The sequence below is a fragment of the Gymnodraco acuticeps genome, unplaced genomic scaffold (genome assembly GCF_902827175.1).
Source record: "Gymnodraco acuticeps unplaced genomic scaffold, fGymAcu1.1, whole genome shotgun sequence".
Taxonomy (NCBI): domain Eukaryota; kingdom Metazoa; phylum Chordata; class Actinopteri; order Perciformes; family Bathydraconidae; genus Gymnodraco; species Gymnodraco acuticeps.
In genome coordinates this window covers 3,510,639-3,654,817 of record NW_022990701.1, presented here as the reverse complement: position 1 = coordinate 3,654,817, position 144,179 = coordinate 3,510,639, and the positions used below count along the sequence as shown (strand labels likewise).

The following is a 144,179-nucleotide window of genomic DNA, read 5'->3' as shown; positions in this document are numbered from 1 at the left end:
TTGTTTTCTCTTAAATGTGGAGCGCCAAAGATACTACACTACCCACAATCCCCAGCTATTGCTGTGAAGACGCCTGTCCCAGAGCCTATCTCTCTAGGGCTCTGGCCTGTCCGCTTTGACAAACCTTGTGATAAGTCAACAAGCTCTGTGATTGGATGAAACATAAATTCATACAAAAAAAGTGACGTAGATTTTACTCTCATCTATTATTCAAAACCATTCTATTTATTCTAACGTAAATTACATGCCAGTGTTTTATCTTTTTATTACTTATATTTGTATACTTTATTTGCTATGAGTTATATCTGAAGCAAATTATGTTTCTGAAGGTGTGTAGTCAATTCCACCCTTCAATGCAGCATAAATGTGAACTCTCATTACAGGAACAATACCGGAAACAGACGTAGGAAAGATCCTTAGCTCGCTGATTGGATGTTTTAGCCGCAATCATAGACTGTATATATAAATGGGCGTAGGGTCCGTGACGTCACCCATAGGATTCTGCAGAGTTGCCGTGAAGCCCTTAGTAGGCGGAGTCGGCCACTAACGGCTCGACAGTGACGTCAGAGTTCAACTCCCGCCTGCTCCAAATAAGGGCAAAGAGGCGGAGCCTGCTGCCACCGAGCTGAAAGTTCCAGGGCTAGCTGAAGCTACCAAACTAAGCTAACATGCTCCCCATCTGCACACTGCCGTGGCATTTTACGTTCTAAGGTAAGCGGACATGGAACTATTCAGCAAAACTATAAATAATAATCTAAGTTATTGAGTTTTTAGTATAATACTTCAGAATCTTAAAATCCCTTAACGTTTGTATGCAATTGTGCTAAATTCAACACTGGAATCAAGCAAATATTAATATGTTTGCATGACATTAGTTATTTATATTTTGATATCACTTAACTATACGTTTAATACATTTAAGTCAAGCTAAGGTACATGTGATGGTAGCTAGTTAGTGCTCTTACCTGTGAGGCCTCCTCCAAACAGCATAATAACCAGACTGTATCATTAAAACTAAGTACCAGTTCTAGATCCTTGACTTTAGATAAACAATTCAAAAGACAAAATGTATTTAAAGACCAATCTTTATTTGAATATGCCTCTTAACCTGATGTATTAGTTATACAGTAATAGTATTGACAATCTAAAAAAACTGAGAAACTCAACAGTCAACTTTATATTTCTTATTGTCTAAAGCAGGGGTGCCCATACTTTTTTGGCTGGTGAGCTACTTTTGAAATGACCAGCTCACCGAGGTCTACCAACCCAAAATAATATCCCAAATTGCAAGGGTTGCTGAATAACACGTTTTATTTATACATGGGATAACTACAATAGGGCTGCAACAAACGACTAATTTGATAATCGATTAATCTGTCGATTAATGAAACGATTAATTGACTATTCGGACTATTACGCCTTGCACAATTTATCAAACGCTCTTATTTAGCCATCAACTTTTAGATGTAGCTTGAGGTTGTTTTAGGCATGTGGAAACTAACAATGAAGACAATAAAGATGAATACTTGATTCAAAAATACATATATTATTAAATTAACTTAACAAATTGTTTACAAAACTAACATTGCTTTTTATTTAAATTAAATAAATAATATTTCACATCAAAAGAAACAACAGTGTTTTAACAAATCATATTAAATAATCTGATGACAGAACTGTAAACAGAATAGCTGAAACTTTAACAAACTAAATAACTCAGTTACCTCTAATCATTAACCCATGTTTGAGTTAACTCCGTGTGTTGCTGCTAGCATAAATAACACCTGACGTGGAAACGTTACTCGTGGATGGGGCTACAGAGCTGCTAGAAAGACGGTCGAACCCGGTGCATTCCTCCGTCTGAATGTGGAGCACTTTTGCTAAATGTTTAGACAAATTGCTCGTGTTACCGCCCTTACATGCTAAACTCTTATTGCACTTTTGGTAACGAGCATTGTCCACATCGAGACGGGTAACATTTAACCACACCTTGGAGCGCTTCTCTCCGCCAACCCAGCCGTGTGTTGCTGCATGTAGCAGCTGCGTGTGTGTAAACTGCCCCGCCTCCTCGCACACAGAACTGCGGTCAAGCCAGCCTCCACTTGGGAAAACACAGTCAAGCCAGCCCGCACGTGATATTGGGGTGCGCGAATATTAGAAGCATTACGGTAAAATCCCAGCGCTTACTCGGTCAATAACAAAAGCACCTATAAAAACAAACCAAACATATTAAATTAAGAAATATGTACTATATAATGTGATCAATAATTATTTAAAACAAACTACGTATAACTACCACGAGTAAATGTAAAATGTAAGGAGTTTCAAAATAAAAGTCCTTTGAAATCTCATATTGAAATCTCATATATGAGCTATCAGCCCTGTGTTTAGATAAGAATAAAACGAAATCTCTCCCTGATCCAAGACTCATCTCAATGCAGGGTGATAGAAGGACACCCCATCTACTCACCCAGAAAAAATCAGGACATTCTGATGTGGAGTTTCAAAATAAAAGACCTTTGAAATCCCATATATGAGCTATCAGCCCCGTGTTTAGATAAGAATAAAACGAAATCTCTCCCTGATCCAAGACTCATCTCACTGCAGGGTGATAGAAGGACACCCCATCTACTCACCCAGAAAAAATCAGGACATTCTTATGTGGAGTTTCAAAATAAAAGACCTTTGAAATCCCATATATGAGCTATCAGCCCCGTGTTTAGATAATAATAAAACGAAATATCTCCCTGATCCAAGACTCATCTCACTGCAGGGTGATAGAAGGACACCCCATCTACTCACCCAGAAAAAATCAGGACATTCTGATGTGGAGTTTCAAAATAAAAGACCTTTGAAATCCCATATATGAGCTACACAGACGGGGGAACGAGAGATCTCGTCTCGATTGGAAAGATCAAAAATACACCGACCATAGACGCATTTGTTTTGTCTTTTTGCATATTAGAAACGAGTTGGCGACACTAAGACTGCGAGATAATGTTTGTATAGCAATAATACATGACCTTTCTCTTTCTCAACTCGCTACTCGGAGGGAAGTCGCTGCCATATGCCTTGTGAACACTCCGATAATGCCTCTCCACGTTACCTTTCTTTGGCAGAGCGACACTTGCTTTACAAATAAGGCAAATAACCTTTGAATGTGACATCACAAAAAATTATTCTTCCTCCCATTCTGGGTGGAAGTGGTATGTCTTTAGCTTTTTGCTCGGTCCCGCACTCATTTTGTTGTTTGTCTCTTGTTTGTCTCTTTAACTTAATTTGAGTTTTCCCGGCACTTGACTGATTTTGTATCGCTTTGCATTCTGGGTTAACAGACTGGAAAGCGATAGGTCGCTTTTTCTGTCAATCAAGTAAACTCCTGAATTAAAGGGATAGTGGAAATCCGCGAATTTTGGGTTTAACTTATGTATTTTTATTAAAAATAAGCATAATAAACAATTTTTTTTAATTTCATGCGCCTAGTTTCATTTTATTTTCAATTTTACTGCGCCCTCTCAATGAAACGAAATACTTCGGGAATCGTCGGGAATCTTCGGGTGATGACGAGAGCATAGGAAGACGGGCACAAACAATGGCGGACATTCAATAGCATTTGCATTTGAATAGCCGACCTTTATTATGGTACCGAGTATTGCCATAAATATGATGATTGATTATCAGTAAAAACTTCTACGTGACACAACGACATTGGATTAACCTTGAGATGCGTTTTTATTCCGTTGAACACAACTTTTGATCACAAATAAAAAAAGGTAAGACGTAATTATTGTAATATTTTTGGAACCGAATGTTGTTTACTTTCTCTTTTCTGGCTGATAGCTCCAGGAATTCGAGGTCTTACAGTGATGACATTACATGTGTGGAATCTGTGGAGTCTCAGCTTTAAATCGTATATCTTGTTTGTGCAGTTAATATAGTAATAAGGGCATTTCTACCGTGTGTTGTGTGTAAAAAAGCGTTAGCATTAGTTAGCATTGTTTCGCTCAATGCTAATTCAAAGGCTTGGTATTACTCTTGTGTTTTTTCTAGCTAACAATTGTTCTTATTGTCAGTTAGTGGAGTTTCTTACCTTTAAAAGGGTATGAAACATTAATAGTTTCATAAATGTTAAGAAGCCCTGAGACATGTGAGAGAAAAAAAACTGTGGGAGGGGTCCACTGGGGGGACCTTCGGGCTTAACTGGTTAACAATGATTAATATTTGTAAAGGCTACAGGTGATCTTAAGATGCGTGAGCTATGCTTAGGGACCTACCAGTCAAGATTATTTGTGCGTAGGGGTGCATCATCTGGCTCCTGGTCATCCTCGCCATTGCTCATGCCGTGAACCATCAGCTCGGGCTCGAACAAATAAGGACGTAATGGTCCATCGTCTGGCTCAATATTGTCACCATCGTCGCTTACTGAACCGGATTCAGATTCAGTTCCTAAAACGACATTTTCGTAGGAAAGCCGAGAGGATGTTTCTGACTCGCTATCATCACTGGATACCTCGTACAATCCTTCTTCTTTGTCTGGTATATTTGCCCTTCCACGTTCATTCTGCATAGACGCCATGGTTTGTTATGTATCGTCTTCCTAAGTTTTCGTCACTTCCGGTTTGGCTGAGTCGAACATTTCGTTTCTAAAAAACTTCGGGGAAGCTGCAATAAAGTGCTTCTAACATGCGTAAGGCAATTATTATATTTTTTTAATCAGGTGTGATTGTTTTGGTACGTAATTATGCTTGTATATAAGTTAAAACGAAACTATTTGAGGTTCCATTTCCACTATCCCTTTAAGTGGCAGGGAGGCCAAGGGAGGAGGGATCAAAACCTGTTTTGTCTATTTTAACGGAGCTGGATTTTTTTAATTATGAATGACTCGTGATCTACCAGCATTGCCCCCGCGGTCAACATACTGGGCACCTCTGGTCTAAAGCATTTATTATTTTCATTTTCCCCCTCTCATATTCAGTGTGGACGGATTGAGACAGCGTGGTGTCCAGAGAGCTGCTGAGACTTCAGGGAGAAACCTCCGTGTGATGGACGTCCTGTCTGTTGGTTTGGAGAGGACTGAGGGTCTTTCCTTAGCGAGGAGGACCAGGCCTGATGGAGCCCATGCTGGGCAAAGCTGATACAAAATGCACAGGCCTAGTCTGTCACTTTATTTGACTAAATGTCTTCACTTATACATTTAATATGTTTACACCTTCTGTCCATATGTGCTTTTAATTTAAAACATTTTTGATTAACTTTTGGTTCACATTTCAATAAATTGTATTTGTATTTGCACTCCTTTCGTCCATTATTCTTACTGAAAATGTTAGATTACACATTCACATCTGACTGAAGATTGACCCCATTTATTTGTGACGTTGCAAACTCTGCGGTACAAGGCACAAGTGATGTGAAGCTCATAAAGTGAGGCAAATAGAAATAATCAGCGGATGGAGTGTAGATGTGGAAATAGCTGCATTCGATCAGCTGACTGTTTTTACAATAAAAGTAGTTTCTTAGTGAATGTCCTGTACTGGTCTTAAAATCTCATAACATCAGCTTTTAATGTTCCTCTTGGATGTTCTTCTTGACCCTCAGAGAAGGAGAACATGTTGTGTCTTTCAGGCATGTCCTTTCCTAACAAAAATGACAGGAAACATAAATCATATTATTGCAGAACAAGTGTGTTATTTATGAAAGCAGTGTGTTTGTGTGTTTAGGGGCAGTAGATATAATTATGTTGTAATTGTAATGTTTTTTGTTTTTTTTCAACAGAGCTACAAAGACAATCAGATTATGAATGAACAGTATGAAGTTCATCAACATTGAAATATATGTTATTATCAAAATAATATTTAACTGTTATCAAAACGTAGTGCAACTGTAGAAGCTTTCTCTGTTGTCTCACTGAAAGAATATAACAGACAATATTGAGAGATAAATAGTAGCAGTTCTCACTACAGTATGTGTTAAATATCTTTGCCTTCAATACATTAAATTAGAAAGCTGACAAAATCATATTGCTTGTTAACATCTAAATGTAACTTTTTGCATGGAAAAAACCCTCAACTTCACTTATGTGTAGGTGATCTAGTATATTGTTTAATGGAATGTATATCAGTGTATTCAAGTCAATACTTCATTCATTTAAACATTACATTGCATTTAGCTGACGCTTTTATCCAAAGCGACTTACAATAAGTACATTCGACCAGGAAGACACAACCTTGAAGAAAACAGAATCATATAAGTACATCAGGTTTCATAGAGCCAAACATTTCAAGTGCTACTCAACTGGCTTTAGATAAGCCAGTCCTTTATTAGTATATATTTATTTATAAATAATATAACTAATAAACCAATATCTTTCTTGATTCTTTGGACAGTATGAAAAAAAGAGTCTTTGTACCTGTGCTGAAGTTCACTGCTGTGAGGAGTCCAGTTATGTCTCTCACTCTCTGGTCCAGCCTGTCTGCATCACCTGGACACCTTAAACCAGGGGTGGGGAACCTTTTTCCTCTCAAGGCCCATTTCAATGTTTTCAACATCCTCCGAGGGCCGTACATATGATTGACCTCTGCTTAAAAATACTAAAATCACAGCCCACTCATTTCACCTTTCTTTCATGCTGTGCAAAGAAAAAGCAACCTCTTAATCCAGATATCTCACCATGACTCACGCATGCATGCACGTGCTCGGTTGTGGCATGACCACCCAAACAGAAAGATATGGACACAAGATGTGTGCAAATGTATTTAGACTCCTATCCATGTGAACATGATTTTAGTGGGGGGGGACCTAACCCCTAAAGATTTTTTAAATGTTGAAGTTAAAAGCATCAATCTGGTGCACTTTGAGAGCAACATCAGGAGATCTATGGATACATCTCTCAACACCCAGATGAAACAGAACTGTAAGCAGATTTTCTTTTTCTTTATGGATATTTTACAAATCACTCCCCTTTCAAACTGTATTCTTGTTTATTAATAACAACTTTTTTTACTGTCATATAGTATTTTATACCTGTTTACTTTATTATCTTGTTTTTGTATAACTATAATGATCATATAAAGATGTGCCTTTACCTCACTGGTTGTAGAAAAAGCTTCTTATATTCGTTAGCATAGCTAGCTAACCAGATGCTAATAACAACAAAGTTATTGACTGTATGATCAGTATGACAGATCGCCACTGGGCTTTCAGCTAAGACACAGCCACGCAAAAAACTGCAGCATGTGTACGGCTCCTTATGGGTACTGCGGAGCGGCGTTCTGGTGCTCTCCGCTCGAACTACACCCGTGTCAGACGAGACATATACCACGTGATGACACGTTAGGCTTGTGTTGTGTTCAAGGACCCTGACCTTGGCCAGGAAAAACAGGCACTCACTTGTTTATTTATTTTGCTGTCTAGATTTTTTAATTTTTTTTCTTTTTTGTGTGTGTTTATAAATTACCTCGAGGGCCACACCAAATGGTCTCGCGGGCCGTATACGGCCCGGGGGCCGGAGGTTCCCCACCCCTGCCTTAAACAAACAGATATATGTAAAGTACCATGTGTACAAACAATATAGCCTAACTGATTCTCTTCTGTTGAACATGGATTGTGTATTGTCCGAGTCAGGGTCCTTTTTATTTTACTGTAACTTTGGAAGTTGTGTTACCAATGCTTACTGTTTATTTGATACCAATTTGGTAATGATATTATATTATTATATTATACACATTAATTATTTTGTTTAGTTTGGTTTATTTATTTTTTTCGAGCGTGTAAAACCAAAGAAAATACAAATTAAACAAAAGGTGATACAGACATGATACAGTACTATACAAATGAATGCAATAACAAAACGAAATATTTAATTAATAATTGAATAATCTGTAGTATCATTGTCTGATATCAATAAATGTTCGGTGAATCGGAACATGTCGGAGAATGTATGGACCTATTTTTCGGATTTCTACTAAGCAACCTTCCCACGTGAATCCTACGCACGGCGTTATATGAGGCCCCAGGTCATACGGTAGATAATGAGCAATTTGTTTCTAAAAGCAAAAATACAGCATTGTATCCTTTGACTGAGAATAATCTTGATTTACTGATCCTGATGTTGCATCGATTGCTGCTACAAGTGGATTCTTTAGTGTGCTGTTTCCAGTCTCAATTTACTAATTTAGAGGATTTTACTTCTGAAGTTCTGTTGTGTCATCTTTTGATCTTTTGACTTGTTATTGGTCACTTGGTATGAACTTGGTCTGCAGTCATATTAAGTCAGGCCAGACTTTTCGTTTCCATTGGTTGCTGGCACTTAAGCTAAGATATATTTTCAACAGTTTCCATCGTGTGATTTTTCTTAATGGACATGATGGTAACATTCTTGTTACTTTTGCGTGAAGGATTGCTCTTTAGAGGCACACCCAGGTTAATAACTGAGAGATGAACACAGATTAAATATGTAAAATAGCTTTATCCGTCTTCATTTGGCACTGACAGGCGGAAACACGCTATTAAACCGTTTCGCCCGGAGCAGAATAAAGTGCATTGAAACGACATATTGTGCGGCAAAGAGACATCATCTCTCGGGTTGAGGATGTTGGTCAGGGCAGGACGAGTTTCCTCTTTGTGACTTGACCCGCCTCATCTGTCTGTCTCTCAGTCTTGCATTGCATGTAATGCGCACACAATGCCCGAGGGCTGCAGTGCGCACTGGCACATTTTGCGCACTTTGCTGTTCAACGCGTTGTTCCTCCTTGAAGAAGAATAACAATCCTTCGTTGTTTGAGTGCTTCATTTTGTTTTGTTTTTTTCCGGATTCCCCAAGACCGAGAAGAAGCTTGCCAAAAGCTTTCACTCAATTTAACTGGATGCAGAAACAATGAGAGTAATCTGAAGATCTTAATCAGAGAGATACAGGTGAGTTAAACTCTTGATGATATTGCATTTGATCTTTCGATCTGGACCATTTTGTAATTTCTTTATAAATAATCACAAACTGTCACGAAACTCAGTGCCAAGGGTATTTTGACCTAACAAGCCACTTTATTTGCGTAATGGATACATAACACACCAGTGGAATAACAAGGCTACAGTCCATAGCTCGAGTAGGTTAATTTGGTTAATAGATACTCATTTTAGATTTCCAGTCCAGCAGCAGGTTTTCACCTATCTTCACTTGTATACGATACATAAAATAGATATATGTAAAAAATATTCACAGCATCATTTTTTATTCAAGGAGAATAATGTATGTATACTATATGATTCATCTTTTTATTGGAAATCTCTTATTACAACAATGGGTCAGCCCTATGATATTAGAAGTCAATACATGCAAAACCTGCAAACACACATATATGAAATCATCAGATATCAATTTGTAGTGTTTGGAGTGACTGACAGAATAAGCTCATGAATGTTAAATTGTTATTTGTATATGGATCAATGTGCCCTTATTACAGCAATTCATGTCTGTAAAACAGCTCCAGGATCAGTATGCACTTAATGAGATTTGCTAAATTAACAAATACAAAATGTGCTGTCCTACATTAGGGATGTGTAATGTGTTAAATCTAGTGCTAAAAACATAAATAATATTTTATTACACCCATTTAATCTCATCTCTGATAGCATGGTGGAATGCACAGTGGCTCGTGGTTTCCAATTTGGGGCTTTTTGTATTTTTGTTCATCAAGACTTATCAAGCTAATTACACTTACAGTCATCAAGATTTCCTTGAATTTTTTCTATTTTCTTTTGCACTGCTCAGGAGTAGACCTCCTAGTTTTAGCTGTACAACGACAATAACACTTTATTTTCATTTATTCTTTCCTATTCATCTGTTCTTCTGTTCGTCTTACAAGATGCATTCACATGGGATTTTACCATCAAAAATCATAGTTGATCTTCCTCTGTAATGCAGGTTGGATATTTACTAGGCATCTGTGCCCTCTTAATTAGAACTAATTTTAAAATCTAGAAATAATGCAAATAATACAGTCACAGTGCCGTTGTGGTTTGTTGGCAGAATACATAATTATTTACATAATTATTGCATTTATTATTTATAAATGTATGCCAAAAGAAAATAACCATCTCTTTTTTTCTTCATGTTCTTATTGTTTTTGAAGAAATCTTGAAGATATTTTGCGAGATTGTTGCCTGTAAACAAATTTTCTTTGTCACAACATGTACGCCCATCGCTTAAATTGATCTCTATTTTCACAGAGTGACTTATGGGGACTGGTTGCCATGGATACAGCGGATCAGTTCAACACAACTCAAGTGGAAGAATCACAACTTACATCTTACAACTGCTGCTCAAATACCAGCGCAATAAATGACGAGAACATTTTGCAGCTGGACGACAGCACACAGCTGGTTGGGGTTCAAGTTGTTCTCATCCTGGCTTACAGCATAATCATAGTGTTTGGAGTCATTGGAAACTCTTTAGTGATATATGTTGTCTATATGTTTAAAAATCTACAGACTGTTACCAATTTCTTTATTGTGAACTTAGCTGTGGCAGACTTGCTGGTGAACACGCTGTGTTTGCCCTTCACCCTCATCAATACTCTGTATGGCGAGTGGAAGTTTGGTCAGGTGTTGTGCTTCATGCTGCCGTGTGCTCAAGGCCTGGCCGTGCACGTGTCCACCATCACTATGAACGTCATTGCCCTGGACCGCCACAGGAGCATCGTCCACCACACAGAGACCAAGATGTCCAAAGACATGTGCGCTCTGGTCATTGCCATCTCGTGGGCCATCAGCGCCCTGTTGGCCAGCCCGCTCGCCATCTTCAGGGAGTATGGGACGTTCGACCTTTCGCCGGACAAGTCTATTCAGGTGTGCACAGAGAAGTGGCCAGGAAGCAGCATGAACGGAAGCATCTACACCATAGCAGAACTTCTGATTCAATACGGTTTACCTCTGGCCATCAACTGTGTTGCCTACATCCGCATCTGGAATAAGCTGACTTATGTTGGTAGAAATATTCGTCATCAGCGCACGAAGAAGACCACGAAGATGCTGCTGACCATGGTGGTGGTCTTCGCCGTCAGCTGGTTGCCTTTCCATGCCTTCCAGTTGGCGGTCGACATCGACAGCACTGTGTTGTATATGAAGGACTTTAAGCTGCTTTTCACTGTTTTCCATATCATGGCAATGTGCTCAACGTGTGTCAATCCCATCCTGTACGGTTGGATGAACAACAACTACAGGGCGGCCTTTTTCTCGGTGTGCAAGTGTTTCCATCCCTTCAATTCAAGGTCGAGACGCTCAAAAGGCAAAGAGACAAACAAAAGTGAAGACAGGGTCTATACAGATTACAAATCCACAAATCTCTAAGTAACACAGTATAAACCGCCTAAGGATCTTCATTGACAATCATTGCTGGAAATGTGAAAATAAAACTTGAGAATTTTGAATGAAGCTTGAGAATTTGTATTGAAAGGTTAAATATATTAAATTAAACTTAAGAATATTGCTTGAATTATAAAAAATATCCAGTTTTGTTAAATGATTAAGAGAGTCCATTTATATTGGGACCCTTGAAGCTTGAACCAGGACCTATCAACTGCAACCTACAATATTAACTTTCACAAAAATTATAAAACCACAGTATATTTCCTTCGTATGTCGTCATCAGCGTACATCTCTACATAAGGTCATGCTCAGTAGAAAATGTGATAAGTAGTTCAGCTGCCCTAAAGTACTTGAATATGTCATCATGATATTGTTGCCACCAGTGGTATCATTTAACTTACTGACAACAGGTAGTATACATTTTATTAGAAAATATATCTAGATTTTTGTTTTTGGGATGTATACATAGCAACAAGAATGCAGTTCTATGTTTTCATACTCACTTTGTTGCTGCTTTAAAAAACAACTTGCTGGAAAACTGAGTATGATTGGAGCTTTTGTAGATACATTGAAATATTTACTTGTATACAATGCTGAATAAACCTGATTGCCTAATGGGATGCCATGTAAGTAAAATGTTCAACTGTTCACAATCTGAAAAAACTGCATTTATCTAAAAAAGATACATCAAATCCCTAATTTCAATGATTAAGCCCAGGAGTAAGAAGATCAACATATTGTATTCAGTCATACATAGAGCTATATGGAAATGCCATTACGTCCCATTGTGTCAGCCTAGTTTGACAGAATTATGATAATATATTGTCAGCTGTCAGCAGTCAAGCAATGTTCAGAAGTGTTTGGTGATAAATTACAGTATACAGCAATTGATTTACTGACAAATAAATGGACAAATACATATCTAATACATGTGAATTTGTGGGCACATGTGAAATGGAGAAAGGAGCATGTGAAGCTCATTCTGTATCGCTAATAATCTACGTTTGACTTTGTTTCAGCCTCGCTGTTTATCGGGGTCTTTGTTATGGGGTCTGAGCTACAGTCGCAAAGGAATCCAGAGGTTTGCATTATGGGTTGTGCAGGAAACTGAAATAGGTTTTCTCATTAGAGAGAAGAGGGGAGTTCCTTCTCCATCCCCAACTTGTCATTGTTTGCAGCAAGCATCGTAATTACCACTATTTGCTTAGGTAGTAATTACACCGGTGCTCAGCTTTTGAAGAGCCCTTCCTGTTGACCAGGTCTTTACTGATTTACTTTGTGCGTACGTGAGGAGCCCAGGGACCGAGGGATTAGCTCTGCATGTCCATTTTTAGTCAGCTGTTCATGGTGTAATCAGCATGTAATCAATAATTGTTTATTTGACCGTCTGCTGTTATTGAGCAGCTGCTGCTTCACAACATGGGAGCTCAGGAGGAAGACAATTAATCAAGTTGAATGAACACTAGCTTTAAAATAAATTCAATTTATCCTCGTTAGCTGATGATCTTGTCTTGTGGCTTTCAAAAGAGAAAGCACTTAAGCCACTATTCATGTCTGTCATGTCTTGGCTTTCGATCCATATGTATTTTTATTTGATTAATGGTATTAGTATTAGTATTGATTTTGTACATTAAGTGGATTTCTATTGTTAAATAATGAAGTGGAGCTGGTGAAGAAGAGAGCTAGTGTGACAGCATATTCATCAGAGAAGGCTCACTTAAAACACATTGGTTAATGGTTGCTACTGTTATTGTTAGGAATGTTGGTAATGCATAATATCTATAAGGGTACATACATCTGGAAAATGTAGGTAGTTAGAAGATGCACATGTTTACAGTTTATGTATTAAATCATTTTAACTTTGTGACTGTCATTGTAACATGTATGTTTTTAGATTGATGGACAGATCAAATAAGTCACTATAAAGATGTATTTTTGAAAATAAGAATGATAAAAGATAACATGTAGCAACAGTTATACCTACAGCAGACATAGAGTATTACAATTCATTTCAAGTAGATTTTTTAAAACCTGAATAATGTTAGGACAATTTTTTGGTTGTGTTGCAGCTGTGGTTTGGCACCAGCAACAAACCAAATACCTCTACGGTATCTTTAACTTAAACTCTTTACCACTACATCAGACTGGTGAAGCAGGTAGTACACAGCAGTGGGTTTGTCACCACTTACTTAATGGAAAAAGCCATCTGTGTTTTATAATTTAGCTGTTGAGAATCAAAGATACATTGCATGAACCAGGAAACCAAAGATAGAGAAAAAGAAAAGAGGATAATCCTCTTTGTGTGAGGCGCACAAGAGAGACCTTTCAAAAAATACTATTTCAAAGGTAATTTGTGATATATTTTATAAAATAAAACTCACTGAAATGACTTAATCTATAACTAAAACAATCATTATGTGCAGCCCTATATTGTGCTCAGGAGCAGAAACAGTTAGACATACTATATCCTTGGTACTTTGTTGACTGCGTTAAGAGCTAAATAATAATGATACTTGAGCTCCCCCCGCTGTCTCAACATGGTCTTACCCCAGCAGGAGCCACATCTCTCAACACACAGTATGAGCAGGAAACTGAATAAGCCAAATGAATATGCTGTTTAGCCTTAACAATATTATTAAACAATAAACTTGTATTTGTATATCCATCCTACTACAGTCCAGCACTGTAATTGGATAAATCATCGGCTTGGTGTGCTTCAGCATAAACACCCTAGTGTAACTGTCTGTAGCAGATGCAGGAATATTCTCACAAATGACAAATTAATCTCAACGTCCTTCCTCAATTCAATGAAATATCTTCTCTTAAAAGGTAATCAAGCCAAAATGTAATTCAAGAATGAACAAAACACTTCACTGCGAAATTCACGTTTGAGTTTACGCTGTTGAAGCAAGGCAAACAGAAGGAATGTAGGAAGCTATATCTCCACTGTTGTTGCTAATGTGGAGCTGTATAACATCACCTTATATTCCTTTTTTGTCTGTTTCTTGTTTCTAACAAGTTCCCTGACATTTCTTAAGGACCTTTGGGACATCATCATCTGCCAATATGCCTCACAGCAATGCTCAAATCCATCAGGAAGCTGCATGTCACAGGGTGGCTGCTGGCCAGAACTAATATTTCCTTAAAAAAAAAAACCCGAAAAGATTACGATGAAGAACAGGGTTCACAGATTAATCACAAACCCCAGATGTTTCCAGATGTGCTCCCTCTCTGTTTATATTGTTGCATTTCCGAAGTAGTAGTAGTAATAAAGGGCTGGATTTTGTTAAAGGAAACTACAAATGTATTTTGAATAGGTTTTCTTCTGGACTGATACCAATAAGCCAGGTTAAATTACTCTATGTCTGGTTTGTTGTGCCACTGAATGCAATTTTTTTTTTACAAACTGTACAGTAACAAATGCAGCAGTTCCCATCCTGAAAGACATCCTGGAGAAAGCCTGTCACAGGGAATGATTCCTGTGTGTGTGTCTTGCATACTCTAGCATACACTATTTTGTAAGGATTCACAATTAAGGAACATTTCCGTGACTATTTTATAATTAACTCAATAGGCGTCTCCAGGTTCGAGTGTGGTCTCACCTTACATCAATTATATCACAAAGTGGAATAAGATTGAAACATTCAATCACAATGATTGATACAGCCAATCATAATAGGAAAAATCATCTCTCATCAGTGTTTGATCATCTTTTATCAAAAGCATAATAATGAACACACATAAAACACAGGTGCACAATGGCTAAATATTTGTTTTTAAACTAATATATTTGATCATTTACCATTAGTTAATTTCATTCATCAAACTATAAAATCAAAACCAGCTTGCCGCTTTAAAGATTTACTTCAAGGCAATCACTAGTCAAAAGCATTTTAAAACTCAGGATCGTAAGAGATCCAGCTAAAAATTCACAGTTAGAGTATAGAATTCACACTGGTGATTTGATCAATCTGTAATCTGCAAAAGTGCAGTGTCCTCAATTTTAGGATTACTTTTACGTTTACTCAAATACGCTTTAGTCAAGAGTAAGGCACTTAGTGAAATCAATACATTCATTTTAGTCAAGTACATTGTTCAAAATCTGAAAAGGAAAAGTTAGGCAAATATTCAAAGACTTTTGTAAAAACCTGGAAAGGAAGGATTAAACATTTTTAAACCTTGAATTATTACATTTGTAAATGCTACCACTGATCTGTACCAAATTAAGTCTATCAAGTATTCCTATTAGCCATACTTACCTGAGCTACTTATGGTACTTGGAAAGGATTCTTCTGTGTTTATCTAATGTTGAGAATATCAATTTCTTTAAATTATACTTCTCTAATTTGAGGATGAAATATGCTACATAATTGTTATATGAAATATTATAAATATTTGTTTTGGGCCAAAACTGAAATTAATCCAGTACTTGAAACATCATTGTAGGTCTTTCTGTGCATGGATAATACATTAAAGAGTAGTGTTGTTAAGCCTGATTGCTGGATTCAAATCCACTAGAGTGCATGTACCTATCCAGAGGGGAGCCAGAACTTGATAGAGCTTGTCGCCGCACAACCAAACGTAATCTTGTGGCGAGCTAAACCCCACATCACTGGGCCAGGCCAGTTGTATTGCTCACGGTTGCATTGTCCCAGGCGAGCCGTCATCACGAGGTGGGAATGCTCCATGGGGTGTGTGTGTGTATTCCTTCGGTCGATGTTGTGACACGGACAGTCAGACTCCGCACACCGGTAACACAAACGAGGAACCAGAGAGCATATGGAACCGCTCAGCTGGCACTTGCCTGTGATACCTTGTGTGTAGTGTGTTTTGGTGTATGTAGTGCAAGTGTGGTGCAAGTTGGTGATTAGGACACATCACTTGTTGTCATCTACTTCTGTTGGTGATTAGGACACATCACTTGTTGTCATCCACTTCTGTTGGTGATTAGGACACATCACTTGTTGTCATCTACTTTTGTTGGTGACTAGGACCTTGCAGTGGCTGGCGTGGACCCACGTAGCTCTCTCTCTGACCCTTGGCCTTCAGAGCTGTCCTACTGTAGTTATTGGGTTAACACTTGATAGGGATGTTTTCCTGAGTGCAGACAACTCAAGGTAATGGATTAGCACATTATCATTCAATTACAAAAATAGGATCGGCCCTTCAGAATGATTTGGGAGCCTTCCTGAGACATGCACATTATAAATGTAAGGTTTGTGTTAGTCATTTAACATGCAAGAATCATAAACTCATCAGTCCAAAGTAGAGAAATGTTATTGTAATTTAAAGGTGAGCTAGTCCCTGCGGATATCACCCCTTCTCAATGATTCTAAATGTTATATTAATTCACCATTTACCGTTTGATAACAGATTAGTTTATCAGAAATATTTTCCTCTTCCATAAAACAGGTTTGAGAAATAAATGTTCCAATATAAAATCAATTACTCAATATAATTGACTCTTCCCTCCCTTTTCTTACATATGTCACATATGAAATAATAACTTAGGAGTCTATTTAAGCATGGTGTAATCTATTACTCGAGAAGACTCAGTATCACCTGTGTGCAGCTTACAAAAAAACAAACAATTGTGAGAAACATATATTATGCAGGAAATGCATACCTTTGTTAAAAAAACAAAGCATATCTGATTTGGGAGGAAAAGCTTCTTCCCCTTAACATCTGAGTCACTACTGATGGCATAGCATAAATGATAGTGGGTGTCTGAGGGTGTTTTTACTGAGAAATGTCAAACACATTCAAAACCTTACATTTGAAAACAGGTTTGCATTCCTCCACTTAAGGTGACGTTATCATTGGAAACAATAAAAGCTAATTGTTTTGATGTAGAATCTATCAATTGAATTGTTAGAGCAGAACAGAATGGTCGTATTGTAGCCTGAGTACCGTGCAGCCTTCAGTTTCACCAGGTGGAAACATTGTCCATATAATGGGAATACATGTAGAACTAGACATTCAGAGGCCTATTTTAAAAATAGTAGGGGCTTTTAACAGCTTGCCAACCTACAGGCATCCTCTGCATAGCAGTATGAATAGCCTTAAAAAAACAACCCACTCTGCGGTAACGAGAGTCATATTTCTGAACCAAATGCCCTAAGTTAAGCCGTTAGTCCCATCTGACTGACCCAAGGGTTGGTGCTGGTGTGACCGGGAGGCTTCCAGGTGTTCTTTCAGTTCATGGCTTGGTGGGGGGAGTGGCCCACGTGAGACAGTATTGTTCAGTTTGAGGAGCGGCATTGTCTCTGGAAGCAGATAATGGTGTCCATTCTCAGACCAGACCATTAATGTCATTTCATGTAGAGCAGCCATAGCATCTCTGTGACTGCACTCAGCCGGACTGTAGCAGGGTAGAACTGGGTGACTCTTAGTGAAGCCGTCCAAGGCCATAGACAGAATGGAACCACGTACCAACAAAAGGGACACAAGGTCATCAATGTCTCTCTTTACCATTGGCCTAATTGCACAACAAATTAGTGGGAAAAATGTGGAGCACTAATCCATCATCATGTGAAATGTTGAGTTAATCTAAATAATTACTTATGGGTTGAAATCAAATTAACATTAGAACTAAAGTCAGTCATAATTGGACTTTGCACGGATCCGAATCTAAGCAATACACCATTTTCCCAGCTCTGTGATGAAAAGGATAACAAGATTAGGTACATCACAGGAGTGTTCCACACCCAAACATGCACACTTATCTTATTCTAGTAGAGATTAGAGGACAAGGTCTAATGTCGTGAACAAAATGATCAAGTCAAAGTTATTTTGTTTATTGTTATGTACCTAATTTAATTTAATAATTAATCTTGAATTACTAATAACTTTAAAGAAGGCAACAATTTACAATTTGGATGAAGTGATTACTCATCCAAAGTGTGTGTGTGTGTGTGCTTGTCTGCCCAAGGTTTAAAACATTTGGGACAGCACAGCAGTGAGAATGTTATGAGAACCAATCTGTTGTTTACACTAAACTCGAAGGAAGCTAGACTGGAACATTTTAAATAAATCAAAACACTTGCACATTAATTAAATACATTTCACATTTAGCTCGAGCTGGGTTCAATACTTTTCTTTATGGTATTTAAAATTGGGCTCGAGTAGAACCCCTGGGTTTGGCTTGCAACACAAAGTGATACTGATCTCTGTAGGACTTGGAAGTGTCATGATTCAAAGTGCCTGTGAATGAGAGGCCCTTGGAAAACAACACCTATTTTTTAACTGTGATTACTTATTTTAAAGAAATTGCAACATTATACTTTTAAAGAATTGCTCAATTAATTTAACACATTTATTATGCACACAATAAAAACTTCAACAAATATATTGATCCTGGCTTAACCAGCGACCTTTACTCTGTTGTTCATAAGCTCGGTTTCAGAAAACTTGTCAGTAGTTTAACAACTATTTTAATTTTAGTAATGTCTATGGAGACCAATTGGTTGATACTAGAAATATTTTCAAGCAGTTTAATAAATAATGTTAAACTATTTTTAAAACTGTAATTGAACTTCAACTTATATTAATTACCTGATTCCAGTGGCCAGTTGGAACAGAATAATTAACACAGTTTCCATTTTGCTGCAACAGCGCAAAAGGTTTCAACAACAATTAGTATTATGTCTGAGTCTAGTTCTGTCTTATCTGCTTTGTTTCGGAATGTGTTCAATACATTACGTTTTTATTCATTATTACTATAAAATACATAGATTAAGAATAAATGAAACAAATAATACAACATTGACCTAAAACCAAATTTTGCAACTCTGATCTCCTCAGGCAAGTCTCTGAGGGTCTCGGGGCGCAGGACGGGCATAGGGTTTATACAAGGTCACAAAGATATCTTAACATACCAGCAATACCATCTAAGAATGGATTCTTAAAGCAATATAATCTTATTTTCTTCTTACACCTAGCGCTCACCCTGAACAGTGTGCTTCTTGTTTACATTTTCCCCTGCACTCAGAGGCAGGACATAAAAACACTTTTTATTTTTCTCAGGTCATTTACTTTTGGTGAGATAATTAAAGTTTAGTTCATTTTACCCTGTCTATGGACTGATTAATTATTGTTACAAAACATACACAAGACGGCGGGACAAACCAATATAGACCCCCATACAAACAATCAGACAAACAAAACATGAACTCTTAATAAACACCAGCGCGACAGCAAAGCTCTTCAGCTCAATTTAGTCCGGATTTTAGAGAGATCTTAGAGGGGGTGGGGAATTATCTCCAGTGCGGCGTCTTCTCACGCCTCACCCTTGTATAGCCTACAAGTGATTTATCGGTGCCTGAAAGCCGTCCAAGAACGATAACTAGCTTATCCTCTTGCGACAACCACTAGGCTATCTGTTTCTAGTGGCGCTGTGCCCCCCCGATCGGAGCCCACAGACTTTTTCCCTGCCCTTTCTCTCCAAACAACAGCTCAGTTGACTGTAGTCCGTACGACCAGCCTATATCTACTCGCCATCGAGTTCACCTCAAGGTGAAACACAGTTTGCCTATGCTTGCTTGCCACTACACACCTCTGATCAATTAGCCTATAATTTTATGTATGCACTCCTGACCGCCACCTGCTCCAGAGAGCCGTAGCACATCGGGTGATGCACGCACTTCGCGCTGGCCCGTCTAACCATGAGAAAAGCGGTCCTAAACAACGAGTGCTTTTAGACCGTCCCGTTTGAAGGACGGCGGTGCCGTGAGTTAAAACCTATAGGCAATAAGCTGTGACTTTCTTCCTCTCAGCCTGCACTGCTCCAGCCCCACACACACACGGTGAGGTTTTACACACACACACACGCAAGGCTGCAGCTGGAGCCGTGTTTTTACAGAGAGGTGATAGCAGCAAATATCTTTGGCTGCTTATTTTCAACTGCTGTGCTTAGCCACTAAGACCCTCAAAATCCGGCGATTTGTTCAATACAAATCTTTTACATTGCTTTCAATTCACACAGAAGCTCCACTTCACTGATGCCCTTTCTTTAAGGTATCTCTAAACAGGAGCTGTGTATGCCTGTATGGCACTTCCGTCCCGAGCAGCACACACAGAGGAAATAAGCCAGGACTGAGTCCCCAGACACTGATCTCCTGGGTTTATCATCCCCAAATGTTCATTAACCAAAAGGAAACGCAGCCGATCAGTTTCACAGGTAATTTTAGGATACCGTCAATCACAGATTCTGATAAGGCAATGTCCAAATGTAGATTTGAAAATCACACTTACCAGAATCTGAAGATCTGTTGGCATCCTGCCGACAACGCCAATTTGTAGCGGAAACTTCTGTGTAGCTATGCAGTGGGAGTCACCGACTCAGGAAGGAGACACGGGAAGAGCAGTAGCTTTGATGTCAAACACATGATGGTTTATTTGGAGTTAACGGCCGGAGGATTCACATCAGAAGTCCAAGAGTCAGAGGTTCTGACTTCACGGTAGAGTTGCCACGTCAATTCTGGAGAGCCTCTCTCTTGCCAGCCCATCTAACTGGTTTCGCAGAGAGTAAACAACATATTTGAGGAGATAGCCTAAACAGTGTGGGAACACAGAGCTACTTGCCTCGGACACTTATGACCTCGAAGATTTTACCTTGGAGTCCACAAATACAGAGAAGGAAGTGTCCCAGTGTACCCACAACACAGACCATCTGTATCCCAGTATTGACCGGTCACAGAATGGGAACAATAACATTATTGGCTAAGCAGCCTGTGTCCTTAAAGAAGGTAAACAGACATCAAGGTTTGTCTTGTATGTTACTAATTGGCGTCTTATGATAATTATTTCCACAACAATAGGGGCCAAAATGTATCAACAACTGCTTTAGTGGACATTTCCATTCAATCGACCCGAGCAGAAGCAAGCCTTACGTTTTGTAGTCTGTTGAAGGCCACCTTCTGTCTTTGTCGTGGCGTAAAAACGTTGGTCTCATTTTGAAATGGAGCATCTGCAAAACAATTCTATTCCAGAAATGTCATGATCTACTTTAGTTTGGCACAATAAATCCCAGTTTTCATTATCTTCACCTCCATTTTGACTGTAGGGGAGTCTGGGAGCAAGAAAGACACACCTGGTGGGGATCAACTCTAATGATGGCACTTTTTTAGTTCAGTGGTTTAGTGTCCTTCAGACAGTCATTATGAGTCAGTTCATTACTTAGTTCTAAACATATCTGAATACATTAATTAATAATACGTTGACATGCCAGGTTGGAGTTGGTTAGTGCTAGATCGTATACCTTCTGGGTTTTAGGCGGAAGGGACGTAACCTGCCACCCAGGACAAGAGACGAGCATGAATACATCATTTTTCCACAAAAATATCATAAATATAATATTTTGAGAATTCATAACTTTGGAGGACGGCAGGCTATTACTAATATTTAATAATACAAAAAAAAATGACATCTCACAAGAAGAAAAGCACAGATGGGATTTAACACTCAGAAAGTCACTGAGTGCGTTTGATTTCGGATTACAGTGACACACACACAGTACGAGGTTTATTTAAAAAAAGGGTGGAGATTTTTTACGAGTGTGCTCCTTCTCACTCCGGTTCACTGTCCTCCGGATTCCTGCAGGACTCCAGAGTGCTACCCCAGATTCTGCTCCCTTTCTGTGCCCTGCTGTCCTCGACCACTTTGAGCCTGTATCCCTCTCTTCTCTCTCGGATGTAGTCATGCACCTGCGGCCGACAAACTGCACCTCAGACAGCATTCCCTCTCGCCTTCTCAGAGACGTCTTCGAATCAGTTGGAGCAAGTATTTTATTACTTATAAACACCTCTCTTAGCTCAGGATGTGTCCCAGCTGCCTTCAAACATGCCGTGGTCAAGCCACTACTTAAAAAGAAAAATCTCCATTCTCGCAAATTTTAGGCCCATTTCCCAGCTACCTTTTTTATCAAAAGCCCTGGAGCGAGTAGTCTACGCCCAGCTGCAGTCTTTCTTAACCACGCATGGCATCCATGAAAAGTTTCAGTCTGGCTTTAGACTCATGCATAGTACTGAAACAGCCCTTTTAAGAGTTTTTAATGATCTGCTCCTAGCCGCCGACTCAGGCAGCCCAGCTGTCTTGGTGCTGTTAGACCTGACAACTGCCTTTGACACTGTAGACCATAGCATCCTGTTGTCACGGCTTGAACAGTCCGCAGGCATCACAGGCTCTGCCCTTGCATGGTTCAGGTCTTACCTGACAGACCGTAGCTTTTTAGTGCAGCTAGGTGCCTTCTCCTCTGCCAAAGCCCCTCTTACCTGTGGGGTCCCCCAAGGCTCAATTCTGGGCCCCATCCTCTTTTTACTGTACATACTGCCCCTAGGTTCAATCCTCACAAAACACAATATCCCCTTCCACTGCTACGCGGACGATGTACAGATCTATATGCCTCTCAAAGCAAATGTCAACTCACTACAGCAGTTGATGGACTGCTTAACAGAGTTAAAATCCTGGCTGAGCAAAAACTTCCTCAACCTCAATGAGAGCAAGACCGAGGTAATCTTTTTTGGATCCCAACCTCTGGCCTCTCCGGTTGATATTCTGGGCTCCCTAAGTAAAAACATCCTCCCCTCTGTCTTGAACCTTGGAGTGACCTTTAATAGCACTTTTAAATTCGACAAGCAGGTCAGCACCGTAGTAAAATCCTGCTTTTTTAAAATAAGACTATTGGCCAAAACCAAGTCGTATTTATCTTTTAAAGACCTGGAAAGGGTTATTAATGCCTTTGTGACCTCAAGACTGGACTATTGTAACGCTCTGTATGTGGGTATGGACCAGGCATCAATTAAACGCCTGCAGCTAGTCCAAAACGCAGCTGCACGTCTCCTGACTGGCCACAAAAAGCGTGACCACATCACCCCAATTCTGGCCTCACTACACTGGCTTCCAGTCCGGTTCAGAATTGATTTTAAAATCCTTTTATTTGTATTTAAAGCACTAAATGGGTTGGCTCCGGCCTATATAGCTGAACTCCTCCAGCGCTACACCCCAGCCAGAGCTTTAAGATCTGCTGACCAGCTGCTGCTGGTAGTGCCTAAGACCAGGCTCAAAACCCGAGGGCACCGAGCCTTCGCAGCAGCTGGCCCCAGGCTCTGGCACACTCTTCCCCTCCATGTGAGGTCGGCCCAGACCCTAGGGGCTTTTAAATCCACACTGAAGACACACTACTTCTCTCTGGCCTTCTAGTTAGAGTGGGGTTACGACTCCTGACTGTTCCATGTGTTGTTTTTATCTGTTGTGATTTATTGTGATGTAATGTGTTTTTAAGTGTTTAAATTACATGTACAGCACTTTGGCTCGACCAAAATCGTTTTTAATTGTGCTCTACAAATAAAACTTGATTTGATTTGATTTGAAGAGCCCATGCAAAATTAAATTAAATGTGTCTACTTTTACTACCAGTGCTGTCAGTTACTGCAAAAGTTTCCGACTTTTCGCTTCTCATTCACGATTACGTCACTTCCGCCGCCTAAAACCCAGGAGGTATACGATCTAGCACTAACCGGTTGGAGTTGAGGCATTAAAGTACTGCACACCCACAAAGGTGTTTTCAGTTGTTATGGCAAATTATACCTGAGAATGCACACAGCTCTGCTTGGATCAACATGAGGTCACCACACTATTTAGGGTCAGGGATGTCAATCAAAAATGGTACACTCCCTCAGCGTCCTCAAAAACAGTTCAACTCTAAACCAACCACATAAAGGCATTCAGCCTGTGTGGTTTTAAATCATATCTGCCGAAGGTAACTGACTTAGCTTTTTGTGTTGATTAGACTGTGTCTTTTTGTGTTTGAAAGAACTATCAAAAACATAATCTTTTATCCAAAATATGATTAAACTCTTCCCCCGCAGACCTCAAATGTTTTAAAAAACATCAATAGTTACATAGACAGCAGCTGTGGTCGCCTTAAGTTAATTTTTAATTTCAAGTGATTCTAAAAGAAAAATGTCAACAGCTAACATCAACATTGGCTCCGTGTAGCCTACTCAAGTGTCCCTGTAACTCTAACACAGTTTGTTTTCTGTTCTCTTTAAAACAACATTGCAACACTCGAAAACCGATAACCTTCAGATCCATAGTCTACAAACCAATTGGTGACGTCACCGGGACTACATCCACTTCTTATTCAGTGTAAAGTCTACACTGTGAGAGGACACAGTGTACTCGGGTGCATTGGTCATCCCATGACCTTTAGATTAATTTGAGTGCTAATAAGCAAGCATGTTAACAAGCTAAACATTACATTACATTAAGCTGACGCTTTTATCCAAAGCGACTTACAATAAGTGCGTTCGACCAACAAAATACAAACGTGAAGAAAACAGAATCATATAAGTACATCAGGTTTCATAGAGCAAAAATATTTCAAGTGCTACTCAACTGGCTTTAGATAAGCCAGTCCTTTATTAGTATATAAGTGCTTTACAGTAACTTACAGTAATATGCTTTATATTGTTAAGATTAGTTGTTGCATTTTATTCATAGACTTCTATATGATCTAATGGATCTGACTTCTTTTTGCAACCAGTGAGTCACCCCTGTTGGCCATTAGAAACAATGGCTTTGGCTTAACTTTTCAGAAATGCTATAATTCCTACAGGTGGTGCTTTTCATCCAAAGACTACAGATCTGAGTCAGTATGAGTAGAAATCTTTATTAGAAAGAAATCAACGTGTGTCTGTAGTCACTGATACTGAGCATTAAACAACCAGGCTGTTCAACCATCACCAGTGAAACATTCCTACACAGAAAAAAACATAATACTATTACGTCAGAAAGTAAAGTGAACGTAATGTATACTGTATATATGAAATATTATTGCACACAGACAATATCAGATAGCAAGTGCAGATAAACACAAAGGACAGATGCAGGACACAGGAGTGTCTGTCTTTACAGGGGTTTGTTCTATGCAGAGGGGAAGGTTGTGATGAGGTCGTGTCCCTCTGGTGGTCTCATCCTGGAGCGAGCGTGAGTCTCACAGTACAGCTCCCCCTCCACGAAGAAATAGCCCTTCTGTTTGAGGTTGACGTCACAGTCGGAGCACACAAAGCAGCCAGGGTGACGATATTTGTCCCGTGCCTTCACCACCGTCCCACTTCGCATAAAAGACAGAAATGGATATGTCAAAAGCAAGGAATAGTGTTTGTGTTCACTGTAGTAGTAAACGTGAAGTAAATATATTGCATGCTATAAAAAGAAACCCTCCCTAATGGATCCCAACTGGGGGTCAATGACATGAGTGACATGAAAGCAACAAATAAACCAATTTAAAAAGCAATAGTCTCATTGTTTTTTAACTGAAATAAACCTAAATCTAATAATAAACCTAAATAACACAACAATTTAAACAATGCCTTGGTAAAAAAAAGAAGAGATTCAACACATAGTGGTGTTAAAGGGGTAAATAAGAACACACCGATGAAGAGAGACTAAACCGTCTATTAAAATACAGTTTTCTGAATCACTTAATTTCAACCGCTTTATTTAGCATTAAAATAAACTAATTTAAAAACACCTTAATATAGTCTCAAGAAAATAAATATAGGGTAACTTACCATGTATTAGTCAAACATACTAAACCCTTCAAACTATTTAAATAAAAACTTAATAACACAGTAAAACATAAATACAGTATATTGTATAATGACATGTGATGTAGGTTTTTCTGTCTCAGATATACAGGTTTGTTTTCTGTGCATTCATAGTGCTCATACAGTAATGCTTACCTTATTATGTTCAGACAAATGCAAAATACTTTTCTATAGACGCTACAGTTAATGGTGTTGTTGTTGCGGACTGCATTGTTTTCTGTACTTTTCTCCACCCTTTGGAATGATTCATGGAGCGTCTGAATGTGAATCACAGATGAGTTTTTTCTATTTTTACTCACACAATCCCATTCCCACACTTGTCGCAGACGGGCAGTTTCTGCAGGTTTCCTGTGGGTGTAGTGGGTTTGGTTGAGGGGGCTTTCACTGTCCTGGTAACAATGGGACGAGTGCCTGTCCACAAGAGAGAGAGAAACAACCCTGCACTTACATACAATACCGTAGCACATAAATACAAACAAAACACTAGAGAGAGTGCTAATGATGTACTTGAATAAGGGGAACACATAGGTGGCATTATACATGTTGTGTATGTTATGAGACCAGTGATTCATAAAGGGGCTATATGTTAGAAAATAAACTAATGTATCTACATGTGTTTATTGTAGACCAATGATTAGAATTGACTGGAGTAATTGTTCAGCTTTAACGTAGGAGTTGGTTGGAGGGTTGTTTGTTCAATATGGAAACAATTGTATTTCTAAAACAAACAAAAAATATCAAATGAATACATGATTGCATTAGTACCAATTATTCAACAGTCCGTAAGCCCTGAAAGGTACATTTGAAAAATCTGGTGTGTGTAGAAATGTGCCGTGTTAAATTAAAGTAACGTTACATAACTTGAATGCTCTTTGTCCTATTCAGAACCAAAGGTAGTGGAGCACTTCAGCCTCTTGTGACCAAAATTAGTATTACAATAACAGCAAATAAATTAATCAAACATTACTAACTTAAAATCAGTTAGAGAAGATCACAGAAAAAACATTTATGCAAAACACAATTACTCATATTTCAAAGCTGATTTTAAAATAATAATTTAATACATCTATGTTTTTGTAGAGTTTGGCATTGCATCTGTTCGGCTTTTATTGAACAAAGAAATATTTCTCTGTACCAGTAATCTTTTAATTCCTGTGTGTTATGGAGGTAATCGTGTTGTAAAGAAGCAGAGCTCACCATCACTGTCTACAAAGTCCTGCAGGGCTTTGAAGGAGCCGGACTGCCGAGGCTCCTGGGGCTCCTCCTGGTCTTTCTGCAACATCTGGTACACATCAGAATCCTCGATACTGGTTAAAGTCCTGGGGCTGAGCCACACACACACACACACACACACACACACACACACACACACACACACACACACACACACACACACACACACACACACACACACACACACACACACACACACACACACACACACACACACACACACACACACCACACACACACACACACACACACACACACACACACACACACACACACACACACACACACACACACACACACACACACACACACACACACACACACACACACACACACACACACACACACACACACACACACACACACACACACACACACACACACACACACACACACACACACACACACACACACACACACACACACACACACACACACACACACACACACACACACACACACAGTTTCAATACCAGGTCAGGATATTGACACCAATGCACAGGAAAAACTATTCAGATCCTTTAATTAAGAAAATATACTAATATCACACTAAATAATGCATAAAAGCCCTGCATTTAAAACCTTGGTTGAGTAAAAGTAAGTATTTCTTTCCAAGTATTGTTTCCGGCTCAATAATACTGCAGCATTGATGTGTATCTAAATCTTTTATATACTGTAGGTTAATTTAAGTTACAGCAATGCATCCTCTTGTATAAGATAATCATATGTTTGCATCGCTGTCTTATAAGAACTGTCTCTATAAATGTAATTATTCCTGAAAAAAACTGACCTTAAATATAATAAAATAACTAGTAATTAGAGTAAATGTACTTTTTACTCTACTCAGAAAGCTTTACTCCTCTGAGAGTAGTATTACGTTGCACACATTTGAAATACTCATGTACTTTAGTAAATGTATTTAATTCCAGGCCAACACTGATACTGTATTACACAGCGCTGCTTTTTTCTATCGGAGGCCAAATTACTTTTGTAAAGTACAACATTTATTTCTCCAGACCACCCTAAGCTGATGTGATTTATACATGGTAGAAATAACGCATTGCTCTGAGGTTTTATACACTTGTGTAGAGGGAGACCTGGTGAGAGGAACCAGCTGTAGATTACAGAGCTGCAACATGAGTCAACCTTAAAAGGAGAAAAATGAGTAAGGTGCTAAATGTGAGACGAGAAAGAGAACTCATGATCTGGAACACATTGAGTAAAAATGAAGATTTTAGCTTCAGCATGCTGAATGGACAACATGCTCTTTTTCATACTGTTATATAATCTCTCCATAATCATGTTCTACCATAATCATTCTCTCTAGTCGGCTGGTAGTAGTCGTTATGATACATTACAAGGAAATACATCTCTACTTTTCCATGTAAAGTAGCCCAGAAGTGATGAAGAGCCGGTCTATGTTCCATACGCTGACATGACTTAGGTTTGATGTGATTAATGACTTATTCAGAGTTTGTGGTTACTCCATGGACGGATTCATTCCTGTAGGCTGCGGCCATTTATCCTCAGTGTGACACACCATACATCAGGTAGCCTAATGAAATCCACATGAGGGGAAGGCTGAACGCTAACGTACTGTAGCACATCTGTGGCTGAATTAAACCTCTCCACTGATATCGTCAAACAAACGGAGTGACTGGGTGATTCAGGAGAGTATTGTAAAGGGAAAGCAGACTTTAGTAAATGTTATAACAGCAAAATAATCAAATTACAGTGGAGAAGAAGCAGAAGGGATTCATGAAAGGAACTAAATTAATTGTTATCAGTATCCCCGGGAGGCTGTAATGATCATTACATACCAGACAACAAGATGGATGGAAATTGACCCTGCTGTGTTTAGATCATCAACGTTGATTGGGATAAACATTTTGCCAGAGTATAAGTTATTTATTTATTACTGTTATCCTTTTTTACGAAGGTCCAATCAAAATACAAGATCTCATATTCCAACGAGTCCTTTTTGTTGACGATTAGAAAAACAATCAGTTAGTTGATAACATATTTTTAACTTGGCTCACATTTTGTCATCAAAGCTAACCTTTAGTTAATGCTGTTGTTACAGTGATCTTAATTAATATTTGATCATTGCCGCCTACTTTGACATATTGATTGGAGCGCAATTGAATCTTGCATATGCCATTAGGTGCAGAAGGAGGAGGAGCACCATTTTGTCCCAAATTATTTTTAATAAGGTGAAGTTATTAGTTATTCCTTTATTAATAAAAAATGCCAAATCGATGAATGGAAACAAATCAATTATAACAAATTAATATTTGCTTGAAGCCCAAATGTCAACTACTGTATCATGCTAAACTACAAATATTTTTACATGTGAGCAATGCAAGAAGCTAGGATGATGACAAATGATGGTTTGTTAGTAAGTCTTAGAGTTAGGGCAAGCCTAAAATGATCACCTTGTAGGCTTTGGTACAGCCAGGCCACGGATCTGACCCTCCATGGCATCCGCGATGTTGCCTGAGGAGTAGAGGCCGATGGGGGTGTTGTAGGCTGAGCTGACCACCTGATGCGTGTCATCGATGTTCGCAGCCGCCACAAACGGCTGAGCTTTCCGGTTGTGAGCAACGCCAATAGGTTTAAATTCCTGTATGGAAGAATAGAGTGCAAGGTTACAATCAAGTCAATAAGGAGGTAATGATGTGAAGCGAAATGGCTAATATCATCTTGTTAAATCCTTTTTAAACTATCTTTCAAACCTGTTTCTCCGCTTCCAAGTTCATTTTATATGGATGAGCTTGACCGTCCTCCACAACACGTGGTGACCACAGTCTTGATTCATTCCTGGAAGTTTAAAACAGACCCTGGTCAGAAAGTGACCCTGACATGACCGATGAACTGACTGTTGAAAGAGTCTTTTTTGAGTGTGTGCGAGTCGTCTATAATCCCTACCAATAATAAAACATCAGAACTGTGGTTTAAACATCTGCTTACAGGTCGGCCTTCTCGTGTCAGACCAGTGGACTTATTTTTACATTTTGAAGAGGTGTTTGAGTGCCATACCAAATTCACCTGTTTTTTAAAATGTTCTGTTGGCAACTATAGCCCCTATAAAGTTACCTATAAAATAAAAGTAATGCGATCACACCTGGAGACTAAATTCAGATGGTGTAGGAAAAGCTCAAGAAATCAAAACACAAGTTTTCTATAACAGCAGTATGACCGACATCGGCACACATCTTGTTCATTTCCTGTTAGTACCAATCAGTGGAGAATGCACATTTATTCACTAACTGTACACAGTAATATGAAGATCAGGCACGCACACGATGGGATCAAAACAGAAAACGATATAACGTATATACATCAAAATAGGTAACAACATGGTTAAAAAATGAACCGTAGACTAGTGCAAATAGAAACTACTTAGTTTTAACGGGATACATGTCAAAAGGGTTGGGAACCAGTGCTATCCAGTATCAGTGGTATTTATGAATATGTACAAACTGGCCACAGTAAAAACAACAGCAGTATAATATGTAATCCAATACAAAACTACCAGAGGAGCCTTAAAACTTAATTTAGGGTTCAATCAACAGCTGTCTGATGCTAAATGTAATAATATCAGCTTCACAAATGCAGAAATTATGGCATGGCTAATGTATTACATTTCATTATACTGGGCAGGTGTTGCCTGTAATGTGTCCGCCATCTGTTTATGAGCATGCATTTCGTCTCTGCGTATAACCTTTCAACAGTGAGACTGAGCTGATGGGAGGACTCTTTGATCTTGTTCTGCGCCTCACAGTGCAGCATGTCTGCGGCCGGGACTCCCTCGATGGCCGAGATGACATCACCGGCGCACAAGTTGGCTATGGCTGCCTTACTGCCGGGAGTGATCTGGAAGTGTGTAGAAGAAGGAATAAAAACAGGAATAAAGACACTTTGTTTTGATTCTTTTGCTAACTAAATAACTTGGACATTGAGAAAGCAGGGGAACCGATGATTTCAATTAAAGAAGAATGAAGAGAACAGAGGATCCCGTTCTCTTGATCAGTTTAATAACTTCAAAAGTAAATACACTCATAAACCCAAACATTAATGCACAAACATTTTAGAAATAGTGAAATTAGAGTTTCAACCACAAACATAAAAGCCTTGCTAAAATACACCTGACATCTGTAATTGATGGGGTTGTGAGAAATAAAGGGTCAGAAATAGAGGAAAACCCTGATTAATTATATTAGTAAAGGAAAATAAATAAATAGTTTAGTTTTTCAAACTGTATGCTTTGTACTATATATTTGTGTATATATATATATATATGTTTTAATTCGTCTTTGTTTAGGCTATATGTACGACCCATGCCTCCACCTTATCGAAAGACATTATAAGTGATTGTCTGTTTGTTTGAAACTGGCATGCATTTTTTTAATTAACAAAAAATCTCATAAGGTTTATATCTTACGATTTTAATAATTACAAATAGCAATAAGGTGTCTTGGTATTCCCATTGAGGCTGAGATGTTGCTGGGTTACTCCAAACACAAACATTGCTGTAACTTTGCAGCATTTATTCAGGTTTTGTGAAACTTATGTTAGTTACCAGAAAATACCCGAACATGTGTTTAGCTGTCTTTTGGTCACTATTTAATTATTTGACATAGAACAATGTAGACTATGCACTTAAATTGCATGACAGAGTGGTTTAAACAAATGTAATTACTCTCCCTTTCCGTTTTTTCTTTGTCAATGTATAAATGGTTCTGTACTGCAGGTATACAAATGAATAAAAGAAAGAGTTCTTATAACTTGTCAAAATGATAATAAATCCCACAGCAATGTGTTTTTACTCAGTCAGCCAGAAAACCAAAAGGTATTTCACTCTAAATCCTTTTCCAGCAGTCCAGGTGAGGCAGCCTGGTGAAAAGTTTAGGTCTGTTCTCCATCACTAGCACTTCATCTCTCAATACACAACTCAAATGCAAGGCCCCTTCTTCTTGTTCCCCTGCCGGGATCACAGCTTTAAATTATTTTATTTTCCTACTTTCAGAGTTTCACCTAGCCTAAATACTTGTGTGAAACACAACACACAGACCCTAAGAAGCCAAACTATTCAACTCATAACAGAGACGAGTCATACCATCCATGACCTAAATCTCCATATTCTTCACCACATGCACTAACTAATCTCTGAGCTGCAGATTGCCCTGGTTGGTATGCATGCATGTAAACTGCCCGTCCCTTGTCAAGGAGATAAAGTAAACGCTGCGCTGCTTCCCAACAAGTGACAGCACCCAGATGGAATATGTATTCTGCTGGCCAGGAAGTGATCAAGATGAATAAGATCTCCCGGAGAGGCATCAGGGTCATGGAAAAAATATCGAAGGAGGCAGCTTCAAACCCAGCCGAGCATTCCCACTTGTACACTACACGGGCCATGACCTATGTTCATCCATATTGCATTACTGGGCATAGGAAACTCGCTGGGACGTTATATTGAAACTTGAATTAGGTCATCCGCCTATAAATAACTGTGGATGAAAGCGCTGAGGGGATGTCTCATGCTGCCAAAGAGGGAGCAGTCATTTAGAGTGCAGCATTTGTTGCAGTGCTGCTGTCCGACTGTATGTTTTACTGCTCTGAGTTCTGATACATGAACCTGTGCACAACTATGCTTTTTATTGGATTCTTTCATGTCCGTGCAGCTCAGTTTTCATATCAAACATTTGTCTTTGTTTAAGTTACAGCCACCATTTTCTTTTTCCATTCTGGCTCTTTTTTCATGACATCCGTTTATCTACTGTGTATTCTTCCCTCTTGTATGAACATCCCCAAAACTGAACAAGGGAACAAGATAAAGCCAAACACTCAATTGCTATGTTGCTTCCTGGGACTTCATTCGTTGAATACTTAATCTTATTAATAGTTTTGTGTAATATATTTATGTACATACTATACACAATGTAAACAAATATAAGTAAGCAACGAATCAAAAGGAAAGATAAAGCTTTCCAACAAGTACAGCACTGGGGAATCCAATCCGGCAGAATCCAATGTTAGTTAATCCTATTATACCTGAAGCTACACTTACCAAACAAAAGATCAAATGACTAAGTGTCAATTTAAAAGAGGACCCTCTTAGTGACAAACCAACAAAGAATTGTCACCCGACTCTCAGCCAGACAAGTTTCAGCAACTAGCTGGTGAATATGTTTTAGCATTCAGCTGCCAAAGAGACAAATATTTCCCCCAGGAGTTGCTGGAAACTCAAACAGCTAAAAGAAGATTGGACTCATTTGTTGACTGCCACGAGGGACATCAATGAATGCTAATGGTTCTCCATATTTAATGGGTGTGTTGATAGACAACAATTTGCTAAGAGCAGCTTGTTGCGCTCCTCCTAAGTGGCAAACTAAAATAGTTAGTAAAGAGATTAAAGTTAGGAAACTTGCAACAGACTGATAACACTGAGTCCATGTCAAGCTCCAACAATGTTCATCGTGGCTCCCATAATGCAACTCAATTTGAAAAGACTGTTTACCTAACTGGGACATTTTTTTAAAGCAGTCTTACTGTTTCTAAGCTCAAGCTAAAAACCCTGACGACATGAACATGTTCCTCAAGAGCCACAGAAGACAAGTTTCCACAGACTCAGAAGTACTTCCCAGGACATGAAGATCAAGTAAACTGATCTTGATGTGTACATTTGGCATCATGCCCCTTTAAGGCTGCTGTCTGCTGAAGAAAAAACATGATTATCATCACTTGTGTTTACTTTCCCTGACCAGCTGGGAACACAGACGGGTCATAAAGAGGAAGATGTTCCTGACCAAAAATGGCAGTGAAGTGAGACGCTTGTGTTAAATAAAGGCTGAGAGTTTACTGTAGCACAATTAAAAAAAAACACAATTGACAAAATGTTCTTATAGATGGTAAACATACATAGTTAGTAAGATGTTTTCAAGGGGTATATATTCACTTTCTTTTCTAAACTTCCCCCTAACGAGTACATCTTAACACATTGACCTTTGTGTTAAACTTCCCAGAATCCTCCCCCTCTCGTTTCCCATCCATCCCTTCTCTCACCACAATGTCCGCTAACACAACAGGTGTGTGGGGTTATTGGACAGAGCCAGTGGTTGAGTGACCTAACTTTGCTTATAGTCAGTGGTTCTGAGGTCTTCCCCTAAATATAGACGCACATAACCCGGAGAGGGGGATTACAGGGTCTCCTCACATCTAATCCTGTGGGACATACAGCACACAATCCGCTGATTAAGACACTGTTCATACTCAGTATGTTATATCTTTGTGCTGACTGTTTTTCCTTATTCTTTATTAACTCCCTCTATCGTCTTTACTTTAGTTAGTTAGTGTAATTAATTGAGCTCTAGAGGTGCTAGAGAAGGGATTTTGTTACATTAGCACAACCAGGCTAGTCTTCTCGTCTTGCTTTCAGTCTGTTTGCTAAACTAGGCTAACCATCTGCTAGCCCCAGCTACGTGTTCACAGTAGGCTACGTACATGAGAGTGATAATGATCTTGTCATCCAACTCGCAAACAAATTGAGAATTAATGTATTTTACTCAGTAGACGTCCCTTTGTTCATGTGATTCAGTTGTTTGTTAGAACTTTTTATAAACAGGAAATACCATACTAGCTTCAGGAAATCCTCATTTTCATTAAAAGATGAAGATGAATTCTATAATTCCCCATTCTGAAATAGCAGCCAAGAACTGCAAAACAGTTTGTGTTCATTCAAGCATATGTCTCATAAATCATTGGGTTTGTCATTTTTGGTTACAGTGAGTTTTGTTCCAGTGAATAATGGTTATGTTTAGTTTAACACGTCATCTCCAAACCCTGCCTGTGCCGTCAGTCTACAATAATGACAAGCTTTGTGATGCTGCGTGGTGACGTTGTTTACTAGCATTTGAACAGCTGCAGTGTTATACTAGACATGTAGTATTGATGCCTTTACAATGAGACTGAGCTCTCCTTTTTCAATCACTGATAAGTGTGTTATTCTGTGTGTGTCCACACAGAATAACACTTGATTTCCTTCCTGCGGAGGAAATCAAGTTTTCTTTCAAAAACATATGAAGTGGATTCTATATCTGGAGGATTATTCATTTATGTTATATTTTTATTGGTCAGAATGTATGAACACACACTCTCCCAAATTCTCCAGCTTGAAAGTGTGTGTGTGTGTGCATGCGTGTGCGTGCGTGTGTGTGTGTGCGTGTGCATATGTCAGAGTATAATGTAAGCTGCTATTTGTATCTAAGCCTGTTGCATTTACTGTGGCACAGGTGCAAGTCCCCAAACTATTCCAGACACTTTGTCGAACAAACCCTCCTGAAAACATTGAATCAAACACAACACTGACCCCTCTAGACTGGACCAATGGATTAAAGCACATTGAATGATATGATAATTTATGCATTTAGTTGACTACATTAAAAACCTAACAGTAGACTTTTCAAATGATCAACCAAACTTTTTAAAACCTTATTTTTTTCTTCTTCTGTTGTTATAATAAAGACATCCTATGCGTCACTCACCCTGGAGATGGTCAGGGGCTGGTTGAAGTCCTTTCCTCCGGTCAGGCGAAACCCCCAGGGGGCTGGACCGTCCAGCACGACATTGAGTGGCATGACCCTTTAATGTCTCCCTGCTGTTAGATAACAGCAGCACACTGCAGGATACAAAGTTAAAGAGGGAAGGAATATCAAAGTGATGGAGACTTTGACCCATGTGGGTGGGTGCAAGGGGAGGAGAATGGACAGACCCCACCCCAGGAGTGAAGTCATTGGTCAGATTTTGGAAACTGGCTCCCAGACTGTTCTAGCAGCACTTGCTTGCCAGTTTTCCAATATCTGTTAAGCACTTTTTCTTAGTTTCTCTCAGAATACTTCTCTTTCTTAATAACAGAAAACAATCTTTTGACTATTTATTACCACAGCTTCAATTGTCCTGAACAAATCCAGTTTTGTCTGACAGTGTGCAAGTACCTACATGGACACTTGTAATCAGAGCGAGGATGTTAACCAGCCCCCCCCCCTCATGGCTTCTCATCCCTGGGCAGCTTTCAGCCTGGCTTGCCTCCTCTCGCTCTGGTTGACGGGTCTTTCTGCTCCTGTCCTTATTTGGTCTGGAGGCGCAGCTCCTCTCTGAGGCCATGGAGGTCCCGCAGGCACATTCCAGCCACTATTGATCTGGATGGGACCCAGGACTCTCACCCCTGAGCTTGTCAACAATCCAGTTTCAACACATCGTCTCTACTTTTCTGTGTTTTTACCAGAAACTGAGTCTGTTTTGTCGGTTAATTATTTTTCATCTCTCAAAAGCTTTCCTCTAGCCTTCAAACTCTTTATTTACTGTGCTCTTTGTTTATTATCACAGTGTTTTGTTCCAGCCAGTTGAGGATATTTTTTCATTTTCCTCCGCATGCCTGTAATATCTGCATTACATTCAAAATGATAAAAACACCCAAGACTGTTTTTGGCTAAGAGAGAACAAATTGAGTGAAGCTTATTAAACCGTCAGCACTGATATATTTTTGCTCAGATTTTTTTACATCATGGAAATGTTTGCCAGTAACAGTTTGGCAGATGAAGATTCACAGCACAACATTAATCTTGGTGTAGTAGATTGTTCATATAATCTCTCTTCCAGTACTGTAATTTATGACTGCAGCAAACACATGTAAGCATACACTGAATAAAAATATAAATGCAACACTTTTGTTTTTGCTCCCATTTTTCATGAGATGAACTCAAAGATCTAAAACATTTTCTAGATACACAAAATAACCATTTATCTCAAATATTGTTCACAAATCTGAAAATCTGTGATAGTGAGCACTTCTCCTTTGCCGAGATAATCCATCCCACCTCACAGGTGTGGCATATCAAGATGCTGATTAGACAGCATGATTATTGCACAGGTGTGCCTTAGGCTGGCCACAATAAAAGGCCACTCTAAAACGTGCAGTTTTATCACACAGCACAATGCCACAGATGTCGCACGTTTTGAGGGAGCGTGCAATTGGCATGCTGACAGCAGGAATGTCCACCAGAGCAGTTGCCCGTGAATTGAATGTTCATTTCTCTACCATAAGCCGTCTCCAAAGGCGTTTCAGAGAATTTGGCAGTACATCCAACCGGCCTCACAACCGCAGACCACGTGTAACCACACCAGCCCAGGACCTCCACATCCAGCATGTTTACCTCCAAGATCGTCTGAGACCAGCCACTCGGACAGCTGCTGCAACAATCGGTTTGCATAACCAAAGAATTTCTGCACAAACTGTCAGAAACCGTCTCAGGGAAGCTCATCTGCATGCTCGTCGTCCTCATCGGGGTCTCGACCTGACTCCGGTTCGTCGTCGTAACCGACTTGAGTGGGCAAATGCTCACATTCGATGGCGTCTGGCACGTTGGAGAGGTGTTCTCTTCACGGATGAATCCCGGTTTTCACTGTTCAGGGCAGATGGCAGACAGCGTGTATGGCGTCGTGTGGGTGAGCGGTTTTCTGATATCAATGTTGTGAATCGAGTGGCCCATGGTGGTGGTGGGGTTATGGTATGGGCAGGCGTATGTTATGGACGACGAACACAGGTGCATTTTATTGATGGCATTGTGAATGCACAGAGATACCGTGACGAGATCCTGAGGCACATTGTTGTGCCATTCGATTCATCCATGACCATCACCTCATGTTGCAGCATGATAATGCACGGCCCCATGTTGCAAAGGATCTGTACACAATTCCTGGAGGCTGAAAACATCCCAGTTCTTGCATGGCCAGCATACTCACCGGACATGTCACCCATTGAGCATGTTTGGGATGCTCTGGATCGGCGTATACGACAGCGTGTTCCAGTTCCTGCCAATATCCAGCAACTTCGCACAGCCATTGAAGAGGAGTGGACCAACATTCCACAGGCCACAATCAACAACCTGATCAACTCTATGCGAAGGAGATGTGTTGCACTGCATGAGGCAAATGGACCCCCCCCAGACCCCTCCCAATAAAGCAAAACTGCACGTTTCAGAGTGGCCTTTTATTGTGGCCAGCCTAAGGCACACCTGTGCAATAATCATGCTGTCTAATCAGCATCTTGATATGCCACACCTGTGAGGTGGGATGGATTATCTCGGGCAAAGGAGAAGTGCTCACTATCACAGATTTTTTTCAGATTTGTGAACAATATTTGAGAGAAATGGTTATTTTGTGTATATAGAAAATGTTTTAGATCTTTGAGTTCATCTCATGAAAAAAAGTGTTGCATTTATATTTTTGTTCAGTGTATATATATCATACATCCTATATACAGGGCCTATAAGCAATATGTACCGTCCCTTATATGCTTTAATTGCAAAACCAATTAAAGAGACATGTACATTAAAATTCACCTATGTACTGTTTTATTTTTTGGTCAAAATAATTTAAAATATTTTTCAGTTCCAATTAACAAACACATCTAACCAACAATGACCATGGACATACATTCTTGTAGCACTTTCCTGCTGCCATAAGTGCTTACTGGATGCCTAGTGTATTAATTCATAGCTCAAAATAGCCCCCAACACATTGACCATTACTCCTGCTAAAAACTACAAAGTCAGCAGTTTAGAACATTTGTAACACTTGAAAAAATAAACAATTTTTCACTTAGCCGTGTCATGAGGAAAGATGTGTCTTCAACAGTGTGTTGTGTTGTGAGTGTTGAATTCAGATTGGCCAATTACTGCTGCTTTTGGTCTTTTCATCCAATTTGTAGACACTAAATGCATCACCAGCCTTTACAGCACGGGAGATCTGCAAGCATTATTTTTTATAAAGATAACCTGTGTACCCTGTAGAGTTTTAAATGTATTTTCACGGATTTATACTCAACATTTCCCACCAAAATTGTGTGTTTACAAAGCTTTTCTCTCAATGTTTCTTCCCTTTAATTGGCACATTGCTGCCACCTACTGATCAACACCACCACCACCAATTGTCCATAGTTGGAATTGCGTGAACAAAAGAGGATATAGACACTCATCCCCTCACCTCTTTGATTGGAATACAAAAAGTGGTGAAAAACTCTGCAACATACCTTTAACCATCAGTAATGAGATTTTCTTTTCAGTCATCAACAAAAACAAAGTTGTCTTTACTGTCAAGCTGAACGGAAAAGATCATTGGAAAGTGTTCATCTACCAGCTGGATTTTATTAGCAATACAGCCCCAAAAAACGATCCAACATATGCTAAGATATTGTAGAAATACTTAGGTCCAAGAGTGTGCATTGTATTTGATATTAACATGAATAACATATCAGATTGACAATTTCATTACATGTATAAACATTTTCAAATTCATGTCTTTAGTCCAAATGTGATCCTGTGTTGTATCAAAGCAGACTAGAGGTTTACTGTATGTTTCAACACTGTAGTTTCATTCTGTGCACACTTCCTGATGTTTTCTAGACTACATATGCATAAATGAATTTTTTGCATCATGGGAAGAGGTTTACGTATACATGGCTATTAAATTAGTGAGTTGGACGTAAGGCAGCAATCCCCAACTCTGCTCACTAACTACAGTAACTTCAGTTTAAATACGTCACTGCTGCAACAAATAACTGGAGAGAAAAAGGCCTACATGCCGAGCTACAATAATACAAATCGTAAATTAGCACCACTGATGAATAATGTGAAGAAAGAAGAAGAAGAAACCAAATATGATGGTGGGTGAGAAAAAAGCTGACTTTATAAAGCAAGTGGATGTTGGCCATTTTACAGCTCTCATACAAAAGGCTTACAAAAATACCACAGACACACACACTCACACACACAGTGTTCTCACACCAGCTGAAACAGTGGATGACAGGGGGTGACGTGAAGGACAATGAATGATAAAATAAAATAATATTTTAAGGTGCTTTAACAATTGTTTTGTTGTCAGTGTTCATCCTATATGCGACACGTAACATGAGAATAAACACATTCACTGAGCATGACAAGCTAAGATCGAAACCTCCGATATATTAAATAAGTAGTGACTCATTCACTCTTACAACAGGGTTAAAAAACAAAACTGCAGTAACATGACTGAAGTCTTTGATAAAATGCTATCTCATCCTTCATCTGACTTAAATAATTCAACATAAAACATCATTACACCTGGCATGATTATAGCCCATGAACTTTTGTGTTACTTGTAACTCAGCACCTATCCTGGCAGATACCTTACAAGAAAATACCAAGCCTTCAAATGAGGGTTTCCTGCTGTTGACATTTGTTAGAAAATCATGTTGTTCCATCCTTTCTAAAATTGTGTTAATACACATTTTGACCAACAATTACCCTCTAATAAATATAATACCTAAAACGTTGGTAACCTTTTTGCATACACTTTTCAAAACATGTCCAATCCAGCCCGAGGCCCAATACACATATTAAAGTGTAGTGTGGGAATTCTGAAGTGAAACTTTAGATAAAACAAACACAAAATGGTGTTAAAATGTCCTTAAAGTGCATTAATCCTAGTGTGAAGAAGTCGAAAATATTTTTCGTGTTTCCTAATGTTATACTTGTAATCTAATGTATTAGGTTTAGACAGCATGTGCAACAGAGCCAATGATATTTTCGCAGATTTTGAAATGATTGCTTAATATTGATAGTCTCTCATATTCCTAAATTCTTATCAACCAATCATTACATTGGGCGATGCCTAACATGCACACTTTCCCACATGTCAGTGTGGAGAGTAACATCCTTTTACCTGAAACACTGGCTGCAATCCCTTCAACACAGTTCGTATACAACAGACCTGTCGACAGAATACTGTTTATACAACACAATGCACTGAATGTCTTTGGGGGTATTTGTAAATGAACACTGAAGTGAAATGTAACGAGTGTTTTTAGGTTTGACATACTGCAGAAAAATAAAAAAAGGTGGTGTGTGGTGATCTTACAGAAGCATCACGCGGTGCCGTTTCCTTTCAATGACTGTTTGCAAAGTTCCTTTGATATCTTTCCATCAAAAGTTAAAGGTCACTGACTGGAGCAAAAAGTTTGGGTTCTCCATCATAGAAAAATAAGGATAAAAAGATAAGATAAAAAAAACAATATTATTTTATAGAAGTTTTCCATTAAACATGGCTAGTTAGAGCTAAATGTTCTGTCTGTGTGCAGCTGACGAGCCACGCGTACACGCGGAGGGGCCGGTGTTGGGAGGTGGTGTCCTGCGGGTGCTGTGCTGAGGGCGCTGAAGTGTCACAGGAAGGGGCGGAGTCTGGAATCATCATTATAGCTGCTTCACGTAGTTTCCTGGGAAGGTTCCAAACAACTTGCTCCTTCGCGAGGTCCCTTTATACACAAAGAGCAATACAATGAGAAGTCTGGCAGTAGCTGCCACTAACATCAATTCAGCTCTGCAGTCTGGAGGGAAACTGAATCACATGAACACCTCTTTAGTGGGCAAAGGATATCCTTAACGAATCAGTTCGCTCAGCTGTGCAGGATTGACTTTCCCCAACAGTCATGTTAAATATATAAATAGGTGGTGGTATCACATTGCTATCCTCCTTTGGTTGATATTTACAATGTGTATTTGGTATCATGCATACTTGATTTTGATGCAAAAACTATTGAGGTAGAGCCTTCATTTATAATTTATTATTTTCTTAAGTATTAAGTAAAGAACCACAAGCTGAAAAACAACAAAAAACATGCAATATAGGCACCAAGAAACACGCATACAACATGTATAACTATAATAAGTAAATATGTAAATTACAATCAAAACAACAACAAGACTCCTCTTACCAACAAACCAGCCATCATCACATTTCTCCATCACGTCTACAACGTCCCCCTCCTTCAGCTCCAGCTCATCCTCGTTGCGAGGCATGTAGTTGTACACGGCCTGGTACCTGCGTTTTAAAAAGGAACAGTGAAATGACACCCATGATATGCTGCAGATACTACAGTATTTTCCCTGTTATGCGTAATATGATCAGTGTGTTCTTCTCTATCTGACTGTCTAATAACCTTGACCTGATTAAAGGGTTCAACAAGATCTTTAAATTACAACTACTGTGCACATATTGTATAACTTGCTAAGCCTTCAGTAAAGATTAAAACATAATTTTAGTTTGGGTAACAGCGGTGGTGTAATAAGAATGATAACTTACGGGTCTCCTCCACCATGCAGTGCGTCCTGTACTAATCGCTGTGAGGAAGACAGAAACAGACAGACAGGAAGTCAACATTTGGCAATGGTAAAGTTCTTGTTCGGCTGAGAGGATAAACTGAGATACTGGTCTGTAATGCTGTCGATTATAATAAATAAGACATCATTTAGGTGTTACCAAATCCTTTGAAAAAGAACCTGAATAGACAAACCAATCGAGCACTCACATCAAACATAAATCAATATCTCAATTTAGACTGTTTAAAAAAACAGCATACTTTATTGTACGTTTTAATACATGCGGTGATAGTCAGAAATACAACGATTTCCTTCCTGCAAATGGGAACAGTAAGAGCATGGTTGAATGAAGACATGCCCCCCTACCCTTCGACCTCTAATGGAGGACAGATAGGATCTCCGGGACAAGATGGGGCTACGAGGAGGTTTACCACCAAGAACTGCGTCCTGCTTAACAGGCAGAAAGACCAGAGGCATCACACCGATAATCTTCAACAGTAAAAGGACTGAGCAGCCTTCACTATGAGCTGAACACACACGCACAAAGGCTAACGGCATGCTGTGAAACATCATCCATCGACATGCCGATGCCAACTAAAATCCTCCTGAGCACACGACAGTACAACCAACACGAGCATGTAGTCTGCTGTCCATGAATCATCACCATAGCACTAACATGACACAGTGTTAGTGTACAAACTGCAAAGTAGTTTCAGCTACAACATATTTTCCATATCTGTTAATCTGTTGACTCATTTTGATTAATCGTTTAGTTAGGAAAATGCACAATCACAATTGACCAGATTGTATTGTTGTAACACTAACCTAGAGTAGTTCAATTTAAAATGATATAAAACAGAGAAAAGCATTTTCCCCACAATAAACGATGAATCAGATTTTAAGTATGTCCATTATTTGCAGTCCATTGATTAGTTGACTGCTCACTTCAACCACAGTCATAGTCAACAACCGTCTTCATTAACATCAACAACTCAAATGTTAGATATAGTATTATCAGAAGAGTTCTTCCCATAGTCCTTTGCACCACAAACGAGATCTAAATCAAGGCCACCATCTTGACATTCCAGCGTTACCTTTACCATAGGAGACATACGTCCTGGGTGGGGAGAGCGTGGAGTGGTGAGGGGGGGAGAGGCTGGTTTAAAGGGAGTGGGGGGGGGGACAGGTGACTCTGTGTCGGGGCAGGATGTGACGGGATGGGACGGACAGGGAGAGCTTGAGGGGTGAGGGACGGGGCGCTGTGAGGAAACGTTTGGAGAGGGGTGAGAGGAGCGGGAGGGAGGGGGTGAGACAGGCGGAGATGGAGATACTGAGGGTACTGGCGATGTCATAAGGCGAGGAAGGGATGGGGGCCGAGGGGAGACAGGGGGAGACGGAGGGACGGTGTTACCATCCTGCTGTTGTGACCGGGACACAGAGGACGAAGGAGTACACGAAGAAGTAGAAGATGATAAAGGAGTAAAAGAAGATGTAGAAGATAAAGAAGAAGTGAAAGGCGAGGTTGTAAATGAAGTAAAAGAAGAAGTAGAAAAAGTGCAAGTAGAAGATGAAGGGGTAGAAGAACAAGAAGAAGAATAAGAAGCAGGAGTTAATGAAGGAGACGCACAAGGAGTAAAAGACGAAGTAGAAGCAGAAGGGGGAGGTAAGGAGGTCGGAGCTGGTGGTATTAAGGGTGAGGGGAGGCCGGGGTGAGGAAGCCATGTCGGAGTGGAAGGAGAGACTTCAGCCTATGGAGGTAATGACATACACATGAATACTGAAGCTGAATCGCAGAAGATAAATCCTGAGAATTACTACTGAGCCGCGGAAGAGAAATGGAGGAAAATATTATATATACATATTATATAAAATTGTAATAAAACTCCAGTAATAGAAATGTTTCCAAATAAACCATGGACATATGACGTTGAACCAGGACTGCTGATTTGTATTCCATATTTTATTCCTTCTATTCCATTTCATTGCAAAGTACTGTTATATTTTACTATATTTTTAATTATTACTATTTCTCAACCTGTGTTTTTAATTCTTATTTTTCAAATTCCTCGTACGTGTAAAACCACCTGGTAATAAACCTGTTTCTGATTCTGAAACTGAAGCAGCTTATTTAATAATTTGATTATTTTAATGTCATGTCAAAACGTTTTCTAGGAAAGTCCATGATACTTTAAGTGATGTACACTTTCTATTATAATGCTATAAATTCTCACTAGTTTTTTTTAATGATATAAATTCACATTGTGCAAAGTCACATCAACTTCTTTGGATGAAGATATAAAACAACAGGTAAACTTCCTCAGTTTCCATTATGAATCATAAAATAACTGCCACTATGGATATTGCTAGATGCTTTTTTGTTGATCTTGAACATATTGATGGTCGGTTAATGCATTAAGGATACAAAAGTGGCTACAGGACACAAGTAGATTTACCCCTGTGATAGATATTTACAAGACAATGCAAAACTAGATCTATTTATTTTAAGATTTCAAAATGTCCTCCATCTCTCTTCCAGGGCCCAGTAGTAATTCCAAACTCAACAGAAGCAGCTCACACCATGCTCTACCTGTGGGCCAAGTCTCTCATTAAAACCTTTAATGTCCTCCTCTTTATCCTCTATATCTTCATCCTCTTCCTCAATGAACAACTCAAATCCCATTCCTGTCATCGATGGTGGGCTTTCAGACTCGCATCGTTGTTCAATCAGAGTTTCTGACTGCTCCCCCCAAGCCATGGGAAGTGATTCCATAGTCAGAGGCTTGTGAAGCTGCTCGTCTAACCTATCGCTGCCTATCAGGTCGCTGGATGGAGATAGTGCTCGTGGTTTTACTTCTGGCTGATCGGATTCTTCTGCTTTAGATTTAAATCTGCCCTGGGTTTCATTGGTTAGCGAGGTTAGTGGGAAATCTATCGGAGACAATCTTGAAAAGTCAGGAACTTCTGCAGTGGTAGAATCATCCATAATCATAGACAAAAGGTCGTCGTAAGGGTCTTTTACTTGCAGTTCAGCCATTATGCTGCTTTTGTTAACTTCCACAGTTGGTGTAGGTGACTTTATTGGTTCTGGCACTGTGCAGGAAAACACCTTTGGCTTAGAGACTTGTGATCGTCGAGCTATTCCTTTGCCACTGTTGTATCGCACTGAAGGCTCAGGCAGTGGAGGTGAAAATGAGGAATAAGGAAGGGGAGGAGGAGGAGGCGGAGGAAGAGGAGGAGGCGGTGGGGAGTAAGGCAGGGTTGGTGAGGTGTGACCTAAACTGAGTCTCCCGTCTCTGAAAGGAGAATTTATGGAAGACCTCGGGGGCGGCAGGGCGAAGCCTCTCTGTGGTTGTGCAGCTGATGGTGCCATAAAATCCTGAGCCTTATGGAAAGGTGTCAGGTCAGAGGGGAGAGGTGGGGGTGTGGGCGGAGTGGGGGTGGTAGTGACGGAGCGAGATGGAGAGGAGGCAGAAGGCTCCAGTGTGAGGGCCAGCCACTCTTCGGTGATAGTTTGCAGGTCAGGCCTTCTCAACGGGGGGTGAGGGGAGGGGAGGTCACGAGGAGTGGGGGGTGGAGGTAGATGGTAGAAAGGCTTCATGAAGGTGAAGTGAAAAAGAAAGAACAATGTAATTCCAAAAATGTAACAGAGTGCAGTGTGTGGTGTGTGTTTAAAGCTCTACATACTCCTCTATGCAGAGGATGTTTTTACCCATTTCTTTAAATATATTGGCATTTCTTTTGGCGACAATTGTTATGTTGGAAAGTAACCAAATAAAGATATGCACATTTTAAATAAACCAACTAATTACTGTATAAAGTAGCTGTAAATGCTATATTCTAACCAGTAAATAAATAACAAATTGCTGTTTTTGAATTTTGTAACTCTATTGTACAGGTGTCGACTATCTTGTTGTCACCTTGTTGTAGTGATTCTCCTACCTTGGTAGGTGTAGAGCTGGGTGTCCTGTTGCCAGGGTAACCATGTGGGTCTATGTGGTGGGCGGAGCTCTTGGACGGGGAGCGCTTGATGATGTTAACATACGACACAGGAAAGATGCCCTGTTTGGTTGTGTCTGGGATCCTCCCCTCGTACCAGTTCCCGTCCACCTGCCTTATCACAATTACTCTCTCACCCTACACACACACACACACACACACACACACACACACACACACACACACACACACACACACACACACACACACACACACACACACACACAACACACACACACACACACACACACCACACACACACACACACACACCACACACACACACACACACACACACACACACACACACACACACACACACACACCACACACACACACACACACACACACACACACACACACACACACACACACACACACACACACACACACACAAAAAATAAACATTTGATCTTTAACCACAACTCAAAGGTTTAGCGCCACCTTGTAGGATTTCAGACTTCAGTTGTATTGCTATTTATCAATGTATAATTTATTATGCAACAGACAAAACGTATAAACATTTTATACACAGTAGCTTTAACATATCTCCATTATAGCCCCAGAGCACATGAAAAAAGCCCAACTAGGGACGAGCTATGAAATTAGCAATAGCCATTAGCTTTCTGTGAAGTACACAAATCTTAGGCTCTGTCTTGAAAACCGTGTTAAATTGTATATCACTGTTGGATAGTTAAACAGTGGCCTTGTAACTTAATCTGGATTATATGAAAATATTTTGTATCTTAATTTTAAACAATCACTACCACCGGTTGATGAACTCAAAAAAGTATTGTTTCTAAAAAAGAATGCAAGGTTTCCAATCATTATTATTGATTATAACAAGCCCCGTTACATTGGTGCAGCTTTCTAATAAACAATAAACAGGCTACCTTTCTGAGAGACATCTCCACGTTAGTATCAGCATTAAAGTTGTAGCGAGCTATTGCCTCTCCGATCTCTCTGACGTGTGCTGGTGGAGGAGGACGGATCGGCTGCTGCTTCTCTGAGGATGGCATCTTCTGTTTATGCGTGTACATTAGTGTAAAAAGAAAAGACAAACCATCGAGACAAATTACATATAAGACACAAGAGGATGCACCTGTAGTCACAGTTATACAGGTGTTCAGTTTAATAGTTGCAGACTTACTTCTACATATGATATGGGTAATATCCCCACCCGTCCGCGGTGCTCTCCTTCATACCAGTTGTTGTCAATCTGTCGGATGATGTTCACTGCATCACCCTTCTTAAATGTCAGCTCCCTGCAACACATTCATGTCATCAAAGTGCCAACATAGAGGTGTGAGAAGACATAAACTCACAACTTCAACCAGCAAAGAAACACCCGTCACAAAACGTTAGCCAGTGAAGCACGATATGGAAGAAGATCAAATGCAGCCCAAATTAGTGTTATTCATGCATATATTTAAAGCAGGGGTGTCAAACTCAAATACACAGTGGGCCAAAATAAAAAAATGGGTACTAGTCGAGGGCCGGACTGGTTCAATGTTTATTGCAGAACTTATTGAAATGAACTTATTGCACATATTAAACCTGGAACTAACAAAGCTTAAATGATTGCCTATAAAAACCACATTAAACATTAAATAATCAGTTGCATTCATTTCTTATGGCTCTATCTGCAGCTTTTCCCAGAGTCATTTCTTATGATTACATTTTTCCAAAGGCCAACAACAACTTCAACAAAACTATTTCCCTCAAAGAAAAAACAAAACATGCCCTGTTGTCTCAAGAGAAAAAGTGCAGAAGGAAACATCCATTAAACTCAGTGTGCTGCTCTGTGATGCTAGTTCAAGCAGATACTTGGCATCTCATCTTGGGTGCAAGTTCATCAATGTTTGGGCTCAGGCTCTGAGCGGAGCAAATCCTCAGGATTGAGTGAAGGTGTGCGTGCAATATACTGGCGGGCCTGATTTGGCCCCCGGGCCTTGAGTTTGACACATGTGATTTAAAGCATAAAATAAATTAGTTAAAGCCATCCAAGTCTGGTGGTAAGATGTGTCAATTAAGTGTTCTTAAAAAGCAAAACATCTTACAAAAAAGCACAGCAATCTCAAACCATAACATTGAATGCAATGTCTCGAGATGTGTCGGTATGCAGTTAGGCGTTCATGCTTAAAAGCTTGGCTCCCTTTGCGCGTGCACTGTGCATTTCCTGTACTCACTTAGCTGTTTGTGCCTTAAAATCATAAATGGCTCTTGCAGGCTGTTTCTGATGGAGGAGAGAGAACAGAATAAGTTGTGTCATCTGTTTATGGGAGACCTAGGAGATGAAAGTGAGAGAAAGAAAGCAGGCAAGCAAAACATAAAAAAACTGCTTTACAATCTCTGTGAGAATCATCAAAATGTGTGGCATTGTGATCCTTAAGACAAAAAAAACGCAATACTTATTTGTATTAATCGATTCTCTTAATGAAGTGAACGTTAGTGTTATGAGTACAATGTTGTACCTCTCTATCAGGAGTAGGTCTTCTACTCTGGGGTGTGTGGCGTCCATCCACGGTAGAATAACACCTGGATACATCCTGGTCTGTGATTAGCAAACACATGTGAGAAAGGTCATGAGAGTAACCATATACTAACCACAATTATGTCACATTTTCACAATACAAAAAAGTGCTGTGGCAAAGGATGATGACGACGCCATTCCTACAGGTGAATGAGGGATGAAAGTTTAGGGTCAAAAGGTGTTTTATTTCCAGTTATTTGGAAACAACCCAGAATATGACTCATGCATCAAAAATAGCTGAAACGCATGATAAAACAGGCCAAAAAAGACCATTTACAAACATAAACATATAACCAAATGGTTTAAAGGAAAGAACGATTATTGGATAATCAGACAAAGCATAAATAAACTGCAAAAAAGACAAATCATAAAAACAAAATAATAATAACATTATAAACAGAGAAATAATAACTTACTCCAACCAGAGTAATATGCTGTTAATTTTCAAACAATGAGTATATCAAATTTAAGAAGCTATACTGCTTTTATTTACAGATCTGATGCTCTAAATGTCTCTCTCTTTCAGACATGTAAGTACCCTTCAAGATTTAATTCCAATTGTTCCTACATTATATGTTTTTTTTGGCATTAGCTACAGTCATTCAAATATTTTATATACTTCATGCTTCCATTTGAGATGCAGAACTTTCATCAGCAGGGAAGTGTTTGGTTTCACATTTTCTTAAAACAGAAAACAATATTTTTTCAACACTTTGATTTGAGAATTAACAGCATTCAGGTCTTACTGAATGACAAAGAAAGAAAGAAAAGCAAAGTACCGGATGTATAAACTGACCAATGAATGAAATAGGGCAACAAGCCCATGCAATACTTAGTGACATTGAGGTAAATGTATGGGGATGCATATTTGGTACATATATATGCATATAAGTGTATGTTTATGCAAATAAAAAACATGCAGATATAACTGGCTAAATGACAAAGTGTACACGTGCAAACATTTGTGAAATGTGTAAAATCTGCACCTGAATAACTGAGACCATTTCCATTGCCCTGCTCCTCTTCATACTCATTATTGTTTGAGGCGTCGTAACAGGCATTGATTGGTGACTGTAGCCGCGGTGTGGAGGGATCCCCTCTTTGTGAGGAGGACCCAGTGGGGCTCCCATCTGGGTACAAAGATGTAGAGGACTGACCGCCCTGCCAACAGCCCCTCCTCCCCCGCAATGAAGAGCTTCGTTCAGGCACATTTGGCAGGAGTTCTGACAGTATTCTCCTCAGGATGCTGTCATCAGGTGCTCTATTTCCTCTGTGGCCTCTCTCTGCTTGGATGTGCTCATATATGTCTCTCAAGGCTGCATCCAGTGCTTCATAAATGTCCTGTTTGGACTTGGTTCTGCTACCTCGATCGCCACCACTGCTTCTTCTAGAGGTAGGTGGTGAGCCCTTTTTCCTGCGGAAAGGCACTGGGCTGACCAGGAAGGCCAGCTTGGACATCGCTTGCTGGGACTGTGCACTCCGGATTTGGGAATGGCTGCTGCGGCTCGGCTGTGAAGGTCTCTGGTGCTCCTGGCGCGCTCGTTCTCTCTCATGTTTCAGCATTGTTGTGAAACGGGTGTAAGAGGCCGGACAGCGGCCTTTGCAGGAGCTGATGAGGTGGCGGTGTTGGTAGCCCTGGCTCTGGCCTAGACTCTGGTGTCCAGGCTGGTGATGGTGGTGGTGATGACGGAGGTGGTGGTGGTGAAGGTTAGAAGAGCCGTACAAGCTCTCAGAAGAGGTTAGTGAGCAATGGTCAAAGTCACTTTCACTGCAGAATGAGGAGCCCTCCACTTGAATGAAGTCACTGAGGTCTGACGCAATAGCGTCCTGTTCACTGTCAGAGTAGTCTGGGTTGGCTTGTGGGCCTTTGGGAACAGGAGGAGCAGGAAAGGACCGCCCACGGCCGGGCTCTGGCCCAATACGAGGCTGGCCTTCAGGGGGGCTGCGGGGTCGATGCAGGTGGTCCATGCTGTGAGGTACTGTTCCACCATTGCCGTTGTTGTCTTCCTCGAGTAAAGATTCTATGGAAAAACGGCGTTTAGGAAAACTAGGTGTACCACCGCCACCACTGCTGGCTCGAGAAGACGAGCCACCTGGCGTGGTAGTGCCAGAAGGCAACTCACCGTCCAAGTTGGGCATGGATTTGGACTTCTGAATAAGGCTCTCAAATGTAGAAATGTGACTTGGCACCGTATCGGGTTGCACCTCCATGCCCCAGGTGGGTGTCAACGGAGAGAGGCGATGGAGATGAAGGTGAGGTTGGCTCTCTAGTTCCAGGATGCGAGCACGGACTGAGCGGATGACTTCAGATGGGATGAGCTGAGTGCGGTCGATATGGTGCATCTTACGATAGAGCTTGAGAAAGCCCGGTGAATCGTGTGCCCGGCGCCGATGGAGGCGAGGCAATGAGTGAGTGGAGATGGATCCAGTGGAACCTGAGGGATTCCCATCACAAACCAGTGACCCAGCACTTTCTGAGCGGGTGGCTCGCCCACCGCCAGAATGCCCATCGTTGAGTAGGTCGTCACAACTACGTGACTTAATCTTGCCAGGGATGGGCGGGACCTCGTCAGCACTGCTGCAAGTCTCAGTATCCTCGCATTTTGTCTCCCAACTGTTCTTACAAAAGACAGACTGCTTAGAGGAGGTGCTGCCTTCCTGGCTGGCATCCTCAGCGTCAGGGTCAGAGGGGACAGGGGGAAGAAAGGTTGGTTGATAAGGACCTGGGGAGGTCAAACTTTTTGGATACATGTTGCATGCGTCCCCACCTTTCAGATGTCCAACAGAGAGCAGCATTGTGAAAGAGAAGAAGGAGGAAAGCATTTTTAGCAATAATACCCAGCAAAAAAAGATTGAAGAGCTGGGGAGAGGGAGAAGAACTAGGAAAGAAATTAGGAAAGGTGGAAAAAAAGATGATTTGAGGTTGTTTGCTTCTGACTTCAACCAATACTTATCAAGGAAACTTATGAGGACACCAGACAGGCGTTGTAAAGCAAAAAAAAACACAACAAACGAGGACAAAAAGTACTTTGATTTATTGGCAACATGGTTAGTACACATATTTTAGTCCGGGGAAGAGAAGGGAAAATACACATTCATAGAGAAAAAACAATCAAGTGAAATTGAAATGTTTGCGTTTAAATGCCTGTACCTTTGGCTCTGGCGGGTGAGGCTGGTGAGGAACGAACCACAGGCTTCTTTAGGCTGCTGCTCGGTCTGTAGGCATCCACTGGTTTAGGCGAAGTCACAGCTCTGTTGTGAGACTGGGCATTCACTTGGGAATTGGACGGCTCAGACTTCCTTCTCTTCCTGTAGTCACTGGCAGCACTGCAACACAGTCAGACATCAATGAAAACTACTTTCAAATCTCTTTACAGTGCTGTACGCCATTTGCAGGAGGAACATGTGTATAGTCAGTATACTCAAACTACTTATGGACCAACATATAACAATACATGAGTAATAGCAAGCTTCTAAGCCAAACAATGTTAGGAATTTATACCGAAGTATACAGTATAGCGAAGGTCATCCCACTTAAAGGTTCACTATCATTGTGTGCCTATTAAACTGAGAAGCACATGCCATCTAACTGCAGCGTCCCGGTTTTGATTCCTGCCTTGGGACCTTTGTTGCATGTCAGCCCCCCACCCCCTCCTTTCTCTCTCTACCTCACTTCTATGCTGTCCTCTGCAAGGATAGATAAAAGGAAAACAGACCACAGGAAGAAAAAATCTACATTTTCTTAAGGAATGACTTCCGTTATTCAAAATCTCTTAAAACCCAATGGGCTTTATGTTCAGAACAAACACACCCAATGCCACTGACATGAATTACATGGTCTATTCATCTCGTCCCATTTATGCCCTTCCTATTCACCAAGGAAAATGCGACTGAATAAGCAGGCCATTGGTGAAAGGGAATAGGACGAAGGGAGGGACGAGGGGGGGTTGAGGGAAGGGTAAGAGGTGAAGGACGGAATCAATAGGTTTGCTGGGTTAATTTAATCTGGCTCAGATTGTGAAAGGGATATGCTAATTGCCCTGCTTCAGTGGCAAACACAAATAAAGAGTAACACTAATCTTGCAAAAATCATCATAAATAGCAGACAGAGAGGCTACATGCACCAGAGTCATGGCAACAAAGAGCAGTTTTGATTCCTTGCTGTATCACAACAAGGACCGGTCCTGTAGAGAGGATGGGGGAGGGGTGATGCAGAGGAAAATAAAAGAAACAGAGGTTACCTCGCAGGTCTCTCTGGAGCCGTGTCAGCAGGAGGAATATGCAGGGATGTCTGAAATAGGGCAGACAACAAAAGAGAATAGTGAGGTCCGCAGGAACAAAGACTCGAGGCAGAACACCTCACAATGCACAGCCTGCATGCGGTTGATGCTGTGCCACACTTAAAACTCTCCCCCAGCATAAGGTGCGATGAAAGCTGGTTCCACATGGCACACCTGAGCAAAAAGAGGCCTACCGGTGTAAGCGGTAAAGATACAACTCTGCTTCCTCTTGGGCTGCTCAGAAGGAGAATGGCATAGGTAATACAGCAAAGGATGTTATGAGCTGAGCTCAGGGGGCAAATGATGTCCTGCAAAATCTGGCATGGATCAGGTGGAATGGGTCTAGTGGTGAAGAATAGTCGGTTCTCTTAAACTGCAATGGACTTTCTGGGGACTATCAAATGCCCTTACAAAAACATCAAAAAAGATTTCTAGTGAATTATGTTTTGAGGTAAAAAAAGAAAGAAAAAAAGAAATCTAGAGCTTCATTAAGGTTGCCAAGGAATACGATGTTAACAGATAGATTTCCATACAAATAGCTTCAAAGTTATAAATTCAACGTTCTTTACAAAGCAACAATATACTCATATTGTGCTTGAAACTGAATTGTTGATCAATTAAATTACACACGTTTAACCAATATTGAATTGTCTTCAACAAAATATAATGACTGAGATTTCTCTGATTTATTATAAATTGTGAGACTTACAACACTACTAGAATACTCATGAATGTGAGATTACCTCAATGCGTTGGCGAGCGGAGATGTCTGGATTATAATCCAGCCTTTTTTTAGGAGGCTTGAGCCACAATCAGCAGCAGTGAGCAGGAGGAGGAGGAGGATGAATAGGAAGAAGGTGAAAATGAGGTGAAGGAGGAGAAGCAGGTGTGGCACCATGGGGAGAAACCAATTAACGAGAAACATGTGGAGAGAGTGACACCTGTTAGAGAATCTGAGTAATAAGGACCACACACACACACACACACACACACACACACACACACACACACACACACACACACACACACACACACACACACACACACACACACACACACACACACACACACACACACACACACACACACACACACACACACACACACACACACACACACACACACACACACACACACACACACACACACACACACACACACACACACACACACACACACACACACACACACACACAGATTATAAAATCCTCTATTGATGCTTTGTTTGTTTGCTTATCTCAAAATAGCAACATAAAGACAACAGTATGTTTATGCTAAAATTAATAAGGCCTACTACATCAACTTCTATAACACAAACACACACACGCAAACAAATGTGCCCACGTTCCAAACACACATGCAGAGTGTGAGAGCAAGCTGTAAAGCAGAAAGCCAAGTGAAGCTCAAGCTGCAGTGTTGTGTTTATTTCTAATGCTGTGATTTAGTGCAGGTTTAATAGAGCATATAAACTTAGTCCATCAAAACTTCTGGTGACATGTCAACGAAATAAAAACTCAAACACTAAACATACAGTGAGATTCGGTCCCAGCTGGACCAGCAAGTGCATGTAGAGAAGCCATTTAAACTCTAAGGGCTTATTCAGTGGTGTGAAACAGTGAAATGATTGCAGGTTAAACATGTCAACACGCTCCAACATGACTCCGTAAAGTCATGCCAGCTCCAGATGTGACATTTTTTGCTGAACATTTCGAATAAGCCCAACAAACCATCACCTGATGTCATGTTCTGGCATGGATAGAGGCATGACACTTTGTAAATCAGTCAGGTTGGGGTGATTTGATCCCAGATCTGTGGCTAGAGGCAATGCCTGCCCTGAGCCACTAGTTGTTATTACTAGCTACATCCAGCAGAGGGCACTACAGCATTTAGCTTGTAGATATGCAGAGCGTTGCTCCAGCAAAAGATAAACAGAACTACTAGCAGAAATGAAAAAATGGGCTGAATAGAAAAAGATGATTACATATGTAGAAAAATCCGAATGTTTATCATTAGAAAAATGATATTTTGCATATATAATGCTATGATAGACAGATTGACTGACTGTTCTGTGCAGTTCAACCAGCAATAAGTCAGGTCATCTAAAGGATATGGAGCACACATTTTGACCTATTTTCCTTCCTAGCAACACAGGACTGAAAATAAATTTCCAGGTGTGTTTGTGTGTGTGTGTGTGAACACTTCAGTGCCTGCTAGCCACCAGACCAAAAAACCCAGCAACGCAGAGACATAACACAGCCTGTCACAAGGGTGGGGGGAGGGGGGGTCACAGCACCCAACAAGTACCACATGCCCAAACAACTAGCTCCACCCATTCTACCTGTAGACAAAAATAAAACATGGGTGGAGTGGAGAAAGTGGGTGTATGCCTATGGCAGGGTTGCGGTTGAGGGAGTAGCTACGGCCCTGACTTACCGGCCGCCCAAACTCCAGCTCGGAAAAGAACTTATACCAAGGCTCGTTCTCTAAATCTATGTCATCATAGTTCTGGGAGAGCATGACAGAGACAGAGAGAGGAGGGAGAAGAACGACAGGAAGGATAGTGTGGAAAGAAGTCACATAGAGAGAGAGAGAGAGACATGGACCTCATGGTTAGGAATTAGCGTAGGTGGCACAGGGAGATGGGCACAGGATGAAGATGTAGACTGGCTCATGGGGAAGAATGCAGTGATGCAAAATACAATTCACTCCTGACAAATCCGGCAGAATTTTTTTCGCTTCACTACTTGACAGTAATTCCAAAAAGCTTCTTAGGCAGTTTAGACTAGTGTCATATAATAAAGACATTCGTTTAATTTGCATACAAGCAATCAGGGCTGTCAATCCCATGACATAATCACATTATCACTGCTTTATTTTAAGCCTTTGCTCAGGTGACAGATAATGAGAAAACTGTGTTACTTTGAGCATTACATATTTAACATCCAGCCTCATTATCCACACCTTCGTGCAGTGGATGGAACACTCAATACCGTATGTCAGGGAAAGGCCAAATCCTCATCAGAGGTAGTAATTATATTTAAGAAGAAGAGAAAGGGGCACATATTGCAAGTGTTTGGAGAAGACACAAGGGGTCATACCCATAGGGTACAGTAACTTTCATCTCTAAATTGGTGGGAACAGTATGGTATCAGTCAGCCATTAAACTGATCCATGTGTTACTCACTTAAACACCTGAAATACCTGATCAAAGTTAACATACTGACTATGTGTTTTAATTGTTGTGTAATAATATTGATAAACATGCACACCATGAAGACAGTGCTAATTATAAATAAGTATATTATTATTTGTTTATTATTATATTACTCTTTTTAAATCCTATCTTTATGCCTTCTTCATATTACCTTTTGTTACTTTTATATTCCTCTTTTAATTCCTTGTAATGTTTTATATAAAGTGCTCGTTTTTGATATGTAATACAAATAAACAGCCCAATGAACTCATTTGACCCCTTCATGTTTAAAGAATGACTCTTTGAATGGCAGATGTAAAATGTCATTTAGGGTTAAGGATTGAAAGGCCTCTTTCATATTGAGGCTCAACAGCTGCCGTCTAACGCTGCTTTATCTCATACTGATAAAGTATGAGTGTTGTTGGCTGCACTGATCCTCCACTATTTTGCATGCATGATGGACCAATTGACTTTAGGAAACAGATGTTTATGCTGAGGTCACATGATAGATTATAGTGCCAAACACTTCCTTTGTATCACAGAGATATATTTTCATACCAAACCAGCCTGCAATAAAAGACGTCACATGTGATGTAGGTATTTACATGCCACTAAATTAGACAGGTAAGCTTACATAATGTGACTGCTGTGTAGACATGAATCATTAAACTCCAACAGCTTTCTTTATGTTACACACTTCTGCTTCCACTACATTCAAGAGGTTTATTTAGTTGACTGTTATTCTAACTGTAGAGATGATGCATTGGTTTACTACTTGTCTGCTCTTTTCTAACCTTATTCCCACATGGAAATGGGAATGGAGATTTCAGGCCAAATGAAACACTGCCAGGAGACGTTTTGTAAGTCTTGTTGTGTTACATCCCGTTTCTAAAAAGATAATTCAGCTTTGAGACAAATGAGTCACCCTGTAAAAAAGTGAGAGCCTAGAGCAGAGACTGCCAATTGTGAAGACACACAGAGAAACTAAACAAAGAGAGTGCCAGAAAAAAAAATGTGTTTGCTATGTTTCATTACTGGAAACCAAATAGACCCTTCACAGACAAACATAATGTTATCGGAAGCCTTTTTCTAACCTGGAAAATTGAGAAAAAGCTTCTTAACATACATATAAGAAGTCTCAGACAACATATAAGCCAGCGTGGGTTCTCTTCTACTCTTTACAGCTTCACCTTTTATTGCCTTATCTGGAACTGACTCGTGTGTTATTGCCCTGAGAGAGCTCTCTGCCGTCATTACATTAAACATCTACAAAACCTTCGCAAATACCTTTTCCTTTTGCTACATAACAGACCCCGCATCTATAATGCATTCTCCATTAGCCTGTTCTTTATGTCAGATACCTGCTTCCAATTATTTTTGCCCTTCCTCTACACAGTAATTATCTCTGCTGTCTGCCTTGTCATTCACCCCACACAGAGTGAACAGCCAGTACAGTCATTAGTGGGGCAGCAGCGCTGAAAACCTTCGCTTTCTACCGCCCACACTGTGTCTGACGGAAAGAAGTCCATGAAAAAGCCCATTATATAGAAACACATTAGGAAGAAAGGTACATGTGCTTATTTTTTGTATTTGACTATCCAGTTTTTAAGGCTGTAGCACCATCTCTGCAGTGTTTCTTTGACATCATGTTGCCTAATGTTTAGTTGTTTACATCTATATAAATTCACCCAGGTAAAGAAGATCAGCAACATGAATAATATGTTACTGAACAAGTATAAGCATAAACAAATACAGAAATCACTTCAATGTAAAAATGATATAAATATAATCCCAAACGCTAATTTGAAACCAGCTGGGTTAGCAAGATCCACATCTACTGAACGTTGAAATATTAAAGCCTGAGCTGTTTGCAGATTGGCTCCTAAAGGCCTCACAGGTTAATCACACATGAAGGGAAGCAGTAATGTGATTATGGCGACCAACTTTTAGGTGGATTAAACTTGACAAGAAGTCATATTCTTTAGCAATCACAGAAAATGACATTACAAAATATACTCACTGGTCTTTCATGATCCAGAATGGAGGACTTCCCAGGCTCGTATTCAAAAATACTCTTAGGCTCTGCACGATACTTTCGAGTATCCACTTTCCTGTCGGGAGGACCCCACTGATTCCTGGTGCAAGAAAAACAGAAAAGTGTTTATTAGAAAACAGACAAAAAGTTATTTAATCATTTACCAATATAGTTTATCACAAATGTTTTAGTTTAAACTGTCTAAAAATAAATATAACTATTACATAAACATAGTTAATCCATTCAATTTATTAATTCATGTACATGAAAAGAGGAGATTTAAATTGCTTAGATAATAATAAATGTAATAAATTAAGTAGTAGAGAAAAAGCTCCTCTTACGTGTCGGGCGAGTCTCTCTCACGGTCACTGTCTCTGGCCCTCAGTTGGAGGAGGGATGGCATGGATGGAGGTGGGGGGGGTACAGGGGATGGCGAGGGCTCCCGAGGGCCCAGATGCCCTCCATTGTCCGAGGGGCTTTTGGCGAGTGGCCTGTACGTGTGTGTTCGGGGAGCGGGGTGGGCCATGGTGGTGCCGGACGACACGCTGTAGTCATCTGTTAAGGAAAGGACGGAGGAGATGAGGAAAAGGTGAAGCAAAGAGGTAAACCCAGCCAGAAAGGAGACAGATGTGTTAGGTAGGAATGATTTATTGAATGACACTACTTTAATTATACGCAAGGCTATTCTCACCATTGTTTATGACAGCGTATGTTGCATTGTACGTGTCAGAATAGTCATCATCTGTAGAACAAAAGAAGAATGATTTATTGGGATACAAGCACAAACATACTTTACAGTCCAGTGTGTAATTTCCTCTCCTGGGAGAACACCACTTTTAGTCAGCTTGAATACAATCAGTTACAAAGTAATTTCCAATAGTGAACATTTTTCACATTTATCAAAATCACCCAAGCAGCAAAAAACACTTTTCCTCTGTTTATCCACAAGCTTAGGATGACACCAACACCCTTTTTTTAAATCCAGTATGGCTTTTTATTTTTGATTCGCGAAAGGTCATAACACCCTACAGAATCAGTAGCTTGAACCATATCTTTATATAACTATGAGTATTAGTGGCTGTATTTCCCAGACTTCTTCAGTAAGACCACAGGGGGTTTCTTAAAAGATAAGACATTGCTGGAAATGTAATATTACTAAATACATGAACTGAGAATATGTGAATAAACAAAGTCATGGTAACACTGCAAGATAATCAAAGGCCTGTGTGTGTTCTTGTAGGCCATAATGACACATTGCGTGTGTGCTGCAGCAGAAGAAGCATGAGAAGATTAGAACAAACAAGCTTTGAACTGACTGTGATACTGTCGAGCCCATAAAACAGATTTCCCAGGATAGCTCTGTGTCTATTAGCGGTTTCTCTCAAATCCTCCTCCTCTCCAGACATTCTTGCTCTCATCTAATGAGTTCTGGCTCGGAGCAGCTCTGGGTCTTTTGGCTTAACAAGAATTCGACAGACACACAAATATACACACACGCGCGTACCCATCATGCATGCTTGGTCAATTCCTCTCATATTGTCTGATGTTCGAATCACATCAATAATGGGACATTTCTTACCTGCTTTGTGAACCTTGTGGATCTGTTTGAACATAGTTTTGTACCAATCCTTCGGCCTATCCACCGTCTGTGGAGAGAGAAATAATCATAAAGATTGATGAGACGCGATGATAGCTGAAGTTAGAAAGGTTGCAACTGGTTTATGGGACGGAGAACTTATCGAGTATAGAAAATCACACTCAGCCTTTTTAGAGAACCATATTTCACTCCAAGAGAATTTAACGTATGCTGAGACATGAATCCATTAATTGAGATGTATCCTTTGAGACACTTTCCATACGATTTCAGGATGATAACGTCTCCTTTTTACTTATTAACAATAAATACCCTTGTAAAAAATCATTTATATCTGGCTGTTTAACTAATTACAAGGTATGTGCTCTTAATTTGTCTGAGTAAGATATTTAATTGAATTATTTTACAGCTAATAAGAAACAATGAACAGCATGATTCTCACACTCACATCCAATCCATTACAGATAAATGACAGTGAAATGAAAAATAGCTTTCCCTAGTTCCAATTCTATGTCCGTGGGTTAATTGTATATTCATCACAAGGATTTTCCATTTTGAAGTATTTTTTAATCAAAATGCTTTCCTATTCTATTCCAGTAAAACATTGAAAAAACGTGTGATAAATCATCTTGAACTCTAGACATAAATCTACATTTCAATTACAGTTGTAGCTGGGAGTTTAAGCATAATATATAAAACCACACTAGACTATGAGCATGTAAGTTGTGTTAGCTAGCAGAATGTTATATAGTAGGATGTGTGTTTGGAAAAAAACATTTGTAAAGAATGTGGTTGGCGTCCAACTTCTCCTGATAAGGTGCAGACGTGGGAGGAGTAGCTAGAGGCAAACAGTACTGCAAAGCTCCATATCGCTTCATATTTTCTAGACCAGGCCTACTTTGGAGCAATCAAATCAAACCTTTGGGATTTTATTTCAATCTCTCTTGTAGATATAACCTTGTCTACAAATCCTTGCTTAGAAATAAATAGCTCACATTAGAGAACATAAAGACTCTAACTTCTGTTTCACTGTGAGTTGTCGCGAGTCATTTTATCATTTTCCAACTAAATTAACGGTGTTTCATCATAATGTGGGTATTTCAGCTTTTAAACATACTCACAAAAAATTACCAGAAAATCTAAACACAGCCAATAAAACCCAAAAAAATATGACAGTGCCAACAGGAATTTGGTAAACTCCATTTTTGTTAATGTTAAGGCGATTGTGCCTATTCTCAGAAATCAATGTGAGCAGGTTTGGTTTCAAATAGAGGATACAGAGGCCATGTTTCTACAAAACCAAAGTGGGAGCTCCTGGCTGGAAAATCCAGGGGAACCCGTGGTATGTGTGTCTTTGTGCATACAGGATAGATCTAAAAGCAACTTCAAAAAGGAGCTATCAAATGGCAGAGAGTTAATCCTCCCTTTATTCAGTGGCACTAAACCCAGTGGCTGGACTCTGGTCAGAGACGAGGCAGGTCGGCTCCACAGTGAAGGAGTGTGTGTGTGACTGAGCATGTAGAATTGGCACGGCCAACAGACGGCCCAATTACCACTTCACTCTCCATGACTACCAAATAAAGTGCCCGCAAAAATGTTTGTCTGCTCACAACAAGAAGCATCTGTTTTTCAGCTTTTTTTTCTCTTCACCTTTTCACTTTACTTTATTGGCTGTCTCTCATTCTTCCTGTTACTTTCTCTGGCTCACTCATTCTGTAGTTGAACTTGTCGGCCTTTAAATGCATGCTCTTCAAAAAATGGATAACTAAGTGAAGTGTTAATACAGGAAAAGCCTGAACAAAGATAACACACAGACAGACACTTTGACAAGTAAGCAGCAAGGACCCTGCAGTGCTTAAGCAAAGACCTTGTCTGAGCTCAACATTATATCACAGAGGGAAGAAGAGAGACTCTCAGAGATGGTGAGGAGAGAGAAAGGGCTTTTTATATTGGGGGAAAATATGCTGACAGCTGAAGGTATTCAACTCTGGCCTGATCGCATATCAAGATTCAAGTCAGGGGAAATAGGTCAAAAATACTACAGTACCTAACGGAGTCATTCTACTGCACACTAATGTGCTTATCCCTGCAAGTGTTTGACCTCACCGTGCGGATGGCGATAGGGATGCCAGAGTCGTCCACAGGGCCGATGCCTTCATAATGAGGGGCTTTAATAACGGACATCTTTTTCTCCTCTTCTGTGAAGCGGGCGATGGGCACCATGCTGCTGACACTGGTGTGGCCCAGCACCACAGACTCCCTGTGAAATGACTCGCTGCCCTCTGGATATGAGGAGAGTAAAGAGAAGACACAGTGTAAGTTGTAGCTACATAGTAAGTGAATTAGCCAAGAAAGGGCACGAACACAAGCGGAACAAGCAAACACTGATGTATTCTGATATTAACTGCTCTTTTTTATGCCTCGAGATTAAATAGTACTAAAAACATGTATTTCTTTGTTTAATTTGATCTGTCCCCCACAACTGAATGGTTCCGTCTTCTCCTAACAAGTATAAAGGTGTCTAATCTCAGGCTTTTAGCAGATAGATTAACCGTAAGATCCACCAACCATTGAATTGAGTAGGCAATAATAAGGAGATTAATTATAAGGTCCTTAAAAGATTTACACATTCTTGAAATTCTAAGCACTTCAACTATTCAGAGCAGGTTTAATATTTGTGTAAGGCTTTTATATGCTGCATATAAGAGTGTCTGTGTATGTAATTGTTCCAAGAGAAAGCAGCAGGTACTAATTTAAAATTAAAAAGCATAATGACCCCCCTTATCATGCATGTTGGTGATTTTTGCATGTCATACTGTCGAACTGTGACTCACCTGAACTCCTGCTCTGTCTCTGGAGCCCAGTGTGGAAGGAGGTGGGGGGAGGGGGATAAGATGGAGGAGACATGGGCCTCTGAGGAGCACTTCCATTCATAGCATAAGAGAGGACCTGGCCCTAGGAGTGATCCACAAGCCAGAAACAGAGATAGTCACTATAAATCACACATTGCAGCAAAATGTACACATTTCTGTTCATAGTGTGAAATGTTGCTGTTCTGACCTCCAAGATTAGATAATGAGTGAAAATATAGAAGAATAAATTGCAAAACAAGAGAATGTTAGTTTTATAAATCCATTATTTCATCATATTGTTATAAATCTTAACATTAAAAGGGGTAGAGGAGCCTATTATGGAAATCAGTGTAGATGTAGACAGATATTAGGACTGGTAGGATTCAGGAATTGCTGAATCTGAAGAGACTGTACAATGAAGGAACAGTTAGTTAGTGACAGTGAGGGAAAGGGGCACCTTTGAATCACTTCACTTCAAAACAGACAGAAGGGATTAAAAAGGTGGCGATAAGCAGACAAGTCTTTCAGATTCACATTAATTTCATTTTAAATTAGTAAAAGACAATGGACACAATGGGAAGCTTTTCTGAAAAATGCTCTCCCATTGAACACAGGAACATTTGATTTCATCTGACAAAAGGATACAAATAAAGCGTTATTAATTTTAAGGCCAGTGTGCTAAAATCAAAGAATCATGATCTCTCTCAAAAACAGTGACAAGAAAACAATTTTAAACCAAGAGTATGAATTTTGCCATTATAACTAGTAACATATTTTTGAATCAATGGTTGAATCTCAAGTTCTGTTAAGTTTTGGTGTTGTTCTAAATGTATGTTTTATTGGATGTAGAAGCAACCAAGCCAGTTAGCACATCTGTGAGTGGAGTAACGGTTGGGAACAGCATCTGGTGAACAGAAACATATATCTAGATGTGTCTCCCTTTAATGCACAAGGCTTGGAGTAAACAGTGCAAGCAGTATGTCAACATGGTTATTCAGTGTAAACACGAAGTGTATTTCAAAGATTTACCATTCTGTGAAACGGTCCTTTACATCTACTCACATGGGCAATCAAATGTAATACATGTAACTACAGTCATCTTGCACCTTACATAATGAACTCAACAGCCAAATCTTCCAACTTCACCCTGCTATTACCTCTATTAAAAATGTTTTTATCTCATATTGAATCTTTGATTTGAACTGGCCTTAAGTGACAATACAATTGCATCAGATTTAAAAACAAAAAGGCACAACGAAGAGAAACATATAAGCACATATATAGGTTGTCCTAAGTGCAGACACATGAACATTATAGGGGAACATTAGGCTGTAGACGATGGTTAGTGAAAGGCAAAAACCGGTACTAAAAGCACAATTCCTGAAAGATTGGTTCAGCCATCGAAATGTGTGAGGGGAGGAGGAAACATTTTGTTTCTGTTAATAATGTGTGTTACAGCAGTGACTTGTTGGAATAATTACATTAGTAACAGCGTCTGCTGCAGCAGTGGAGGCCACAAAGGTTGTTAGCACATCATCAGGGCCAACAGTGGATGTGTAGGTGGAGACAAGGCTGAGCGTGGGCGATGGTGTGGGGGAGGCACCGGGGGAGTCCAGGCTACAGATCTGCAGCTCGTCCAGCAGGCCCGCCGTGGACGACGAGTAGTGGCTGAGAGCTGACACCGTCAAGGGGGAAGCCGAGGGCGACGCACAGCCCCCGCCGATCATACCGCTGACCAATGGGAGGCTCGGCCTGCTGGCTGCACCCGCTCCACTAGCAACATACGGGCTGGGTGACAGAGCCTTGAGCATTAGGCTTGGCAGGTAGTCCAGTGACTCTGAGCTGTGGCAGCGATAGGGGGAGTGCCGGGCTGTGGGGTCAGGGGAGGGAGGCCCCTGGTGTTGGAGGGAGAGGGAGTTGTTTGGAAAAGGAGGAAAGGAGGAGAAGGGCTTAGTGACATCACACATTAGCCACGCTGTCACAGAGGACGTGCGGAAGAAACACGTGAGCCTAACAGAAGGCGATATGCTGCAGTGAAACCACACTGTCATGAAGCTGCAGCTGCATCTCCTGAAACATGGTTAATGCTGTGATAGGCGGTTAGTTCAAACTCTGTGAAGGGCATTAAATAAAGTAAACAGAAAGCAACAGGGGTAACAAATAATTAAAACAGTTGGTTATCACACATGTGTAGATCCACAATTAGTTTGGTTGTTTGGATGGTAGCACCAATACTAACAAAATAAACAGCATCACACATAAGCATTATATGAAGAGGATAAAAACTCCTGCATTTCTTGTTGTCTATGTAAGGCCAAACACTATGAACAACATACTTCCCAGTGTTTGTATGCTTCAGCACAAAAGAAAAACCACACTTATTTAAATGTTTAGCCTCTTAATTCAACCCCTCCTGGTCAAAGTAAACTGGCGGTTTTGTATTATATTGACCTTAAAGCAGACACAACCGTTTCTCTCTTTTGTTTTGTTGTTACACTATATAGTCAGTTATGTACCAACAGTTCTGCAGGAGAAGGTCTTGGTGGAACGGCAGGAGGAGTCTTCGTTATCTCCACCTGGGATGGAGATGGACTCAGGGTTTGATTTGGGGCTTGATCTGGGACCCTGGGCTCTGCTGTGTTGTTTGGAGGCTCCGGATGCTTCAGATCCTCAGAGTCGGTGTGGACAGAGAGCGATGCTGCTGGTGTTAGGGTAGGATCTGTTTTAGGTGGTGGGGAAGTAGGTGGAGGGGAACCCGTGGGCTGGGTTTTAGGTTGGGGGTCAAGGTGAGAGTTGAGGTGAGCTGGGGGGTCAGCGAAGGTGACAGGGGTTATTCTGAGGGAAGACACCTTACGCTCCTTGGCCTGTGTGTTAGTGGTGACAGATGCACTACCGTTTGTAACCTCATGTGCTACAGTGGACTGTTGGACTGAGTTTGCATTGGTCTCTGAGTAAGAATAAGAGGATGTGGTATTAATAGTGAAGGACTCTTTTAAAACTGCTTTCTCATTGTGCTTAAATGTAAGCATTCCAGTGCTGAAGTCATCAGGCAGGGCAACAGCGGAGCGATAGTCTGGCGGATTAGTGCCAGTGGGGGAGAAGTGTAAACTCTCTTTTCTTGGGGGAGGCAATGGAACGTGATCATTATCATTATCCGTATTGACCTATTACAAAGCAGCAGCCAATGTAAGTTCAAACAACAACAGAGAAAAATCATCAATACAAAGCTTAATACAAATGATTTTCCATATTCCACATAAATCTCAGTGTAAATTATCCATAATTACGATAGTTTGTGGGGTCACAGACCAAGGTTTTGATTTAAATAGCTTTAAAACATGGTACAAACAGAAATGCTAACATCTGTCTGTGTGATGAGACTTTTTACCTGTGTTGGAGACTTTTTGTCCTGCAGGTTGGGTCTGACACTGCGGAAGCCTTTGGCAGCTAGAGACGAGTTGCTGGTGTCTCCATTCTTAAGGCCATCTGTTACACTTCGGGACCGCCAAGAATCTGGAGATAACATTAATAATATAACCATGACAAACCGCATTGATTAGCAATTCTGGTCTTTCTCAAAAAAGCATTACATTCACTACAAAAGAACAGCAACTTACCCAAGTCTGACAAGTGACACTCACTCTCTGGGGATAGAGAAGACACAGCAACAATAAGTGACATGATTGGATGTGTGGTCAACAAATGTCAAAATATACTGCATAGGGTTTCTACTAAAGCAGTCATGATCTCACAATGGTTGGGAATGTTTAGTATGAGAAAGAGAAACCTTATGTTAGGGCTAAGTGAGAAAACAGAGATCTGAAAATAAACAAATAGAAGAGGTAAAAGAGTACACATCTTTTTGAAGGATTACATGACTCATTCTGATGAGATGCACCATTTCATCTTCAGTTTTTCCATCATAATGTCAAGACGGATAGTGACAATAAAGGAATTCACAGGCAACAGACATTACAGATTTGTAAAATCAGAACCCTCACAGCGTTAAAACTATCCATTAAAGCTATACATACACTATTTGTTTGAAAGTAGGCTTTTTTCAGAAGGTTGCTCTTTATGTGCAGTGGTCTACACATGTTCCACCCGTATCTGGCCCCAATACAGAAATAAAAATAGACTGTGTACATTAAAAAGAGGATGAGGAGAGTGCTTAAGGCATTTCATGCACATCAGGACTTGATATGCTCCCCAGACTAATAAAAGATAAATCCTCCAGAGCACACTAATGTGAGCCCCATTATTGAACATAAAGATTAAAATCCACACAGCGGAATGACCCCTATGCATGGAGCCAGAAGACTTTTAAGGATCATTTCATCCTGGCATATTCCCATAAGTGGCTATTGAGGGTCTTTGGGTGATACAATGTTTGCACTCGCCACTTCATAGTTGTGCAAATATTTCTCTGTCAATTAATTCCACTTGGCTAGGAGGATACTCTCTGTTTTATTCAAGACCAGAGCTGCATATTTTGGACTAAAGAAGACTAAGTTTAACAGTATGCTAAACAGCAATGGTGTCCCTCAGAAGCTGACGCCTGCATGTCTCCTACACATTAATGCTGTAGTGGCTACACACAGGATCCTATTGCCCTCTGAGTGGGAGTTTGGTCAGTCCTTCCATGTTTCTTAACCTTCTGTATCTCACAACAGCTCATCAGTTTTCAGACAGAGCCCTATTATTCTTGAAAGGAAGCTGACAGAGCAATATTTCCGACATGGGTGCAGTCGTTTACTTTGATGCTGACAAGCACCAGGCACTAACTTTGCTCTTTCAGCAGAGGAAAGGAATAGGCAGCTGGGGACGACCAGCTACGTCTTAAGGAAGCTGAAAATATGTTTTAGAATCAGTTCCTCCTACCCTGGCTATGTGAAATGCTCTTCAGTTAAACATCTTAACTTGGCCTGTATAACCTCGAATAATGTGTAAAAACGAAAGGCAAACATTGTATACATACAGCAAATACACCGTACGTTTGCTTGCATGAAAGTGAAACCCTGTTCAGGACGTATAAAGCTAAATGGGGCCATTTAGAGTCATAGAGTCATCTACCCATAAAGAGGAGGGGATTTATTTAATCGTTTATTTGAATAGGGACAATGCACATTAATGAACACTTTAGACAAATAATGCTTCAAGTGTAAATATGCCGGATTTTAGCTTTGAGCTAATTTCCATCCGTAGTCCCTGACATACAACATATAAGAACATGACACTGGCATGGAGCAGTGGGAGATCATGATTTATATGAGTTATCAAAAGCAAGATCACAATACATTATGACTGATTAAGGAAGCAAAAACAGGCCCAAGTCCGGAGACTAAACAAAACACTTAAACAAAGAACTGATAAGAAACAAAAAGGGCATCACACAGTCCAAACATTGCTTACGCATAATGAGGAAACATGGAAACATTTCAAATATGCTCAAGCCATATCAGTTTGGTGAAGCCCAAACATGATATTGAAAAACAAGCCACTGTTTAAAGACTTACCTCATGCTTCAAGGGATAAGGCCAGTCAATACCTGAATCGGCCTGTATTTTAGCTATCTATATCGCTTTTTCCATCATCTGTTAATCTGTAATGTGTTTGTGAGTGTTAGTACCTGAGCCTAGATTTGGAGAGCTCTGGACCCTCTTCATGGGAGAGAGCATGTGCGAGCTTTTGCGAGAGCATCCTCCGCTATCTGAGAAATCACAGCCAGGCAGGTGATGATGGCGGCAGAAGCAGCAGCACACATGCACATGCAGATAAAAACACAAATGCGTAAATAAAAACAGAGCCAAGGCACATGCACTTAAAGAGCCTGGTTTTTACTGAATGAGCTCAGGATATGTGTTGAAGCTGGTGTATAGCACAAGAGCAAAATATGATTGTATTGGATTAGTTTAAACTTTTTAATTGGGGGTAATTTGCATTTCGAGGAGAAAGTATCGATCTGGCTAAAACATTTTTTAAATCTCTGTTTGTTGCCCTGGTGACACACTTTGGAAAGACCTCGATCAACTCAACGTTGGTAAAATAACTTCGATACTCTTTTAAAAACATTCAGTTGGTGCTTCCATACATTTTATATACTAACACAGACAATGTTGAAGTCTGTAAAAAACCTTGACTTCAGGAGCAAATGTTTAGGTCAGTTCTGTACAATTTTAAATATTGGACAATACACGTGGTTTAAAAAATGTGTGTCAAACTGTCTGTGGTAGTTTTAATGCTTGTCTCGACAAAGCTATTCATGGGCCGTCCTCTATATTGTAAATATCACTACGGTGAGTCAGGCATCCACTGTGTGGTGTGTGGAGAAGCCTCAAAGACGGATTACTCTACATTGATTCTCCGGCTGTAATACACACTTTAGCTCGGGATGACTGCCAAGTTTAGGACAAAGCTTTGGGAACATATTGAGAGAGAATTACATCACTGTGGTTATTAAAACAGGGTCAGGGTTAGGTTTATAGATGCATGCCTGGGGTAGAGCAACGCTACAGACATAGCAGTGTTTAAAATAGCAATGTGGTCTCTATTGTTGAGTGTGAAATGTAAACAATAGTTTGATGTTCAGTTCATTTGTAATCAGGAAAAAAACAAGATCCATTGCAAAAATAAAAAACATAAATATTCAGCTTAGGAAAACAATAATAATGCACATGGACTGGATGATTCCCCAACAATCTCATACAGTGTGTGAGCATTTGTGTACATGTATACATTAATACCTGTATTCATATTGAAGAGCACTTCTTACTGGTCTACTGCAGGGGGACACACTTTCCTGTAAAACAAAAACAAAGTATTTCAGACTGATTGAAAAGTTTATTAACAGCTTGTATATTGGGTACAGTACAGTACAGCTCAAAACATACAATTGTTAAGGGGATGCAGACCAGAGAAAGACTTTCGTCTTGTTTACAGGGTCCCCCTGACCAACAATAAATGTCCAGTAACTTGTGTTAAAAAAACGATCATCTTGTGACTGCTACAAGAAATAATTAGGTGTTTTGGATTATAAAAAAATCTATGTAATTCTCTGTGTTAAAGGTGGGGTAGGTAATTTTGGAGAAACCAGCTCGAGTGTGCTAGAATTTGAAAATACACAGCCGGAACAAATCTGCCACTTCCTTACAGAGCCCCTCCTCCAACACACACGAACGCGCACATGACCAATGAGGGCACGAGATAAGTTTGTGCACAGATGGAAGGCTGACAGGCAGGTAGGCCATCCAGTTACTTAGCCGGGCCGGCTAAAATGATTGGTCGTGCTTTTTACAGCGCCACGGCTTCCACAGATGACATTTTTGTATGGATATTTTGTCAAAGCACTTAAGATATTCATTGCTATCGGGATGTTAAGAGCATTCCATGGAATATAAGTAGTTTCTCAAACTTACCTACCCACCTTTAACTCTTTGTATCCAATCTTGAAAATAAGCATTTATTTTGACATTCTTGCAGTTTCCTACTGCCCACTAGGTCATTAGGAGGACTTTGATCAAATTACAGTACTCAAAGAGCCAACATCTCTGTGCAGGGGAAGTCTGGGGAGACTAATGATGTTTAGGTTAAAAATGCTGTGTGCTGACATGCTGCTGTTAACTGCAAGTCAGCTCGGCCTACTTTCACACATTTAATTCCCAATCTGCTAAAACCTGGGCTGAAGGCTAAATTGTGGACTTCCTGGGCATGCACATTGACAACAAGGGAATTAATTGAATCGTTAACTGCCTCAATGAATTTCCAGCCAACAAAATAAGAAGCTGAAAACATTAGATTTTGCCCACAATGAAAAGACTATCTCTCAGTGCCAGTATTTAGTTTCTTTAATAAACTGATGTGATTTCAGAACAGAAATGCAATTCAAGTATTTGCGTTTAGGTGCAGCTTTGAATGATCTGTCACACAGTCTTTTAAATACATTTTCAAATAAATTCAACACATACACATGTCATTTTGAAAATATGTTTATACCAACGCCTAAACCCATGGAATCTCGATGTGGGAACATAACGTCTTGCAGCTGAGGGACATAATGACTGTAGCAAATGCACCCAGATGAAAATAACTCAAATGATAAATGATACACAATACAATGTTTACTTAACTGTGACCATATGTAATGCATGCCCCTTGCTATATGAAGATCTTTTCTAGGAACTGTTGCAGTAGGTATCATGATTGATATGAATAGGGCACACATGAAAAGCCAAAGGCGCAACACTGACTGTTGCATCGCAGCGTAAACGCATGCACACGTGTGTCATCACAGGATTTAAAAAGTATGACAGATACTACAAGTGACAACCTTCAGTGGCTGCAGCAGGGATCATGCAAGTCTGGTATACAAATAACTATAACATACACACAGCTAACCTTGTTTCTCACACACGCAGATATTGCTGTGAAGTTTTGGGAAGTGATGTGAACTTGCTGTTGTAACTCTTTATCGACTCTCAGACATACGGTTTTAACATGTGCTTATCAGTGATTTAAAGTGATATTAATCCTGGTAGGGGAGCCATATTTGGTCATACGATTTTTCCATGGAATTTTCTTCTGTTAATCTTGCAGTTGCCAGCACTGTATAACCATTATGTTCAGTTACCATAAATCAGAGCAAATACCCAATTACGTGCAAGTACAGGCAGCGCACCCATATCAATTGGGAATGCTCTTTTCAATACCTTTTCTTTCAGTAACTTTGTTTAGCAGAGGAGGGTTAAATGTACAGATAGTTTGGCGGTGCCTTCTTCAGCCGAGTGAGTAAATCTGTACAGAATATGTCCCACTGCAGTATAACAAGTCAGTGAGTAGGCATTTCCCTAGACATAAAGGCAGTGTCAAATTATGGAAGTTCAGTTCAGGTTAGATTTTGGTCGTGAATTCACGTTGAATCCTGAATACAGATCTGCTTATGAAAATGCATCCGTGCTTTAACACCAAGGCAACTCTTGGCCTCATTGCACATTGACAAGTAAAGTCCTGATAATTGTGGCTATCACTGAGAGGGGCTTATTTTGGAAAAGGTATGCAGTCTTATTCTGCCATGAATGTGTAAACTAACTGAGCAGTTGGCTCTTGTGGTGAGTGGCACTGGATGAATGGCATACCATGTATTTGACCACACACAAAAATGTACAGGCATCCAGTTGGTATTTTTGATGATGACTCATAATACATATTCTCACTTTAACAACGTTGTGATACTAAGGACACATTTATACATTATAATGACATACCAGTATCAAAAAACTTCTGTTGCAGCTTTGCATTTCCACATGACCAACACATAGCAACAGTTTAGAGCTGTAGTTTATCATTACTCATTAGCATTAGAATGGATACGCATAAAATGTCCTGAGCGTCTTCTATTTATCTCAAGATACTTTAAAGACGAAACAAAACAAAACATGCCAAGTAACCCGTCTCAAGATTGTTCTGTACGTTATATTTTCATGTTGTGTACTTTTTATTTGTATCTACAGCCTTTTGTTTTGCCAAAGCAGTGACATGAGCATTACAAATGTATTACTTATAGAAAGTGTTTCCTAGATATATTGAGGTGCCTTCGGGATCATTTCTTGCAGGTAAAACACAGAACACTAAATCTTTGCAAGAGCTCTTCAAAAATATGTGTCACTTGTAAGTATTGTACATCATCCTCTTACAGGAATATGTCAATAATAATAAACATATCCAACTGTAAGTAAACTATATTATTTACTTCTACAGAGTTCACAATGGTGACTGTGAGGAGGAAATAGTATGACTTGTGGTACAAGCCGTGCACCGTGGGATACTTTCAGCCCCCTGAAGACCTAACCCTCACCCTCATACAGTACACCCTCGTAAATCTATCTCTGAAAAACACACATACACACAGATGCACTGGAGTAAATCATGGGTCTGGCGTCACCGGCAGTCGCCGTCCAAATGATGGTCAGATTATAAACAGGATCATGTTTCTTGGGGACAGATCGGCGGCGACACAGCAGCTGTGGCCGTGGTGTAATGTTATGGCTGGACACTTGAAGAAACCCCGCCAGGCTCTACACCTCCCAGCAACTCTCACTATCTGCCCAGGCCTGTTTAAGCTTTTAATCATAAAAAGAGCAGCACTCTCTAAAGCCGGTGATAGATCATAAGCATGCGTATGGTAAACAGTATACACCAAACGTTTCCATTAGGGAGTGCTTCTCTAAGATATAGTGCTTAATGTAGTGCTTACAAGTAGTGGAAATACATGTTTACGGATCAAACACTTGTTATTCTACCATTTCTAATAATGATCAATCCATCCCCAGAACTGTCCTCTACATTTAGTTGTACTGTATGTTCAACCAATGAAAGATAACGAGCTGAATTATTTAATAACAAACCTTCATTTCCAAAGAGTTGTTTTCAGTTCTTGCTCTTGTTTTGGTGTGTTAGGATTCTTTTGAGTAATGTAATTGTTTTACTTTGCAGCGGTTTATCCACCAGCTGTAATTTAGGCATTGGTGGGCCACTCTGAAGACTTGTGTGTGTATAATTACTGAGTGCAATAGCTGTGGGACTGCAACTACCCAAGTTAGAGCTTTAAGCCACAGAAGGCAGTGATGTCCAACACCACAAGCCCATCAAGTCTCATTAGTCTGTTAAGTGACCTACTGGGACCTATTCAGTTTATCGGAGTGGACTAAGAGGGTTTGAGCTTTGAGTCTTTTTGAAACACAAGACACTGTTGTAACAACAATAGGTTGTAAGCATGTGCTTCGTTCTTTTTTATTAGGGGAACATTACCATTGATTTTAAACTCAGCTACAGACATTTTATATATTGGCATCCTCCCCTTGACAACATGAACATTTTCCAAACTGGAGAAGTTAATATTGTTGACCCCTAAAGGACTCTTGAAGACACAAATCACGTGTTAATGACAAAGTCGCAGTGAGTATATGGGAATTTCCACGAGTAATCAGTCGCTCATAAAATGTTTGTGTTGACAGCACTTAGATGACAAAGCAGCACTTAATCAATGCCACTAGAACTAGGTTAAAGCATAGCTTCAAATATCATGAACCATTATGCCCTATGAACAAAAGGAAGGTCATTTGGCTGGGCCCTTATATTTTAAGAAATGTCCTGAAAAAACATGAAGACATATTTAACCCAGACAGGGTAATGGAAGCACAAAAGGAAGGAAATAAAATAAAAACATTGTCCACAAAGAGCACTGGCCGGGATGCCATTAGTCAGTGGCAGTTTGCCGAGGCAAAACAAGTGTCTAAAAACAAACGTGTCAACATCCTTCTATGAGAACATTTTTAAATTGGAAACACAACATATTTTTCAGTCTTGTGCTTACTGGACATGGCTATGGATGTTAAACAACAAGGTCTTACAAGTCTACAAATGAATTTGTTAATCACTTGATCACTTGTACATCTTACTCGAGAGCTTATTACTTATAAAAGGGTGCATTGCTTTGGCAAATGGACTCCAAACACTAAATAAATATGTCACAGGGAAATAATTACTTACAAATGAATATATACAAAAATATATCAATGATTGTATAAATAATCAAATAAACTCCAAAAGGATTGAACTCAAAACTAAAAAATACGAGTTTGCTTGTAGCCATTTCGTTTTTTTAAATCCAATGTGTCGATTTCATTTAATTTAATTTCAGATTTACATTGACATTTCTTCTCCAGTGTGTGCGCATGTGTCACGCGTGTGAGGGCGGCAGGAGAGAGTGAACAATCATTGGAGATAAGCCGACTATGGCTTCAAGGGTCCTGACCCTGAAGTGGTCACTCAGACTGAGACAGGATGTCAGCAGATTAAGCTCCTTAGCAAATCTATTTAAAGACCCAACAGAAAAGTCATCAGATAGCCATTTTATGTTTAGCTGTTCTATACCAAGGATTATCAGCTGTTGAAAGCTTGATAAGAAAAAATACCACATTACGGCAGAAATCTTAAAAGGGACTGCATTACTCTGTTATTAACAAGAAATATTCAATAAGTGAGTCGGGGAGATCAGAGAGAACAAATCCCTTTTAAACTAGGCAACAGCATGTCCCTGGGGATCCGACATAAATCTCAGTGGAAACATGGTGAACCTGAAACCCGACTGACAGGGAGGGTGACCCCTCCGAAAGAGGAAGTCTTTAGAATGCTTCATTCCTTAATTACTGAACTTGATCCAAGTTGTTTAAGTGGTGCATTTTTGTGGTGAAAATGCAGGGTTGAGGTACAAAAAAAAAGAAAAAGGCAGTGAATACACAAAGTGGACATTGAATTGTACAGCTTCAAGTATTTCTAGTATTAGAGTATTCATTATACACATCAGCCAAACAAGGGAAAAATGTAAAAAAATAAAAATGAAATGGTGTAATATCACAATACAATAGAAGGATGACTGTAATACTGTGGGTTTAGGTGTTCTAATTTCAACAGTGAACTAAAGGTACAGTACATTCTCGTCTCATTTTAAGTATGGATTACAAACCATCGCTTACAGTCTTGATGCTAATAATGTGTAAATTGAAGCTAAAGGCTGAAAAAATTGGATCATTGTTATAGCAGTAGCAGTACAGTGTTACATCAGCCACTGCAAACACAACGTGTCACTGGTTGTGTCCCATTCCAAAACCGCCTTTTCGGACAAGAATATAAAACAATATTGGCTCAACAGCCAACCAACCTACTGGAGCGTAGCTATATGGCACAGTGGACCTATTCATCTGGAGGATACATTAGGATAATAAATAATGAGGCTATTATTTTCAAGGCTGTGGTAACTTCAAATAGAGTCAAGATTGATATTGTGTCCAAGCTAGGCACTGGAGGACCATTGAACAATATACTTCTGTATGCTTTGTTTAAGACTCATCCTAAAAGTCACACCATATCATACCCTAGAGAAGTCGGTAAGTCAACATTTTTAAATCGGACATTACTTTATTGTCCACATAAAGTCTAATAAAGAAGAACACAGAGGTAACATCTTTGCTGAGGGAACCTCTTAGCTGAAGTGTAAAAAGGCTGTCCTGCACACATCAGAATTATTATCCTGGTTGCCAAAACTGTCCACTAAATTGAAAGACTTTTGATAATTGTTTTGGACATGTTTTGCAAAATGTTAAGAAGTTAAAGTTAGCATTCTAATGCTTGAGTTGAAATTGTTTCAGCAAACTTCCAAGGTTACATAGTTGTTTTTAACATAATGGCCAGTATTCTATTCAGATCAGCCACTTAACAGTTTAGGAAACAGTTTCAAGCCAGTTAGAAATACAAGTACTCAGCTAAACCATGGGTTGGATCCAAAAATCCATATTATACGGCTGTGCTAAGAACTAATCATTAAATCAAAAAGCTGAGTCATAGTTTCCAAAAATATTTGATGTGCTCCATGTAACTATTTTACCACTACATTACTGCCACTAGTTGAACAACAACCACATCTAACAAAGTCTCTGTTATCAGCCTTGTTTGTTCAACCTTGCCACTCATTAGCAGACCCCCCCTCTGGCCGTATGAATGGATAGGAGAGGTCAATATGCTGACCCTGCGTGCCCACTCACTGCCCATACTGCAACAACAGAGGCCCGTGTGTTCAGCACATTGCATCACAACCCCTCTAATGAGCAGAGCCATCAGCCTGAGAGCACTAATGCAATTATGCAACACAAGCCCCGGGACTGTGAGCCGGGCTGTGGAGGAGGAAGAAAGAACTGGATGTGACAATTCGGGGGTTTGTTATCTTACCATTTCTATGCAGCTAAAGATGCATTTACTTTATACTGCTTCATGATAGGAAGAGCGGGATACAAAAAAGAGATACAATTGACAAGAACATGGCAAATAAAAAACAGATATAGATAAGGATTGCAGATGTAAAATTACCAAAATAAATTAGTTTGAAGAAGCAAACACAGAGCTGAATCAGAAAGGAGTCAACTTTAGCATGTGTTTTATGTAAGCTGTCTGACTGAAGCCGTCTTCGGGGCACAGCTTCGTAGTAAATATTATAACACCTCTAGAGCTGCCAATGTTTTATCTCCTTCTCTGCAAGACTTGTACATGTAGTGCTTTATACCAAAAGAAGGCTAGTGATAAGAACACTACAGAAACTTAAGCTAAACACTGAGACAATCACATGAACAAGTTAATATAGGCAGGGTTACAATGAAATTATAGGATCAGCAAATGGAGCGTCAACTGTGGCGTATATAGTGCCAACTGCAAAAGCAATTTCAAAGATGAAGCTTGATCTTTTCCTGACTGGACATTTTGACTTAGTGTTATAGCTATGGCCTCAGTTATGGATTCAGCTTTTTCAAATGTTTGAGTGAAGGGAGACCGGCTGTGGGTCACCTCGGAATCTCAAATACTTTCGGTTTAAGACGTGATATTTAAACTGTAACGTTCCCAACTGCAGACATCTAAACCACTGCATGTTAGACTTTCTCATGCTCACAAAATAGTACTCTCAGGCAATATAAAAGCACCACAAATCATAATTTCCTAAAATACTTCGTGTCGATGATTTTTATAAGCAATTCCCCTTCTTAATAGCAGGAATCAATGATAGGTTAATTCAGAAACTACCACCTAATGCAAGTGGGTAGAGGACCTACTGAAGAGTACCACTGACAGGTCATAAAAACAGAGCATAAACGCTGAAGATGAAACTGACCATGTGGGCTTTTACATTTTCCAAATCAGGTTCATACCTTTAAACATATTTTTATGACAAATGTCAATTTAACTGCCCTACAGTATAAGCAATTCTAGCATGACTGGATACTTCATTAAGTCAGAATAATTATTATATGAAATTGTCCTTTAGACCAAAATTAATCTAATCTGTTACATATGCATGGCCTTAGATGTTCACTGAATGTGCCACTATCTGGTCATTTAAATGCTTGCTTGATGTTTTGTAAGAGGACTAATGGAGAACAAACATTCTGGAGTTGCAGAAATAAGCCTTTTCAGACACTGGGATACTAAACATTGCTATCCAGAAAATGAGGGAGGTAAAAGTGGCTTTATATTAATAATTATTGTGTGAAAATTAGTTCTGTGCAAAATACAGCATAACAGCAAAGAAACCTTAAGGATCATTCCACCTCAACAAGAAAATAACAGCGGCCATATACTGTATGGCATTATTTTAGAACAATTTACAAAATCTGATGGCAATAATAAACAAACATTTGAAAATAGGCTGTTATTTGACCCAAGGGGTCTAAAGGAGAATGGCTATCAGCCGTGGCTAAGATTACATTCCCATAGTCTGGATTCCCCAGGTACCAGTGTTAAGTGTCGAGCATGAAGATAAGAGGAACTTGATTAGCAGGAGTGCTATATTTACTGCCATTAGGCAGGACCCTTTACCCTCCAAGGTGGTCCAGATCACCGTGAATAACCATCTGAGGAATCTTTATGTATTCTGGTTTATGGCACGAGGAAACATACTCATTTTACGTGTTCAACTCCTACAATTGAACAGGTGGTTGAGGAGCGATGGTACATTTAGCCACTTCAACAGGATAGACAACAAGAAGTTTGTCAGAGAGATGATAGATCAAGTCCCAACAATTTGAGACTTTTCAATCATTGAATTGGCTTCTGTAATGCCTCTTTCCCTGGATGGCCATTAAAGAACACTGCAATAAGGAGCAAATGCCACATTCCTCTGTAAGAGCTTCAACGTTTTAGGAAGCAATGCTAGTGCCAGTACATTTAAGCAACAACATATTCTCACATATTTGTATAAATACCAAAGCATCTATGAAAGTATTTTACATTTCAGACAATAAATATAAATTCAATTCAGAACTGAAATTCAAGAGCTTTGTGTTTGCAGTTTTTCTGTTAAGGAAACCTTTGAATGTCTTTGTCATTTTATACATCAGGTTGTAAACAGATATCCAGTATCAGGAAGGGATGAGGATAAGAAGGGCAAAACAGAATGACAGTACCAAGGGAATTTAAGATATCAAGACCCTGAAGAGAAACAATAGTACTTATGTACAGCCTGTGTAAGCTCCCTGATGTGTAGAAAACAAATACTTCAAAAGATTATGTACTCTATTCTGGAATTTAGTCCAATAAATAAATATATGTCAAATTCTGTCTCCATTTGGTCTCTTTCCAACAGAGTAACTACTTATAAGACCTACAACCCAGGTTGAGTCAAGCAATAAAGCTATTTCTGTACATAATATTGTGGCACTGTAAAACCAAAATGTTTTTTACCATACATTTAGTTTCAGCGGCACTAGAACGAATCACATTTATTTTATAATGTCACATTTACATGATAAAAATGGTGCTCCCTGTGATGTTTACAGGGAACCGACTAAGTGGCTCCCTGTGTGTCAGGTAGGGTAAAAAGGGAACCAAAAGAACCCGTGCTAGGAACCAAGGCTGGGAACCACCCCTAACTGTGTACCCAAGGGGTCAAGGTGACATTCCACAACACCTCTGAGACCGGTCTAATGGAGGGATTGGAGCATGGCTTTTGTTGAGAGGGAAAGAAGAGACCATGAAAACGAGTGTAACAAGAGATGGAAGTATGTACAAGGGACAGAGGGAAGAAAATGAGATACCGCGCCAAATTCTGGGAAGGTAAAAAGGTGAAGCTTTTCTCCAAATTAAGTTTATCGAAATATGAAATTATAGGATGACATTTAACAGGGTAATTTGTGTTGTTTGTTCATTTAATTGTACCTTGTACTCTCATAAACATTTGTTCTTTTCCTGAAGCCTAAAACATCTTCCAGGGTTGATGTAGGCTATAAAACTTTGCAATCCACCATCCTGTAATCTAAATTTGCTGATGCTATTTCTGAGGTAACCGTGGTCGCAACCATGGTTTTATTTGACACCATTTCCCCTGTCCACTGTCACAAAAGACAAAAGTTGTTCTCTGGGTCTATAATTTTGGGTTCTGGCAGAACAGATATACAATTCTCTTTTGGCATATGGGTTGTAAAAATCTATTCAGATCTCTTTAATTTGCATTCCCTTTAAAGAGTCAATGCGTTCATAACATAACCATAGAAACAAAGGAGTATACCGCACTAAATGATCAGTTTCTGTGTACAGAAACATGACATGAAATAGTTTAAGCACAAATGTATATAAATCAAACTAACATGTTAAAATTATTTTTCTTTCATGAGTCAGACATCGAGCTAAAACACTTGAAATTAAGAAAAGCTGTGTCTTGGCATAAAAATGCACAGTCACATTATTTAACAATGAAATAAAACCCCTTTGGTCAGAGTATGTTTTGTGACATAACCCTACAAAAGTGACCTCTCAACCAGCAGAGTACAGGTGCAACAGTCCATCAAGCAGAGGAAATGTAACTCTTACCGTCATAAAACCAAAAGACTGGAGACTTGCTATGAAGAGTCAGGTATAGGTGAGAAGTGAGCCAAAGTGCTTTTCCTCCCTCTGTCTCTTCTTGTACTCTGATATATTATTTCGTCTTCTACCCTCCACTCAGGATAAGTCTCTCCTCCCGGGTCAAGCTGTATTCCCAGATCTTACCCCGTTTGATGCCTGGGAAGCACAGAGACAACAGAACGAGGAGAAAGTTAGAGAGCCAAAGAGTGGGAGTGACGGGGAAGAGAGTTCCCTGTTTGGGTGAAGCAGTGATCAGATACGGCTATTTTCAGACTCAGGCATGCTCGTCTATGAGACTGGAAAGTTACCCCCCCCCCCAGTATAGATGGGTGGGGGCTAAGTGACAGGGTTGACTATCTCTATTATACCACACGCACACGTTTGCATACCACAGTATGCACACACATAAGAACACAAAGACAAACCGTACATACACACAGATTCAGTATAAACACCAACGCAATCACACACACGTTGTACATCAATGGTTGAAAATGCATCATACACCTTGATGGAATGCATGGTGAAGTGAGCTGGGGTTAGGATGGCAGTGGGAGTGAGAAGACGGGGAGAGCCTCCACACGCCCATCTCTCCTGCAGGGCTTTAATGTCACACAGCAGCCAATGTCGTTAGTGTTGGGCTATGTCAAGTGGTGTACTCCACACGGAAACTGACAGGAATGTCAAATTGTTCTCACATGAGATTTTCTTTCACTGTCACTCGTGAATGTGCAAATATACATGCACACACACGCAGGAGCAGACACACTGACTCTTTCTCTTTTTATCCCTAATAAACCATGAGCAGTCGGTGTCACATCGGGCTGTAAATATAAACGGACTAATTATGTGTCCACTCACCTGTGTCATTAATAATCTTACTGCTGTGCAATCCATATGTGAGTTTATATTTGGGAATGACCACACACATACACACACAGGCTGAATATACACAGCAGAGAGGTCAGTCGGAGGCACCTCTAGACCCCAGACTCCCTGCTATTCTCAGAATGGTGATGTAACTACTGCTATTAGCATCTCACATTTAGAGCCTGGATACCTAAAACCAACCAGGCAGCTACTGAGCAACTCACTATTTGGATCGCTTCCACTTATTCGCTTCACACCTATACTTGACAATCAACATAACAGCCACACAAATCAGCGTTAACAAACAACTTTGTAGTAGGGTTCAGGTAGAGTTCAGCATCCTCTACAAAGGAAACCCATTAACGTATGGTAATATGGCTTCATAAGTAACACTTATGCTGATAAGACTGGAGTCGGAACTACATTTGTTCTAGAAAAACAACTGTCATTCTAGGTCTGACTATAAGATTAGCTGATATTGCCACATGATGAGTTTCTCCTGTCTAATTTCAATGTAAGGACAACATCCTCCTTAGTCAACAGCTGTGACAATGACATAATCAATACCTTGTTTCAGTCTGCATCTTAAAGAGGCAGCCACATTTGCAACAGTATACAAAAACTATGAGATTAGCTGGGCCATTTACTAAGCAGGTACTCTAGCCTACATTTACAATTGGTATAACCGTAAACTCATGAACACGCTGGGTCAAAATATATTGCCACATTTTTTAATCAAACATGGATGCCTTAGGTTGATATTTCAAGAATTAACACAATCTGTGTCCGCTGTCTTCGTGCCAATGATAAAGTGATAATGTACAAATCCCCAAAATGTATCTCCACCAACCACCCACCCTACACATGTTGGTGTTTCCGCAGCCTACTGCAGTGATTGATGTGTCAGCACTCAGCAGACATGATCAAAAGGCAGCTGCCCCCCCAGAACTTTCTGATCACGTGCCAAGGATTATAGAGGTATGTTAAAAAGCTGACAACTGAGTGAGCTGACAAAGTGCTAATGACATAACCAGAATCAGGGAAGCATCAGGAGACCAATACAATCTTAAAAGGCTGAAGCCCCTGAGTTTATGTCGCTATTATAGCTATTATCTATTTACTACAGATGTTATCCTTTAAGCCACATGAGACTTTACAAAATATGACAGACAAGCACTCGAGCAGCATCTGACCGTACATCCCCAATGGTTTCTGACGTTTGATGGATCTGATTTGACAGTTCTGAGTCACATCCCTCATGCATGAAAACTATGTGACTTTGATAAGCATCTCCCATCAGGTTTCACATGTAAAGGAAATAATTAAGGCCTATAAAAACAATTAAAACCAACATGACACGGCAACAGCTTAGGAATGATCTCATTAAAGTACCAGCACAAACTATTTTTATAGCGACTGACACACTCTCACACTCAAATACACTGACTGACACTTTGACCTATGAGCCACTCCGGACTACAGTGGCCGCGTCGACATGGTTTCGCCCGTACAGTTTCAACACCTAATTCATTATCAGCTTCAGCAAGGCCCTGCCATTCCCAGTTAAGTAAGTGGCAGGATATAAAAAGCAGAAGAGCTGTTCTTGTACACATTGGTAAGTTTCACTTACTGGAAAACACTTAAACCTGGGAGCAGATTAAAAAAAAAGGAAAATATCTCGACAAATATATAGTTCAGCAGAGACGATACCAGCATTTTGCTTATTTGTAACAGCACAAAATGCAGAGAAATACAAGCTACATACGACGAGAATCTCAATCTCTTCAGAGCACTTTATACAATTCATACTGTTATTAGTTCTCAAGGAAACTATCAAAACTCATTGACACATTTTACTTTATCTCATTATATATTTAAAATGGTACAACAGTAGTTTTGTTTATAATGAACAGAAATGATTAAATCTATGTTTTTAAAAATCTGTTTTTTTCCTCCCATTAATCTTTATCTACAAGCTCCAGGCAGCAAACATCACTTAAAGATCAACAGACTGCTTTTGTTTATATCTGACCTACCTGTGTGGTCTAGGTTGTCTTCAAACACCTCCTGGTAACAGGATAGACTCCCTAATACCTCTGTGTTGAGTCGCTAATTAGTTTAAAGCATCGCTCAATCCTCGACTGCTTACAGCCTTTTTTAAACTTGTGTTTGTTCCTACTATTAAATTCACTGGACGTTAAAAGTTAGTTAATTTGGATTATTATACATTTAAGTTTTAAGATATCACAATAGTAAGAAATTAGTGTTAAAAACAGTTGTTTGATATATTCATTGCATATTCCATTAGATCCAAGTTAGGAGATATTGGTTGAAATAGTTTTATTATGAAGACACATTTTAAATAACAGCGCACAAACAGAATGAGCCCTTTACTTGATTATGATAATATGCACTTTCGTCAGTACCCTCTTCTTCGGTTTTTGTCACTTAAACATGTTTTCCCCACATCAGATAATCACAGTGTTTCACAGTGACAATCAGGACACATTGTATGGCACATGATGTGTTTCCCCATGTGTTCATGTTTCTTGCTGATATAAAATGTCGACAGAAGCAGCACCTGATTATAGATAAATATACATTTAAAAAAAGAAAATTGGGGAAGTGCTTATCTTCTCCACCATGTGATGTTATCAGCTTCTTTAATAGTGGGACATACCTTATAAATTGGCTTAAGCTGAACATATCCATCAATCTCAACAAGTTAATATATTTAAAAAAAGAAGAAACTAGCAGAGCAGCTTAGGCGGAAGTCTTCACCATTATCAAATAGGTTCTCAAGTCATTGAGACAGCTCAGGGAACTAGCATGTCCTGCAGGCAGCCCCTATTATCAGTAAGACTAAGAATTAGGCAAGCTTTTCTCACACCACTTGAGCCATGACATCAGCCTCTGAAGAAGGGCAGAGAGAAGAGCAGGGAAGACACAAACAGAGAGGGCACCAGAACAAGGAAATACCAAAATGATTGTGTGAGATAAGAGAGAAATAGAGTGAAGTATGAGTGTAACCCCCTGTTACATTCTGTACTTTCAAGTGAAAATGTGTCTGTGTCATAGTCATAGTCACAGTCATAGTCATAGTCATAGTCATAGTCATAGTCATAGTCATAGTCATAGTCACACACACACACACACACACACACACACACACACACACACACACACACACACACACACACACACACACACACACACACCAACACACACACACACACACACACACACACACACTAAACTGGCAGGTGCAACCGAGTTAACGCTAACAGAGATATTGTGGATCATTGGCCATCAATCAAGTCACAACACTTTGAACGGCCATTAAGTGTGTATATTTAAGCCTCCATGAGAGGCAGTTTATTGGCGCAGAAGCCACTCATGAGACAGATAACAGCCAACTGTTGCTCATCATATTGCACATTGCCCCAGACACAAGTATGCAGTCATAGAAATACATCAAATACTACATCAAATATATCATCCAGTAAAACACACACACACACACACACACACACACACACACACACACACACACACACACACACACACACACACACACACACACACACACACACACACACACACACACACACACAAGGTGGGCCTCACTGGGAGTGGGTATGAGGTTCCCGGTATATGATAGTGTTACACTTTGTGCATCATGGACACCTCACCACTCTCGCCATGTTCACGCAGCATTCAAATGGGACTCACAGATACCATCCAGTGCTGCTGGCCATTTTTTCTTTCCTCATTACATCATCCCTTTATATCAGTTAATAGGCCGCAGAGAAACACAGGGGATGGATATTCCTTACTGCTTTCTGTCAGATCTAGGAAAACATATGACAACACAGCAAGTCATCTAATATGATAGAAAATGCACGGGAGGTCTGGAGTCAGAGGCTCACTGGTTTTCATCCAAGCACTCTCAAAAAAGTGAATGCAACAAGCATATTGGTGGGTTAGTTTAAGTATATAACTCTGCAGGGCATAATCTCAATCATTTTTTTCCAATTAGTAAAAAATGGTGAAGATAAACCTGCATATAAACCGAGTTAGGATTACTGAATAATGATTGTATTCGGTACACCACATACAATACTGGACTGCATTGTAGCCTACAAGTGCAAGCAAACAATAGGGATTATCCTTAAGCTTTTGGGATGTAGGTTAAACATGGCATCTCACTTCATGCTTATGGCTACAAAGCAGCATGCAAGTCTCATGCTGGCTGTGTTGCTACTACAGTTAAACAATGTTTCTAACGATTAAAGCTTGAGTATTTAACATCTTCTCATGCTTCACCGCATTTACCTTTAATGCACTGGAAAGAGCAATCCACTGGTATGCAGTGTACTGGAAACAGGCGACCACACCGCATCCCGGATGAGCTGATTCATTTGCCCGGGTCTCAACCATTACATCAATATTTTCATTGTAGCTTGTAACGCTCATTAAAACACTCAAAATAATATATAATAAATAAATAATATATATATCCCCTCAAACAGCATACAAAACTCTGGTAGTATCCGCTGCTGCAGCTGCTCAAAGCGGCGCGGAGGGAGATATATTAGCCCGATAACAACACTGCTGATATGGTGTGGACCTACCTTAAAACGACAGCTGCTTCACTCGACTAAATCCGCAACATATCGTCAGATAAGCAGTTTCTTCCATGAGTAATGACTCAGGTATACACACTCAAACACAGCGAGCTACAGCGGAAGCTAGTGCGGTGTCCTTGTGATGAAACCGTACACCTGTTTTTCGACGCGCATGGATGTTGCGGGTGTTGGTCACTGAAGGCAACTCCCTCTCCTCTCGGGGGTCACCGGGGCTCGGATAGCAATGCGGTGAAGAGGTCGCTCTGTCTCCACGTTTTACGACTCAAACCTCCAAGGAAGAGGCAACGTAGCGGCGGTGGCAGAAGTTACCGCATGTCTTGTTTTTTTTACTACAAGCGCCAGGCGCACCGCGGTCCTGCACTGCTTTAAAGCACTCGCTCCTGCCCAGAAATGGACTGAACCTGCCTCCTGTTTCCGCTTGTATTATTATTGAATGATGCCGTGGCTTCGTGCGCAAAATGGCCTCTGTTATTTTCATTCTGCAACAGTCTACCGCGAGCTTCTCATTGGGTCTTCATGTAGCCATAGAAACGCCCGCAGTTCAATCAGTGCTCACAGAGGACACAGGCCTACCGTGTGTGTGTGAGTGTTTGCGTGTGCGTGTTTGCAGCTCCCTCACTGCCAGTGGTGGAAAAAGCACTCAGATCTTGTACTGTGTGTAGGAATACGTTATTAAAAGCACAAAAGTACTATTAGCATCAATGTGTACTTAAAGTTAAAGTACCAGAACTAAAAGTAGGTATTATGCAAATTGGACAATTTTTTTAAATTACTACTGCAGGTAGCTGGTGAATTTACTCTACTATCTTATTTTGTGTGTTGAATATAATTCAAATCATTAATCAACATTTGAAAAGTAACTAAAGCTATTAAATAAATGTAGTATTACGATTACCTCTGGATTGTAATGGGGTAGAAGTACAACGTAGCAAAACATTCAAATGTTCAAGTAAAGTACAAGTCTCTCAAAATTGTACTCAAGTACAGTACTTGAGTAAATGTACATAGTTACTTTATACCACTGCTCACTGCTGACAGGATAATGCCACTCTACCCTCTATCTGCTGCACAGCCTTTATGGTAGGCTACATGCTGTGTGTTAATGGCCAGAACATGATAATAATACAGTGAGGATTAGAGAGTGATCCACAGACCCACACTGGGAATAAAAACTGGCAGCATACCATGTTGTCATCAAACTGTTTGAAGGCAAACGTTGAGCTATAAATAAGTGACAAGTAAATTACAGCTGGATAACCTTGTAGAAATACTGGACATTTTGAGATAGGCCTAACTTGTGTTTAAGATAGCTGTCGTGGCTTCCTTCCTTGTTTTTCCACCAAGCCACTAGACGCCTTAAACAGACAGTTCTAACTCGTTTCTTTCCTTAAATTACTAACAGTTTGAAGTGTTGCTTGGCCTCCGATGGTTTAGAAGATGCTGCGATGTATTTGCTCAAAATAAAATAACAAACTTTTGCACATGCAACAAAGAAAAATAGGCCTTTACAATATTCAAAAGAAATAGGCAAAACTCAAATAAAATAACACAACTTAGGTATTCTTTCTTTCTTGATAATGCTTAACTTCACAACTTAAAGGGTACTTGTACGGTTAAAAACTGTTCCTCAACGGCGTCTCTCAACAGGTTGCCCATCACTGTGGCGTTAGCACAGGCGCCGTGGGAATTGTAGTCCTTTATAGTGCGTTGACTACAGACATCACAATTAGGTGGCCTTTCTTATCAAATCAAATTACTGGCTCTAACAATAGAGTTACTAATTCTTGATTCCGAAAAGTAAAACCTAATGGGCCATATAAGCACATACATTTTCCTTATCTTCATAATATAGGCTACTGTAAATGTGCAAGCTAACACTAAGTAGGATTGGGATTTTCTGAAGCATAAAGGATTTAGGTTAACCAAGGATATGTAAACTACTTAATATTATGTAGGCCTATAGGCTATTGAAGATATTTTGTGTAGATAGGCCTACTCTTTGTTATTCACTTCCTTGTAGGTTTTTGCAGGGATCTCTAAAATATGTTGAGGTTTTGGTATTAAATAACAGAACATGATAACAATGGTTACAAATGTCGGTAGCCTACAACTATGTGATGGCAGGTATTTGGGAAAATATAGTCTGTAGGTAGCTTCTACCCAACATTGTGGTGCATCTACACAGCAAATGCTTCCTTGGTAACACTGCAAGTGTTGAATTTTCAGTTACAGGGAACATCATTATGTGAAAGTGAAAGCCTGTGACGTCCTTAACTCTGATAGGTGTGGATTTACATCAGCACTGGCATGGTGTTGGTTTCGACACACAGCGTTTAAATTAAAACGGACATTTTAATGTAAGGTCTTAAACACCTAATGTGTTTCCCTGTAACAAAATGGTATATGTTTTAACACTGTCTTCATTAAGCAAAGCAACTAGACCGTGTCTTGATTTTTGATGGCTTAACTAGGGAATTCTCCCCCTCTGTGTCTGTCTATCTGCCTCTCTCACTCACACACTAAGCTGTTCAATTATTTACAGACTGGATGGTAGCCCTTTATTGTCAATGCTGGGTATCCTGTGACCATGGCAGAAAAACATGGGCTTTACACATTTAGCACTATGTTTTGCTTGTTTCAAATGCATTCATCCTCTGATTGATGTGTAGCAGATAAACCAACAGGTTGAGAACTAAATCTATTAATCTAGCTATATTTGGCATTGATTTCAAATGTGAAATCTCCCATAAAGAGACAAAGGTCTGCAGACTTGAAATGAAAAACAAAGGCCCTATATGCTCATGAATTCTTAAACCTTGAGAGGGACGTTAGAGATGGTCTAGTCGTGAGTGGATATGGAACCAGACACAAAGCAAAGGTATTATCCCCCTTTCACTGTATGACATATGCCACTTAAGGAATGCATCCATACTTATGCAAATATATGACAAATACAAATCTTTCAGGTTTATGCAATGGAGTCAACTCTATAGTGTTACCTTTAACAGCACTATGGTTAATTGCGTTGCGATTATGCAAAGCTAGCTCATATCATCAGCTAAACAGAAGCAACTTGCACAGCTCAACGTAAATCCTAAGGATGAAACCAAGAAGGTAATTAAATTGATGAACACATTTGTTTGATACAAAAATTATACCATGGTTTTAATCAATAGATTTCCAAATGTTATGTTTATATAAAATGTAAGTCTTCCCTCTTATTAGTTCCGTGGTTTATAGTAGAACGTGAATATTACGGCCATGTTTTACTGACTGATGCTTCTACATGAGGGAACTTCTAACTGGGGTTAATTAGGATGTCTTAAGTTGGACAGAAAACAAATAACTAATCCCCACTTTTAAATGCAGTGTTATTTTGTTGTTCACACATGCAGCGCTTTCTTCTGTCAACATTAAAGGTTTACACATTTAGACTGTTATTGATATCTGACCTTTCTAAAGTGTCAACTAGACCACACATGTGTGGGTGTCCGTGAGTGTGTCCGTGAGTGTGTCCGTGAGTGTGTGTGTGTCCGTGAGTGTGTGTGTGTGTGTGTGTGTGTGTGTGTGTGTGTGTGTGTGTGTGTGTGTGTGTGTGTGTGTGTGTGAAGACAGGCATGCATTTGTTAGACCTTTATCACCAGCTCTTATGTGAGACAGCCCTTACTGAATCCTCTGTTGCAAAGTTGGTGCATTTTTATAGGTGGTATGTTATCCACAAACATACTCTTTGCAATCCATTCTGTCATGGCCAGGCATGATGATGACTTTACATTATGTCTGGTATGCAGTAGTCCATTGGTGTTATAGGACTTTACAACACATTACAGAACATGCTAATGGCTGTCTACACAGGAGGTGTTTCAGCAACGTTCCTCAGACATCCAACTCACACGAGGAACAGAGCTGATATTTCAATCAATACACCTCTCAAAGTCATCTGCGTAATAGCTTGCTTTGAGACATTTCACAAAAAACTAATTGTTTCCCTCATGGTGTCACTACAGTATAAAAGTCACCAAGTCATAGCTCGGCATGTCACTAAACATAGTCAAAGGAATTATTTACCAGCCACCTCTGAGAGTCAAACATTTAAGCATTGGTAGAAGAGGTGCCACCAGTGTGCAACAATCATCAAGTGAAGTTAGTGTTGACGTGAGTGCCATCCAAAAGCTGACCTTGGATACAGAATACGCTGAAGCCAGCCAAGGTCGAAAAACTACTACATTACAATCAACACAAAGCATCTGGACCAGAGCCAGCCCAGAATGCCATCCAAATCCAAATATTTATTTCCCATAATAGTATTTCTCTTTTAGGATGGAAACATGAACCTTGTCTCAATGAGTGTGACATCAGCTTGTGTTATGCTTTTATGGCCTCAGCTACCAATCCTAATCCTGTCTACAATTATTCAATTATCTAATATCCAAGTTCTAACATAAACTACTGCCTCTCTTAAAATAGTCGGCAATAAAGGAGGAGAGCAGGCTCGCACATGGATCTTGTGAGAAAATAACTCTATTATCTGAGCAGTGGCACTCGCTCACATCTTTCCACAGAAGCTTTCCAAAGAGATCCACATTTGGAACAGCTGATACTGAGGTTCACTCTTCTGGCCAATGTTAAATTGGTACAGTGGTGCTGAATGAGTGGATGGCTTATGAGTGCATGAGGACAATGTCTGGCAATGACATCCTGCCACTTTCACTTATAATCCAGACTTGCTTTGATGTCTAAGAGCTGACCAGGTGAAATGCCTTATCAAATCTGTGAGAGATATAATGGCGGCTGATGTAGAGTCCTGCATCATCTCCCTGTTTAACGTTGTTACTGAAGTGCATGTTGACCCTTTACCTTCTGTTTATGGTTTTAGGATCATTTTGTAATATAAAATATTATTAAATGTCCTTTTTTGTAGTGCATAAATTACTGGTAGTCAGACGTCTATCAAAAATAAATCTTCTTTGACTGGTCTAAAGGTACATTTCCACCTAGAATAAGAAGAACAAATGCGACCATAATTCAACCGACGAAAATAAAAGAATCACTTCATCTAACACGCACCCTGGCTTCTGCCTTCATACTATGCTCTCTCTCAATCACACAGAGACCCGGTGAAAATGCCTGTGTCACTCACTTTTTAACACAAGAAACAGCACTCCATTGTGATGAAATACTGTATGGGTGAAGCTGACAGAGGAGAGACAAGGATGGAAGAGATAAGATGAAGGCTAAAATAATTTAAAAAAGACACAATGGAGGAAGAAGCAGAGATGCAAGATAGTAAGCTTTATACAAGCGAAAATCCTCATGTTTACCTATTCACATGTGATTACCTCATTGGCTGCATACTGTGTGACAATGCATATTACTTTAATGAATGTTCTAAAAAGAAGATAGATATATGCAGAGATTCACATCCCTGTTTTTACAAATTCCTGTTTATGTGCTGATAGAAAATAAGCGAATGCCCTCAAGATGCCAAAAATGTATAAATGAAGTGAAACATTTGCAAACAACATGTTTTCCTGGAGTCACTATTCAATAACATTGCCCACCTAATACCACTTTAAACTGAAACATACCATGCTTTAAACCTGATAAACTAATTTTCTTCATTTTAATGACACTCTCTTTCATTGTTCCAAGCTGACAATGTCAGTTACTTCATAATGAGTTACAATATTTAATGTTCAGCACATCTGCATAGCACCGTAAAAGGCATGCCTTGCTGTTTTCTCTACCGTCAGATGAGGAGTCAGCAGCTGTCGAACATTCGGAGGCAGCTCACACCAACAGAGGCTGTAGTTGCATAATGAGTCTCACACTGTAATTACAACAGCAGGACAGAATGCTTTTAGGCGACCAGAGTGCTAATTTCTCTGACGATGTCTCACTCGTGCAATTTCCTGAAGTGCGAAGTTTAGGTGATAAAACTTAATTTCTTAATCACAAGCAGCAAATGTGTTTAGACCCGATGACTCTGACATGCCAATGGCAATTACAATATGGACCCCTTTTATAACTTCAAATAGTATGTTTGATTAGATGAGTATAATTGAACATATTAGAGTATGAAAGATGTAATCCCTACAACGATCTGCATGTGCTTTTGAAAAATCCCCAGGAGATTATAGATGAACATTGACATATCTAAACAATTATAGGATAACTCATTACGTTTGGCAGAGACATTAGTGGGTCGCAGAAGATGAAGGTTTCCCCCTGGTAGAGCTGTACCTATTAAATTGAACCGCCATCCTTGTGATTAGAGAACGACCCAGTTTACCTACAGAGCTTCAGTTACTTCGACTAGCTACCAATCATCAGGACCAAACCCTGTGTCCTTCTTTGTGTTCAGTGCTGAAAACAATTGTTAGCTTGCTAATAGACTAAACTAAGTTGATGACCATGGTAAATACCATACATGCTAATCATCAGCAAGTTAGCATTGTCATGTATAGCACCAATGGGCCTTGGTAAGCATCACAGAGATGCTATCATGGCTCTACACTCGTTTCCATTATGCTTTACGTTTGAGTACGATTATAATAATCGCTGTACAGGGATCATTGTGATACCACTACATACGGTATGATGTGTTACTACCCCCACCCTAATATTGAAACATCTAATCTGACTCTTGGAGTTCATAACCTCATGCACCTCTCGTGTTTCCTTATCGGGGCATGGAGCGAAGGCAGAGCGGCTTACGCACGTTATACAACATTCCTCTTCATGTTTCCCACGTGTGTCTTCTAAACACATTACTGATAGACGCTCTCTTCGGAACACATTTCTAATATTACTCTGGCACTTCATTCACCTCAATACCCTTCACTGATGTTGGTAAGCCAGGCCTCTCCTGTGCTGCAACTGCTGCTGAGTGGATTGATAAGCAGTGTTGTGGCTGATGAAATGTTTCATATCTGGATGCTGATGTGCTCTGCCAGAATGCTCACTAGAAGATCAGAAATGAGGATGAGACTCAACCAACATAGAAAAGACAAAATATATATTGTTAAAAAAACATGAAACTGCTGGTGAATAAGATAGTTGAAAAAATAAAACAATGGAGTTTGAGGTATTGAAATAAGAGTGCATACAGAAAAAAATTGCGAGAATAATGAAAAGTGATGTGGCCGAGGGTAAGAGCATCTTCAAGAGAGCCTGTCCACTCGATCTGCCAGCTGGCTCAGAATGTGTCACTTGAACCTCTCTTTGAACTTTTCACACTATTAGGTGTTTTGTGAGAAAATACACACATTGTCGGATATGAGGCATTTATTTTGTAACCCTGGAGTCTCAATATTCAAAAAAATCGCGATGAACAAAGCAGAGTCTCAACCTCTCTCCTATTATCTATATCTATGTCTTACTATTTGTTTAAGAAAATGTCCTGCTCATTTAAAATAAAAATCACACTGTGTGTTTAGAAAACGTTAACGGTGTGAATACATGAATAGCAACTCGGAGCACTTTTGTGTAACGGTACTACAAACTTTATACTTAACAAAACCAAAGTTCCTTAATTGAATCTGCTTCATGAAAAGCATCAAATATCCCACAAAATTCACCTGATTTTATATTCCATAGCCAACATCAATGTTTAAAGGCATCATTAAGCAGGAGCTAAATGTAATTTGGACTATATAATGTTTCACCAGTTTACAAAATACCTAAACATTATGCAATATAGACACCCCTTTAAACAGCTGAAATAGTTCAGATTTGACTATACCGTAGGGGGAGATGTTTTTTCATACTCTAGGTAGCTTCAACAGGCTCTCGTTTAACATGGTGATCATTGTGTTCCAGATAATAATATACAACTAATTTATAGAGCGCTTTTCAAGAAACTCAAAGACACTTTACAGGTAAGAATACATTAAAAAATAATTGAAAAAACACACTTAAAACACAACAATAAGATGTTGTTTTTTTTATCTTGGAGAGTGCACAGACGGTATATAAAGTCCTGACAGTTTCGGACAGCCTGTTCAACGTCTCACTTGAGATTATCAGGTGTTAGCACCCTCGTCTTTATTTGGCAACTTTTTGGGATATATCACGTTTCGCCATTGGAGTTTCAAGATATTCTAAAGCCTGCCAGTAGAGAGCATCATGGAAGCAATACCAATTAATCTGTACAAACATTTCTTACAAAGTTTGTGGTACATAATAATATGATGATATTAAATATACAGTAAAAGCTAAAACTCATTATCTTTAATCACGATTCACTATTAAACACAGTTTATCACCAATAATCTTAATTTCAACAAAAGGTTTGTAATCAACAACTGGATATATATTGATGTGTTTTTGCTCATCTCTGCCCACACCCATATTCACTTGCTGAGTAATTATTGGATGTTATCAGTGGTAGGGAAATCAGCTGGTGTTGCTAATACAGAGTTGGCCGAATCAACTGCATTACAGCTCTTTCCATCATCCCCTTGCTACAGTAATGAGCCTGTTAGGAGAAAGTATTTATTTTTAAAAAAAATGAAAAAACATCAGAATTATGTCTTTTTTGTAATCGTTATAGTAATCCTCTTGATGGATTTTTAGCTTCTTCTCTGGCTTGTAATTAAGTAATGGTTCAAATAATCCTATCAGACCTATTGACAGATCAGGGACATCCATTATGAGGCAACAGGAGGATTAATCCAGACTAACCACGTTGCATGCAATAGTACTGAATTGATACAAAATGGTGCAAAGGATGATCCACACATAATCAGTTCACACAAAGTAAACACACATCCTGTCTCAATCCTCTGAGTCTCTCTAAGAGGGTACAAACAGCAACGATGACAAGATATTTGTATTTTGAAAACAAAAACAATTGAGGTAAGAAATGGTCTTGAGTGAAATAAACACTTTAATGTTTAATTTTAAAAGGTGTTAAAGTTAACACAGGCCTTTCACTTCTCATTTCCAGTAGTCTATGTTGGGTCACAGCTTCAGCTCAAACAGGAAATGGGAATAATGTAAAAGTAGAAATGTGTTCTGCTGTCTGTGAAGCAAAGTCATCTGTTAAAGGCTGAGATTTGTTTTAGGATGAGGAATGTGACCCATGAATCTCCCTCTTCCTTCTTTGGTAACAGCGCTGCTCTGCAACATCAAACGAGACCTAAATCGCTAAATCAGTTTTGACCACATGACCCAGAGAAATATTTGTGTATTTAGCCAAAGTGGGGTGAACAGAGAAGAAAAATGTAATGAGGGCTTTTTTATTTATTAACATTGGATTTACATTTGCTGAGAGCCAAGAAATGTTTCTGTGTTTTTTGTGGATGGGTGAATATTCTGTTATCTAACAATTCAGCCATGTCAACTGTACAGGATAATACAAAGTTAATGTAGCGTTAACAGCTTGTTTCTGCTGCTCCCAAGTGGTCAGAAAATCAGTTCATGCAGTTTAAAATATATGGTCCCTGTAAGTAATGTACAGTAGGCCTTATTAGACTAGTCTACAGTATGTTATCATTATGCAGAACAAAAAAAAAAAAGGTTTTACAGCTCATATGTCCCTATTTGCTCAAAGTGAAGATTATAATTGTTTCATATAATTGTAAAATATGTTAAAGAAAAAAGAATGTTTTTGCTTCTCTTTGGGCTAAACCGGTGTTGACAATTCGACAGTTTCAAAAAGTAAAAGCCCTAAAAAGGTTTTCATGAATCTGTCATATTTCACTACACTGAATTATCTTTCCTTGCATTTTACAGAGCCGCACTGCAGAGAGTTAACAGCACAGTAGTAGATCCATGCTGCTGATTCCAGTTCAGTATTGATGTCCTGTCTCCCCTGGGGACCACTTTTAGTGAGAAGAGACCTGAGTCAGCACTTAGTGAGCACTAGCCAGTGATGAGGAGCACATACCATCAGCTAATGCTCAAATAAAAAAAGAAAATACAATGAATGTGTCAATAATTGCACAACAGTTGCTGCTGACAGAGTATATTTTCAATGAAGTGAAGTAATCCTATCATTTACACCGGCGTAGTAAGTTGTTTTTATGCTGTCATGTGGGTTTCATTGATCACAAGCAGGAATAGAAAATCCCACTATCTGTAGAGGCTACATCTGTACAGAGTAACATGACATTTAATGCTGAGTCTAACACAACTGTAATTTTATATGCAGTGTGGAACATAATGGAGCCATTTATGTAATGTTTGTGATAAAGGACAACATCAGAATTATTCATCCATCATCCATGTTGTGTTCTGTATTCTCTCCAGCATGGTATTGAAATGTAGATGCACATGGATTGCTTTTTAACTATACGCCCCTCCCTTCCTCTGAGGTGTTATAACCACAGTGTTATTGAACAAGCTGTGTGTCAGTGGCTGACACCAGTAGAAGAGCTGTGCCCCTGACCTCCAAACATCATTGGTCAGCGAAATGGGGAGGGGGAGATATACTGCAGTGTCTTTTTTTCTGCAGAGGGCAGAGACAACATGCTACAACATTACAGCTGCTTCTGCCTACGGCGTTCATGTACGTCCATTAACCTTTCCTTGTTCCACATCTAAAATCTCTCCATCTGTCAGTGCATGTATCCCCCTTTTCACATCAGTGCAAAATAAGTCAAGCAAAACAGACTTAAATGACAACAGCTTTTTTACGGAAATCTTTCTCTTGATAAACTGCACAGATACAGTAGATTCCCATTTCGTCAGACAATTGCAATGCACTGCTGTGAGACTGCAATTAACTGCATTAGCCACTTCATTAGGTTTATGGGGTAAACACACATATATAGGATTGCACAAAGTGATTTTTTTTAGTATGTGGTGAGGATTTGAACATGTCAATAATGATTTTACTGAGTGAGGAAATGTACAGGATTGCATAACAAAGGTTTACATCCACCATGTAAAGCGGTGAAACGCTATGAGGGCAAACTCACCTTTGGTTTAGAGGCAATCCAACACTCCAGAGAATCAGCCTGCAAATGAGGGAGAGGAGATTTACCAGAGCCGGTAAGATGAAGAATGTGGCACACACACTTCCATTGATGGAGCTACTGCCCCCCTCCAGTTATCCCTCTTGCGTGAGTGGATTCAATCACACGTACGCATGACATGCACTAGCCACTCTCAGGCTAAGTGAAACATGTACAGCATTGCCTTTCATTTAGTCCACAGCACAGTACAGTGAGGGTGTTTCTGCTCACACATTCCAGTGCTGAGTTGTTTCTCCTTTGAGACTCGGATGTGCATCTAATTCCCGTCAGGTTTCATGACAGGGTTTTCCTCCTTCCTCGGCTGAGCGGTTGACAGTGCACTTTATGATTGATATTAAAGCACAATCGAGCTGCAACAACTCCCTGCTGCAACATTTGCTCTGGCTCTCATCACGGCCCTTTCTGTCTCCATGAGCCTCGTGCACTCTGTTTATTTTATAGCGATAGAAAACCCCTGTCTCTTGTTTATTTATCATATCCCTAACTTGACCACCACCACAGAGCTGACCATGGTAGCTCTCTCCACTTTGAACAGGTCTTCTACAATCCAGCCATTGGCACAAAGCCCTGTAAACTGCCTCGGCTTAGCACCGGGCTAAACCAATCAGGTGGCCTGAGGTCTATCCCAGGACGGACCTGCTCTATTAATCTGAGGAAAGGATCAAGCGCAACATACTATGGAGGACAAGAGAAGACGTTTTTTGCAGAATTGCTTTTTGTTGGGACATCGTAAGGTTTCCTGCTGGGCACATTGTAGTTACACTAACAAAGATCTGCAGCACAGTTGTCCTTGTGTACAATTTAAGTACCTAAGGGAGAACATGTGCTGTGATAAAAGGTCACAGGGTCAGTGTCCCCCTCCATTAATCTTGAAATGATCCATAATATATTAGCAAAGAGAGAGTAGGAAAAGAAGGGGAAATACTGTTAGCTGACATGCCTCATCATAAAGCTCTTAAGCTGCTAGCAGGCTAAAAATGGGTGTTCACATGGTACTGTGTATATAAACAAACAGGCTTGTATCCATTCATTGTGGACTTAAGTGAAATACATCATTAATTTCAGCAGCACTTTGACACAGTACAGCTTTGAACCGTGTCAGTGTTGGCTTGGAATTAATACTATACTTTGGAATGGTGAGACAAGCGATCTGTTGTGTGAAAGCTAATTGACCAATGTGGTTCAAATGTCTCGGTTGTATGATATGATTGAAGATTTAAAATGACATGATATTCCAGTGAAAATATGTTCAGTGACTGAGCTGTCACCAGAATGTTAAAGTCTTTCCCGTTGGAGTGAAATACACTTGAACAGACATAACTGACTATAATGGATGAAATGGTACATCACGTCCCCATCAATTACAAGGAGTTAATTGCTTTTGAATTTGATATTGCAGAGTGTGTAGGTTGATTAACTCTGCTTCCAATGTATGACTCATTTAACATGCAGGTCATTTCTGCTTTTAAATGTCTGCTGACCTTTCAAAATGGGTTTGGCCATTTGGTTATCGTCTGATTTATTGGTGTTTGGACTGTCTCAATAATGCACTTACTTGTAGCCTAGAACTGTTGTGATATATATACTGTTCACCTCATTAACTTCCATTGTATATACTGGGGGAAATGCATTTATATTCTTTTATAAACTAATCATTTTAAACAAGAAAATAACAATACAATCTTACAGATAAGCGATGAACTGTCATTCATGGTTCGGGTTTATTTAGCAAAAAAGCAAAATGGCCTAAATGTATTGTAGACTCAGGATGTATGTTTTTCATAGTTTTGCAGGTGGCATCTTCTGCCAAAATAGCTTGATGTCACCAGAGGAAGGGCAAAATAAAACAAAGAACAGTCTCTCCCTGTGTTTCCTGTCACATCGTTACCATCTGCCCTAGTATGATATAAATGTTTAGTTTTTTGTCTTATTAACCCACAGATCCTGTGTTGATCCTCTAGTCTCATAATTGTCTCAGTCATTGTGTTCTTAAGTGCTCATACTTATTTGAGCAATTATAAATAAAGTAGACGAAAAGGCTTTAGTAATACAAAATTCCACACCTCAAATAAATGAAAGAACTAAACTGGGGCCTAAATGGACTGTTGCTGTGATGGTAACTGGCTCAATAACAGTATTTGACTGCCCTCTAGTGGTTCTTGAAAAAACGTACCTAGTTATTTTTTTGACCAGTTTATCTCACTTAAGTTCCACTTCTCTTGTGGGTTGAATGAGGACATTTAAAGTAGGATTTAAAGTTATGCAACATAATGAAAATATGAAAAAAGAATTACATTATTATATTTATTATCATATTCCTGTTTTCTGGACCTAACATCTGGACCAAAGGAGAGTTAATGGACTTTACCACTGCGCTATAACCTTTAATGTGTCCTTAGTGAGGCACATAAGGTCAATGAAAGAGTGTGTTGAGGCTGTGAAGCTCTCATGCTTGTGTATGAATGCATGGTTGTGTGTTGTGTTTAAATGAATAAGTATATATTCAAGTTCAGCAAATCTACCCTTTGTATATAAAGCATATTTTTGAATATGCTTTACTTTTTATAGGCATATTTTCAGCCCCCCATACTGTATTTTAGTCTATTTTAATTTAAGTTATGGATTTGATGCATTCTTTCTGCAGGCACTATTGCAATTTGTGGGAAACAATGAATCTGTGAAAGTTAAATGAAAACATACAGTAAAATGTTGTTTTTTTATGCATGTAAGGCAAACTAATATACGTGTGTACCCCTTTGCAGATCTACTGACCAGGGCACAGACAGAGGCTTTCTTCTCTCAGGTTTTCTTAGTTCTGCATCTGGACTGGTGCAGTGTGTATTTTAGGGAACCACATGCCACAGAGATGCCACCCATATTTTTTTAGGCAGCAACTGTTCTTAAAACAGAAACACACATTTATTGGTCACACTTTATTTGAATCACCTTTCCTACTAGACTATAAAAGGTGTGTGCATTATAGTTGAACTATGGAGTACACAAATCAAGTGATACTAGAATTGATCCTGTCTGATCCTGAATAAGGCTATTTCGTGTTGACTCATTCTACTCAATTCAAAATATATAATGTTTAAATGGATCCACTGGAGTTTGTATGTGACCCTATTATCAAGTTTTGGATAGCTTATCAAGGTGTCAACTTTCACATATGCCTTAAGATGGTATTGCTTGTTACATAACTGCTTTGTAAATGACAGAACTGTTGTGCCTGGCATTTCAGACTGGGGCAACCTGTTTTTTCCCACAAATAGCCAGAAGTCAGAGGTGCAGAGTACAGTGATCAGTTTCCAGAATATATTTCTCCTAAACTATGCCTCAAACAACTGAACATAACTCATAAGAGAGCACAGAGTTAACTGGGAGGAGTCAAATAGGTAAGCAGCCATTTCTTACTTACAGGGTAAACTTGCTGCCAGTTTTGCTCCTCCAAATGTCTTGTACTTTACTCGCAATTAAATCAACGGTATTTGTGTTGTTTACGGTGTGCATCATCACGAATTAGCAGAGCATTAACCGGATAGGCTGATCTATTTATATCACAACACATCTGAAGCTCATTTTTAGGCGATCATTTTCGGATAATTTCACGGTTTACGCTGATATTGTTCGATTGGGATACTCGCCGCCAATACAATACCAAACTCCGTAAACTGGCTTCAACTTTAAATCCCTCATAGTCTACATTACGGTATGTTTTGTACATCTAGGTACAAACACTGTCTTCACCACGCCTTTCAAAAACATTACCGCTGTCTAGACATATTTATTTCATGCGCGACACGCAATCTTAGGAACTTGATCAAACTGTAGGTTTGCTCTCTGTTTGTAGGAAGTGAGTTAGAATTTAACTCAAAGTTCCTTCGGCGTCTGTTTATACGCTTGCATGGAACAGTTACATTCTCTTGTGGACCTAGAGACAATGCTGGGGAAGTGAAACCCGAGTTTCAAATGTCTCACTTCCGTATATTCTTGCTTTGCAGCGTGTACTTCATAAACCTCTACTTAGACTCTTTGCTGTGCTGCTGAGGAACATATGTTGTTCTGGAAGTGAATGCCTTCGGTTTCAAGTCCATGAAGTCTAGATTCAAAATATAAAATGGCAAGGAAAAATCCGGTAAGAACTGCAACTTTTATATGCAAAACGTTAGCTACACAATAGTGTTTATTGTGAAAATGTGACACTATGATTTTATGATTCCTAGTAATACCCATATGCCTACCGTAAAAGTAGCCTTATAGGCCTACTATATGCCTGTGGAAAATAGATTTCTGTAGGCAGCTTTTTAAATGTATTAGTTATTATATTTGTGAGAAATATAACTATTTTCCTCACTAAAACACATGTATGGGGCATTCTACCAAATTAGTACAAAGTGCCGTCCCACAACAAGAAAAACTATTTAACAAAACAATTAAGTATTCAGACATAGATATTTACTAATAATATGTTATGGTCTATTTAAACACAAGGCATTACATGATATAGTGATAAGCTTAATATATACAAAAACATCATGTATGGGGTACTTTCTATTGGGAAGTAGCTGTCCCCAACCCTGATCTCAGATATATAAAAAGCATGGCTATGAAGTGTTTTGCTCAAAATACCAAACAGATCATGCATTCTAGCCTCATTCCCCTCTATTTCAGCCTGTTACTAAAGTGCTGATGCTGGGTCAGTAGCTTAAAACATTCACACTTCAACACAAGGCTTGTTATGAGTTAAGATTAAGCAATACATTTGAGGGAATATGATACAACCTTGAGAGCAAAATACTGTGGTCACTACCGAAACACTGGATGTTTTGTAAAAAATTAAGTATATTGACTTATCAACTAAAATGATATGATACTAATTGGTTTAATGTATGTTCAATTTCAACAATCATCAACTATGGAATCAATATGATCAGTATTATGCATTTTACAAAGAAAGTTTGCATTATGAATTGTATAAATTGAGCTTTGAAATTTGATTACAAATTAAATTGCATTGATTTAATTGTGAAAACCCTCAAGAAATATTTTGTATTTTTGAAATACTATTTAGAGAAGGGAAGGTAAAACAATCTTAACAGGTTGATATAATACTTTTTTACTACAGTGTGGCAGTGTTTCGGTAGTGACCATTTTTGGTAGAGGAAGAACATTCCAATACAGTCTGAAAATACGATATGAAAATGTACGGTTATTTTACTAGATATGTGTAATTTAGATATGGTACAAAATATATATGGACAAAGTTTTGGGGAAAAAACATACAACATTTCAAAACTGTTTCAACCTGACTTTGCACCAATTCGGTAGAATGGCCCGTATATGTTTTGTATCATAGTGGCACTAATTAATATGTTATATCAACAATAGATCAAATGACTGTGAATTACATGACCAATATTGGTCATCATAGTGATACAACGAAAATTGATCACATAACCGAACTCAGGGCCCCTCACCTCTCTGAAGCATTTAGTGTATTTTAGCTTGTTGCATCAGTTAGACAGCCTAAGCAACTTTCCTGTTTTGATTTACTCTCAGAAGTGTAAGGCAGAGGTTTTAGCAAAAAATCTTTTAAAAAACACTGTAGGCTAATATATGATCCCAGATAAAAAGCTAGCAACCAGCTGGAACACATGGTGGAATATTTAGCAGCTAAAGAGGCAGATATTTGTCTTACGAGTTAGTCAAGACAGAGCTAAAGGAGGAGTAAATATTGTACTTTGTCAGAAACACAACTCCAAATATTTCCTAATGTTTCTCTTTATCTTATGGATCTGTACACAGGTAGCTGTTTGTTAACATACTTGCCATATTTACATATTAGTTAATACAATACTAGTGTTATTGTGCTTGTGCTTCCTATAATTTGCCAAACAAACACAAAGTACGTAGATTTTGGATTACACAGATTGTTTTTCTTTCTCTTTTTTTAAAGGTTTTTGACACGATGAATGCCCTAAATTGCCTTCTCCCGACGATGATCATCATATGTTGCTTGATGCCGGGACCGCACAATTGCGTAGCTTTGCCGAGGAAGACTTCCTGCCATGTGCATGACAGCATAGCTGACTGCAGCCACCTCAGCCTCAGTGCGGTCCCTCAAAACCTTCCCAGCAACATCATCAGCCTAGATTTGTCTCACAACAGATTGAAAAGCATCCCCCCTGTGTCTCTATCCCCATACCCGGGCCTCTGCCGTCTCAGTGTCAGTTACAACAGTATCACCAGGCTGGATCCGGGACTGTGCCAGGCACTGCCTCTGCTGCAGACACTGAACATGGGACACAATCAAGTGCATGTGCTGAAGAAGGAGGACGTGAATCATTGCACCAATCTAACATGGTTGATTATGGCTAGTAATAAGCTAAAGCTACAAGGAGATCCCTTCTCTGCACTACAGGTACAGATGCCACACTGATGAGTTGGATCAAAAATAGCTGGAGATACGTTTATTGTAAGGTTCATGAGCTATATGGGTGCGATAATGGTGACAAAAATGAGTAAAATAAGTGAATAGTTATTTTTCTGCCTCATTATTTCACTACAATATTTTGATATGCCTCTTAAATATTTAATTAAATAACTAAATGTATTTTTTTTCTCCTTTCATCATTCATAGAGACTTCAAGTCCTTGATGTGTCCTTAAACAAACTGCAGTCAGCCAAGCTCGGCACTCAGATTCAGCTGCCCAACCTCGTGAGCCTCAATCTGGCTTTAAATGACTTCACTACTCTGAAGAAAGACGACTTTTTATTTCTTAACAATTCATCCTCTCTACTTGTCCTCAACATGTCATGTGTGCCTCTAAAAACGGTAAGAAACTTACCTAGCAATAGGAAAGGAAATATTGTTGTCAAAACTGGAACCAGGGATAGAAAGTAGTCAATGGAGAGCCATGCTTTCAGTTGTCTGTTTTGTTTCCTTTTTTTCATCGCACTACAAGATATCTTTGTTTTGTTGTGTTGCAGTTGGAGCCTGGCAGCTTTAAACCCATTTCAGGCCTACGTACTTTAATCATGGATGGAAGCAATATGGACACACTAGGTTTTTCTGAACTCTGCTCAGAGTTGTCAGCGACCACTATTGAGGCCCTGTATCTCCGGAAGATGAAGCTGGCAAAACTCACAAACGCAACCTTTAAAGCGCTACAGAAAACAAATCTAACCTATTTGGATATGTCCCATAATGACATGGTTAACATTGAAAATGACTCATTTCTATGGCTGTCCAGGCTTCAGACCCTTGTTTTGTCTGACAACAAGATTAAGCAACTAAACAAGAACACATTTCAGGGCCTCAAAAGTTTGAAAAAACTCCAAATGACAAAAGCTTTTGTGAAAAAAGACGCCCCAACTATCGGAGATTTCTCCTTCCAACCCTTAAGTGCCCTGGAGAGTTTGATATTACAGAGAACAGCAGCTCAAGAAATCACAGAGCACACATTTACAGGCTTGACAAGTCTTAAAGAACTCGATATGAGCTGGAGTAGCTATAGCTCGCTCAGAAACATAAACAACAAGACCTTAGTCTCACTGGCGGGGTCGCCTCTCAGAAGGCTAAATCTCACCGGAACAGCTATTGCACAGATTGATCCTCAAAGCTTCTCTGTCTTGAGAAACCTCACCACGCTTCTCCTAGATTACAACTTTATCAAGCAAATTCTAACTGGGAAGGAGTTTGAAGGCTTGGATCAAGTTGAAGAGATTTACATGTCGAATAACCAGCAGACAGTCAATCTAAAGTCCACGTCTTTTGTTAACGTGCCCAACCTTAGAGTCCTGACTTTGAGAAAAAGTCTTAAGGCCGAAGCTGTGAACCTGGATCCCTCTCCATTCAGCCCCCTGACCAACCTCACTTTCCTGGATCTCAGCAACAACAACATTGCTAATATCAGAGAAGATATGTTGAAGGGTCTTGCAAAACTGAAAGTGTTGAAGCTCCAGCACAATAACATAGCCCGTTTGTGGAAGAGTGCCAACCTTGGTGGGCCAGTGTTGTTCCTTAAACACACACCCAGGTTGGTAACTCTTCAGATGGATAGTAACGGGCTCGATGAGATACCAGCAGAGGCTCTAAGAGGGTTGGGTAACCTCCGTAACCTCAACCTGTCCTCCAACCTTTTTAATCGTCTTAAGGACACAATTTTTGATGATCTGGACTCACTGCGGGTTTTAAATTTACAGAAGAATCTGATCACAGCTGTGAGACCAGAAGTGTTCAAAACTCCTCTGGCCAACCTCAGCCTGCTTGTCATGGACAAAAATCCATTTGACTGTACCTGTGAGACCATGCTGTGGTTTGTGACATGGTTAAATAAAACAAATATGACCCATGTGCCGGGTCTCAGGGACCAGTATCTGTGCAACACTCCACTAGCTTACTTTAACCGCTCCATCATGGAGTTTGACCCCCTTTCTTGCAAAGACATGACTCCATTTCAGACCCTATACATACTGAGCAGCACTGCTGTCGTCATGCTGATGGTTACTGCATTTGTGGTGCGGTACCAAGGCTGGAGGATTCTGTTTTATTGGAACATATTGATCAATCGCACATTAGGATTTAGCAATGCCCACGTTGCAGAGGGCCGGGAATTTAAGTATGATGCTTACATCATACATGCAGAGCAAGACAGCAGCTGGGTGGAGAGGAGACTTTCCCCTTTAGAGAATGACAAGTGCAAGTTTTGTTTGGAGGACCGAGATTCACTGCCAGGTATGTCACAGCCTGCCTCAATCTTGGATAATATGAAAAAGTCCAGAAAAATCTTGTTTGTCGTCACTGAAACCCTTCTCAGAGACCCCTGGTGTACAAGGTAAATCAAACAAACACTGCTGGATTTAGACTTATACAGAATCAAGCAAAATCTAAAATATGCCATTAGGAAATGTGTGATGTGTAGTTTATTTGGTATGGGTTTCATACGGTATTTATGTTACATATTGATAAAATTAGTTCTCACAGATTTGTGTCTCTTTTACCCTTTTCTTTTCCTTATCCAGATTTATCGCCCAACATGCAATTCACCGGGACATTGAAGCCAACAGGGACTCTGTGATTCTGGTCTTCCTGCAGGATGTTCACGACTACAAGTTATCCCGATCACTCTACCTCCGCAGGGGCATGTTGCGTCCATGCTGCATTTTGGATTGGCCTGTCCATAAGGAGAGAGTGCCGGCCTTTCATCAGAAGCTCCTGATGGCACTTGGCATGACTAATCGATTGATGGACTGAATATATTTCATTGGGAGGAATGGGAAATTCCATCTTGAATATTAGTTCCTAGTATGTGTTCAGCGATTATGAATTGCAATCTGAATTTGCCCCCTTGTATATACACTTAAATGTATATGTATTTTGATTGCACTGCAGCTTTACATTAACAACAATTATTCAAATGGTTTAAGTGAAAAGTGGGGTTCTGTGTGATCGCCATAATGTTGTTTTAAAAAAGCTTTAGCTTAACAGTTACATTTTTATACCCATTCTATTAAGAAATGTCCTTCTTGTCATTTAAAATAGAAAAGGCAATACTATTCCATGTTGTTTTCATGAACTTTTCCATTTATAAAGTGTTTGCTAAAAGGTTGGCTCAAGTCCAATAAATGCTTTAAAAATAACCTTTATTTGAATTATTTCAGTTTTGATATTTATGGCAGGAAGTGGCTTTTGAAAGCATCAATTAGGTAGAAAAACGATTTAATGTCTACTTTTATGAAGTAATCATATTGATCATTCATTATTGCATTGATAGAAAATCCCCGTAATTTTCCATAAAAGCAAGGAATAAATCGCCTCTTTGTGGTCAGCTTTAATATAGTGGGGCATGCTCCCCCGGCAAGATTTTTTTTTAAATATTGAAGTTAGATGCATCAATCTGGTGCACTTTGAGGGCAAAATGAAGAGATATATGGATACCTCTCAACATCCATATGAAACAACTGTAAACAGATTTACTTTTTCTTTATGGATATAAAAGAAAGTAAAGCCTGACTCCTACTGGCTGCTGGTTAAATGACTCCTCGTCCCTGAGTACACTCACCATCTTTCAGCAGGAAAGGAGACAGGGAATCCTTGTCCGGCGACAACCGCTGTCTTTTCGCACTATCATTAAGCCACGCTAACATTTTTTAAATGCTAACGTTATGTGATGTATTTTCTGCTCTAGTCTATCGCTGCGGCGCGTCATAGGTACGCTGGGCATATTTGTTGTCATGCGTCAATCAAGGCCGGACTGGGACAATAATTCAGGCCAGGAATTATACACCCAGCCAGGCCACTACCAGTTTTTTGTGCCATTTTGCTGGATTTATTTGTCAATATTTACAGTGTTGCTGCCCATAGTGATAGCCCTCTAGTTTAAATCTACTACCCAAAAATAAACATATGGAGATGGATTACTATTTAAAAAAAATTGCAAATCTATTTAGGAACCTATCCATGTGAACATATTTTAAGTGGGGGTGGACCTCAAATCCTATAGGGGGGTCCGGGGGCATGTTGGACTTAAATGCATCAATCTGATTCACTTTGAGGGGGAAATAAAGAGACTACACCCATATCAAACAGAACTGTATACATTTAAATAATCATAAAATCATAAGTATGGCCATAACAAATACCATACCATATTCAATATGAAAAAACATTGAAACTTGTATGTGCCCTGAACCAGCCTCACCTGTCTCCCTCCTCTCCCCCTGCTCCTCTTTGAGGCAGCAGCAAAGATTTAGCTCTCAACAAGTTTATCTTACCTTTTTTCACCTAGTTAACATTTTATTTGTATTATTCATGCATATTTTACTAATCACTACCCCCTCAAATGGAAATATGTGTTTACATAAATGGTGACCGAACCGTTTGAGACCCACTGAGATAACTTAGACTAAGTTAACTATCTAAACACTCAGAGTAATTTACCTCACCTGAGCTGTAGTTATCAGCCTCTCAGTCTGACAGCAGAGGACTCTCCCCCCACCTTGTTGTTGAAACAGCTCCTTATTATGGGCTCAGAACAGTCTCATAATACACACATGCACACAGAAGGATTCACACTTGTATTTCCGGATCCACACTTGTGTTTTTCAATGCACACACACATGTGTTCCGTTTCATATACATGTAAATAAAATCCAATTACAGAAAAAAGTTTTACATATGTATTTTTGATCCTCACATATTTGTTTTCCATTTAAATCCCCTGAACCTGCAAACACAAACCGCTTTCTGTGCACGGATCGCTGTGCATTCGTGTGTGGGTTTTTTGAGACTCCCCTGACGCTCACCCGATTCGTACTTGTAATGTTTTCTATCTATAGCCAATCAGATGTCTCCTTCATTCTAAGCAAATCACATGAGCGCGCCCCCACGAGGGTATGATTTCTTGCGTTCATGAAGTAGCGCTTCATATACGCATTTTGCGCTGTCCGGTCAGCTCGCTAAACAGAGGGCGGAGCATCAGGTGATTATGCAGAGCTGCTTCTCCATCAGACTCAGGGTCCTTCTCAGGTCGATTAAATGGAATCCTTGCGTCCCTCACTTGCGTCGTTTCCCTGCGACTAGTCCCTCCCACCAGGGAAGCATGGAGAGACGCAAGGGCTGCTTCTCAGGTCGACTATTTTCATTTCCTCGCTCCTCGGTCCTCGATCTCACCGGAAGTTGATTTGCCTGCGCCATCTTGAGTACCGTCCCATGGCTCTTATTTCTGCCGGAGGACCAAGGATCGAGGAGCGATCATGGAGGAGCAATAACCGAGGAACCACCAGATCATCCTCCGATGAAATCCTCAGATACTCACCCCGCCCTCTTACTGTGTATCGCTCACTGATTGGACGAGGCAGTGCATGCACTGATCTGCTTAGCTTTTAATTCAGCTGCCAAACCGCAGTCATTAAGTCCTATTTAAAATGTTAATTTGCTCCACACAAACAAACAAAGTGTGCAGTCCAATGAATGTTAATCTAACTGGGTTTTGATAGATAACATATCTGTTTTTGTTCTCTGAATAATTGTATTCCTATTGTGCACTCTAATCAATATTAATCAAACTATTGTTAGTTTAAATACATTTTAAGAATGGCGTTTATCTTTTTTGAGAATGACTTCTTATTTTATTTCATGTATTTGGATCTACAACAGATGATACTAATGTTTATGTCAGTAAATGTGCACTAACAGAGGCGGGGGTGTTTGTGGAAATAACGGGTACAGAGCTGGCTGCTGCCAGACGAACAGCTGTGCAGCGTCATCACAAACGGAAGTCGCTTCACGTGACGCTCCGGAGGAAAGGACGTCCCATTGCTCTTAAAACTCATTTCCCTGCTTCTCGTGGTTTCCTTGCGTCCCTCCATGCTTCCCTGGTGGCGGGAGGGACTAAACGCAGGGAAACGACGTAAGTGAGGGAAGCAAGGATTTCATTTAATCGACCTGAGAAGCAGCCAGCTCTCCTGATCGGCCTTTATAGAGAGCACTGATCAAACTATTAAGAGTGAATATCGGCCGATAATGACCGGCGGGGCTCACCCCGTTGACAGTTCACTGTCTAGCACTGGCTTCGTAGTGCACTGATCGATTAGGCTAAGCTAACCTGTAGCTGCTCCCTCCACACTCACAACAACTTCATACAGACATAAATAAAGCAGCTGTATTCGCCACACAGGAAACACACATTTATAACGGTTTTGCCTGCCGTTTTTGTGTACACAAGCATTCATCAATGGTTCGGAAAGTGGCGCGGTGCCTTAATAATATAAAGGCTTGTATTTGCGTGCATTTCCTGTTCGGAAAGTGGGGCTGTACTGAGAGTGGAGGTGTCATTAGCGCCTGCAGGCAGGTTCCATGGACCTGTCAGCTCCGGACTGCGCAAAATGCGTACATGAAGCGCTACGTCATGAACGCAAGAAATCTACCCTCGTGGGGGCGCACTCATGTGATTGGCTTAGAATTGAGGAGACATCTGATTGGCTATAGAAAATATTACAAGTACGAATCGGCTGACTGTCAGGGGAGTCTCAAAAAACCCACACACGAATGCACAGCGATCCGTGCACAGGAAGCGGTTTGTGTTTGCAGGTTCAGGGGATTTAAACGGAAAACAAATATGTGTGGATCAAAAATACATATGTAAGACTTTTTTCTGTATTTGGATTTTATTTACATGTATATGAAACGGCACACATTTGTGTGTGCATTGAAAAACACAAGTGTGGATCCGGAAATACAAGTATGAATCCTTTTGCGGATCATGAAATACAAGTGTGAATCCTTCTGTGTGCATGTGTGTATTATGAGACTGTTATGAGCCCATACCTTATATCCGTTAGCGCAGCTAGCTAGCACCAGATGCTAACAACAATACACGTAACCGGTGCGCGCGCTTACTCGCTCACTCGCGCCACACATACACTAATGGCGCGTTTCCACTACACGGCCTCGCTCGTTAGGACTGGCTCACTTCGTTAGGACTGGCTCGCTCGTTAGGACTGGCTCACTTTATGGCACGTCTCCATTACAGTTTAGGAACTGGGGTAGTATCTAGTAACGCAGTGTAGGCGGAGCGATTGGCTTGTTGTTGTCCTTCACTACGCGATACTCACTCTTCATCTTTTTCAGTTTTTCCCTACACTGCAAGATAGTCCTGGAGTAACCGCTTCCGCACATCAGTATAGAGACCTCCTGAAATATTTTCATATTGCGAGTTGTCCCGTCGAGCTCCCGCTGGATCTTGTCATCTGCAATAAAGTGTAGGAACGTCGTAACTTCCTCGGCGGACCATGGTGCCATTTTTGTTGATCCTCTGTTAACAAAAATGCTGTTTATAAAAATGCTGCAAGCTTCGCTATATATATATATATATTTATATGTGACGCATCGACGCGTCGCATATATTGCGACGATTCTCCATGTCGGCAGGCCACATCATGGAGACAGCCAGTCATCCTCTGTGAGGTAGAGTCAGACCCACATTTGCGCAGCGTTGCGTTCACAATACATACGTATAAAAAAAAATAGTGCCGGTACCACATGGGTAAAAATTAGAAGTGCCGGTACTGCGTACCGGTGAGTACCGGCCCAATTCCAGCACTGCATCACGCCGCAAAACCGGAAATGATCAGTCAGACCAAAAATATAACCACGTGACTGGTAGCTGGAGAGGTGCCAGTTCACCTCCTGGGCCCTGCTGAGATGCCATTGAGCAAGGCGACAAACCCCCAACTGGACCCAGACCGACTGGCTGACTCTCCATGTGCGTGTGTGCATACCTCTGTGTATAAAACAGAGTGGAAGCTGAATTTCAACTGAATCAATAAAGGTTAATCTTCTTCTTAACAACAAATTACAGTAATTTAGTATTTTGATATGACCTCAGTATCATCATGACCACAAAGAGAACACATTAGACTAATTTTAAAACCTCAACACTGACAATGCTTCAGAATCTTTTTAAAATATATTAATTGGTTTTGATGGTCTCAGTGGCCTTGGTCCTCGCTGTTGAACAGCTATGCTTTCAATTTACAAACCCTGGTGAACCCTCAGATATTATACAGTAGTACTGGCCTTTTAAAGACATGTAAAAGTCCCCTATTATATTGTTTTTCATTAATATATTATAGGTCTCAGATATATAAAAAACCTGTCGCTGAAAAACACCAAACAGATCACCCATTGTAGCATCCCATAAACCCCTCTGTTTCAGCCCTGTTTCAAAGGTGCTGATTCTCTGTCTGTTACTTTAGATGAAAATAAGGAGCCACTCCCCACGCCCCTCTTGGAGATATTTGGTTAAAAAGAACACAATGGTGGTCTAGGAGGAGATTCAGGTGACAAGGTGGGTCGGTGTTACCTTGGTTGGTGATTGGCTAATGGTTACACAAGACAAACAAATCGTTATGACATCATAAAGTGGCCAAAATCTGATCAGTACATTTTCAGACAGGTTTTTATATAAATGGATCAGGACAAAAAGAGAGAGAAACTTTTTTCCTGAAACGTTAAGAATCTCTTTACACAGAGGGGACACATGTTTATGTATAAAATACATGAAAACGTGGATTTTTTTTGGAACAATAAGTCCCCTTTAAAGTAAAAAAAAAAGGTTATTATCAGGGCTGCACATAACTGGTGCGCAGGTGCGCATGCGCACCTCGGCCAAAAAAAGAGCACCGGGTCATTTGAAAAAAGTTGCATTTGCGTACCAACATTGAGAGAGAGAGAGAGAGAGAGAGACGAGAGAGAGAGAGAGAGAGCAGAGAGAGAGAGAGATAGAGAGAGAGAGAGGAGAGAGAGAGATCATCAGGATCACGAGACCCGAGCTCGATCGATAGCTCGAGAGAGGGGAAGTTTCTGAGCGCGAGGATGGAGAGGAGACAGTGAGAGCAGAGGAGCGAGTAGAGCCCCTCCTCCAGAGATGAGGGAGAGAAGAGGAGAAGATAGAGAGAGAGAGGAGAGAGAGAGAAAGAGAGAGAGAGATGAGAGGAGAGAAGGGGTGAGAGAGAAATGAAGGGGAGAGAGTTGCGAATAGGTGAGAAGTGGGGCGAGGGGCCGGGAAAAAAAAAGGCCGGAGGTGAACAGGGATGGAGTTGATTTTTTTCGCCTAGGGGGGGGGGGGGGCGCCAGATCTGTGGAGGCTGGTAGTTCTGGGAGGAAAAAAACATTTTGACCGTGTGTGCTCATCCTAATTTTCGGCCTTGATGTAACAACATTCATAATTAAGTAAATGTAACACCCTTTTCACCCGGTTACACGTTCATTTGCCCTGTACGATGGGCGTGTAAGTGATGAAAATGGGGGATGTTGGCTTATCTGGCGCCCGCAGCTCACAGCCAAAGTGCGAGTGAGCGAGGGAGAGAGGGAGGGTGCACCGGTACCGGCGCTGTTGTTATTAGAATCTGGTGCTAGCTGCGGATATAAGAAGAATATGTTTCTACAATAATGTGGAGGGAGAGTCCTCTCCAGTCAGACCGAGAGACTGATAACTACAGCTCAGTGAGGTAAAGGACTCTTGAGTGTTTAGATAGTTCACTTTAGTCTAAGTTCAAACGGTTTGGTCACAATTTATGTAACCACATATTTTCAAGGCACTCCTTTATAATTATTGGGATAAACAGGTTTGAAATAATTCCAATGTATACTATAGGACAGTAACCAAACATATCCTTTTAAAACTGGACTTTCGACCCAAAACCAGCTGTTGACTTGTCGATGCAAGCAGCTAATCGCAGACTCAACCAGAGAGAAAGTAGCAGGCCTACATCATCAGCTACCATGTCTGACAGAGAGGAATACAGTGAGGAGAACAGTCAGGAGGGTAGTGATTGGAGACAGTCACAATTTCTACAGGCTTGCACTACCTGTTAGCATCTGGCATCTGTTAGCATCTAGCTCTCCTGCTTACAAACTTTTAGCCATCCCTGCTTATACAAGTAGTAGTTTTAGTTGTCTGCTATCTGCCGAGGCCTATTCCCACCTGTCGAGTACGGCTGTACTGAGGTGTTTTTCCTCCGGAGACGTCGCGAAGAGACGGAGCGGCTCCACCTGTTGCTGCATGCGATCTGCGATTTAAGGAGGCCTGCTCGTCGCGAAGAGACAGAGCGGCTCCATCTGTTGCTGCCTGCGATCTGCGATCTGCGATCTACGGAGGCCTGCTCCCACCTGTAGAATATGGCTATACTGGAGAGGTTTTTACCCCGGAGTCGTTGCGGAGAGACGGAGTGGATCCACGCTTCGGGCTTGGCCTGCTTCCACCGGGCGTGTGCTGCTGTATGGAGGAGGATTTTACCACCGCTGGGGCCTGCTTTCCACCTGTCCTGGTTCTGCTGTTGCAGAGGCCTGCTTTCACCCCGGGGATACCACGGAGGGACCGGAGCGCTTCCACGCTGCTGTTTTCGCCTGTCCTTTGCTGCTGTGCTGATTTTGCTCCAGGAACATCGCGGATACTGTGTGCTGGTCTGGGAAAATGGCCCATATCGGGATTCTGCTGTGCCTGTTAACTGTTTTGGACTATGAGAAGATCTCTAGTCATTCTGAGAAGTCTACTGGATTCAGGTCTGTTCTGCCACCCGCAGTGGGCATCCCCTCAGGGCCGCCCCTCCCTACAGGCCAATCACGCAGGCTGCATGGGGCCCCGCCTTGCCCAGGGGGCCCCGCCCAGAGGGCCTCAGCTGCTGTGAGCAGTTCTCCGCTCAGTTATACGCCCCCATATTATTGAATTTATTATTATTATTATTATTATTAGTAGAAGTAGTTTCTTTGCATTAATTATATTGTAATCTTTTTGAGGCTAGTATTTGGCAGGAAATGCAGACGTATTCACCTGTAAACGTATACTGAACGACATACATGCACATTTACCATTTACCTCACCGTATAAAAAAGTAACTGTGTTGATAATGTTATGGAAACCTAAAAACCCCAATACTGTAGAGTACAAGTCAGAGTGATCAAATCAAATAAATGGTGAATCAGACAGAGTTGTCTTTCTGGTGATGTTTATTCGAGGCCTCAAACAAACATTAGATACAATAAAATATAGACACAGGTCTCACAGAGTATAAAATATGTCTGCGCGAGTGTGCGCAGTTCAATAGAGTAAAAAGCTTATATACAAGAAGGGGGAGGAAGGTAAGAAATCTGTCTTCACACGGTCACATTGTTATTAGACACCTGGCCTTGAGCTGTAGAAGTTCTCGTGTGACTTTGTGTGAGTCTCAACCCAGTAGCCAAAACAGCTCTGTGGCCTTGAAGTAGAGTAGATAGAGGCAAACAGCACATCTAACCAAATGAGAAGCATTTGGTTTAAACATATCAGGACACAAGGGAAATTTCCACCTCAATAATAATAATAAACAGGAATTATATTTGCAAAGTAGCCTACTTTGTTTCCAAAAAAAATGTTTTCACTCCTGTCGGTTGGGGGGGGGGGGGCCTCATCTCACAATGTTGCTTGGGGCCCCAAGTTGGCCTGCATCCCCTGCAAAGGTTCGGATGTGTTGCTCAAACAATTACCGGTTGCCTTGTCACAGACAATCTGCTCGACAACATATGTTTGTCTTTTTTGTTTTCCTGAGATGATGGTTCTTCAGGACTGCTTCTTAAGCTCAAATCACACTCTCGCAGACTTTTCCGGTGTTTCTAAATTAGATGACAATGTATGTGTGTCGTTTAAGAGGAAAATATGCCTGTTTTTTGTTGTTGTTATTACTGTCAGGAAATGTACAACCTAACCCTGGTCCGCCCAGTAGTAGTAGTCAGATCGCTACTCCTGCTGATTTTAAAGCTAGGTCTGGGTTGGGTTTCATCCACTTGAATGTGCACAGTCTGTTAGGTAAACTAGATTTTGTCCGTATCTGGGCGAGCTCAACTGACGCTGATGTCATTGTTTTATCAGAAACATGGCTAAACAAATCTATTTTGGCCTCTGACATTGCCTTAAATGGTTTTAATGTGTATCGTACCGACCGGCCTAATAAAGGTGGTGGCGTTGCCATTTATGTTAAGAACAAGTTCAGTGTAACCACATTAGTTTCCAAATCGATCAGTAAGCAATTTGAATTTTTAGCCAAAAAATATAGAAGTGGCAAAGGGTCAACAGATCATGGTAGTGAGTTGTTACAGACCCCCCTCAGCTGTCAAAGACTCCTTGTCTTCACTAGCAAATATTTTTATCACAACTAGACTACAAGGAATTAGTGCTACTTGGAGATTTTAACTGGGACTGGTTAACTGCAGTGTCAGAGGATTTTAAAAACCTTTGTATCTCTTTGAATGTTACTTGTAAGAGAATATTTTAATCTGATCTGTTTATAGAGCTTCTTATTGTTTCTTAGAATCTGTGATACTGCAAACATCTGCTTGTAGTCACTCAAAGACTCCTCTGTAAATTGAGGTCACAGGTCAAACGCTTCTCCTATATCCGTGGGGGAGGGTTGAGACCTGGCTGCATCTCTTTGAGACAAGGAGATTATTGTCTCCCATTTAATAGCTAATTAGGTATACGCGGGTTTCTGTGAGCCCGCCTTTCCTCATGTTGATGCGTGTTGGGTCTATTCTGGGGCAGAGATCATGATGGTGGAGCACAGGACAGTGTGAAACTAAGATGATCTCCCGGCCGTAATGTATTAATGTACTGTGTTCAATAAAACTCTCAGTGCTTTGGCTAATGACGGTTCCAGACTCCTTCATTCTACCTCAACATTGCAACAACAGAAGTTTATCTTCACAATTTGGCGTCTACGAACAGGATACCGAGATTTCTTCAGAAGACTGGTAAGTGCTTTTTTTCAAATCTATTTGAACAACTGCCTTACCAGACTCTGTGATTGACGGTATCAAAATTACTTGTGAAACTGCGCGAGTGCAATTTGTTTTGGTCTCTCCAATATGTACATTTGAAGGCTTAATCATAACCTGAGAAATCGGTGTCGAGGGGGATTCTATCCTGGCCGGTTTTTCCTGTGATTGCTGCTGGGGCAAGTGCCAACAAAAGCAAGCACAGCTCATGTATAAAACAATAATAATATTTGGGGCTAATAAATAACCTCGGAACATCAACTTTTAACGATTTCCGCTGTGTGTTTTCTAGAATTAAATTACTGGACAATCACACACTGCAAATATTCGGAGAGACCTTAAGGAAAGCATCAGCAAGGTGGAACCTCTGTTTCAAAAAGCAATGTGAGGATTTGTAATTGAAACAAATTGCCGAATTCTGGAGATTTCAACGGGTTTAAATCAGACCAATCCGTTTTCAGGTGTCTGCTCAAGCCTGCACGAGGGAGGGTGAATTCCCCTCCCCCCTGTGGTGAACGGCACACGAGGAATGTTTAAGAACACAGACTTGTATTTTCTGTTAATCACACCATAAGCTCAAGAACTAAATTTAGCTATTAAATGGGAAGGGTGGTGGCAGAATATTACATTCACACTGTGTTTAATAAACTAACGGATTATTGAATTGGATGTTGTTTAAAACATTTTAAAAAAGAAAAAAAGTACTGAATTAATTAAAAATCTCTGCTCTCGGTCGGTTGAGCAGTTTTACCACTACATTTGCATAGTGGTTTTGATTGAGAATAAGGTAGTTTATTGCTCATCAACAGATTACTAGTAAATATGGCTGAGAAGAGCCCATATTAAACAGATATTTCAGTGCTCCCGTTGACGTTTCCGTAATTTCGGACTAAATTAAACTGGATGATTTTTTGGCCAGGGCGCTGATTTTGTTGCGAGTACATGTTTGTTTGTCTAATTGCAGTGTTTGCTTTATTGTACTAACCGTTAAACATGGGTAATACTGCCTCCACAAACGATTCAGTTGGTAAGAGGAAAACCATTTCACGCACAAAGACACTTAAAAAAACGATTGCAGAAAACCACTACACGCATTTGTTTTCTCCAAACATGCCGTCTGGAATTGTCGGAAGAACTTTGGATTGGTCTAAAGTTATGCCGTTTACATCGTTACTTTGCGAACACTCACAACAGATTAATCAGAAAGGATTGATTCAATTTGACTGGCCTCTGACAGGTAGTTTTGATATGGCCGTGTTGTGGCAAGCATTTAAACTGGTGGAAGATAATTCAAATTGTTCATGGGATCAGAAATACATGACAGAATGTGTGAAGGCTTGGATGATTATTGCAGAGAAAAGGGGTTATGAGGAAAGGAAGAATGCAAAATCTGTTGGCAGCGAGCGAGGCTCCATTGAGCTCAAGGCGCTGATTGATAAAGTTTCTCAATGTGCAAAAAGTTGTCATTTGCTTAGCCTAGAGGCTGCTTTTGATGTAAGATCAGAAAACATGTCCAGATTCAGGGAAAGACACGGTGAGAATGTTCCAGACATTGCAAAATCAGTATTTTATGATTGGATTAAAAGAAGTGGTAAAACTCCAACCCCATCTCAGCTCATTTGTATTTTGACAGACGCAGGGCTGTTGGACGGAAAGCAGGCTGTATCTCTCTGTACGAAAATAATTCCCGCGACAGAACTCTCAAATCCCGTTGCGAGAAACTCCGATGATGATCTGTTAATGACAGCTGTAGCTATCATGAATAAAAATGGGTTGAGATATCAGACAGAACAATATAGAGAATTAGAATCGGCACACGCCGGGCAGAGTGCAGCAGCGGGGGAGGGGAATGTTTCACGTGGCAGTCCGCTATTGACCCCCACTCCTCGCACTCCGCCACACCTCTTACAAGATTACCCAGGTTCGCCGTACGGCACCAGTTTTCCAAAACATGTCCAGCGTAGAATGTACACGACAATGCAAACATCTCAGGATAATAATTCTGAAGAAAGTGTGACCGCCCCGAAAATTCTGATAGGAGATGTTCCAGTTTGCAAACCCTGGACACCCGCTGAGGTCATTGATGTCACTAACCACGCTCCCAGTCCCACTAAAAGTCCAGATGAGTATCTGTCATGGTTGACTAATGTTTGTTCAGTTTATAACTGTTTGGTTCATGATGTTAAACAGCTGATAATCTTAACATACAAAGCAGATTGGCCCACGTGCAGAGACGAGTTTAAATTTCCTGAGTGTACGGCCGCAGGGGACTGGCCCACGACACAGACGCGAGACATGTGGATACAAAACGTCGCTGCATTGGCTATCAGAGCATGCGCTAAAACTCACACAGATTTCTCCCAAGTGACGGCTTGTGTACAAGACCCAGCAGAAAATGTCCCAGAATTTATCCAGCGTTTCATGACAGTTTGGGACAATAATGCGGGAATTAAAAGAGAGGGTAATGAGTTGTTTGCCATACAGAACTTGTTACATAATTTAATCCCAGAGACAGCTCAGGCGTACATGATGTCGACCCCGATTGGCAAATTAAATCTTGGAAAATGACTATCGCCACAATGCGTGCCCTGCATAGGAGCCAAATTTTCCTTACCCCCAGAATTTCACAACTGCTTCAACAATTTCCTCAAAACACCCAGGCTTATCAAACTCAGGGACAAAACCACACACAGCAGTATCAAAATCAGGGGAGATCACAGGATTATCATAATAAGAGCAGACAGCAGCAGAACAAAAATCCCAAAAAGTTGATGCCATGTCATGTTTGCGGAGCAACGGATCACTGGGCAGGACAGTGTGGTAAGCGGTGGGGGGTCCAGCAGCACACACAGCCCCCCCTCACCCAGCCCCCCTTTTCCCAGCCCGCATTTCCCCCTACCCTTCCCCAGCAGTCCGGACATCTGGCATTAACGCAGCCTCCACGGTATGACAGACAAACTCAGCAGGAGCAGAACGCTCAACAAAGTGGATTTAATAGAAGATAGGGGTGCCAGGAAGATATAGGATCAGATTCACAGCATTTCCCCATTCAAGCAGCAACAATTCGCCTTTCCAATAACCCGCGTGAAGATCCGATTATGCCCGTTGATTTTAGTGGTACGGCTGTAGATATTTTGATTGACAGCGGAGCCACCTTGTCTGCCGTGCGTACTAAGGAGAAAGTGTGTGAAGCAACCAATACATTTGTCACAACCATCGGTGTTGCTGGAATTTCTATGTCCGAACCCATTTCAGAGAGCACTAATGTTTCAATTAATGGATCAAACGTGCAACACTCTTTCATTATTTCAGATGGAAGTCCTATTAATTTAATGGGCAGGGACTTACTATGTAAATTACAGGCAACAATACATTGCACTTCAGACGGATTGTTTTTGACAATTCCTGACAGTAAGGTCTATCAGGCAGTCCAATTCATTCAATCATCACGAGACAACCTTTATTGTTGGTCATTTCCAGATTTCAACATGATTTCTGTTTTCTCCACAACAGGGATTCAGAAGATTGCTAGCATTTCTCCGGTTTGTGCGTCTTTAATGTCTCTTATGCGACCTGTGTTGAATTGTCATTGCACAGCAGCCTTTAATCCGTCAGATGACTACACGCAATCAGTAAGAGGTTTTTGCAACAAATCAGATCGGTTGACAAGTGAACAATATTTGTTCATTTCCCGACAAGGATGTGCTTTACCCATCAGACTCACAACACCCCAGCAGGTTCTCCATGTTGAAGAAACCCTCCCCTACATAACGGTGGCTGTTACGCCAGGCAGTAACCCAAAGGAGGTGGGGGCCATGGCAGCCCGCTGCCAGGCCCAGCTGGAAGCCTCACTTTCCCCTCTCTCACACACACACACACACGCACCTAACGTAATTAACTTTGGAGGGGAGCATTTCCTGTTGCGTCTCGCGGAGCCAATTGCTCTTCCCCAAAGCACCTTCCTTCATTTACAACCAAACCCCCCCACAGAGTATGGCCCCCCCTCAGATTTTTCAGAAGTCCCGGCTACATTATGGGCAAAACACAAAAACCATGTTGGTTTTGTTGCCTCAGCGCCTCCACATCGAGTAACACTTAAAGCCACGCCAGATTTCCAGCTATCAGACAGTACAATTTTCCCCATAGAGCCATTTTGGGGATTGAAGGAATCATCCAATTTTTGCTTGATCAGGGCGTGTTAATTTACACAACTAGTCCCTGTAATACTCCAATTCTACCCATACCTAAACACAATCGCCCTGATGAGTGGCGCTTTGTCCAAGATTTGCAAGCTATTAATGCTATTGTCGTTCCGACAGCTCCTATAGTGCCGGACACCAATTCGATTTTAGCTTCTCTGCCCCCGGACTCTAAGTACTACACAGTGATTGATTTATGTTCAGCATTTTTCTCTGTTCCTCTGCATCCAGACAGCCAGTATCTGTTTGCATTTACTTTTAAAGGTAAACAAATCACATACACGTGCCTCCCACAGGGGTTTGTTGAATCTCCGACAGTGTATGCAGCAGCTGTGAGGAGAGATCTGGACACTTTGGTCCTGACAGGAGGTAGTACCTTGCTTCAGTACGCAGATGACCTGTTGTTAGCTTCTCCCAATAAAGACGCCTGTCGCATCAACTCCATTCTGCTCATGAAAAGACTTTCTGAATGCGGACACAGAGCATCCCTGGCCAAGTTGCAATACTGCCAGACTCAGGTCACGTATTTGGGTCACATTCTGAGGGATGGACACCGTCTCCTCTCGCCAGCAAGGATTTGTCTGTTGAACAAAGTACCACCACCTCGCACAAAGAAGGACATGCTTTCCTTCTTGGGCATGGCAAATTATTGCAGACACTGGATTTTTGAGTATGCTGCGATGGATTCTGTCCTGCGTGCTGCCACTCTGCAGGCTGCCCCTAACATTGTTCAATGGTCTGAGGACATGCACACTGCCTTTCAGGACTTAAAGCGAGCCCTCACATCGGCTCCCGCCCTGGGTCTACCTGATTACCATCAGCCGTTTCACCTGCACGTCCATGAGAAGGGGGGCTTTGCAACGGGCATCTTGGTGCAGAAGCATGGCTCTAATTTCCGGCCTGTTGCATACTACTCATCTCGACTCTCCCCTGTGGTGCTGGGTATGCCTTCATGCCTGCGGGCTGTGGCCGCAGTTGCGATAGTTGTAAAACAATCCTCTCCCATTGTACTGGCCAGTGACTGTGTAGTACATGTCCCACATGCAGTTTTGCATATTCTGAACACTTCTGCTACTCAGCATATGACGGCAGCAAGGCGATCTGGTTATGAAGCGGTAATTCTTTCAAGTCCACACATCACTCTTAAACGTTCCCCCCCCCTAAACCCAGCTACACTGGTGCCAATTCCAGATTTTGAAATAACACATGACTGCGTCACAACGATTGACATGTCTTCCTCCCCCAGAGCTGATATGTTGCAAACTCCTATCCCTAATTCAGATATGATTCTATACACAGACGGGTCTGCGAGCAGGCCGTCTGACACAGTACACTTAGCAGGCTACGCTGTTGTGAATGACTGGGAAGTTTTAGAAAGCCGGGCCTTGCCAAATGGCACGTCAGCTCAGGCTGCAGAGTTGTATGCTCTGCTCAGGGCGTGTATTTTGGCTCAAGGTAGAGTTGTAACCATTTTCACAGACTCCAGGAATGCATTTGGTGTGTGCCATGATTTTGGTGTCTTGTGGAAAATGCGCGGTTTCTTAACATCGGCTGGTAAGCCTATTCAACATCATGCGTTAGTAGCTGAGCTATTAGACGCTATCCTGCTCCCTGCACAGCTAGCAGTAGTTAAATGTGCTGCTCACACAAATTCTAATGATCCTATTTCGCATGGAAATGCGTTAGCCGACACCGCGGCTAAACAAGCAGCAGTTTCCTCCTCTTCTATGGTGCTCCAATGCCCCTCGACACAACCCGCAGAAACCATTTGTTTGCCTTCCTTTAATGATGTCGCAGACATACAAGCCCGCACTGATGTTAGGGAGAAAGATTTATGGCTAAGACGAGGTTGTACACTTGACGCTGAGTCCAGCTTGTGGCTCCACCCAGACGGCCGGATGGTCTGTCCCCGTTCGTTCCTCCATGTTTTGGCACATGTTGCACATGGCAAATCACATGTAGGAAAAGGAGGGATGAATGGGATTATAAAGTCACAATGGTTTGCTCCAGGCATTACACTAGCTACACAGACCCTTGTAGATAGATGCATGATATGCCAGCAGACAAGAAGAAGAAAAGGTCCAGTTCAGCATGAACATTTACCGCCCCCCTCGGGGCCCTTTGTAAATATGCAAATTGACTTTTCGCACATGCCACCATGCCAAGGATTCAAATATATTTTGGTAATAGTGTGCCAGTTCTCCAAATGGGTAGAGGCCTACCCTACCAGAAAAGAAGACGCCAGAACAGTTGTAAAGTGTCTTCTCAAAGATGTTGTCCCTAGATTTGGTGTTCCAGCAGGGATTAACAGTGACAGAGGTCCAGCATTCATTTCTAAGATAACCCAGAGTCTAGCTACAGTGTTAGGGTTCAAATGGCAATTGCATGTTCCCTATCATCCACAGAGCTCAGGTCAGGTTGAGAGAATGAACTTGACTATAAAGGAAAAACTCACTAAAACAATGTTGACCACAGGACTAAAATGGGTAGACGCGCTGCCGCTAGTTCTGTACTCAATCAGAAACTCACCAAATGCAACGACAGGGCTCAGCCCACACGAAGTATTGATGGGAAGGCCAATGTTCACAGGATCTAGTCCCCCAGTAATGCCCCACAGACTCACTCTTTTGTGGACAGAGGATTACATGACTAACTATGTCAAATATCTAACTGACATGTTGAGAAAGTTTCACAGGCAGGTGGCTGACAGGCTCCCCCAGCCTGGTGAGGAGCCCACCCACCCTTTTCAGATTGGTGATAATGTACTAATCAAATCGCTTGAAAAAGATTCTTTGTCTCCCAGGTATAAAGGTCCTTTCCAGGTATTAATAGTGACCAGAACAGCCCTGAGAGTACAAGGTAGAGCGGAGTGGATTCACGCTTCAAGATGTCGTCTCTCTCCTCTACCGGATGCTGGCGTGTGAAGGCAGTCATCATCATCGTCATTCTGGGTTTACTGTACCTGGCCAAGAACGCCCTGCTAGATGAAGCTGTGAAAATCCCAACGACAGGTGGCGAGGGACCTCGCCCGTCTGAGGGAGAAAATAAGGTGCTCTTATCTAAGAGCGCAGACGACTTGACCACTCAGGGTCCAGACCCTGAGGGCAAAACAACACCAACGGGCAAAGAAGTGCCGAGCGACAAGGACAGGTTGTATCCAAACACCACACAGACACTCAGTATGGTGCAAGAGACACAAAGAGAGAGAAAAGGAGGGAGAATAAGGAGGATTGTCTCCCTCCCTGATCATAAGTCAGAGACTATTGCCTTTAACTGCCCAAGTTCAATATGTGACTCATCTAACTGTATTATTGTGTTTCCTGTGTCCTGAGTTTACCCAACATGGGAGATATATCCAAAAAGCCAGTACGCTTGGTTCAGGTTCGCACCAGAGGGGGTAAGGATGGCTCTTAACACCATCGAAGAAATGCCCCCAGAACTGTGGTGTAGCACAGTAGAACAGTTCGAGACACTGATAAGGAATGAGGTAAAATGTACAGTGCGGAAGCCAGATTACCGCGTTCCCAATCTAGGTGATACTGCATGCACATTTACTGGACCAAATAGCAAAACAAATGTTCCATCTACTCCACTTAAACAATCAGGAGGCGAAGTAGATTCTTCAAAAAAGGCCTTAATTACTCCTTTTAAACAAACTAAAACTAATTCTGCAGTAAGTTTAATGTTAGACTACGCACATGAACGTAATGTTAGCAACTGTTGGTTGTGCCAAAATATGCCAGAATCAATGCATTCTCCTATGTTTAGCCCAATTCCTTTCACAAAAGCTGATTACGGTTTAGTAAACTGGAATGACATAGCATCCAGAATTAGCGATGAGGCTGAGGATTGTTACACTCCTTCCTACCCCATAGACTCTGAAAAACCTTTACAGTACAAGGGCTTAGTCTCTCTCATTGTTGATACAGTAAATAAAGATTACCTGCCTGACGGTTTCAAACGTTTGATGTTTTTAAAACTAATATATATGAAGAAATACGTTAACCTAGCTTTTGAATATAGATTCCAGTTAGCTCTAGCTCAGACTAATTGTTCAGCTAACTTTACAAGTCCAACATGTACAATGCAACCACACACACCCGCTTTGTTAGTTGAAGCTTTGGTAACAGTTGTGCCCTGGTTTGGCTCTAGAACAGTGGACTCCGTTGAGGTTAAAATACATGACTGTACGCAGCCAATACCCTTAGGCAAGCCCCCTACACGTGACTGCTCAGTATATGTTCCCCCAATTGTTGTGCATGAATGGAAGAATGTGTCCATCTGCTTCCAGAATGCAGTAGGATCTCACACCTCTCCTGATGTGGGACACAGCGACTGTAACGCCATAGTGAAAGTACATTTAGCCAGAATTCCCCTCCCACAGAGAGTTTACTTAGTTTGTGGGGACCGGGCCTATGGCTGTGTGCCATATGATGTTTTTTATGGTACCTGTTATCTAGCCTACCTAATCCCTTTAATCCGTAAAGTAGAGGCTACTGAGATTGCAGCAATACTTCCCTCTCTACACAGGAACAGTAGGTCAATTACACAAGGACAACAGATAGCTAGCCTATTCTTGCCTTGGTACGGTATTTATGTTACTCAGCAGGAAATTGTCGCATTGTCTAAAGTTGTAGAACATCATCTAAATGTATCCAACACAGCGATGTTAGCTGAACACAAAGAATTGCAGGAAGTTAGGACAGTAGCACCACAGAATCGTATGGCGCTTGACCTCCTCTTAGCTGCCCAAGGAGGAACATGCAAGGTGATAGGAAGTGAGTGCTGTTCTTTCATATCTGATGCCACACCTGAAGTTATGGACATGGCTCATGATACTGCCAGGGGAATAAAAGAATTGCATGAAACTCATGGGTTTACATTTGGGGAATTAAGTGGAACTTTTGGATCTTGGGGAGCGGGGCTGGTTAAATTTGTTGTTACTGTTTCAGTGTTTATCTTGGTTGTGCTAATCCTAGTGATCTGTTTGATCACTGTGGTTAAATTAGCCATACAAAGGGTTGCCAAGACCGCCCTCCAGGCCCCACAGAGGCTAGTTGGACATTCGACTGTAAAGGACACAATATTAATGTACAATGCCGAGCTTCCGGACCCCTGGGTCTCCATCGTGATCTCCGACCCGTGGGTATCTCCATTCAGCGATTGAGATGTTGTTTAAAGTTGATATTCTGAATAAAGAACAGATGTTTTGATAATTGATTACAGTTGATACACTGGATTAAAGGACAAATGTCTGATTTGTTCCTTTTCAGGTTGTTATACAAATAAAATGTCTGATTTTCCTTTTCAGATTTTGAACAAATGTATTTGAATGAAATAAATGTATTACTAAGTGCCTTACTCTTGAATAAAGCGTAATGAAGTAAACGTAAAGTAATGTTAAAGATTGAGGACACTGTAACTTTACAGATTACAGATTGATCGATTCATCACTGTGAATTTATACCTTAAATTAGGAACCTTAGCTGGATCTCTCATGATTCTGATTTATACCTCAATTGGATTTCTCATAATCCTAAATTATACCTCAATTGATTTCTTATAATCCTAAATTCTAATTGTGTTTTTAATAAGTAATTGCCTTAAAGTAAATCTTTGAGATGTAAACTGATTTAGAATTTGTGTTTGATGAATGAGATTAACTGAGTGATAAATGATAAAAGATCTTATTTTTGAAACATATATTTTGCTATAATATTTTGTATCCCATGTGTTTATTATTGTGCCTTTTGACAAAAGATGCCAAGCACTGAAGAGAGATGATTTTTTTATTATGATTGACTGTGTTCAATCATGGTGATTGAAATGTTTTCAATCTTGTTCTACTTTTTAATGTAATGAATGTATCTGAGCCCACCCAACTCTGAAGACGCTTATTGATTTTAAGTATTGACTGAAATATTCTTAGACTAATGTTAATTGGTTATCAATAGATTGATAAAAAGAGTGAATCTGTAAGAGAATATTTTAATCTGATCTGTTTATAGAGCTTCTTATTGTTTCTTTGAATCTGTGATACTGCAAACATCTGATTGTAGTCACTCAAAGACTCCTCTGTAAGTTGAGGTCACAGGTCAAACGCTTCTACTATATCCGTGGGGGAGGGTTGAGACCTGGCTGCATCTCTTTGAGACAAGGAGATTATTGTCTCCCATTTAATAGCTAATTAGGTATACGCGGGTTTCTGTGAGCCCGCCTTTCCTCATGTTGATGCGTGTTGGGTCTATTCTGGGGCAGAGATCATGATGGTTGTAGAGTTATATTTGTATTTATTCATGTTAGCAAACTATGGATAAGCTTAAAATGGGAATAATGTGGGTAAAACTGTGAGCTGGATATGGGGCCTGTTGACATGTGTTTTTGAGGACAAAGGAAGATGGGGGAAGGTGAGAGCATGTCCTGATTTGCATTCAACTTAGAACGAGCTACAGTGGTTGTGATATTAAGAGAGGTCCCTTGGGTTTCTCTGGTGGTTATCAATAGTAGCAGTTAAGTGAATACTGTTCAAACAATACCTGTGTTTGTGTTTTATATTGATTTCTCTGTTTTATCCTTTCATAAATGTAAGGACTACAAATGGCTATAAACATTCTGGGCTGGTTGGAGTAAACAGGGTTTTATTGCTCTGTGGGGGAGGTGTAGGTATGCAGGCCTTGAGACCTTTTGTTGTAAAGTGAGCCTGTTTGGTTTCCTGCTGGCCAGCGTTGCGTCTCCCAATGAGATGACCTGAAAAGATGACCAGCTGACCTAAACCCTAACCCCTCCTTCTTGCTCTGGTATATCTCCGGTGGATCCCTGGCGTTCGGTCTCTCTTCACATGCTGCCTCGAGCGGAAGGATCTCCGCAGCACGCGAACCAGGGCAGGAGTAAGCCGGCATTACTCCTTAAGCATTACAATATAACTGTAATATATCATGTTGTATTGTAATGATTGTATTGCATTGTCATATTGCCATTAAAGTAGATTATTGTTAACGGTTACTTTGTAGATATGGATTCCTTCCTGTATTATAACCAGCTTCATAGGAACGCGCAGAGATTTGAAAAGCGGACCAGTTATCCCTTTTAATCTCTAACATGGTGGAGCACAGGACAGTGTGAAACTAAGATGATCTCCCGGCCGTAATGTATTAATGTACTGTGTTCAATAAAACTCTCAGTGCTTTGGCTAACGACGGTTCCAGACTCCTTCATTCTACCTCAACATTGCAACAACAGAAGTTTATCTTCACATTACTCAGATTGTGGACAGTCCTACTCGCCCTAACATTAAGTCCCCTAATAAATCCTCCCTAATTGATCTCATTTTAACTAATGTTCCCCATAAATATTCATCTGTGGGAGTATTTGCAAATGATCTGAGTGATCACTGTGTTGTAGCCACAATTAGGGACACTAAGGTCCAAAAGGTTAAACATTTTGTGGAGCAGGGTTTTGTGCATGATCTGTTTGATTTTGATTGGGGTAAAATTGATCTGTGTGCTGATGTAGAAACCGCATGGTCTTATTTTTTATCTTGGTTTTATGGAGATCATTGATAGACATGCACCCCTGCGTACATTTAGAGTAAAGGGACGAGACAATCCTTGGTTTTCTGCTAATCTGTCCAGTCTCCTTCATGAGAGAAACAAGGCCTGGGCAAAGGCTAGGAAATCAGGCTCAGAGGTAGAATGGCTGCGTTTTAGGCAGCTAAGGAATAGCTTCACATCGCAAATCAAAAGTGCTAAATCAAAGTACTATCTGTCAGTAACCACAAAGAATCTGAATAATCCTGGAAAATTTGGAAAGCCATTAAATCGTTATCCACCGGCAATATCCGTAATGAGCTACCTCCGGGCATTACCACAGCATTTGTCACTATATCGGACAGGGCTACTATGCAAAATTGCTTTAATGAGCATTTTGTGTCCTGTGGTTCTCTATTTGATTCTGTCACTAACTCTGCTTCTGTGAACACTACAGTATGTGACTCTGAAAAACGTGTGTTGGAAAACCCTTTTAGTTTTACCCCTTTTACTGTTGATGTTATTCGTGAAGCTTTAACCAAGTTAGATCCTAAGAAACCGGCCGGCCCGGACAACGTAGAACCTTTATTTTTAAAGATAGCTGCAGATTTTATTGCTCCACCTCTCACTACTCTTTTTAACCTCTCCCTCAGCACTAACACAATTCCAAAATTGTGGAAGTCAGCGTATGTCCTGCCTTTGCTAAAAGGAGGGGAGGCCACCTTATTAAATAACTATAGGCCAATCTCTAAGTTGTCAGTTCTGGCTAAGGTTCTTGAACGCTTAGTGAGTGAACAGGTAAAGGTGTTTTTATGTACAAATGACATCCTGTCTAAACATCAGTCAGGCTTCAGAAAGCAACATAGCACCATCACTGCCACAATGAAAGTGGTGAATGATGTGGTGAGTATTTTAGATAATAAGCAGAGTTGTGCAGCTCTATTTATTGACCTTTCAAAAGCGTTTGACACCGTTGATCATCGCATCTTAAAGCAGAGGCTAGCCAGTATAGGCATGTCCAGCCATGCAGTGGGGTGGTTTGTAAACTACCTCTCTGAAAGGTCCCAATGTGTTCACTTTGATGGGCTGTCTTCTGAGTGGTTGAACATTGCAAATGGTGTTCCCCAAGGTTCTGTTTTAGGTCCACTTTTATTCTCCATCTACATCAACAGTTTAGGTGAAAATGTGGATGAAGCTACTTTACATTTTTATGCGGATGATACCGTGATGTACTGTGCAGGTCCCTCCATTAAGGAGGCTGGTGTTAAATTACAGGCTGTTTTTAACATTATTCAGACTCAGCTCTCTGAACTAAAGCTTCTTTTAAATGTTGAGAAAACCAAGGTAATGCTCTTTTCTAAAGCTAAAAAGACACCAGAGCCTGTTTTAGATATTGTAACTACGCAAGGAATAAAACTTGAAGTGGTTACCTGTTACAAATACTTGGGTATCTGGCTTGATGACTGTCTCACTTTTAAACTTCATGTCAATAACCTGCTTAAAAAGCTGAGGGTTAGGCTAGGTTTCTTCTACAGGAACAAGTCCTGTTTCTCGCTTAAGGCCAGGAAAAGGCTAGTCACTGTGACCTTTTTACCTGTGCTGGACTATGGTGATTTGATGTATATGAATGCACCTGCCAATTGCCTGGTCAAGTTAGATGCTGCGTATCACAGTGCACTGAGATTTGTGACAAACTGTAAAGCATTAACCCATCACTGTACCCTGTATGCAAGGGCTGGTTTACTTTCACTAACTGTACGGAGGCTCAGTCACTGGTACATTTTTATATACAAAGCCATGTTAGGGAAACTTCCATCTTATATCTGCTCCCTGATCTCACAGAAAATTGTAAGTGGCTACTGCCTGAGATCGAATGCTGTGGTTTTATTAAATGTGCCAACTGCTAGGACTGTCTTAGGGAAGACAGCTTTTAGATGCGCAGCTCCTCTGTCTTGGAATAGTCTGCAAATTAAATGGAAACTGAACAATCTGGTGCCACTAAATGTTTTTAAAGCTCGGTTGGATGCTACTCAATCGGAAGCTATTGGTACCTGTTTATGTGGATAATTATGTAAATGATGCTGTATGATGTCCTTTTGTTGTTCTATTTATGTTTTTATGTTTCATGTGGAACTACTTGAGCAGGTCTCCCTTGAAAAAGAGATCAATGATCTCAATGGGATTTATCTGTATAAATAAAGGTTTGAAATGAGTGATGACAGCTTGTAGGATTACTGGTCGTGCTAATGTTATCTTGTGTTCGCCTCTGCATGTATGTTCTGTGTTCACCTCTGTGTGTTCTGTGCCGTGTGTCTGACAAATAAAGACCGGTTTATTTATTTCATTTTAAGGATGAGCACCAAGCAACATCTCCAGGTGCTCCTTTGAGAACCAGGGCAAACAAGTGATGTGCACCCCTGGTTATTATTATAATGGCCTGCGACTGTCAGCTCATTGCACACCTTTTATTTGTTTACTTTGTATTTAATTTATTTTTAGTTAAAGTTTTATACACTGTGTTAGTGTAAATATTTTTGTATTCCTGTGTTTAGTGAAATATTTTTGGTATGAGTGAATTATGTTGGTATTAGGTGTTGTTTTGTCCCCTTATTATTTACAATAATTCTATACAAATGGTTTTAATTATAAATATCACAAAGATAAGAATGGTATTTATTAACCAATCAAGTTGGACGTGACATCAAGGTATTCACAATGACAACAAGAAAATAAATAGGACAAAGGCCTTGGTCAAGGGCCAGTCTGATACCAAAAAGTAAATAATTAACATCTTGATCATATATTATGTGTCAACATATTCAACTCATCATCATGTATTCCTCTCCACATTTTATACTCTAATTTATCTCCCTACTATCTCCCATGTTATATATCTCCTTTTTCCTTTTAGGGCATTAAATAATAACAGCCAAATGAGAATACATACTGGGCTTAAGTTATTATCTGTCAGTGGACGGGCTGCAGAGAAAAGGAGGGGCAAACACATGTCACATGTCCGCAGCAAAGGCATAGGTGCTCAGCCCTCCTGCTATTTGAACACACACAAACACTGCATGCAGTAGACACAGCAGACACGATGGCAGTGTTACTCGGTAGTTACTCTATTGCTTTATTTGGAACCAGCTTTGTCATTGCTACTCTGACTTACATCACCTACAGGCTGCTCAGTGGTTACCTGCACAAATGGTTCACAATGAAGCCTATTCCAGAGTTGGAAGGAACATATCCGATCATTGGAAATGCACTAATATTCAAAAACAATCCAGGAGGTAAGACAAAAATCAACATTCTGCTACAGGAGGCTGCATATGATACAAAAGACTTGACTGAAAAAGTTAGTGTTTACTTGATGCTGTATAATTATATGTAATTATATATTTGTTTTTCAGATTTCTTTAGTCAAATTCAGGATTTTGTCCAGGAGTTCAGGGATGCACCGCTATTTAAAATCTGGATTGGAACACTTCCATGTGTGATTTTGTTTCATGCTGAGAATGTTGAGGTACAGTGACTGACAACTCTACATTTAAACACCAAGTATGCACTCAGTGGGTGTATCTGTGAATGTCCACATGTATTTTCTTCTGAATATGTAGTCTCAGTAGTTGAATAAGAGTAAAACATGTGTGTCTTTTTTTTAATGCACATTCTGTGTAAAGCAATTATAGTCAGTGTTTGCAACAAATATATTAGCAAAACACCCACATATTGAAGCACTTTCGTTCATTATACACTCATTAAATGAGGCAGAAGTATGCTACGTTGAAACTCAATCCAGCAAATCACCCTGAGTAGACCTTAACCTCGCACTCCCTATGATAACATGGTCTTTTGAATGTCATTGCACTTTTACACACTGCAGCCACTGCTACTGCTACATGATTGCAACTGTGCACGTCTGCAGTTTTTGAATAACAACATTGCTGTTTCATTGGTTATTCTTTCTTACGTTTACATTTTGTTTTGCACTTGTTTCTTGCAGACCGTTCTGACCAATGCGGTTCATATGGAGAAATCCTATGCATATACCTTCCTTTACCCTTGGCTTGGAACTGGACTTCTTACTAGGTATCTTTCTCTGGCTCTTTCTGCTTGATATTACACGACTGTTGTGATGATGATCATAAAATAGCACACATCTGGCTTTAATACGTAAAAAGAAAAACAAAGTCCTAGCATAAAGAAAACTGTCTGGCTTTGAACAACAACAAAGACAACAAAAATATCATTCTCAATGATAACATAATAGGACCACGACTCCCAGATGCATACTATAGAAGAGTAAGTCCAGAGGTAGAAGAAGTAGTCAGATTGTTTACTAAAATAACATTTAAAGCACCAGATTTTTTTTTAGAACAATTATTGGTGCATTCATTTGTTCACCACTTCACTGTTGAACATGGCAAATGTGGGGTTTGTTTGAATTATTTTATACACTACTGTTTAACCTATATAATAGGTTAATATAATAGGTGTCGATTTATGTCTTGTATTAATAACTTACATTTTTAAAGCAACTAACTAAATATGTAAAATAAAGGTAGTGGAATAAAGTAACAGTTCAAACTAGCATAATGTAAACATCCTTAAGTAAACTTCAAGTACCTAAATGTATTACTTAAGTACAGTAAATATATTTTGTTACATTACACCACTGACTAAGTCTAAGAAGGTTCTTGCAGTGTGTTTACATTGAAATTAAAAAAACATTGTTTATATCAGCCAGAAGGTGGTGGTGGAGAATTATAAATGTTTAAAAAGTGAATTGCATAATAATTTGTGGACGTTTGGGGTGAGGGTTGATAACGTTTAAGGGATTACCACTATTAATGTGGTTCATTTACATGGATTATTTGTAATCAATTATTCATTTAAACTGAAGGTTGTGTTTGAAATAAAAGGATCACCGCCCGGGGAACAATAGTGTGTGTTCCAGTGGAAATACCAGGAAAAAGGCCAGAGGGTCACTCCAAGTTTATTCTGTTGTTATCACGTCCACAACCAATTCTATTTAGGCTAAGGCTTGTAACACAAGGTCTCTAAAGTCTAATGAATGGTATATGTAGAGCACATAAGATGAGGTGTGGAGATACGGAAGGAGTCAGCGGTGCAATAAATGTATTGATGAGTAAAAGCATGGTATGTAGCAGATGCTAAAATAAAAAACAACAACAAATGTGTTGAGAATAGAGGAGCCGTCGATAACTAACTCCCTAAATGTTCTAAAATGTCAAAGGGAAGATCTTAACCGAAAGTTCATCATTGCCACTTCTGTAATTTGGTTTCATCCTGTACCTTGACCTAAGATTTATATAAGGATATGTAAATAGGATGTTGTTCTTCCTAACCCTTTAACTCTCTTTGTTGTCTTCTTCTTTGGGTCAGCACTGGCCCTAAGTGGCGTCAGCGGCGGAAGATGTTGACCCCCACCTTCCACTTCTCCATCCTGACAGAGTTCTTGGAAGTGATGAACGAGCAGGCGGAGATCCTGGTGGAGAAGCTGGAGAAGCAGGCGGGGAAGGGTCCATTTAACTGCTTTAATCACATTACCCTGTGTGCCCTGGACATTATCTGTGGTGAGTATATTTGAAGTGAATGTGACTAGGACAATAAGAAAGATGTCCAACAAATATCCAACATTTATTTTTCAGAAACCGCAATGGGAAAGAAGATTCACGCCCAGAGTAATTCTGACTCAGAATATGTTAAGAGTGTGTACAAGTGAGTAATCTTTTCATCACAACACAGACAATAATAGAGTTATTGGGTCAAATTGTATGATTATTATGAATATTTTGCCTCCATCCTTACTTTGTGTGTTTAGGATGAGTGACATTATCAGCCGCAGACAGAGGACACCTTGGTTTTGGCCTAACTTTGTGTACAATTACTTTGGTGATGGGCAGGAGCATGACAAGACACTCAAGGTCCTGCACTCCTTTACAAACAAAGTGAGTAATGGAGCCTGTGGTTTGAACATCTAAATGTGGAGAATTTGTTGAATCAATATAAAGCATTCAGCCTTAACCTTGACCCTCATTTCTTCTCAGGTGATACATGAAAGATCTGAGAAAATGTCCCATATTGAATCAGATAACGACTCTGACAATGGCACAAAGAGAAGACGAGCATTTCTGGACATGCTCTTGATGACCACAGATGAAGATGGCAACAGGATGAACAATCAGGAAATTCAGGAGGAAGTGGACACCTTTATGTTTGAGGTTGGTGGATACAAATATACAACTAAGAATATGTACGTATGTATGTATGTATTTATTTCTCCTCGACATACATGCACATTCCTAACGCTTCTCTCTGTCTGCTGAATGTGTACAACAACACATTCACTATAATAACTTTATTATTTTATGGCTCATTTTCAAGCTTTTTTCTCTGTCCCCAAGTGGTCCTAACAAAATTAATTAACCCAGCCTCACAGTCGTAAGTATTTTTTATGTTATTTGTATTCAACTCCCCTTTTTCTGCAGGGCCATGACACTACAGCAGCCTCCATGAACTGGGCCGTGCATTTGCTGGGCGCCCACCCCGAGGCGCACAGCCGAGTTCAACAAGAGCTCCAGGAGGTGTTCGGTAACATGCCCTCTCCCCAAATACCACACCTTCCCACTTTCATGACATCATTTGTTTTCCTTCCCAAAGGCCTTTTGACTCAGATGTATCTGTTACAAGTCTAATGGGGCTTATACAGAGATATTAGCTGTGAAATATTTGCCTAAAAACATAAAGAAGAATTTAATTATTTTCACTCCTCTGTGGATTTACGATGGCCTCAAAGCATTTTTCCACGACGTAAGCTGGATGGCTCTGTTGATGCTAAGCTAACACCAGGTTGATGTTCTATATTTTTATTATAGGCCTATTTAAAAATGTTACATTACCTAACTGCAGATTTCTATACAATCAATTTCTATATAATCAATTTGTTCCAATAATAATTGTCAAATTAGATAAAAGGTCAGGTCATCTATTGAAATGTATGCAGTAAAGCATTGACTTTTTAACTCCTAATTAAAAGCAACATATCAATGGGGTGTGTCACTTAAACAATGTAGTACGATCAAACTCTTATCTACCATAGAAGTAGAATATATGTCAAGGATATAGAAGTAGGAGAAAGTACAAAACGTTAGCAGTCTGACCTCATTTACACTCTGTGAGGTTTATGTACTGCGTTCTGACTTTAACACTGTTTTTGTTTATTGGACAAAGGTACATCTAACCGGCCTGCTAACATGGAGGACCTGAAGAAGCTCAAATACCTGGAGTGTGTGATCAAGGAGGCCCTGCGACTGTTTCCCTCTGTGCCTTTCTTTGGCCGCAACATTGGTGAAGACTGCCATATCAGTGAGTGATCACACTTCAATAAAACATTCAACAAATTATGTATTAGATAAGAAGCCAGGGTAGGCCAGTCTTTCACCTGAAACATTATTTATTTGTGAGATTACATTTATTATATGATGTTGTTTGACCTTTGTTACTGAACTTTGTAGCAATTTCACCTTTTACCTATTCCTCAATACAAAATATGATTACAAAGTTATCTAAATCCTTAGGGATGATGGCCAACGTAGAACAATAAGACCCACCGTTCTATAACAGTAACTCAGTTTATTTATACCTGTAGATGGTTTCAAGGTGCCCAAAGGTGCAAATGCCATCGTTGTGACCTATGCTCTCCACCGTGACCCGCGCTACTTCCCTGAGCCCGAGGAGTTCAGGCCTGAGCGCTTCCTGCCTGAGAATGCAGTGGGACGGCCTCCGTATGCGTACATCCCCTTCTCCGCTGGACTCCGCAACTGTATCGGTAAGAAACGGGAAAGGTTTGATTGTCTATAGTTGATCAGATCTGTCAAGCATATTTTCCATATTTTCTTCAGAGATTCTCTGGAGAGTAACCACTGATTGTGTTTGTTTGTAATCCCCCTCAGGTCAGCGTTTCGCTCTCATGGAGGAAAAGGTGGTCTTGGCAGCCATCCTGCGTAACTTTAGTGTTGAAGCTTGTCAGAAACGTGAAGATCTGCGGCCTTTAGGAGAGCTCATCCTGCGACCAGAGAAGGGCATCATTATTCAGCTGGAAAAGAGGATTTTATCAAACTAGCACCTGCTCAGGTTGACAGAAGATATGCACTAAATACATTGACCTTTGTGATCTTTATTTACACCGCTCTCATGGTGGTGGATTCTTTCTTTTTTAAATGGTCTTAGAGCGTCAGGTAGAGTTGTGATCTTGGTGTTTGGATTTTACAATCTTCTCACCATTATAGTCTTCATAATTACAAAAAACTAAGCTTTATGACAATAATTTAAAACATATTGTTTTCTTTCCTTGAATTAGCTACATAATGCACAACTCGAACTCAACTACAACAACAACAACAACAACCAAGAATGTAGAAAAATCCCTTTAAAAATATGTAATTTAATTGTAGGTATTATGTTGCTAAGAAGAGCTAAGCAATGCCAGTATTTTGGAACTAATGTTAAAGGTTAATAAAACTTTCTTTAACAAATTTAGCTTTTGAAATACATTTTGATGATGGTGCTTCGTCCCTGGTTTTAGTCACTGCCATCCAGCTTAACAGTTACATTTGTGTACCCATTCTATTAAGAAATTTACTTTTTGTCATCTAAAGAAAATGTTTGCTAAAAGGTTGGCTCAAGTCCAATAAATGTTTTAAAAAATAACCTTTATTTGACTTATTTCAGTTTTGATATTTATGGCAGGAAGTGGCTTTTGAAAGCATCAATTAGGTAGAAAAACGATTGTATGTCTACTTTTATGAAGTAATCATATTGATAATTCATTATTGCATTGATAGAAAATCCCCGTAATTTCCCAAAAAGCAAGGAATAAATCGCCTCTTTGTGGTCAGCTTTAATATAGTGGGGCATGCTCCCCCGGGATTTTTTTTTAAATATTGAAGTTAGATGCATCAATCTGGTACACTTTGAGAGCAAAATGAAGAGATATATGGATACCTCTCAACATCCATATGAAACAACTGTAAACAGATTTACTTTTTCTTTATGGATATAAAAGAAAGTAAAGCCTAACCTACTGGCAGCTGGTTAAATGACTCCTCGTCCCTGAGTACACTCACCATCTTTCAGCAGGAAAGGAGACAGGAAATCCTTGTCCGGCGACAAGTATCATCATGCTATCTAGTGGTTATTAGGGATGTAACGAGATATCGAATATCGCGATATCACGGTAAATAAATGTCTCAATACCGTCGTGAGACTGACAAAATCTACCGCGATTTTTCTTCCATTTTTTCTTTTCAATATATTTTTTTTTTAAACCTTTATTCAACCAGATGGTCCCATTGAGATCATCTATCTCTTTTTCAAGGGAGACCTGTCCAGCTTGGCAGCAAGTAGGTTACAACATGACTGCTTCTTCCGTGACTTATCCACGCATCAGATGTCATGGCCCTCCCGCTGCACGCCATCCGAAGGTTCGGTGGATTCGCCCTGTCTTTCCGGAGCTGCGGCCTCTGCTGGGCCCGCTGGCAGCTCCTCCTGCCCGACTGACTGCTCCCGGTCCGCGCGGCGTTCAACACGCACATCTTCGTCAGCTGAGACACACTACACCTTCGGCCAGCCCGGAGAGAAAACTCTGCATGGCTTTGCTAAATGTTAGGTCAATAGCAAACAAGACGTTCCTGTTAAACGACTTCTTCACCTCTCATGATCTGGATTTAATGTTCCTGACGGAGACCTGGGTCCACACCGGCGAGTATGTACCGTTTTCTGAACTTCTTCCTCCCGACTGTACTTTCTTCAGCTCCCCCCGTACCACCGGCCGTGGTGGGGGTATAGCTTCAGTGTTTAGAGCTAATCTCCAATGCCGTTTGCTTCACCCAGTAACTAGCTATGCTAGCTTCGAGTTGCAGCTTTTTGAATTGAACCCAGCCTCGCCTATACTCTGCGCAGTCGTGTATCGTCCGCCAAAGTACAATAATGATTTCATAACTGACTTTTCTGACTTTTTGTCCGGGATCATGGTGAAATATGATCGTGTTTTGATCTGCGGAGACTTTAATGTCCATGTGTGCTGTGAGTCTAAAACTCTGGTTAGGGATTTTTTAAACCTCCTCGACTCTTTCGGTCTTATTCAGTCTGTGGCTGGCCCAACACACGATAAAGGACACACCTTGTAGTATTATCGTTTGGATTGTCTATCTCTGTGGATGAAATCTGTGCAGGAACGCGTATCTCAGACCATTTACCGGTTCTGTTTACAACCTCGATCCCTTCTGTAGCAGTCGAATCACGTGCTTCTGCGCGTTGTCTGCGTTCAATTAACCCCTTGACTGCCTCACAGTTTTCAGATGCTTTTAATACTTATCCGATTTGTAAATTAGAGGTGAACTGTGCTTTTAGTGCGGATGAGCTTATCTCTTTGTTTGATTCGACATGCACACTAATACTGGATTCCGTTGCTCCTTTTACGCTTAGACGCAACAAAGTTCTCTCAGAGCCGTGGCTCAATGATTGTACTCGCGCTTTTAGACGCGCTTGCAGGCGTGCAGAGAGAAAATGGAAAAAGGATAAACTTAATGTCTCCTTAGAAATTCTTCGTGCTTGCCTTTCCGATTATCAGACGGCAGTTAAAGCAGCCAAAACAGAGTATATTTCTCTGTTAATCTCCAAAAACAGCCATAAACCTCAAGTTCTTTTTAATGTCCTCAATTCGATCATTAATCCTTGTGATGCTTCTCCAATTGTGCCATCAACTACTCTCTGCGATACATTTCTTAAATTTTTTATCGAAAAAGTATCTGCTCTTAGGCTAGCCTATACTAGTGCTACCCCAGATCCTGCTCCCTTTCTGTGCCCTGCTGTCCTCGACCATTTTGAGCCTGTATCCCTCTCATCTCTCTCGGATGTAGTCAAGCACCTGCGGCCGACAAACTGCACCTTAGACAGCATTCCCTCTCGCTTCCTTAGAGATGTTTTTGAATCAGTTGGAGCAAGTGTTTTATTACTTGTAAACACCTCTCTTAGCTCAGGATGTGTCCCAGCTGCCTTCAAACATGCCGTGGTTAAGCCACTACTTAAAAAGAAAAATCTCGATCCCTCCATTCTCGCACATTTCAGGCCCGTCTCCCAGCTACCCTTTTTATCTAAAGCCCTGGAGCAAGTAGTCTACGTCCAGCTGCAGTCATTTTTAACCACGCATGGCATCCATGAAAAATGTCAGTCTGGCTTTAAACCTATGCATAGTACTGAAACAGCCCTTTTAAGAGTTTTTAATGATCTGCTCTTAGCCACCGACTCAGGCAGCCCAGCTGTCTTGGTGCTGTTAGATTTAACTGCTGCCTTTGACACTGTGGATCATAGTATCCTGTTGTCACGGCTTGAACAGTCCGCAGGCATTACAGGCTCTGCCTTTGCATGGTTCAGGTCTTATTTGACGGACCGTAGCTTCTCAGTGCAGTTAGGTGCCTTCTCCTCTGCCAAAGCCCCTCTTACCTGTGGGGTTCCCCAAGGCTTGATTATGGGCCCCATCCTTTTTCTATTGTACATACTGCCCCTAAGTTCAATTCTCACAAAACATAATATCCCCTTCCATTGTTACGCTGATGATGTACTGATCTATCTGCCTCTCAATTAAAATGCCAACTCACTACAGCAGTTGAAGGACTGCTTAACAGAGATTAAATCCTGGCTGAGCCAAAACTTCCTTACCCTCAATGAGAGCAAGACCGAGGTCATTTTTTTTGGACCCCAACCAAGTCTCCCCGGTTGATATTCTGGGCTCCCTCAATAAAAATATCCTCCCCTCTGTTATGAACCTTGGAGTGACCTTCAACAGCGCCTTTAAATTTGATAAGCAGGTTAGCACTGTAGTCAAGACCTGCTTTTTCAAAATATGACTATTGGCTAAGACCAAGCGTTTTTATCTTTTAAAGACCTATAAAGTGTTATTAACGCCTTTGTTACCTCGAGACTGGATTACTGCAATGCTCTGTATGTGGGTATGGACCAGGCCTCAATTAGACGCCTCCAGCTAATTCAGAATGCAGCTGCACGTCTTCTCACTGGCCATAAAAAGCGCGACCATATCACCCCAATTCTGGCTTCATTGCACTGGCTTCCAGTTCGGTTCAGAATAGATTTTAAACTCCTTTTATTTGTTTTTGAAGCCCTAAATGGGCTGGCTCCTGCCTATATAGCCGAACTCCTCCATCGCTACGCCCCAGGCAGAGCCTTAAGGTCAGCTGATCAGCTGCTGTTGATAGTGCCTAAGACCAGGCTTAAAACCCGAGGGCATCGAGCTTTCGCAGCGGCTGGACCTATAGGCTCTGGAATACTTTGCCCCTCCATGTGAGGTCGGCCCAGACCCTGGGGGTTTTTAAATCAATACTTAAAACTCACTTTTTCTCTCTGGCTTTTGTTTAATTATCTATTTATTCATTTATTTAGTTATTTATTCATTTAGTTCTTTATTTTAATATTTATAACATAACATAGAATTTCATAAAGTATTTTTAAAATAGTTTATACATTATTCGAATATAGGAATAGTAGATAGGATTAATTAAAATATAGTACCTTATATTTCATATTTTTTCCCTTTAGACCCTTGCGGTTTATTCTTAAAAACCCTTACCCTTACCCACCCCCCATTTTCCCTCTGCTGGTCTATGGCCTTGTAGAGGGTAACGGGGTACAGAGTCGCTTAGATAAGCGGGGGAGTGCATCTGACGAAGAGATAGGTTGTTGTGCTCCCTATCTCTGTTTCTTATCCTATATCTAATAGAACTGCTCGGGTCTTGATAGATTGAGTGGGGAAGTTCATGAGATCTTTCTAGAGGGTTATCAAGAATAACTTTTATCCAATGACCTTTTCCCTCTCTGTCTGTGTCTGTGTATTCTCTTGTTCCGATTAACCCAGTCAAATCTTTTTTCGGTAACACTTTATATTAAGGTACACAAATTAACCATCAACTAGTTGTTAATTAGCATGCATATTAGCAGTATAATGGCTCTTTATTAGTCATTATACAACACTTATTAATGCCGTATTCTACATGACCATATTCTACAAGTAATAAGCCATTAGTTGAGAGTTTTTCCTCAATAACACTCTAATTAGTGCTTATTTATTGCAAGTAAGGAAGTTGTTGTAGGCCTACATGAGTTTTGGTCTTAATATGCGCTGCTCAATATGGGCGTAATAAGGCAGAAGTAGCACAAGAATAGTAATTCTCCCATAATAACACTTAACAAATATGATCTATTCTTATGGAACAAGACATGAAACTATAAGTGTTAATTGTGTCTAAATAATTCAAAATTAGGTATTTATATCTTATAATATATTTTGGGGTATTGACAGTTCAGCTACCAATAGCAAGGTGATATTGACCTGTATGTTTCATATTTGCACATTTATATTTTTGTAAAATGTGTACTGAAGGTTAGACCCGGGTACAGGAAGTAGGAGAACGTGAACGGAATATAATGGCAGTAGACTTGAGTACACTGCCACTAATTTTCCCTATGCAACCTGAAGAGTAAAAGGGTCACGTCCGTCAGAAAGCAATGACTGTAAGTGTGAGCCTTACACTTACACTGTAAGGATTAGTAACATGTATTGTGTTTATGTGATGACATGTGGAGATGTTTAAACTCAATGAGAAAATGCGTTAGTATTCGCGCTAGCGTTAGCATACACGGTAGCGTTAGCATACATGCTAGCGTTAGCCATACTAGCCTGTATACATGCTTATTGTACAGCTAGCATTATCTATGTTTACCTTGTTTACACTAAGCGGTCCTAATGTGTTCATCTGTGTATGTTACACTTGCATGTATGAGATCATTAAGTGCCTTGTAACTTCTTTTTTTTTATAGTTTCACTCCGTTTGAATGTCAGTGGACTTCAAATAAGTCAATAAAGGAGCATGGCTGCTCATTCCCTGGCTCTCAAAATAGTTTGGCTGGCTGTTTAATCTATGTTCACACTGAGACAGTACAACACAGAGAGAGAACAGCACACCTATTGTGTAAGAACATACAAGCAGGTCACACAGTATGATCACAAATACATAAACTATGTTAAAAATCAGTTTTTATTAAAAAGTACAGGCTGCATGTGTTCTCAGCCTTGGAGAAACTTGACATGTTTTGGTACCTCTCTTTAGTGGTTCATTAATAAAACAGATATTTCAACGTGTGCCTACTTTGTTCATGTACTGTTGAGGTTAATTTCAGTAGTTGTGTGCTATAATGTATTTACAAAGTGTGAAGAGGAGGCAACTTTAGAATAGGGAACCTGTTCTGGTCAATTATAGTCAAACTAATAGCTTATTGGTTATGAACAAGACTTCACTTTAGAATAGGGAACATATTCTTAGATAGAAATACCTAATTAGAGTCAAACTACTAGCTTATTGGTTATGAACAAGACTTCACTTTAAAATAGGGAACATGTTCTTAGATATAAATAGCTAATTTTGAGTTGTTTAGACTTAATTAACACTTGTAGTTTCATGTCTTGTTCCATAAGAATAGATCATATTTGTTAAGTGTTATTATCGGAGAATTACTATTCTTGTGGTACTACTGCCTTATTAGGCCCATATTGGGCAGCGCATATTAAGACCAAAACTCATGTACAATAAGTTCCTTACTTGTAACAAATAAGCACTAATTATAGGGTTAATGAGGAAAAACTCTCAACTAATAGCTTATTACTTGTGGAATATGGTCATGTAGAATAAGGCATTAATAAGTGTTTTATAATGACTAATAAAGAGCCAATATACTGCTAATATGCATGTTAATTAACAACTAGTTGATGGTTAATTTGTGTACCTTAATATAACCCTTTTTTCTTGTTTTGTATCTATATCTACACCGGGATCCGGAGTCGAGGCTGATCCTCTTGCTGTAGTCTTGTGTCTTGGATCCTCTATCCTGAGTTCTGGATTAAGTCGTGGACTTCGGGTCGTGGCTCAACCTGTCTCTGCGGTCCTGCCTTGGGTCTTGTCAAGCTGCTTCCCTGATGGCTTCCACAGGATTGTAGCTGACATCCTCGTGGATTCATCTTCTTATTACAGACACATGCATTTCCTAACATTTGGTCTATATTCTGTAAAATGTATTATCTCTTCGATTTACACACGGCATCTATTGCACGTCTGTCCGTCCTGGGAGAGGGATCCCTCCTCTGTTGCTCTCCCTGAGGTTTCTCCCATTTTTTCCCTTTAAACTGTGGGTTTTCTCTGGAAGTTTTTCCTTGTACGATGTGAGGGTCGTTTTTCTCATACTGATATTCTGAACAATCTGTGCTGTTGTATTTGCTGTAAACTGTCTCTACTGTAGGCAATTTTTATTATATATACAGCACTTTGGCTCGACCAAAAATCGTTTATAAATGTGCTATATAAATAAAACTTGATTTGAACATAAAACAACAGATAACACAAAAGGACATCATATTTACAGGGCTACATGTACATACCTAGAGACATTGACAAGTACCAACAGTATATTTATATCTCGCCCTGTCAATAAGCCTCACCTTCTTGGCAAAAACTGTATTGTTTTTGAAGTGGTGGAGAGACAATGCACAGTTTTACCCACTGCTGTCACCCATGGCCAAAGCATATCTCTCTGTCCCAGCAACATCAGTACCAAGCAAGAGAGTTTTTTTCCACAGCAGGGGATATTGTAAACGCCCAAACATCCCAGCTTCTACCTCGAAATGTGGACATGCTCATATCCCTAAAAGATAACCTTGATGATGCTGAGTGAGTGAGTTAGTGAGTTACTTGAAAAACTAAAGTGAAACTTGATTTATTCTATTGCAGGGTCTGATTATTATATTGTTGACACTTTAAAATACTACTATCCTACTATAATGTTGTATTACATTTTTTCTTTATTTTTCAATATCGCGATAAATATCGTACTGTGGACTTTTTAATCGCAATATTATCATACCGTGAGTTTTTTGTATCGTTACATCCCTAGTGGTTATAGTAAGAAACTACACCTTTTTCTTTGCTTAACCGTAAGGCACCCAGTTGTAATTTTACAACATTACTTTAAGCTATCCTAAAAAAGTCAGTAAATGTTTTTTGCTTTTTTAAATACTACATTTACATAGTCAAAAGTTTAGACCCTCCAGAAAAACGCCGGCAAAAATCCTTGATTATGCGGGCTAAAATCCTTGATTATGCGATCAAACATGCGGGGTTTTATGTGATTTTATGCGGTGAAATTGCGGGAAGTTGCGAAATATGCGGAAAGTTGCGAAATATGCGG

The 144,179-nt window shown here is 40.2% G+C and overlaps 5 protein-coding genes across 15 annotated transcripts; 3 read left to right on the top strand and 2 right to left on the bottom strand.

Annotated features, from left to right (window-relative positions):
• The first annotated feature begins 10,224 nt into the window (after nucleotides 1–10,224).
• Nucleotides 10,225–11,340, top strand: npy2r (neuropeptide Y receptor Y2). The gene has a single exon (XM_034231547.1). The coding sequence runs from the start codon at nucleotides 10,246–10,248 to the stop codon at nucleotides 11,338–11,340; it is 1,095 nt and encodes a 364-aa protein (XP_034087438.1). The 5' UTR covers nucleotides 10,225–10,245.
• Nucleotides 11,341–25,013: 13,673 nt separating this feature from the next.
• Nucleotides 25,014–35,904, bottom strand: LOC117556075 (PDZ and LIM domain protein 3-like). The gene is made up of 7 exons (XM_034231221.1): nucleotides 35,744–35,904; nucleotides 30,925–31,076; nucleotides 29,936–30,020; nucleotides 29,636–29,823; nucleotides 27,165–27,292; nucleotides 26,267–26,378; nucleotides 25,014–25,471 (listed from the first exon to the last, which is right to left on the bottom strand). The coding sequence occupies exons 1-7, from the start codon at nucleotides 35,834–35,836 to the stop codon at nucleotides 25,282–25,284; spliced, it is 948 nt and encodes a 315-aa protein (XP_034087112.1). The 5' UTR covers nucleotides 35,837–35,904; the 3' UTR covers nucleotides 25,014–25,281.
• A 3,479-nt stretch (nucleotides 35,905–39,383) lies between these two features.
• On the bottom strand, nucleotides 39,384–86,301 carry sorbs2a (sorbin and SH3 domain containing 2a). 11 transcript variants are annotated; one of them, XM_034231336.1, is made up of 26 exons: nucleotides 85,814–86,301; nucleotides 80,277–80,465; nucleotides 69,617–69,672; nucleotides 68,503–68,583; nucleotides 66,491–66,517; nucleotides 66,262–66,386; nucleotides 64,355–64,768; nucleotides 62,856–62,976; nucleotides 62,128–62,303; nucleotides 60,007–60,073; nucleotides 59,119–59,169; nucleotides 58,769–58,982; nucleotides 58,413–58,527; nucleotides 55,633–55,704; nucleotides 53,943–53,999; nucleotides 53,161–53,210; nucleotides 52,071–52,246; nucleotides 49,906–51,687; nucleotides 48,861–48,940; nucleotides 48,576–48,673; nucleotides 47,537–47,651; nucleotides 47,280–47,408; nucleotides 46,331–46,525; nucleotides 42,375–42,412; nucleotides 42,007–42,113; nucleotides 39,384–41,547 (listed from the first exon to the last, which is right to left on the bottom strand). In XM_034231336.1, the coding sequence occupies exons 3-26, from the start codon at nucleotides 69,624–69,626 to the stop codon at nucleotides 41,486–41,488; spliced, it is 4,362 nt and encodes a 1,453-aa protein (XP_034087227.1). In that variant the 5' UTR covers nucleotides 69,627–69,672; nucleotides 80,277–80,465; nucleotides 85,814–86,301; the 3' UTR covers nucleotides 39,384–41,485. The 11 variants fall into 11 exon arrangements, with proteins under 11 accessions (XP_034087227.1, XP_034087230.1, XP_034087225.1 ...); XM_034231339.1 differs by lacking the exon at nucleotides 68,503–68,583; XM_034231334.1 differs by lacking the exon at nucleotides 80,277–80,465.
• Nucleotides 86,302–100,216: 13,915 nt separating this feature from the next.
• On the top strand, nucleotides 100,217–106,452 carry tlr3 (toll-like receptor 3). Its single transcript, XM_034231467.1, is given in 6 exon segments — nucleotides 100,217–100,945; nucleotides 102,767–103,231; nucleotides 103,451–103,645; nucleotides 103,801–105,647; nucleotides 105,835–105,979; nucleotides 105,981–106,452. Coding segments are annotated over 6 exon segments (2,721 nt in total). The 5' UTR covers nucleotides 100,217–100,927; the 3' UTR covers nucleotides 106,032–106,452.
• A 24,492-nt stretch (nucleotides 106,453–130,944) lies between these two features.
• LOC117556081 (cytochrome P450 4V2-like) lies at nucleotides 130,945–136,580 on the top strand. The gene is made up of 11 exons (XM_034231229.1): nucleotides 130,945–131,137; nucleotides 131,258–131,370; nucleotides 131,851–131,936; nucleotides 133,254–133,444; nucleotides 133,520–133,589; nucleotides 133,693–133,819; nucleotides 133,919–134,092; nucleotides 134,360–134,462; nucleotides 135,102–135,236; nucleotides 135,520–135,699; nucleotides 135,824–136,580. The coding sequence occupies exons 1-11, from the start codon at nucleotides 130,945–130,947 to the stop codon at nucleotides 135,991–135,993; spliced, it is 1,542 nt and encodes a 513-aa protein (XP_034087120.1). The 3' UTR covers nucleotides 135,994–136,580.
• The last annotated feature ends 7,599 nt before the right edge of the window (nucleotides 136,581–144,179 follow it).

What these genes read in the sequence shown, in the direction of transcription:
- sorbs2a (XM_034231336.1), bottom strand. An exon ending in GTGTCACTTGTCAGACTTGG is followed by an intron (nt 66,387 to 66,490) that starts GTAAGTTGCTGT and finishes TGTTATCTCCAG; the next exon opens with ATTCTTGGCGGTCCCGAAGT. An exon ending in GCTCCAGAGAGACCTGCGAG is followed by an intron (nt 52,247 to 53,160) that starts GTAACCTCTGTT and finishes ACTGTGTTGCAG; the next exon opens with TGCTGCCAGTGACTACAGGA.
- npy2r (XM_034231547.1), top strand. Translation starts at nt 10,246, where the DNA reads ATGGATACAGCGGATCAGTTCAACACAACTCAAGTGGAAGAATCACAA.
- LOC117556081 (XM_034231229.1), top strand. Translation starts at nt 130,945, where the DNA reads ATGGCAGTGTTACTCGGTAGTTACTCTATTGCTTTATTTGGAACCAGC. An exon ending in GGAACTGGACTTCTTACTAG is followed by an intron (nt 131,937 to 133,253) that starts GTATCTTTCTCT and finishes TCTTTGGGTCAG; the next exon opens with CACTGGCCCTAAGTGGCGTC. An exon ending in TGGTGAAGACTGCCATATCA is followed by an intron (nt 135,237 to 135,519) that starts GTGAGTGATCAC and finishes TTATACCTGTAG; the next exon opens with ATGGTTTCAAGGTGCCCAAA.
- LOC117556075 (XM_034231221.1), bottom strand. Translation starts at nt 35,836, where the DNA reads ATGCCACTCAATGTCGTGCTGGACGGTCCAGCCCCCTGGGGGTTTCGC. An exon ending in ACTTGGAAGCGGAGAAACAG is followed by an intron (nt 29,824 to 29,935) that starts GTTTGAAAGATA and finishes TCTTCCATACAG; the next exon opens with GAATTTAAACCTATTGGCGT. An exon ending in AAGTGTGGGAATGGGATTGT is followed by an intron (nt 25,472 to 26,266) that starts GTGAGTAAAAAT and finishes TTTTATGCGAAG; the next exon opens with TGGGACGGTGGTGAAGGCAC.